General features: G+C 51.8%; 6 protein-coding genes across 12 annotated transcripts; all 6 read left to right on the top strand.

Moving 5' to 3' along the window:
• Positions 1-6,418: 6,418 nt before the first annotated feature.
• CAPN1 (calpain 1) lies at positions 6,419-23,477 on the top strand. 3 transcript variants are annotated; one of them, XM_090258898.1, is made up of 22 exons: positions 6,419-6,472; positions 7,703-7,970; positions 8,105-8,174; positions 8,439-8,557; positions 10,072-10,205; positions 10,295-10,463; positions 11,197-11,280; positions 11,607-11,692; positions 12,010-12,084; positions 12,222-12,382; positions 16,923-17,101; positions 18,020-18,031; positions 18,795-19,006; positions 19,095-19,134; positions 19,716-19,781; positions 19,867-19,924; positions 20,677-20,741; positions 21,150-21,218; positions 21,431-21,509; positions 21,923-22,039; positions 22,326-22,384; positions 22,720-23,477. In XM_090258898.1, exons 2-22 carry the CDS (start codon positions 7,704-7,706, stop codon positions 22,744-22,746), a joined length of 2,148 nt encoding a protein of 715 aa, XP_090115024.1. In that variant the 5' UTR covers positions 6,419-6,472; position 7,703; the 3' UTR covers positions 22,747-23,477. The 3 variants fall into 3 exon arrangements, with proteins under 3 accessions (XP_090115024.1, XP_090115030.1, XP_090115015.1); XM_090258904.1 differs by lacking the exon at positions 6,419-6,472 and adding an exon at positions 6,861-6,883; XM_090258889.1 differs by lacking the exon at positions 6,419-6,472 and adding an exon at positions 6,945-7,053.
• Positions 23,478-24,578: 1,101 nt separating this feature from the next.
• LOC150017517 (solute carrier family 22 member 20) lies at positions 24,579-42,257 on the top strand. The gene is made up of 10 exons (XM_090267451.1): positions 24,579-25,025; positions 25,102-25,205; positions 27,212-27,366; positions 31,533-31,701; positions 32,158-32,281; positions 33,153-33,268; positions 34,301-34,515; positions 35,955-36,063; positions 36,247-36,450; positions 41,633-42,257. Exons 1-10 carry the CDS (start codon positions 24,651-24,653, stop codon positions 41,727-41,729), a joined length of 1,668 nt encoding a protein of 555 aa, XP_090123577.1. The 5' UTR covers positions 24,579-24,650; the 3' UTR covers positions 41,730-42,257.
• Positions 42,258-54,822: 12,565 nt separating this feature from the next.
• POLA2 (DNA polymerase alpha 2, accessory subunit) lies at positions 54,823-79,491 on the top strand. Of its 2 annotated transcripts, none has more exons than XM_090258720.1 (18): positions 54,823-55,260; positions 58,447-58,571; positions 59,052-59,143; positions 59,553-59,610; positions 63,602-63,708; positions 66,140-66,333; positions 66,978-67,066; positions 68,346-68,501; positions 69,031-69,093; positions 69,638-69,680; positions 71,889-72,013; positions 72,594-72,632; positions 73,287-73,360; positions 76,500-76,608; positions 77,014-77,120; positions 77,793-77,852; positions 78,073-78,199; positions 78,984-79,491. In XM_090258720.1, the coding sequence occupies exons 1-18, from the start codon at positions 55,182-55,184 to the stop codon at positions 79,131-79,133; spliced, it is 1,797 nt and encodes a 598-aa protein (XP_090114846.1). In that variant the 5' UTR covers positions 54,823-55,181; the 3' UTR covers positions 79,134-79,491. The 2 variants fall into 2 exon arrangements, with proteins under 2 accessions (XP_090114846.1, XP_090114839.1); XM_090258713.1 differs by having other exon boundaries at positions 76,497-76,608.
• Positions 79,492-90,675: 11,184 nt separating this feature from the next.
• On the top strand, positions 90,676-95,999 carry CDC42EP2 (CDC42 effector protein 2). 2 transcript variants are annotated; one of them, XM_090267450.1, is made up of 3 exons: positions 90,676-90,768; positions 92,938-93,055; positions 94,479-95,999. In XM_090267450.1, the coding sequence occupies exon 3, from the start codon at positions 94,829-94,831 to the stop codon at positions 95,474-95,476; it is 648 nt and encodes a 215-aa protein (XP_090123576.1). In that variant the 5' UTR covers positions 90,676-90,768; positions 92,938-93,055; positions 94,479-94,828; the 3' UTR covers positions 95,477-95,999. The 2 variants fall into 2 exon arrangements, with proteins under 2 accessions (XP_090123576.1, XP_090123575.1); XM_090267449.1 differs by lacking the exon at positions 92,938-93,055.
• A 5,529-nt stretch (positions 96,000-101,528) lies between these two features.
• Positions 101,529-114,049, top strand: DPF2 (double PHD fingers 2). Of its 3 annotated transcripts, XM_090258701.1 has the most exons (13): positions 101,544-101,620; positions 103,289-103,462; positions 106,000-106,160; positions 106,571-106,678; positions 106,977-107,140; positions 107,986-108,078; positions 108,218-108,296; positions 108,802-108,843; positions 109,887-110,024; positions 110,152-110,280; positions 110,444-110,556; positions 111,389-111,470; positions 113,907-114,049. In XM_090258701.1, the coding sequence occupies exons 3-13, from the start codon at positions 106,028-106,030 to the stop codon at positions 113,981-113,983; spliced, it is 1,158 nt and encodes a 385-aa protein (XP_090114827.1). In that variant the 5' UTR covers positions 101,544-101,620; positions 103,289-103,462; positions 106,000-106,027; the 3' UTR covers positions 113,984-114,049. The 3 variants fall into 3 exon arrangements, with proteins under 3 accessions (XP_090114809.1, XP_090114820.1, XP_090114827.1); XM_090258683.1 differs by lacking the exon at positions 103,289-103,462 and having other exon boundaries at positions 101,529-101,620; XM_090258694.1 differs by lacking the exons at positions 103,289-103,462; positions 108,802-108,843 and having other exon boundaries at positions 101,532-101,620.
• A 3,309-nt stretch (positions 114,050-117,358) lies between these two features.
• On the top strand, positions 117,359-120,558 carry TIGD3 (tigger transposable element derived 3). The gene is made up of 2 exons (XM_090267448.1): positions 117,359-117,557; positions 118,488-120,558. The coding sequence occupies exon 2, from the start codon at positions 118,504-118,506 to the stop codon at positions 119,917-119,919; it is 1,416 nt and encodes a 471-aa protein (XP_090123574.1). The 5' UTR covers positions 117,359-117,557; positions 118,488-118,503; the 3' UTR covers positions 119,920-120,558.
• Positions 120,559-123,239: the final 2,681 nt, after the last annotated feature.

The raw sequence follows: 123,239 nt of genomic DNA, 5'->3' as shown, positions 1-123,239 counted from the left end.
CCAAGTCACCATCTATTCCCGACTCTTAGCCACCTGGTTCCTGCCCCTGGAAACAATGAAAGGAATAGTTTATGTTCTTCCAGAAAGGAATCTAAACATGCATTACCAAATGTGGTATAATAATTAAAAAAAAAGAAAAAAAATATATATATATTTGGTCTTTGTTCCTGGTTCCTGGCACAGAGCTACTTAAACCCTTGGAATTTCCTGAGTCATAGGCATCAAGAGGCAGTCCCCTTCGGACCACACCTGAGTTCATGGTAATCAGTGACTTAGGGTGGGGGCTGGTCACTAGAAAGATCAATCTAGAGGGTGGGAACTTTCAGCTCCCCCCAATCCCCGGGGTGTGGAAGGACTGGAGATTCGGAGTTTCTGGACTGGTGGACAGAGGTGCTGGGAGGGTGGGTCACCTGGCAGTCCTGTGCCCCTCCCCCTCCATACCTTGCCCCATACATCTCTCCTATTTGGCTGCTCCTGAGTTGTTTTGTTTTTTTTTTTAACTGAGCTTTTTTTATTTTTTACGATTTTATTTATTTATTTTTTAGAGAGGGGAAGGGAGAGAGAAAGAAAGGGAGAGAAATATCAATGTGTACTTGCTTCTTCTGCACCCCCAACTGGGGACCTGGCCCACAACCGAGGCAAGTGCCCTGACTGGGAATCAAATTGGCGACCCTTTGGTTCACAGGCCAGCGCTCAATTCACTGAGCCACACCAGCCAGGGAGTTGTATCCTTTTTAATAAACTGATAATAGTAAGTAAAGCACTGAAGTCTGTGAATCTAGTACTAGATTATCAAACCTGAGAAGGGTGTCATGGCACCCTCAGATTTGTAGTTGACTAGATAGGATTGGGGGTTGCCTTGGCATCCCATTTGTGGCTGGCATTTTATGGGACTCAGCCCCTAACCTATGGGGTCTGTGCTAACTCTGGGAATTAGTGTCAGAATTGAATTGTAGCTACCCAGTGGGTGTGGGTGTTGGGGAGTTGGAGAATTGGTGTGGAAAAACCACATGTATTTGGTATCCAGGAAAAAAATATATACATTTAGTGTGAGAAGTGGAGTCAGGAAAAAGACCACAGTGAATATGCATATATGTCTGACCCCTTTAAAAAAAACAGCCCTGGCTGGTGTGGCTCATTGGGTTGAGCATCAGCCTGTGAACCAAAGGGTCGCTGGTTTGATACCCAGTCTGGGCACAGGCCTGGGTTGTGGGCCAGGTTTCCCAGTTGGGGGCGTGTGAGAGGCAAACAATCAATGTATCTCTTGCACATTGATGTTTCTGTCCTTCTCTTTCTCTTTCTCTCTCCCTTCCCCTCTCTCTAAAAAAATAAATAAAATCTTTTTTTAAAAAGTCATAAGAATTCTCTGTATGCTCTTGTGTACTTATTAACATTTTGAAGAGGGTCTTTAACCCTACTCCCTTTTGACAGCTGTGTAGGGCTCCTCTTTAGGGATGTGCTGTAACGTAACTTGTTCCTTATTAATCAGCAATTAAGTTGTTTCCAGATTTCTGCTATTCTAAATAGTACTACAGAGAGTCACTAAGACTTTGTAAGGACGTTATTATCCAAATGTAAAAACGTATATGTGGATTGAATTCCTAGAAGAATTGCTCAGCCAGAGGCCAAGTCAAAACTCATTTTGATTAATTTTGTCAAATGTCCTTCTGCGGAGGTTACGCCCATACTGCCCCCCCCCCAACATCCACAGTGCATGGGAAGGCTGTATTCCAGAACACTCACCAATAGGTGAGGTACCTGATTTTTTAAAAAAACATTTATTTATTTATTTATTTATTTAAGAGAGAGGGAAATGGAGGAAGAAAAAGAGGGAGAGAAATATTTATCTGTTGCCTCTCACATATGCCCCAACCAGGGACTGAACCCCCAACCCAGGCATGTGCCCTGACCAGGAATCAAAGCAGTGACCTTTCCCTTAGCAGGAAGATGCCCAACCCACTGAGCCACAGCAGGCGGGGCAGGTACCTGATTTTTAATCTTGGCCAAACTGATAAGTGGAAAATGGTCTCTTGGTGATATTTTAATTTGTATTCCTTTTTCTTTTGAGTGAGCTCAAGCATTGTCTCATATGTTTAAGAACTTTATCTTTTCTGTGAGCTGTCCCTTTCCGTTTCTCTGCTACTTTTGGTTTCTGATTGACATATAGAGGTTTGAAGGAAAAACAAACCTTTAAGACGGAAACTGTTTGCTTCAGTTTTTTCTTCTGACTGTGCTGTAAGGATTTTTAAATGTTGTAAAATCAATTTTTGTGTGGCTTCTGTCTGGGTTTTGTGTCATAGTTAAAAAGACCTTTTCCAGCCCTGACTGGCGTGGCTTAGTTCGTTAGGCCTTGTCCTGCGAAGTGAAAGGTCGCCAGTTGGATTCCTGGTCAGGGCACGTGCCTGGGCTGTGGGTTCGTGCGTACGAGAGGCCGCCAACCGCTGTTTCTCGCTCACATTGGTGTTTTTCTTCCTCCCTCTCCCTCTCTCTAAAAATAAATAAATAAAATAAAAAGAACTTTTCCACACTGAAATGACTAAAAGAGCTTTTCCCTAGCTCCTGGCTATATTTTTGTTTTCATTTTTTACATTTAAATCTTGAGTTCGTCTGTAATTTATTGAATGCAAAATGTCCTTCCATTCTCCTAATGGTTTTTATTGAAAACCTCATCTTTTATTAAGGCATGGTTGACATACAGTAAGCTACATACACTTAAAATGTACGTTTCTGTTTTGACATATATATGTACATATATACCCATTAAAGCATTACCATAATAAAAATTATGAACATGCCCAATAAGTTTCCTCAAGCCCCTTGATAACCCATCCCTCCTGCCCTTTCCCTGCCAGCACCCTCAGGCAACCACTGATCTGCTTTCTGTCACTAAATTGGCATCTCTTTTCTAGAATTTTCACGTAAGTGGAATTACATAGTATGTACTTTTATCTGGCTTTTTGTGCTCAGTGTAAATTATTCTGAGTTCATCCATTATTGTTCCTTTTCATTGCCAAGTAATATTCTATATCATGCATATATCACAATTTGTTTATCCATTCACAATTCGTTGATGAACATTTGGTTGTTTCTAGTTTGGCCCATTACAAATAAAACTACTATGGATATTCATGCACAAGTCATTATGTAAATATATGCTTTTATTCCTCTGGGGTAAATGCCTAGGAGTAGAATGGCTGGGTCATATGTTAAGCTTATGTTCAGCGTCCTTTTCTCTTTTTTAAAGGTAGACTTTATTTTTCAGAGCAGTTTTAGGTTTATAGAAAAATTGCTCAGAAAGTAGACAGAATTCCCATATATACCCTCTCTCTCTGGCACACTTTTTTTGTTTGTTTGTTTTGCAGAGAGTAAAGTCTTTATTCACTCTCCAAGAGAGGAGAGGGGTGTGGTGTGGAGAGCTATACCAGTCTGTTTCTTTCATTATTAACATCTTGTATTACTGTGGTGTATTTGTTACAATTGATGAATGAATACTGATACATTATTATTAACTAAAGTCCATAGTTTACATTAGGAATCACTCCAGTGTTGTACAGTCACATGAGTTTGACAAATGCATAATGTCATGTTTCTACCATCACAGTATCATACAGAGTAATTTCACTGCCCTAAAAATGCCCTGTGCTCTCCCTATTCATTCCTCCCCTCTTCCCCTGGACCCCAGGAAACCTCTGATCTTTTTATTATCTCTAGGTTTGCCCTTACCAGAAGGTCATAGAGTTGAAATCATACAGTATATAGTTTCTCATACTGGTTTCTTTTACTTAGCAATATGCATTTCAGATTCTGCCATCTTTCTATATAGTTTTAATAGCTCGTTTCTATTTATTGCTGAATATATGTTTAACTTTTTAAGAAATTGACACACTGTTTTCCAAAGTGGTCATATCATTCTGTATTCCCACCAGGAGCATATAATTTTAGCTCCTCCACATTTTTGCAGACACTTTGTACAATGATCATCCTTTTTTATTTTAGTCATTCTAGTACATGTGTAATGGTAGTCCTTCCAGTTTTAATTTGCATAACCCCAGTGAAAAATGTGTTGAGCAGTTTTTCATGTCTTATTTGCTTTTCCTATATCTTCTTGAGTGGGATATCTGTTCATCTTTTTGTCCATTTTTATGGAATTATTTTTGAGTTGTAAAAGTTATTTATATATTCTAAATACAAGCCCTTCATCAGATATAATTTTTGCAATTATTTCCTCCTAGTTTGTGGCTTTTCATTTTCATAATATAGTACCTTCTAAAGAACAAGTGTTTTATTTTGATGAGGTTCTTTTTGCTTCTTTTAGAGATTTATTTACTTATTTAGAGAGAGGGGAAAGAAGGGAGAAAGAGAGGGAGAGAAACATGTGCAAGAGATACCTTGATTGGTTGCCTCTTGCGTGCCTTCAGCTGGGGACCTGGCCTGCAACCCAGGCGTGTGATCTGACCTGGAATTGAACAGGAGCCCTTTCCGCTCACAGGCCAGCACTCAATCCATTGAGCAACACTACCCAGGGCGAATTTTTTCCTTTTATTGTTTGTGCTTTATGTGTCATATTTAAGAAATCTTTGCCAAACCCAAGATGGGTAAAATTTTTCCTATACTTTCTTTTAGAAATTTTACATTTTGGGGATTTATATTTAGGTGTATGATCCAGTGTGAGTTAGATTTTGACTGGGTGTAGCCTAAACACTTATCAAGCCCATCTGTTTCTGTCTTGTGCCCATCTCCTCCCTAGTCCGAGACACCATTCTCTCTTCCTGGTATTTTGTCTGGACTCCCTGCTTCCTCTCTCACCCACGCACCCCACTGCCACGCATCCTCCTCCTTCATTTGTGCAAATCTGAGCTCAAGCAGAATAAAATCTAAACTCCCATGGCCTACCTGGCCACACCATAAGGCTTCCCTTCCTTCTCTTTGCTCAAGCAACACCAAGCATATTTCTAGTCCTCCGCCGTCCCCAGGCAGTCGCCCCGATTCCTGTCCTGGCATGCCTATCCTAACTCCCGCACTGGGTAAGGCTTCAGATTATGCACTTCCTAAGCACCTGCTCTTCTTCCAGTTAATTATGGGAAATAAGTGAGTCAATGGCTGCCTCCTTCAGAGGGGTCTGAGGCCATGGATTTTCACCTTCTTATGCCCAGGCTGACCGTGCCTTGGACATACAGGAAGTGATCAGTGCTCACTTGGTGAACAATGGAAGAGTCAGGAAGAGTGACAGGTTTGTGAAAGTGATTCTGGGGACGGTGGGACCGTAGGTTGAACCAGAGTGCTTTGGCTTAGCAGGAGGGATGACCTGTGGTACCAGAGCATCCAGAGCACCTTTCCTCTCGCGGGTCCCTGTTCCCTGGGATCTAATCACAAGGACTACTGCGTTTCCCTCATTGGCACGTGTTCCCCCGGCCTCTGGATCCCTGCACTTGCTGCTGTCTGCTAGGAACACCCTCTCCAGCACCTCACTACCTGGTTAGCTCCTGCTAGTTCCTCAGAACTCAACTTCCTTAATCCCGGAAACGACCAGCAGAGCCCCGGCCCCCAGCGGGGGCTGGTCTGCCTTAGTCACGGGTCTCCGCTGTGCAAACACCGGCCACAAGGGTTTAGTCATGACTGGACACATAAATGCTGAGTGGTGACAAGCAAAGGACCTGGGAGCTGGTTCCGGTCCTGACTCACCAAGTGAGGGAGCTCAGCAGGCACACCCCGTCAGGATGCAGTTTTCCTGGTTTGTAAACTGGGAGTGACACTGGGTCAGATCAGATGAGTGGCTCTTAACCTCTTTGGGGTCCTGGGCCCTAAAATCCGAGGGGAGCTATGCACCGTTTCCCCGGGAGATGCGTGTGTATCTATCCCATTAGAGCTGCATCAGCTGCTGGGCTGGGGTCCCCAAGGCTAGTGAAGGGACGAGAGCAGAGGGAACCCCGCAGTCCCCCTCCCTCCAACTTCATGTTTCTTCAACTTCTCGCGGCTCCGGAGGCAGGATCTCCGGGTCTCGGCGGGGGGGCTGCCGGCCGGATCGCAGCCTCTGCCGCCCCCTCCTGGGTAACACGGCACATAGGCGATCCCAGGAGGGTGGGCTGCGGTCCAGGGGCAAAGGGCAGGGATGCCCACCTCTCGCAGCTTCGCGGTTCAATAAACCCCATAGTCCACGAGAAAGATGCCCCCCTACCATTGCCCAAATCCGGCCGATTCGCTGCGCGAACGCCGAAGCCAAGGCGACAGGAGAAGGGACTCATCCAAGGTCATGCAGCGAGCCGCGGCCTGGGGGGTCCGGTTCCTTGCGCCCCGCCCGACGCAGGGCGCCGCTAAGGCGTGGTGGGGGCGCCCGGAGCCGGGTCCCCAGGGCGAGGGCGGAGAGCCGCGGCGGTGCGGGAACCCCGCTGCGGCGCGGACCCGGCGGGGCGGGGCTGCCGTCTGCTCGCCGCCGGCCCGGCCCCTCCGCGGAGCGGCTGCCGCACAGCCGGAGGTAATCTCGGCCGGGCGACTGCGCACGCAGGCGGGGTGGGCGGTCAGGACAGCTGCGGCCGCGCGGGGGAGGGGCCGGGGGCTGCGGCCCGGCGCCCGGGAATGCGCTCCGGGGCCGCCGCGCCGGGTGGGGCCGCCCGGCTCCGCAACACGAGCTGCTGCCCCCGGTTAAAAATACCCGCTGCCCTGCCCTGCCCTGCCCCCGCCCTCTCCCCCGCGGTGCCCTTCTGTCCAGCCCGGCCCCCCCACCCCGATTGGCGCTGGCCCCTCCCCAGGGACAACCCTGCCTTTTACTAATTTGTCCCCGCGCGGAGCTGGCGGCGGGCCCGTGGAGGGAGGGGCGGGAAGACACCGTCGGGGAGAGAGTCAGAGAAGGTGCCCGAGAGATAAGGGGCAGCCGGGGAGAAGCGGGGTAGGAGCCCGAGGAGGAGAAGAAAGAGGGAGGGCGGAGGGCGGAGGGCGGAGGGGCCTCGGGAGGAGGGCGGGGTGGAGCGCTCTTCCTGGTTGGGCCCTGCCCTGAGCAGCCACCAGGGAAGCCAGCCGCCGGGACCGCAGCGACCCTGCCAAACACTCCTCCTTCAGGTAAGGGGCTGAGTGGCAGGGCCGGGATTCCCGATCGCGGCCACGGCTCCGGCCTGGGGGGCTGCCCCTACCCCGGGCGCCCGCCCCAGCCTGCGTGCACCGCCGTCCCCCGAGGCGGGGCTGGGGGGAGGCCGGAGGGGAAGGGTCTGAGGGCCAGCGCCTGATCACCCAGCCTGTCTCAGGGGCCTGGGGCCGGGCCCCCGGCTGCTGGCGGTCTCCGCCCTCCAGCCAGGGAAGGGGGCAGTGAGCAGGGGCTTGACTGGTCCGGGGAGGGGTTTACAGACAGGCCCACAGGGTCTGAGCGGCCTCTGCTGGGATTTCCCACCTTCCTGGTTCCCTGTTACCTCGGGCTCCGCCCCGCCCCACCTGGCTGTCCCGCAGACCACAGACTGCAGGCCAAGGACAATGGGCGTCTGGGAGAGGAGGGGTGGTAGCGCTGTGTGGGAGTAGGGAGGTGGTGGCCGGGACACCCAGGGGCTGGGCAGCTCCCCTGCTGGGAGCAGAGGGAGGTGGCAGAGACCTGAGTTCTACGAGGAGAACAGTGATGCGGGGAAACCTCTGGCTTGGGAAGGGTGGGCAAGAGCAGGCAGGAGCCCCAGTTCTAGTCCTGGAAAGGCCTGGGTTCTGAGTAGGCCTGTCTGTCCCTCAGGATGGCTGAGGAGATCATCACCCCGGTGTACTGCACGGGGGTGTCCGCACAAGTGCAGAAGCAGCGGGCCAAGGAGCTGGGCCTGGGCCGCCATGAAAACGCCATCAAGTACATGGGCCAGGATTATGAGCAGCTGCGGAGTCACTGCCTGCAGAGGGGAGCCCTCTTCCGTGATGACTCCTTCCCCCCAGTGACCCAGAGCCTGGGCTACAAGGACCTGGGGCCCAACTCCTCCAAAACCTATGGGATCAAATGGAAGCGTCCCACGGTAAGAGGGGCTACCCTGGGTGGGAATCAGTTTACTCCCATTCCAAGTCCCTAGTGGGGAGCAGGGTCTGGGATGGCTGGGTTCTGATTTTTGGGAGGAGCTGGCCGAGAGACAGGACTCTGGGTCTCTTGCAGGAGCTGCTCTCAAACCCGCAGTTCATCGTGGATGGGGCCACCCGCACGGACATCTGCCAGGGAGCACTGGGTAGGCCTGAGGGGCTTCTGGGTGTTTTCTTCGCAGGAGTTCCCCATGCCCGTTTCTTCTGGCTCTGCCCCAACCCCTCCCTTCTGCAAGCTCAGACAGACTGGCTATCAGTGCTGGGGCTGGTTTGCCCAGATTCCTGGGGCCTTTCTCTAAGCTGATGGGTACGCTGCCCAGGGAAGCCCAGGTTCTCCCCAGCATGAGCAAGCATGTGCGCCTCCAGGAGCCAGTTGGTAGAGCAGGTCTGATGTGGGTTTCCCATCCCAGGGGACTGTTGGCTGCTGGCTGCCATTGCTTCTCTCACCCTCAATGACACCCTCCTACACCGGGTGGTTCCACACGGCCAAAGCTTCCAGGATGGCTATGCTGGCATCTTCCATTTCCAGGTGAGGAGCAGGGCATGGGGGAGAGCGGTAGCAGGCCCCGCAGGAAGTGAGGACCAATGACCCACAGCATCTGAAGTCAGGGTGGCTCAGAGCCACAGCCCGCAGGGGCCAGCCCTCCCTCCAGAAAGTATTTGACCTCTCTGTGCCACCTAGAATCTGTCATGTGTGAAACGGCTGGGCAGGCCTTTTGTCTGGCAATCTTCCTGGGTGGTTGTGAGTATTGAGAAGAAGATGCTGGGAAGGAAAGAAAGGTCTCTGTGTTATATCGTGTGAGACAGATCCTCCCCTCCCCAGGTCTCAGTTTCCCCATCAAAGAGAAAGAGAAAAAGAAAAAGAAGAGTGTTCTGCTGGGTAAAAACAGACTGGCACACGTAGCCATCTGCCCCATGGTGTCAGCCACCCCTCACCCCAACTCCTCCCAGGCCTTGGCAACCTCGAGTCTCTGACAGAGCCCTGCAGAAAAGAAAGACTTGGGATTAAGTCTGTTTAAACCAGATTTTCCTGACGTGGTTTGCGTACTGAGCCCGTTTTTCAAGTCATACTAATGAATTCTTAATGAGCTGGTGTGGGGAGTGATACACCTCCAGCAACCCTAGATGAGACCCTCTGGCCCCAGTGACCACAGCCTTGCCCTGGGGACTCCTGGGTGTCCTCCTCCTTCCTCCTAGTCAGGGAGCCCCCTTACCACAGTCCCTCCTCACCCACCTTGGGTCCCAGGAGATAGCCACAGGACTCCCAGGGTCCCCAGGATCCCCATGCGATCCGTGTTGGCCGAGTGCCACACCTGCCCAGGCTGTCTGCAGGGGCTTGGCCTCACCACTCCTTCCCCTGCCCTCTTCCCTCACTCCTCCCCTCCTCTTTTGGCCGGTTCAATATGACCCCCCCTACTCACTACCCCTGCTACTTGGGTGCACCAGCTCCCCTTTCCCCCTTGTTCTGCACCCTTTCTTCCCCATAGCATCTGGTCGCTCCTGGTCCCAGGCAACCTGACTCTCCTCCCTTGTGGGGAACCTGGCCCTCTGGCCTCTCTGAAGCAAACCCTGTGATTGCAAGAACCGAACCCCGCCCACCTTGCGGTTGAAAGGATCTGCCTATTACATGTTCTGTTCACACCCACTTTACATATGTATCCCTCCCCCTAACCGCCCCCCACGCACACACCCTGGCCTAGAATGGGGAGGGGAGAGGTAGGGGGCATGTCCTAAAGGGGGCTAGTCCCCGGAGAGCCAGGGAGTTTTCCAACCTCTCCATACCTGCAGAGACACCTTAGTCAGTTTCAAAAGTATCAGCAGTGCTGCCTTTTTTAGGGCAGCTTTACCTTCACGATCGGGTTAGTTTTCCCTGTGAGGAAGGTACCGCTATTCCCTTTCGTGGGTAGGGAAACTGAGGCTTGGAGGGGGTAACTTGCTCTAGGATACGCAGTCTACTAAGTGGCAGACTGAGGCGTGATTGCAGGCTCAGGGCGGGGGGGTCCCAAAGCGTGTACTCACTCTGCTCCCTGCCCACCCACACAGCTGTGGCAGTTTGGGGAGTGGGTGGACGTGGTTGTGGATGACCTGCTGCCCACGAAGGACGGGAAGCTGGTGTTTGTGCACTCCGCCCAAGGCAACGAATTCTGGAGCGCCCTGCTCGAGAAGGCCTATGCCAAGTGAGTCGGGGCCCAGGGGACAGCTGCAGGCCACCCCCAGGCGCGCTGTCCTGTGTGGGGCCAGAGCACTGACCTGGGGCCGCCCGCAGGGTGAACGGCAGCTACGAAGCCCTGTCGGGGGGCAGCACCTCGGAGGGCTTTGAAGACTTCACAGGCGGCGTCACTGAGTGGTACGAGCTGCGTAAGGCACCCAGCGACCTCTACCAAATCATTCTCAAGGCGCTGGAGCGGGGTTCGCTGCTGGGCTGCTCCATTGATGTGAGTGCACCCAGCCCATCCTTCATCGCATCCCCCAACCTGTGACCTGCGTCTTGTGGTCCAGCGGTTCCCTCTTACAACCCAGCCCAGCCTCATCCTCGCCCAGGCTCCGCCCCGCGCCATCTGGGTCCTCACTCAGCCTCATCCGTCCTGGCAGGCGTCATCCCTGTCCCCCAGAACTCAGACCTTGGCTTGTTTTCCTGACCTTCTGCCCCTCGTTCCTGTCCTCTGACACTGTGCCCACCGCTGTCCCGTTCACCAGCCCAGACCTCAGCTCTGCCCTAGTCCCAGCCCGCGTCAGCCCAGCTGCACGCCCATACTTGGTGTCGTCACTCCCTTCGCTGCTCTTCTGTTCCCCCTGACTCATCCCAGACCTCATCCTTGATAACAGGCTCCACCCCCACCACCAACAGCATCCTGAACTCTAACCCCATGGGTTTGCACAGGGTCTGGCTAGCTCTGGCCAAATGCAGTGTCAGGGTGCCAGGTCCCCCCACCACTGGTGGCATTGGTGGGGTACTCCTGCAGCCCCCCTCCTAGGGGCAGCATCTATATGTAGAGGTGTTGGGTCACATGGGGTCCGAGTCCCTGCCTGCCGCTCCTCATAGCTGTTGTTTTTACGAGAGGGAATGTCTAAGACCCAAGCGCTCGGGCCTCATCTCTTGCTTGGGGCGGGGAAGCCGACTGGGTCCCTGAAGCCTTGCCCCTGAGCACAGCACACGTCCTTCTGCAGATCACCAGCGTTCTGGACATGGAGGCCGTCACCTTCAAGAAGCTGGTGAAGGGCCATGCCTACTCTGTGACTGGGGCCAAGCAGGTACCGTGGGGCCTTCCCGGCAGACTGGTGCCCACATCTTTGCCTGCCCTGGTCTCTCTGGCCTGTGACCAGGGCTGTGGGCGGGGCTGGCTGTATGGCTATACTGTGGTAGCACCTTATCTGTCTTCTGGGGACTCTTGTTCTGAGGTGTTTATCTTGACCTGTTGCCTTGACTTAGTATAGTTTTATATATGGAGCTGCTGCTTCACTGCGTTTCTGGTAGGGTCTGGTGCTGGGTGCTGAGCAGGGCTTGGGGAGGGTGAAGTGGTGGGAAGGGGTGTTCAAGTCATGCTGGAGACAGGCGCTGATGGGACTCTGGGAAACAGGTGAACTACATGGGCCAGATGGTGAACCTGATCCGGATGCGGAACCCCTGGGGCGAGGTGGAGTGGACGGGAGCCTGGAGTGATGGGTGAGGGGCAGTGGGCCCTGGCCGGGGAGGCTTGGGAAGGCTGATCAGTGCCTCTGGCATTTCTGCTCAGGGCCCTGCCAGCCTGAGGTGGGCTCAGGATTGAGCAGAGGGGCTCTAGGGACCAAGGACAGGCCCCATGGGCCCCTGCGCCCAGCCTGTGAGCATCCTCAGGGCATCTGATCGGGCCCTGACAAGGCAACCCCTGGACCTGGGATCTTGTGGCTCAACCTTGACCTGGGCTAGGGGAGGACAGGCCCCAGGGACAGAGGCAGGTCAGGTCAGTACCCACCAGCCCCTGACAGGCCTTCTCCCCACAGCTCCTCAGAGTGGCACAATGTGGACCCTTATGAACGGGAGCAGCTCCGGATCAAGATGGAGGATGGGGAGTTCTGGTGAGCAGCTCCCCCCTCAGTCTGGCCCCTCTGGAGACCTTGCACCCCATTTCTCAAACCCCACGAACCCGGCCTGTGCCCTTCCCTGTGTGTCCTGGCTGGGGACCGTGGCTTACCTCTGCACCTTGACCCCCCAGGATGTCATTCCGAGACTTCATGCGGGAGTTCACCCGCCTAGAGATCTGCAACCTGACACCCGACGCCCTCAAGAGCCGAGTGTTCCGCAAGTGGAACACCACCCTGTACGAGGGCACCTGGCGGCGGGGGAGCACTGCGGGGGGCTGCCGGAACTACCCAGGTGACCTGACCTCGCGGGCACACAGGGCGCACAGGGGTGGGGCCTGCGCCCTGCTGCCTCCTGTTCTCGCTGAGCCTCAGTATCTCCCTTTGAAGACAGGGATGTCTGTGCTGACCTTGCAAATGCACTTTCTGGAGTAAAATATTGAATATCCTTGGGAATTCTAAAGAGCCTCACCATCCCGGGGCCTGAGCCCAGCGCGCTAACGGGGGAAGAGACTTTGTTGCCATCCAGCCACTTCCTGTCACTCCTGGATCCCAGACCTTCCTCCTGGTCCACAGTCTTCCTCCCTGACCCCACTGTCACCTTTCCCTGGGCTTCTAGATCCATGTGGATGACTTGCCCACTGCCTGGCCTCTCAATCCCGTCATCCTCACCTGCACCAACCTCCTGCTTCTCCTTAGTTAGGCGCCACCCTGAGAGCACACTGGAGCCATTCCACACGTCCCTCTCTGAGCCTCGCCCGCCACCCCTTCAGCCCCCTCCCGGCAGCCCCCAGCCTCGTTGACCCGCATGATCTGTTAAACCCACCCCTCGTGCACTGTCCTCCCTCTCCCTCCTGCTGTCTCCTTACCAGGTTAGAGTCACGTTAATCTCCTCCCTGCAGACGCTCGGTGTCCTGGCTCCCAGCTCCCGGCTCCCCCTGCCCCTCCCAATTGGCACAGCCACCCCCCACCCCCGCTCTGGAACCGCTGCGTGTGGCTGGAGAGAAATCAGCCAGCCGGGGCTGTGTTTTCCCTGTACATTTGTAGCCACAAACCTCAAATGAGCACTCTGCATGGCCCCCGGCAATGTCACTGCTAGTCAGCGTCGCCCCACTCTCCCTGAACCTCTCTCCGCTATTACTCATCTGCACACCTGGCCTGGCATGTCATTGAAAACAGGCCTCGTCACGTGGGGCACCCCCTCATGCTCCCACCTCCAAGTCCCTCACCCTTTCTGGACCTGTGCCATCTTTACTGCCTTCCCTCCTGTGACAGTGGCAGAACTGTCCCAGATCTTGGGGACCCACGGATAAGGGAAGACTACTGTTTATCTCTATTTATTTTGGTCTTCTTTAATGTCTTGCAATTAATTTTATCATTTTTATCAGCAAGGGCTCCTATGTCTTTTGAGATTTATTCCTAGAGACCCTTCCATCTTGTTGCTATTGTAAATAGTATCTCTCTTTTTAAAAAATATTTTTTTTATTTCTTTTTAGAGAGAGGGGAAGGGAGGGGGAAGGAGAGGGAGAGAAACATGCACGTGCGAGAGAAGCACCAATTGGTTGCCTCTCGCAAGCTTGCAACTGGGGACCTGGCCTGCAACCCAGGCATGTGCCCTGACCAGGGAATCAAACCAGTGACCTTTTGGTTTGAGGGATGGTGCCCAACCCACTGAGCCACACCAGTCAGGGCAGTAGTGTCTCTTAAAATAACGTCTCCGAAGGAAGAGTTCCTGATATAGTAACATGCAGTTGACCTGTTAAATTTATTTTGTATCGGACAAACATGTTAAACTAATTACTTTTAAGGATTGATACGTAGTTTCTCTTTGGTTTCCTAATTGACAGTGTAGCATCTGCAAATAATGACAAACTTGTTTCTTCTTTTTCAATTCTTATAACTTTTGTTACACTTTCTTGTTTAACATGCTGGCCAGGACTGTAGAGTGTTGAATAGAAAGGACTATGTCCTCCTAAAGAAAGTTTTCACTACTGAATTTTTACTGTAGGTTTCATCACTAAAAACTTCCCTACTCTAGGTTTTTTTGTAGATACCTTTTACCAAATTAATGCATTTTAATCTTACTAAATACTTTTAGTTGTATTTTTTTCTCTTATCTTTCAAAATGGTAAATTACATTTACCACTTTAATAATATTAAATCAGCCTTACATTCTGAGATAAAAACATGTTCATAGCATAACATTTTTTGTACAACAGCTTTACATCTGTTGGTGAGATTTGCCTGTAATTTTGCTTTATTTTTTTATTGACTTTATCGGGGTGACATTGGCTAATAAAATTATGTAGGTTTCAGGTATACGACTCTAATACATCAACTATATATTGTATTGTGTGTTCAGCACCCCAAGTCAGGTCTCCTTCCATCACCATTTATTCCCCCCTTTTCTCTCTTCTGCTCCCCCCACCCTTCTTTCCCTCTGATAATCACCATACTATGGAGTGAAATCATATGATCCTTTTCTTTCTCTGGCTGGCTTATTTCACTTAGCGTAATGCTCTGCAGGTCCATCTGTGCTGTCCCAAAGGGCGAGATTTCCTTCCTTTCACAGCCATGTAATTTTTCTTTCTTATACTGACCTTGTCTAGTGTTGATATCGGTGCTATATTTATAGTTGGCTTCTAAAGTGAATTGGGAAGTGTTTTCTCTTTTTTTTTTCCCTCTGTTTTCTAGAAGAGTTTACATGAGATAAGGATGATTTGTTGCTGGAAAGTTTGGTGGAACAGGTCTGTAAAGCTGTCAAGGCCTATTGTTTTGTGTGTGTGGAGATTAACTTTTGATATTGAGTGTCTTTAATGGTGATAGGATTGTTTAGGTTTTCTCGTTTCTCTTTAGACTGTTTTGATGGGTTGTGTTTTTTAGAAGTGTATCCTTTGCACCTGTTTTCAAAATTATTAGCCTGAAGTTATCCTCAACATATTCTGATAACTCGTCTGTTGATATCCTCTCTTTACTCACAGTGTTTTTTACTTGCATTGCCTCTTTTTTGTTGTTTTTTTAAAGATTTGATTTATTTATTCTTAGAGAGAAGGGAAGGGAGGGAGAAAGGGAGAGAAACTTTGATCAGTTGCCTCTCCTATGCGCCCAGTCTGGAGAAGGAACCACAACCTAGGCATGTGCCCTGACTTAGAATTGAACTGGTGACCTTTTTGCCTCGCGGAACTACGCTCAACCAACTGAGCTACACTGTTCAGGGCCGCACTGCCTCTTTTGTCTTTGTTAATCTTGTGAGAAATATGTCAATATTAGATTTTACAAAGAAATGTCTTCTGACAGTTGACCCTGTGTATAGTATTTTTTTATATCATTAATCTTTGCTTTTCTATTTATCTCATTCCTTTGCTTTATTTGGATTTATTTTTAAACTTTATGACTTATTAAATTAGAGGCTTATTTAATTAATTTTTAAATATATATATAAGCTCCTAAGGCAATAAATTTTCCTCTAAATGTATCTTTGAGTTACACTATTCTGATACATAATTTTTAAGAATTATGATAATTCACATACCATAAAATTCGCCCTTTTTCTTTGTTAAAAAAAGATTTTATTTTTAGAGAGGGGAAGGGAGGGAGAATGAGAGGGAGAGAAACATGATGTGTGAGGGATACATCAATTGGTTGCCTGGGGACCAGGCCCGCAACCCAGGCATGTGCCCTGACCAGGAATCGAACCGGTGACCCTTCAGTTCACAGACTAGTCCTCAATCCATTGAGTCACACCAGGGCCACCCTTTTTCTTTTTAAAAAGATCTTATTTATTTAATTTTAGAGAGAGGGGAAGGGAGGGAGGAAGAGAGAGAGGGAAACATCAATGTGAGAGAAACACCAGTCAATTGCCTCTCATATGCATCCCATTCAGGGACTGAACCTGTAATCCAGGCATGTGCCCTGACTGGGAATCGAACCAATGACCTTTTGGTTTGCAGGCTTTTGCTCAGTCCACTGAGTCATACCAGCCAGGGCTCTCACCTTCTAAATCATTGTCCACACAGTAGCTCCAGCCATCTTTTAAAATCCTAATCCATTTTAGGTATAATAAATTCATCGAAACCTTTGACTGGATTAAAATAAATAAAAATAAAAAATAAAATCCTGCTCTGGCTAGTGTGGCTCAGTTGGTTGGAACGTTGTCGCATAACTGAAAGGTTGTGGGTGTGATTCCCTGTCAGGTGCATATGAGAGGCAACTGATAGGTGTTTCTCTCTCACATCAACGTTTCTCTCTCTGCATTCCTCTCTCCCTCTCTCTTTAAAAGCAATGAAAAAATGTCCTCAAGTGAGGATGAAAAAAAAAATCTTAATCACTAATCCAATCATGCCCCTCCCATGCAAGTCCGTCAGAAGGTCCTTCTGCTCTTTGCTTCAGTGCACACCCCTCCCCACCACCCTGGCTGCTGCAAACCTCTGGCTCCTCCCTGGAGCCCGGAGCCTCGTTTGCCACTGGCTGTCCCCTCGTGTGGGGGGCTCACTTCTCCCTCTGCCTGGCTCCTGCTTCCCAGCGTCTTCTCAGGGCTCCCCCTTCAGTTCTCAGCTCAGTGCTGTCTCAAAGATGCCCTCCCTGACCCACGGCAGCTGCGTGTTCCCTGTCATTGTTCTGTTAATTAACCTGGCTTGCTCATACTTTGCCTCCCCTCTCAGGAATGTGAACTCTTGAGGGAGAACTGTGTGTGTCCCCCTGCACGTCTGTCACATGGCACGTTGTGGGCGCTTAGTAATATTGGTTCAATGAATGAATGAATGAATGAGTGAATGGACAGGACACATGGGGGAGGAGAAGGCTTGAGGCTCTGATCCTAACCTCTTCTCTTGCAGCCACCTTCTGGGTGAACCCCCAGTTCAAGATCCGGCTGGAGGAGACAGATGACCCGGACGACGACTACGGGGGTCGAGAGTCAGGCTGCAGCTTCGTGCTGGCGCTCATGCAGAAGCATCGCCGCCGCGAGCGCCGCTTCGGCCGCGACATGGAGACCATTGGCTTTGCAGTGTACGAGGTGAGCATGGCCCCGGACCGGGCTGCAAAGCGGGGCTCCACCCACAGCGGGCGAGGTCCGACAGGGGGCGCCAGAGGACACCGCTGCCGTCGCTGGCCCATCCTGAGCCACCGGGGTGGATCAGGCCACCGAGGCAGGAGACTGAGCCCAGGGAAGCATCTGCCGAGGCGGGCAGGGGCCTCAGATTCATCCCGTGAGGCAGGTGGAAGGAGAGGAAGATGTTTGGCCAGGAGAGGGGAGGAGTCTGGGATTCGTTCCCATTCTCACAGGCCAGAAGGCTGCTCTTGGGAATAGGGACCTGACTTAGGTGACACCTGGAAGGTAGCTTCTGGGGACCAGATTTTGGCTCAATTTCAGAAAGAAGCAGTCAAGTGGGGTGCCCTGGAGGAGTAGTGAGCTCCAGATAGCTTCTGGGGACCAGATTTTGGCTCAGTTTCTGAAAGAAGCAGTCAAGTGGGGTGCCCTGGAGGAGTAGTGAGCTCCCTGTCTTGGAAGTGTGTAAGCAGAGGCTGGTGTGGAGGTGTATAATACACCTGCACTGTTCAAGACACACAGAAACGCCTGGACTTCCCTGGTGGGAGTAGAGGACAGCCACAGCCTTAGCCTGGGCCCAGAGCCCCTGGAGGCAGATGGACCTCTGATGTCCCTGGGCTGCAGGACATTGCTGTTGGCCACCCTGGGGCTGTCCTGGGGGCTCTTGATTCAGAACTGAGGCCCAGGGCATTTCGGGGACAAAGAAGATTGTGCCTGCCCTCCCCCGCCCAGCCCTCCCAGTATCCTGGTGTCCCTCTGTGGTGTGAAGACAGGTCTGGGTCACCACTAGCCCGTCCTAAGAACTCAGGGCCCCTACCCAATATGTACTGCGCCCTCTGCTCCTGGGCCAAGCATACTTCTCTGACTTTCCTATCTCTCTTGCAGGTCCCTCGGGAGGTAGGTGTGGCACATGACTCACCTGGATTTACACGCCCCTGAACACACATGCCTGATGGTGCCCAGAGGGCAGCGGGACGGTGGCGAGCCCACACATAGAGATCTAAGAAGTCACCTCGTTTTACTGCTCACAAAGTGCCCGCTGTTCAGTGGGCGGAGCAAACTGCTCTACTGGGGGCCAGAGCAGGTAACAATTGAGGGAGCCGGATTCGAACCCTGGCCCCCAGAGCCCTGCCCACCATGCACACCCAAGGCTCTTCCTGTCTTACTGCTTACACTGCGTGAGTGTTGGCTGAGGCCTTCTGGGGCACCGGTCAGGAGGAGGGTGGTGGATGGCCAAGCGTCCTGCACCCTTGAGCACGTTGCTTAAGCTTTAAGCGTCAACGTCGGTGTCTGTGAAGTGGGCTTAAGGGCATCATGTCACAGCGCTGTCATGGGCGTTAAAGGAGGTGCCTCGTGTGAAGTGCCCTGCGGTGTCTGACATGGGGGGAGCTCCGAGTAGTAATAAGGAGAATGATATTACGTGGTTATAGTATCTACATTCACCTCCATCCCTGGGCAGTAGCAGGGTTATCACCCCCATTTTGCAGATAAGGAAACTGAGACAAAATGACTTATCAGGTCATGTGGAGGACTGAGCCATGATCCAGCTCTTCAGCCCCTTGGCCAGGACTTGGAACCTGACCACTGGGTCTGGGGGCAGCTCCTAAGGGAGGGCTGAGCAGGCAACTGCAGCCCCCACTCCCTCCTTCCCACCCTCCAGCTGGTGGGCCAGGCGGCCGTGCACCTGAAGCGTGACTTCTTCCTGGCCAACGCGTCTCGGGCCCGATCAGAGCAGTTCATCAACCTGCGGGAGGTCAGCACCCGCTTCCGCCTGCCGCCTGGGGAGTACGTGGTGGTGCCCTCCACCTTCGAGCCCAACAAGGAGGGCGACTTTGTGCTGCGCTTCTTCTCGGAGAAGTGCGCGGGGACAGAGTGAGTCACGCGCCCCTCCCTACCTCCCGTGCCCTACAGGCCTCCCTACTCCCCCTGAGCGGCCCCTCTTTCTCCCCACCCTCTACAGGGAGCTGGATGACCAGGTCCAGGCCAATCTTCCTGATGAGGTGCGTGCCCTGCCCCCCCAGGCCTTCTCCCCTCCCTCGCCCTGGGTGTGTGAGGGGAACCTGGGGTCCCGTGCCCCGGGCTCCGGCGGGCAGCGCAGAGCCCCTTCTGGCAGGAGCCATGACGATAACACTAAGTCCTCATCTGCCCAGCGCTTTAGTTTGCAAAGGACGTTGTGATACTCGTGGGGTGGGGTCCCTGTGCGCTCTTTCTCCGCTGACTCTGTGCTGAGGTCTTTTCCCAGGTCTCCCTGTTTCCTCTACAACAACACTGTCAGGGTGCTGGCACCGTGGGAAACTCAAGTTCAGAGAGGTTAAGGAATTTGCCCAGAGTAGCACAGCAGGGAGCCAAAACTCACCCATCACTGAGTGAACTGCTCCCTCCTCATTTAGGCCCCAAGAATCCTGGACGGGGGTGGGGGGGTGGAGTGGGGGCTAGATTCCTATTTCACAGATGGGACCAGTGGGGCTCAGAGAGATGAAGTGACACGTAGCTAATGAGGGGTCCCAGCCTTGCCTCTAGCTGCTGCCCATGTAGCGGCCAGGCTGAGGCGTCCCTGACCTGCTCCCCCTTCTCCATCCAGCAAGTGCTCTCGGAAGAGGAGATTGACGAGAACTTCAAGGCCCTCTTCAGACAACTGGCAGGGGCGGTAGGTTGGGGCGCGGTGGAGCGGGGCCTGGGCACCGAGGGGCAGCTCCTCCCCAGGGCGGGTGCCATTCTCCCTTCTCCCCCAGGACTTGGAGATCAGTGTCAAGGAGCTGCAGACCATCCTCAACAGGATCATCAGCAAACGTGAGTGTCCCCAAGGGGCTGCTCTCCACCCTGCGCCCCCCACCTTCTTTTCCTCCAAACTCTACAATCTAGGTTTCTGCCCCCACACTGAGCTGAACCCGACCCCCTGGCCTTCACGGGTGGGGAAACCTTCCATTGCCGTCCTGAGCCCTGTCACCCACATTTTCCTCCCAAACTCCTCACGCTGTCCTGCTGGACCCCATTCTCTGTGCCTGAGCGCGGCGCCCTGGGGTGATTAGAAGCTTAGCTGCTCACAGCACCTTAGGGCCAACGTGCAGGACACCTCCTCCCAGAAGGTGCACTCAGGGCCACTCCCCGATGTGATGTGCACATCGGAAGGCAGCTGCCCCCCGCCCTTCCCTTTGCCCCTGCCTCTGACCTCTGACCTCCCACCTCCACCCATGCTCTTCCCTACCCAGAGCCCTGCTCCTCTTCTCACCCTGGAGCCTGCGGCAGACCCTGGCCCAGCGGAGGTCACCTTTGCTGCGTTTCCATTGCGTCTTTCACGTCCACGTCACATGTGTTTCGTTTTACTCTGGTCTGATTGTGGTGTTGGTCTGGCTGTAAGGACACTGGGCTTTAAACCGTTATTTCTGACTATAAAAAGAAAAAGCCCTACTACACACACTACTAGATTTTATATGCCGGGACAGGAGTGTTGCCTCCCCGGTCCTGTCCCACCTGGGCCCCCGCCTTGGGGCAGGCCCAGGAAGCTCACTGGGCCATGGCGCTGAAACTGTTTTTTCTTGCAGACAAAGACCTGCGGACCAAGGGCTTCAGCCTGGAGTCCTGCCGCAGCATGGTGAACCTCATGGACGTATCCTGCCGTGGGGCCTGGGGATGGGGAGTGTAGGCGCGGGAAAGGCGCTATATGACTTGTGGCAGGAACAGTCCGGAGAAAATGAGCAACTTCTCTGGAGTGGGGATGGACCGGTGCCTTCCTGTGATTGGGAGGGGAAACTGAGTCATAGGCCTTGTGTCAAGGGAGAGGTGGAGAGGGCCTGCATCCCGGGGTGACCCTCAGGCTGGTGCTCTTTCTCCACTGTCCCCAGCCCACCCGGGTTCGGAGAACGGGGCAGGCCTGGCCACGGGCTGCCAGCACGTGGGCCGTGCCGCTTCTCCCCTTGTCCGGCTCTCTGCGGCCAGTCTCCCCTTCTCCCGGGCTGTTTGCTCTCTCCCTACACCTGGTTTAAGCTATGGAGGTTTTTTCTTAATGGCTGCCCAGCGGGACGGCAACGGGAAGCTGGGCCTAGTGGAGTTCAACATCCTGTGGAACCGCATCCGGAATTACCTGGTAGGTGGACCTGCTGGCCACGCCGTCCCCCTCCCCTGTGGCCTTAGTCATGGCAGGGCCGGGCCGGGCCGGGCTGCAGGCTGCGTGGACCAGGCCCTCCACCCTGGGTCTGCTTCTCTGGAGCCCACCTGCCCCACTCTCGATAACCCTCCACTCGGGCGGGCTGGAAGGGCTGGCCCGGCCCGGCCCTCACCCTCTGCTCCCCACCCCAGTCCATCTTCCGGCAGTTTGACCTGGACAAGTCGGGCAGCATGAGTGCCTACGAGATGCGGATGGCTATCGAGTCTGCAGGTGAGGCTTGCGGGCGGCGGGCACACAGGGAGCCCTGGCCAATAGCCCCAGGCTGCTTCTCTGACAACTGGCCCTTGTCCCTGAGTGGGTGATGGCGATGGTGGTAGTGTGGGAACAGCTGTCTTCTCCCTTTTGCCCATGGTTACTGAGCTAAGTGTTTTAGCAGCATTTACTTTTGTCTTCGCTGCAGCTACTGAGGATGGGGGCTTTTATTGTCCCCACTGTGCATGGAGAGAAGTGGGACTCAGAGAGGGAACGTGGCTGGCCTGAGGCTATACGGACGGGGAGGGCTGGGGTGCACCGTAGCCTCCACTGAGAGGGATGCAGGGCTCCCTCTCCCTGCCTGGGGCTCCCCCCCTGTCCCCTTTGGCCGGGCTATGCCTCCCGGGTTCTCACCTGCTCTCCTGGGCCAGGCTTCAAGCTCAACAAGAAGCTGTATGAGCTCATTATCACCCGCTACTCGGAGCCTGACCTGGCTGTGGACTTTGACAATTTCGTGTGCTGTTTGGTGCGGCTGGAGACCATGTTCCGTGAGTGTCCCCATTCCGCTCCCTCCTCCATATGTAGACCGTCCATGGCACGTAGCAGGGACGGGGAGGTCTCGGGGGTTGGGCCCCAGGTGGGCTGAGTGCCAGGAGACCTATGGGGGGAAGCCTACAGAGGGGTGCTCTCAGGCAGCAGGGAGAGCCTCTAATGGCTGTGACAGGCGAGAGAGCTTGGGGTGCTATGGGGAAATAGGGGGTGAAGAAAAGGGGAGACCTGCAAGAATGCCTCCCAGAATTCTTAGCTTCATTTAATCTTTCCTTGAACATACAGGGTTTTTCAAAACTTTGGACACAGATCTGGATGGAGTTGTGACCTTTGACTTGTTTAAGGTGGGAACCTCCCTTGGCCAGGTGTGGGGAGGTACTCGGCGGTGGAGTGTTCTTACCTTCCTGGGGCTGGGGCCTGCGGCCTCAGGGCCAGCCCTGAAGGCCAGGGCAGGATGGGGTGGGGTGTCTGGGTCCTGGGAAGGGAGCAGGAAGGGAGGGCCAGGCTCCTGGAGGCCTCTGCAAGAGCCAGCAGCCTGGTCCCCTAGGGGTAGAGGAGGTAAGAAAGTACCACCTCCATACCCACCGAGAGGGTCCCTGGGGGTCCCATGGGGCTGGGAGACTGGTCTTGGGGTTTGTCCCGGCTGACGCTCTCTCCGCTCTCCTCTCCCCGCCGGCAGTGGTTACAGCTGACCATGTTTGCGTGAGGCCAGGCTGAGGCCCCCTCGCTGCGCGCCTCTCCCTCCGTCATCTGCCCAGCTCAGCCTTCTCACCACACCAGGCCACGCCAGCTGCAAGTGCCTTCCTCGGAGCGGAGGTGGCCTCCTGTCCCTTCACCTCCCAGCTGCCACAGTTCGTCTGCCCTGGGCAGAGCGGTGTGGCCCTCCCTGCTCCGCAGACCATGGGCGCAGATGGACGTGCCCAGCCCCTCCTGTCGCCAAACCAGGAAGGCAGCTTTCGCTTGTTGCTGCCTCAGGACAGGCTCTGGGGGAGCCGGTGGCCCTGGCCAGCATCCTGACGTGTCCTCGCCCCTCACTCCAGAGACCACTGACCTGGCCTCACCTGCAGACGTTAAACTATATAACCACTAGCTCTGTACAGTGTGTGTTGTAGCCTGCAGAGCCCCTCCCAGCCAGGGCCGGCTGTGTCCGCAGAGCTGGGAATGTCTGTTCCTTCCTGTGCAGAAGCCAACGCCCCCTCTGCCCTGAGGCCTGGGCAGGATCCAGTGTCCCCTGGGCCCCATGGCCTGGGCCCAGCCCTGTCTGCTGACCAGGAGCTGCCTGGCCCAGGGGATGATCAGGCCTTCCCTCCTCCCCTCCCTCCCTCCTTTTTTATATTGGTGATTTTAAAGGGGACTTCAGGGACTGGTATACAACTTATGGGGGTGCCAGAGGCACCTGGGTGTGGGGTGGGGGTGGGGGCTCATGTTTCCATGCAGAGAAACCCCAAATAATAAAGGAAAAAGGCCCCACATCTCTCTCTGGAGTGTGTTTCTGCCCAAAACTGCTGCCTTGGCATGCAGGGCCACCTGGGACCCTAGCAGGGTGGCCCCGCTGGTCCTACACACCCTGGCAGCCTGGAGGCCTGCCTCCTGCCTCCGCTGCACGCTCCTGCCCGGGAGGCTCTGGCTGAAACCAAAACCTCTACTTAGCACAGGGCTGACCCCCCAGGCAGTTCCCCAGAACAGAGCCTCCTTCAGGTCCTCTTTGAGGGCCCGCCGCCCTGTGACCCAGACACCTGCAGGTTATGTAAGCGGCCCCAGCCTCCTCCGGGGTCACAGCTCTTCTTACCAGAGATAAGAATGGGCTGAGGCGGGGGTAGAGGAGGAGCTGGGATGGTGGGGGTGAAGAGGAAGCCACAGCAAGGCTAGTACAGCAGGTCAAAGGCCGATGGAGCCCAGGGGTGGGGAGTGGGGGCTGCCCTCGGCTGCTGGGAGCCCCAAGTGGAACCCCAAATGGCAGACTGCCTTGACTGCCTGCCACAGGCTGGCACAAGACCTAGAACAGGCCATGCTGAGCCTGCATCTTGCCTCTGGGAGTCCCTGGCCAGGTCCTGCAGGGCTCGGTGTCCTCATCAGTGAGGGAGGTTGGCCCATCATCTGGGAGCCGGAGCTGATTGCAAAAGGGCCAGGTGGAGGAGTGGGTGGGGGTGGAGGGGTGCAGGGAAGTGCGCTGGTCCCAGCCTTTTAATCTCTGTGCTGGGTTTTGTTTGACGAGAGGATTGGAACACCGAGGGCTGGATGGATGATCTGGGGGCCCTGCCCCCTCCCAAGGCCCCATTCAAAGGAAAGGGGAAGGAAGCATTTACTGCTGGGATCCTCGGGTGAGGGCGGTGGGCCTACAGATTTGGACAGTGTGCTGTGACATGTTCACTTTTCTAACTTGGGAGGTGAGAAACTGAGAAAATCGAGGTGAAAAGGTCTGGAGGGAGGGGGAGCCCTGCAGACGTGGGGACACCCGAGGCCTCCTGTGGGGTGTAACTGGACCCCTCTGAGCTGCCAGACCCAGGGCACCTGTGGTCCTAACCCTGGGCCTGTTCTTCCACCTCCCAGGGCCCGTCCCTGCCCCTTTACATAAGGCCCCTGCAGGCTGGGCCGGGTCAGACCGAAGCCATGGCCTTCACAGACCTGCTGGAAGCGCTGGGCGGAGTGGGCCGCTTCCAGCTCATCCACACGGCCCTGCTGCTGGTGCCCTGCGGCCTGCTGGCCTGCCACAACTTCCTGCAGAACTTCACGGCCGCCGTGCCCCGCCACCACTGCCGAGGCCCTGCCGAACATCCTGCAGCTGCCACCAACGACTCGAGGGCCTGGCTGAGGGCCACCATACCCCTGGACCAGTCTGGGGCCCCCGAGCCATGCCGGCGCTTCACGGCGCCTCAGTGGGCCCTCCTGAGCCCCAATTCCTCGGTCCACGGGGCGGCCACGGAGAGCTGCGAGGACGGCTGGGTCTACGACCACAGTGTCTTCCCATCCACCATCGTGACGGAGGTCTGTGCGGTTCGGGGTGGCGTGGAGGGCTGCTGCCTGGGGCTGAGACTAGAGCATCCCGCTCTGTCCCCTGCAGTGGGATCTGGTGTGTGAGGCCCGCACCCTCCGTGACCTGGCTCAGTCCATCTACATGGCTGGGGTGCTGGTGGGCGCTGCTGTGTTTGGCAGCCTTGCGGACAGGTGAGCCGGCATGGGCTGGAAGGCCCCCAACCTCTTCATTCACTTTTCTTTATTACTGTTTATTCATGTATTTGTAGACTGATAATATGCAGAATACATTCACATTATTCAAAATTCCAGAAGGCACAAGAGATTGTAGGGAAGCATCCCTCTCCCACGGCTACCCCACCCTCCAGGAACTTCTGGAAGGCAGCCGGGTTTCTGTGTACCTTACCAGGGACATTTTATGCAACCCAAGCAAATGTGTACAATCGCTGCATCCCCCTTTCTTTATAAATGCTGGTACCCCCACACGTGGTTCCGTATCGGGCTCTTTCCTCCCTCAGTGCCTCTGCACATTCCTTCAGAAAGGGCTCGCCATCCTCCCGGCTGTCTGTGCTGCGCCCCGCTGCAGGGATAAGTCAGAACTAACTACAGGGCCCCCAGCGATAGACTGTGGCCCCTCTGGAGAGACGCCCAGAAAACACAACACGATCCAGGACTCTGCCAGCGTCCGTTCCCATGCCTCCTTTCCTGGGCTTCTTTCCCCTTCCTTTTCATCTCTTCCTCCCCTGTTCCTTCCCCTTTTCCTCTCCTCTCTCCTCTCCGATGGACCTCTCACACTTGCCCATTCAGGTTCTGGGGGCTCTTCCTGGACTTTAGAACCCACACCCCAGAGGGTGCTGCTGGCAGGCCCCTAGTGGGATCTGTCATAGCCCCATCGCACTGTGACACAACACATCCTGGCTTTTCTGGGAGGTAGCTTGTGTATCTTATCCATAGTGTCTTTTTTTTTTATTGTATTTTATTGATTATGCTATTATAGTTGTTCCAGTTTTTCCCCCTTTGCTCCCCTCCACCAGTACCGTCCACTCCCTCAGGCAATCCCCACACCTTTGTACATGTCCATGGGTCGTGTGTATTTCATAGTATCTTTTTTTTTTTTTTAAGATTTTATTTCTTTACTTTGAGAGAGAGGGGAAGGAAGGGAGAAAGAGAGGGAGAAGAACATTGCATGTTCTTAACTGGGGTCCTGGCCCACAACCCAGGCATGTGCCCTGACTGGGACTCGAACCAGCAACCTTTAGGTTCGCAGGCCGGCACTCAATCCACTGAGCCACACCAGCCAGGGCCATAGTGTCGTATAGGCCATCAGCCCCCAGCTGAGGCCTGTCACTCAGAGGTGATGGGTGAACGTCTATGTAACACAACGAAGGAGTGAACGATGCATCAGTGTGCCATGGGGGGGGCGGAGAAGAGACGCAGCCCGCCCCTTCTCAGCCGGCCGCCCTTCCACACCCTCACTTGCACATGGGGCAGCGCCAGGTCTGCAGTGGGATAGCCCTGCTACTCGGCCTTGGGCCCCTCGGTGGTGGGACAGGTCCCTGCTCCAGCCTGGCCTCCCCAGTGTGACCAGTTTAAATGAAGACTTGACCCTTGGGTCCTGTTCCCCCCAGCTTAGGTCCCACCCAGAGCTTGCCACCTGGGAGTTCTGGTCTGAGGCCCCTCTCTAGCCAGAAAGTCACCACCCACTGCCCGTGCCTCTGGACCTTGGCAGAATCCCTGCTTGTCCCCAACCTTGGAATTGGGTGGCTTGGCAGAGGGCTAGAAATACTACATGAGTGAAGAAAGAAAAGGGGGAATACACTTCTTTTTTGGGGGGGGGATTAAGCAATGGGTTTATTGAGGGAAAAGGTGGGAAAGAGGGGGAAGGGGAGAGGCAGTTCCTGGACCAACCCAAGGGCCCGTAGGAGCAAGGGGAATGGGGAACAGGGAATGGGGACTCCCGGTCCTCCTCGTGGGCCCGTAGGAGTCCCGGGAATACACTTCTTCATCTCCCATTTTCTTCCACACCACGCTCCTCCCTCCTGGACCAACCACCACCGTCAGTGCCTGGTCCTGGCAGATGAGCAGCTCTGTTGTGGAGGGGTGGCTTCAGGTGGCAGTGGGGCAGGGGGAGTTTCCTCTCACCCTCCTTTGGCAATCCCTGTGGGGGACCCTAACGCTGTGCCCCTGGCCTGGCTCAGGCTGGGCCGCAAGGCCCCCCTGGTCTGGTCATACCTGCAGCTGGCAGTTTCAGGGGCCGCGGCGGCGTACTTCAGCTCCTTCAGTGCCTACTGCATCTTCCGGTTCCTGATGGGCATGACCTTCTCGGGCATCATCCTCAACTCCCTCTCTCTGGGTGAGTCCAGCCAAGGGAGTGGGGGGATGGGGTGGGGGGAGGCTCGTGGAGGGCAGCATGGCAGCCCCATCATCAGACACCTTACTTGTCCGTCGTGTGGGATTCTCACCCAGTGACCGCAACTCGGAACCTCCCACCAGGGTCCTGAGAGACCTGGGCTCTCAGCAGCGGCCCTAGCAGCAGTGAGCTGTAGACCCTGGACTATGCTTTGCCATCAGGAAGCTGAGAGGGTTGGATTTATTTCCTGTGTGAATTAATTAACAATAACCACTTACTAAAGACCTACTGTGTGCCAGGCTCTAGAGTGGGGACACAGAAGTGAGGTGAGACAGAGTGGTGCCCCAGGCTGCAGGCAGCCCTGAGATTATGTGAATCCAAAAAGGGCGGGACTCACCCGCCCTGCAACGGTGGTGACCCCTTAGCGCCGTGGCAGAGACCTGGCCTCCAGGGTGCCAGGCAGGAATGTGCCCACCGCTCAAAGTGACAGAGTCAGTCCTCACCACAGCCGTGTTCCAGGCAGCTCCCGGCGGCTCTGGCAGAGGGTGCGGTGGGGCCATAGGAAGCCTGCCCTGAATGCAGGCCTGCCACCTGCCTACACTGCCCCCTACTTTGTTTGCTCCTGGGGACACCACCAGTATCCCAGGAGGATTTGAGGGATGTGGAAACTACTGCCAAAGTGGACTGGGTCTTTCATTTCAGGGGTGGGGGGAAATCTCGGGGCCCGGAGAACCAGGGTGCACCAGGCTGCACCCTCACTTCCCCACACTAGGACACCAAAGGGCGTTGAGCTCACGGCAAGATGTCAGCAAATCCCAACCCATCCATCTCGCTCTTTCGGGCGGGTGTCCAGCCACAGCTCATGGAACCTGAAGGCAGGAACGCTCGTCTAAGGTCCATCTCATGCCAGAATCCCCTGTGCACCGCACACGCGCCTGCACACACACCCGCACCCACTCACGCGCCCACACTACAGCCAGGTGCCGGGGCGATGCCAAGCGCGGAGACACGGCAGTGAGCGGAGCAGACCCTGCTCCTCTGGAGTCTGTGCTCTTGCGCAGGAACGCAGATGATAAACAACACAAAAATGCGAGCTATGTAGTATGTTAGAAGGTGATAAGCGCTGCAGAGGAAACTCAAGGTCGGAAAGGGAATGAGGATGCCCAGGGCGGAGGGGAGTCTGTAGTCTTGATTGGAATGGCCAGGGAAACAGCGACCCTTTGAGCAAAGCTTGAAAGGGGTGAGGGAGCATGCCCTGCAGTCCAGGGAAGGAACATCCCAGGCAAAGGCCCTAAGGGAGAGCGTGCCCAGTGCGTCAAAAGAGCAAGGATGTCCCTGTGGCTGGAGCAGAGCCGGGAGGTGGGTGACCAATGAGGTCAGGAAGACGGGGGCAGATCCTTAGGCCTTGTGGCCATTTAAAGACTCTAGTTTTTCCTCTGAGATGGGAGCCTTGGGAGAGCCCTGAGCTGAGCAGAAGCCTGACCGATCTGAGTTAGCACTTGTCAGAGTCCCTCTGGCTGGCATTCGGCCACAGGACAGAAGCAAGAAGGCTTCTGTGGTCACCCAGGGAGAGGCCAGGCTGGCTTGGGTCAGCGTGTAGCAGCAGAGGGGACAGGAAGGACTCAGATTCTGGCTCGATTTTGCAGGATTTGCTAACGCACGGGACACGTGAGCTGGCTGCTCATGGAAGGAAGTGTCCTCATGAGTGTACTAGGGTCGCCTTGTGAGAGGGTGCCGTGACTTATCTACCAGCCCCCCTTATGGATGCACGTTTAGATGGTTTCCAAGTTTTGCTCTTCACCAAAAAACTAAGTAATTTAGAACCATTATATTTCCTTTTCTACCAAACTCTTCACATCCTTTGCTTGGTTTTTGTTTGTTTGTTGGGCTTGCTGGTTGTTTTCCTATTGATTCGTGAGAACTTTTCCAATGTTAGGGAAATTCCCTCTTTATCTGCTGAGCTGCAATTTTTTCTGTTTTATCCTTTTTTGCTGGCATAATGACTTTGCTTATGGCAAGTTGGTTTTTACTTTTTCTTCCATTTTTGTTGTTTTTTTTTAATGCAGACACTTCTTATTGTAAGAAGTTAAGTTTATTGATCTTTTCTTTATTGCTTCTGGGTTTTGTGACAGTCTTAGAAAAGCCTTTCCTGACTCTAAGATTGAAAGAAAAGTCTATCATGATTTCTTCTAATATGTTATTGTGGTTTTTAAAAATATATATGCTTTATTGATTATGCTGTTACAGTTGTCCCAATTTCTCTTCCCTTTGTTCCCCTCCACCCAGTGACCCCCCTCCCTCCAGCTGTCCCCCCTTAGTCCATGCCCATCGGTTGTGCATATAGTTCTTCTCGACATCTTCCTGTCTATTCCGCTCCCTCCTACCATCTCCCTCCCTTTTTCCCTTCCCCCTCCCCACTGACCTCCCCCAATAATGTTCCCCATACCTATGTTTCTTTTCCCACTCTCGTTGCCTACTTAGTCTGCCTTTGTTTCAATTCCCTAGCTTCTGTTGTTGGTTGTTGTGATACAGTTTTCATTTTAATGTTCATAGTTTTGATCCTCCTTCTCCTAAACAAGTCCCTTTAACATTTCATATAACAGTTTGGATCTGATGAGCTCCTTCAGTTTTACTTTGTCCTGGAAGCACTTTCTCTGCCCTTCTATTCTGAGTGACAGCTTCGCTGGATAGAGTAGTCGTGGCTCTAGGTTTTTGCTTTTCATTACTTTGAATATTTCTAGCCAGTCCCTTCTTGCCTGCAGAGTTTCTTTTGAGAAATCAGCTGATAGTCTTATTGGGACCCCTTTGTATGTAATTCTCTTCTTCTTTCGTGGTGGTTTTAAGGTTCTCTCTTTATCCTTAATTTTTGACATTTTGATTATAATGTGTCTTGGTGTGGTTCTCCCTGGGTCCAGTTTTCCTGGAACTCTCTGTGCTTCCTGGACCTGTAAGTCTATTTCCTTCCCCAAGTTAGGGATGTTCTGCTTCATTATTTTTTCACATAATTTTCAACTTCTAGTTCTTCACCTTCTGGCAACCCTATGAGTCAAATGTTGGTCCACTTATAGCTGTCCGATAAGTTTCTGAGCCTCTCCTCATTTTCCTCACTTTTCGTTTCCTCTTTCTGCACTGGTTGGCTGTTTGTTCCTTCCCTACATTCCAATTTGTTGATTTGATCCCTGGTTTTCCTTCCCTCACCACTTGTTTCGTATGTGTTTTTGTTCATTTCAGCAGGACTAGCCTTCATTCCTTTCCTGTCTTGTTTAAGATCTGCTGTCAGGTCTGTAAGCACTTTTATAAGCAAAGCTCTGAACTGAGCCTCAGAACGATTTCCTATCTGCTGCTTCATTAAATTAGATATTTGTTGTCTGGTCAGCTGCGTCACCGGGATCTCTATCATGATCTGTGCCATCCTGACCATTTTGTGTTTACCTTTGCTTCCTGGGCGGGGCTATCACACTTCCTACACTATAGAGGGTGGAGCCCCGTGCTCTTGTCACTACCGGGTGACCCTTCTCACCACGCTGTGGTGCTTTGTGTGTGGGGTGGAGGTCCAAGATGGATTCCTGCTGTTCACTCTCCACTGAGAGATGGGGAGCTTCTTCTTCTATCCCCACCCCCTCCGGGCAATGGGGGTCTGCCTTCCCCGGCATTTGGAATTGCGAGCTGACGGGTCTGGTCTGCAGCCGGGGGTGCTCCCCAGGCGCTTCTTACCTCCCCTTAAATGCGGGTGTCTGTGCTTACCGCTGTCCTGCTGCTGTCTCTGCTGCTGCTGCGGCCAGCACAGCTTGACCTCTCTCCCCCGGCTTCACCCCTCCTGCCCGTCCGGACGAGCACCACTTGTTTATAACTTCATACGCTGGACTTCCATGTAGCTTTATTCTCTGGAACTTCCGGTTATTTCTGCTTTTGCGGTAGTTGTATTCCTTTTAGTTGTGGAGGGAGACAAAGCGTGTCAATCTAGGCCTCCATCTTGGCCAGAAGCCTCTGTGGTTTTGTTGTTCTCATTGGGGTCTCTGGTCCATGTGGAATTTCACTGAGCGCAGGGAGTGCAGTCAGGATGGCTTTGCCTGTGACTCGGAGTGACCACAGTGGTTAGGGAGGGGGCGGGTCTGTGAAACAACCTCCCGAGGGAAGAGTGCACTGAGCCTGCTGTGCTGTCTCCGCAGTTGTGGAGTGGATGCCCACCCGGGGCCGGACCGTGGCGGGCGTCCTGCTGGGGTTCTCCTTCACCCTGGGGCAGCTCATCCTGGCCGCCGTGGCGTGCCTGATCCGCCCCTGGCGCTGGCTGCAGTTTGCCGTCTCTGTTCCTTTCCTCATCTTCTTCCTCTATTCTTGGTGCGTCCCCAGCAGAGTGGGTGGGGGAGGGTCCCTCTGGGAGGCTTGGGGGGGGGGGGTGCAGTGACTGGGACTGGCTCCACTTTGGGGGGCATGAAGGAGGGTGGTGCTCCTGGGGCCCCGCGTATGTGCGTGGCTGTGGGGAAGCTCTGGAAAAATCCCTTACCTTAGCATGGGATTCCAGAGCAATCTGAGAGCTTTTGCCTTTATCCGCTCCTTCGGGTCTCACAACCACCCTGGCATTTTATAGGAGCAGACGTGAGGCACAGCCAAGGGAGGGTCCGTGACTTATTCAAGGCCACACACCGGGATCAGACCCAGGTTCAAAACTGGGTCTGTCCGGGTCCCAAGTCCCAAGTAGATTCTTAGTACCCTCAATGACTCTCTGTCTGATGTGCTGCCAAAGAGGGAAGCTGGCGTGTCCCGCAGTCTTCCTGCTTCTTCTCTCGGTCCCAGGTGGCTGCCAGAGTCATCGCGATGGCTCCTCCTCCACGGCCGGGTCCAGCTCGCTGTGCAGAACCTGCGGAAGGTGGCGGCCGCGAACGGGAGGAAGGAGGAAGGGGAGAGGCTGACGCAGGAGGTAGGCGGGGTGGTGGCAGGAAGGGCAGGGACGGTTGTCAGTCTTGCTGGTGGCCGGGAGGTGCGCTAGGATCCAGTAGCTTCCTAGGACTCGCCCACCACCCAGGTGAAGAAGAGGCTGGGAACGAAGGGAGCGGGAAGAGTCCCCGCGGGGCAGAGCTGTCTAACCACCGGCCGGCTGTGTGGTCTGGGGTGAACACGTCAGCTGTTTGTTCATCACTGTCCGCCTGCGCGGCGGAGAAAGAGCCCCATGCACTCTGACAGCCGGCCAAACTTTAAATAAGATAACAAAACAAAACTATTAAAATGAAGATCATAAAATAAAATTATTGGAGAATTAATAACAAAGTACCGTTTATTATACATACTACTTACGATAAGGTAGTTACCATTTATGATCAGTACCATTTATCGAGCCGCGTACTAGGCAGTATGCTAAAGGCTTTACGTACACAATCTCATTTAATGTCTGACTTTTGCTGATGAGGAAACCTAAGTTTGTGTGGGTCAGGAAATTTGCCTCAGAACACACAGCAGGAAGTGGCAGAACCACTTAGAACCGCTGGTCTTAACCATTGGCCAGACTGTCTCAGAGTCTCCACCAAGGACGGGGCGTGAGGGTCCCGCTAGAACCACAGGTGGCTGGCTATTCAGCCTGATTGGCAGGCAGCTCAGGAGCCTTGGGACCCCTGAGGAAGCCTCGACTTCATCCCAAATCCCTGGAAACAGCCTGTTGAGGGCCATCAGCCCCAGGATGGAGAGGAGACTAGGACCAGCCTTCTTCCCAGGGACTTTGACTTTAGCCCTCCTCTCCAGCAGGGAGATAGGGTCTCAGGTCCCCCTCTTCCCCTGACCGAGCTTTCTTCGCCCAGGTGGTGGGCTCCTACATCCAGAGTGAGTTTACAAGCATCCGCACCTCCAACTCGGCCTTGGACCTCTTCCGAACCCCGGCCATCCGCAAGGTCACATGCTGTCTCATGCTGGTCTGGTAGGTGAGGGGCTCATGCCCACGATTTTGATCCAAGCCAGAAACACAGGCTAACCCTTAAGTACGCTCAGTGCACTGAGCAGGTGAACCTTGTGCATTCAATCCTGCATCAAATCCTTTCTCCAGGGTCCTCTGGCCCTCTGCTGTGCGCTGAGATGTGGTCATGGACGAGACATCCACGCTGACCTAGGGCCCCCCTCTGGGCAGTGGGTCTCACTTGGGTGGGGGCACCTGTTGGAATCCCCTGGGCTACTTTTCTCAGAAGGCACCACATCTCATCCTGCTGTGCCCCTGGGGCTCCCCAGGGGGTTCTGGGACATGTCCCACTCTAGTAAAGCACTTGTGGGTCCAGAAGGGGACACACAGGAAAACAGTAATTTCCATGAGGAATGACAAGTGTCCTAAAAACAGTTCTCCTGATTGGGGCTGCCGAGGGATTCATGCAGGGGACGGCATTTGGGTGGGCTTTAAAAGATGATTAATAGAGTTTGCCAGGCGAGCAGGAAGCAATTCCTAACTGGTACATAGATAGGTGTGAACATATGAGATAAATAAAAATACAAAGGCAACTCCTACTTGTCAGCATAGACTGAAAGCTAGCAAATCCTGAGGGAAGAGGCTGATTTTAAAATTTTTTCAATTTGCCTCACAGGATGTCCAGGACATTAAATTAGAATAGGGGTTGATATTTATGAAGCATGGAATGCAGGCACGCACGATCTGCATTTGGGAGCAGACCCGGGCACTCTCTTTAGCGGTAGCCAGCTGGGCTCAGGTAGACCAGGCTACCCCATGACCCAGAGCAAGTCAGCCAGCCTCTGTGCCTCAGTTTCCAACTTATAAGTCTGCCCCTAAGGTCCTTGTGAGGACTAAACGTTGATGTGAAAACCCACACCAGGCCCCAGGAAGTGCTCAGGTACAGGGTCTGTTCTCTTACCTGAGTTTGGGTCTGTGCTCCCCGCGCACCGGAAATGTGGGATTGTCCCCCACTCTGGACCTGCCAAAGCAGGACTGCTCTGCTGCCTCTCCCAGGTTCTCCAACTCCATGGCTTACTACGGCCTGGCCATGGACCTGCAGAAGTTCGGGCTCAGCGTCTACCTGGTACAGGTCCTGTTCGGGATCATAGACATCCCGGCCATGCTGGTGGCCACCGCCACCATGATTTACGTGGGCCGCCGAGCCACAGTGGCCTCCTTCCTCATCCTGGCCGGACTCATGGTGCTCACCAACATGTTTGTGCCGGAAGGTGAGCCAGCAGCTTCTGCCATTACCGCCTGGGAGCCCCTGGGGCCGGGAATCTCGTGGGCAACAAATACAACAAGGGAACAAGGCTGAGAAACAGCCTTCTGGATCTGGAAAGAAAGTGACTGTCAATCAGTAGGGTTTTCATTAAGCACTCGGTGCCTAGTATCAGCGTCATGGTTGTAAATATGCTCACAGCCGTTACCAACCTGTCAGGGTTATTAGACTGATGCAGAAATCAACCAGAGGGCTGGCTGGTGTGTGTCTGCCTGGAGCCTGGCCAGGCAGCATCTCAGGGGTCGAGAAGTTCAAGTTTGAACCTCAGCCGCTAGCCCTGGAGCAGTGGTTTGCAAACCTGCCTGTAACTGTCACCACTTGGAGACCTTCGGGCCAGTGCCATTAGTCTCAGGAGTGGGACCTAACACTTAGGAATTAAAAAACTATCCAGTGATTCCAGCAAGAAGCCAGGGTAGGGTATCACAGTGCTAGGGTGCGTGCTGAGCTGAGAGTTCGCTGTGACAACCGTGGCCTTGGGCACATTGTCTGACTTCTCTGTGCTTCAGCTCCTCCCTATAAAACAGATAGATTAACTATTGGCATTCTGATAAACTTCTTTCCATGTTTTTTCCTATTTATTGATTTTGTACTTGACATGATTGAGATGCTATTCTATACATGCATATATACAATAATATAAAAAGGATTATATGTGTTATATCTGTATATCTATTTATATATAATGTATCCTTTTTCACACTGTAGGTTATATATAAATATGCTTTTCCATGTCGTTATGCCATAAGCATGCTTTTCCGTGTTAGTGCAAAGCTTTCACCAAAGGCCGTGCCATAACTTCCCTGACCATTGTCCCGATATTGGATGTGGGCATTGGGGTTGTACTATTTATAGCCAACAGTGTGACAAGTATATTAATAATGGTGGTAGCAGCAAACATTTAATGAGCGCTGAGCACTCTGCACTCATGACACCGTGTCAGCCTTATGACAAGCCTGTGAAGCAGGTGCTGGTACTTCCTTCATTTCATGGATGAGAACAGCGAGGCTCAGAGAGGCTAAGTAACCGTGACTGAGGTCACCCATCTGGGTCAGAGCTGGGATTTGAACCCAAGCCTAACTCCAAAGCTTGTCCTGGCTCCCAGCAGGACTTGGTGACAGATGGAAATAAGGGAGGAAGGAGGCAAAGGTCAGAGAAGGGCTGTGTGGGCACTTCTGGGTCCCAGGTGGGAACGTGAGGCAGTAGAAATCCTGACTCACCCCCTCCAGGTTCTGGGTCCCCTGCCCTCCATGATGGTGCCCACCACAGGCCCCTAAGACTCCCCCTGTCTCTTCCCCCCCCACCCCCACCACTACCCCCCTCTGCCTCCCTGGTCCCCTTCTGGGCTCTGAACCCCTCCCTCCCATAGCTCTTTCCTCTCCCCCCCAGATATGCATGTTCTGCGCACGGCCCAGGCAGCGCTGGGCAAAGGCTGCCTGGCCAGCTCCTTCATCTGCGTGTACTTGTTCACGGGAGAGCTGTACCCCACAGAAATCAGGTGGGTCTGGAGGGGGAGGCCGAGGACTGCCTGCCCCAAACTGGGGGCCCCTGGCTCTCCTGGGTAACACTTGCTGGGCTTGCTGACACAGGTCCCCTCTCTCCTTTCTGCTGTCCCCCGGCACTCCCAGCTCTCTGGTCAGTCTAGGCCACAGCCACTGACCTGTCCATCTTCCTCGGACAGGCAGATGGGGATGGGCTTCACGTCAGTCAATGCCCGCCTCGGTGGCCTGGCGGCGCCCCTAGTCACCGTGGTCGGGGAATACAGCACCATCTTGCCACCTGTGGCCTTTGGGGCCACCTCGATCCTGGCTGGGCTGACCGTCTGCTTCCTGACTGAGACCCGCAACACACCCCTGGTGGAGACCATTGAGATGATGGAGAGGAGGTGAGGGGCCACTGGGCACAGCTGGGTGGGGGCGGCCAAACAGGCTGTGGTTCCCACAAAACAACTGAGTGGCTCTGTCCCATGGCTGGGTGAGCCCACCCCCTCCCTGGACAGGGGCTTAGCTTTCAGAGGAACAGACCCAACGACGAATGGAGAGAGAGAAATAAGAATCAGCTGTAGACCAGGAGGAACAGGAGTGTTCATTCACGTGACATTGACTTGCCGGTAGGGAAGTGGGGTTGATAGTCTTGGGGAGGAGAAGAACCGCAGCTCGGGGCGAAGGCACGCCCAAGTGACTGTCACGGCTTTGAATCTGGCTCCGAGCTACCTGACAACACAGAGAGGGACCCCGTTAATGACTTTACTTATTGTCATGGAGGAAAAGGAGTGTTAGTTCCTTGGAGGAAAGTGGAGCTTTTCTTAGCAAGTAGCACTAAAGAAATTTGTCTCCTGGAAAAAAAAAATTTTTTTCTCATGGGTCTCCTTAGAGAGGGGACTGAGTTAGGTGACAGCAATGTCCTTGACAATGTTTCTAAAATAAGCTCCAGGTCATTTCTCAGCAACAGTGGGCTCAGTGAAGACCTTTAATTTGGGGGATCAGCGGCAAGGACAGTGTCAGAGAAGCCACGGCGCAAGTTTCCTGAGAGGTCTAAATTCTATCCCGCTGGTCACAGCCCTAACCAGCTGTGCTGCTGGGTAAGCCAGGTGCAGACCATGGTGCTTACTTAGCAAGATGGGCTGGCAGCCGGGGAAACAGGCCGCCGTGGGGGGAACACCAGCAGGTGCACACGCAGGCGGAGCTGTCATGAGTGAGTGGGTGAGGTTAGTGAACGCGGCTGGGGAGGTTTGACGGAGCTGGAGGCTGAGGATTTCACCTGGTGTCTGACCCAGGCTTTTTGAAATCCAATTCCCGTGCTCAATGATTGTTTGTTGAGTTCTCATTATGCGCCAGACACCAGACGCAGCGCTAAGTATGGGCTGTAGGGTGAGCAAAACAGATGCGATCTCTTCCTTCTTGGAGCGCAGGAGTCAGAGAGACACACAGGGAACAAATACACCCAAATAAATGTGCAACTGAGAGAGAGAACTGACTGGTGGCGGATGCCGCTAGACTTCACGGAGGAGGAGGAGGAGGAGTTAACCAGGCTGAGAAGGCGACAAGTGTCAGCCTGGAGGAGGGAGCCCACCGCGCGCCCCTGAGATCCCAGGGAACTGGGAGGAGCTGAGCGCCAGCCAGGCGCGGAATTGGAAGCTAAAGCAGGAGTGGTGGGGCAGGGCCACGCGGAGGCCACGCGGAGATTTTAGCATTTGGTTTTCCGTTAATAGAGAAACCACTGTGGGACTTGAAGAAAGAAATTAGCTTTGAAAATTTCTATTTTAAAAAGATCTTTCTGTCCCTTGGCATCATTAAATCCCAGCCTGAATGGGGCCTTGGGTCTGGGCGTTTAGGGCAGTTGCTCTAGAACAGAGTTCCTCAACCCTCTTTTGTTATCCCCCGCCCCCTACCCCCTCCAAGAGGCCTTTTATACAGTTTTCCCTGTCACAGCCCGCCCTCTCAATGACATTTGAATACCACAGATACACTGTGTCTCTTTTAATGTACTGCAGCCCTCTGGAAGGCCAAAACCACTGTAATAGTGCAGATATTTTTGCCACCCCAAACTGGTTTTTGCCCCCTTGGGGCAATATCACCCCCATGAAGAATGCATGTGCCACAAGTAATGCATGATCAACGCCCGGAAAGACTCGTTGCAGTTAAGGTTTATTAGAGCCGCTGAGAGGCTTATAATCAAACGCACATTTGGTACATGCCTGCGCGGTTCTCAGGTGTCCTGGCCCACTGGCTTCTTCTGTAACCGGTCCGGGGTCCTTCTTGACAGTTCCTGTCCAAGCAAACACGAGGCAGAAATGAGTCGGCTTGTCTCAGCTTCGTGGGAAAGGGTGATGCGGAGAAGGGGGTGGAGAGAGAGAGGGCTTCTTTCATGCGTCAGCCAAATAGAGTTTCAGATATTTGGGCCAAAAGAAATTAAGAACTCCTCCGCCCATCTCATTTTTCTCAGTTTATAATCTCATCAAATAATTATGAGTCTGGTTATAGGCCTGGGATGTCAGGGATTCAGATGAGAAAAAAATGACCCCTTTCAAAGGCTCAAGTTACTCATCCTCAAGAGGACAGGAAGCCAAGAGGGTTGAGCTCTGATCTACCTACAACACTGGTTCCCGAGGCTAAGCTACAAGTGAACTTTCCGCAGATGTATTTCATAGTAGACCGACAAAAATCTATTTATAAATAATTTATTTCTATGTAAATTGCCACACCATTTAAAAAAAATGTTATTTTTTTTTCCGTTTGTTTTGTGTTTTTTAAAAAGATTTTATTTATTTATTTTTGGAGAGAGAGGAAGGGAGGAAGAGAGGGAGAGAAACATCAATGTGTGGTTGGTTGCCTCTCATGCACCCCCAGCTGGGGACCCAGCCCTCAACCCGGGCATGTGCCCTGACTGGGGATCAAACTGGTGACCCTTTGGTTCGCAGACTGGCACTCAATCCACTGAGCCACACAAGCCAGGGCCAGACCTTTCATTAATCACAAGACCAGATACTGTTTCTTCAAAGTGTCTGAATGCCTGGTGTGGTCCTGGGGTCAGCCCCAGTGACCCCATGGGCTTATGCTCCAGCCACATATTAAAGGAACAGTTGACTGATCCTGTTCAAAAATTCTTTTATGTAAGAATAGAACATATCACAAAGGAGGAAACACCAGTAGGAAGTACACAGAGAAAAAGTATGTCAGTCATAATTTAAAAAATGCAAATTAAAGTAGTGATGTCATTTTTAAATATCCAATGAGGAGAGATTTAAAAACATAGTAATAGACAATGCAGAAGATGTTTTAGTAGGAAGGAGGAAACTCCTGCATCCTCTCTAGAAATTTCTTTGGAATTACTGATGATGAGTCATAAAAATTTTCATATTCTTCTAAGCAGCAACGACATTTCCAGTAACCTGCCCTAAGAAAATAAGCTTAAATGTGGACAAAGTTTATTTACAAGAAAATTCATCACCGTGTGTAATATACCGGAAAAAAATGTTGACTTTCCAAATATCTGAGTCTATTGTGCAAAATATAAAACTTAGGTTGATGAAAGTTGTTAATGGCCTGGGGAATGTTTACAATACGCTGTTAAACAGTATATTAGAATTACTCATAATATTTTCTTATGTGTCGGAAAATAGACTCAAAAAAGAGGAAGACGTATGTTAAATGGTGGCGTGGTTGCCTTGAAGTATGGATGATGACTTTTTTTTTTCCTAGCTTCTTTAGATTTTCAAAATTAACTCCAAATAATCTATATTGAGCAGGGTTCTTTGTTTGTTTGTTTGTTGTAATTAGAGAAAAGAGGCACGTGTTGCAAAAACCCAGGGCAGCCCCCATTCAGGCCTAGAGGCTGGGGGAGGGACCTGGGGGAGGCAGCGCCCCTGAAAGCCTGCCAAGATGGTCGAATGACCTAGAATAGAGGTGGCCTGGCCTGGAGAAAGTTTCAAGGCTTCTACCAGTGACCTTCCATGGAGCTTCTCCCACTGGTAGGGGCCTGGGGAGCTGAAGGGTCGGAGGACAGGTTTTCAGCCTTTCAACGCCTCAGTTCTTCACCAAGGTGAAAGCCCAGGCCCTTGGCCAGCTGGGAGCACCTGCCGCCCTCCCACCCATGGGGAGCACCAGTGGCAGGCTGACCCAGCTATGTTTTTAATGCTGGTGTTATTATGTTTCAGACATTTAAAAGGAAGTCTATGGATTGCAGGTCACACAGCAGGCTAGCTCTCGTCATCTTTGCTCATTTGATGAGTTTAAAATGGTGTTGAGCCGTGGCTGGCGTGGCTCAGTGGACTGAGTGTCGACCTGTGAACCAAAAGGTTGCTGGTTCAATTCCCGGTCAGGGCACATGCCTGGTTTGCAGGCCAGGTGTCCAGTTGGGGGAGTAAAAGAGGCAACAGATCCATGTAGGTCTTGTACATTGATGTTTCTCTCGCTCTCTTTCTCCCTCCCTTCCCCTCTCTAAAAATAACTAAATAAATAAATAAACAAATTTTAAAGGAACTAAAGAATAAAATAAAATAAAAACTGGTGCTGAGCAAGCCTAACCATTTGCAGCAGTTGAATCTGAAGAATGTCTGTGTCTGGGTTTCTAGGAACCATCTTTGAGAGGGATGGGAACTCCATTAAACAGAACTGGAATGAAACAGGGTCCCACCTCTCAGCTCCCACCCACAGGCACACAGCAGATAAAACCAAGCCCCATGCACCTGAGGACAGAGTCAGGAAGATGAGAGAACTTAGAGGGCAGGGACAGTAGGATGGTTTCTTTGTGATTAGGTTCAGAAAAAAATTACACACGCAAAAGAAATGGCTTAAATCATTGAACTAAAAGACTAGAAATAGAAGAGTTAAAAGGTAAGGATAAAAACACTGATAAAATGTTTTGAACTTTGAAAGAGTTCTAAAAATAGAACCAGAAAAGTTGACAGGAGAAATTGGCAAGATATATAAACGATGAAAACAAGAAGATAAGGAAAACTGAGACTGTTAAGTAGGAGGACAAACAATTCTCTCTGTACGATGCCAGGATAAAATTAACTAGAGGAGAGCGGAACCGAATCATGTCAAAGGCTAGAGGTTAAAAGAAAAAAAGGCCAAGCTGGACCCTACAGGGCAGGCAGCCCTCAGGCTATTTAGAGGGCTATTCCAGGGGACTTCCCGGCCTTCCTCCTCCCCTGCCTCTGGCCTTTGACCTCTGTCCCTCCCTGCCAGGTGGGCTGGCTGCCTCTCCACCTGGGACAGGGTAAGAAGGGCCTGGCAGTGCCCAGTCCCAGGTCTCTGCTGGTGCCCCTGATCCACATTGAATTGGGCCCCGCTGGGTCACCTTGGGTGCATGTCTGGCCTCAGGTGCTCTTTCAAAAACTCTTTGACCTGCAGCTCTTCCAAGTCTGGCTCTTACTAGCCAGACCAGCCTCTGCCACAATGAGACCTCAGGAATGGAGCAAGGATAGGGCAGAAGGGACCGTGGAGACAGGTCTTGTGTGTGGCGCAAACACACCCTTGAATGTCAGGCACACATCCCCTGCCCCTCACCTCCTCCCTTCCACCTTCCCGTGTCATGTTTTCATTTGCCTTTCATTTCCACAGAGCCAGAGAAGGCCTTTCCAAGAAGGATGCAGAAGGGAAGGGTGAAGAAATTTCTCTTCAGCAGCTGGGAGCTTCTCCCCTCATCGAAACCATCTAAGGTGCCAAGCACCTGGCACTTGGGCAGCTCCCCGGCCAGTGTCCAGGCTTCTGCTGCTGCTGCCTGGAGACAAGGTAGGCCAAGGACTGTGACGGCTCTGCCAACCCATGCCAAAGAGCCACCCACAAACCAGGGCTGGGGCTTCTGGAAGACACCGGACCAGCGGCCAGCAGCATCACAAATATACAGAAAGTCGGGGAAAACCACACCCGTGACCAGAGGAGGGACTGTTTTCCTCTCCCGCCACCAGACTCTGCCCCTTAAAACCTCTCTGCTCACTCTTGTTCCACCTGAAAACGCTGTGTCTTTGCAGGGTTAGGAGGACATTTCTGCCCCCAAGTGTCCCACTTGTCCTTGAGGGACTTTCAGAGCTCACTGTTCCTGTGCTCCCCTTATGAGGCATTACTCCCCCCTGCCTTTTAGGATGTGGGCACTCTCCCCTGTGTGTGCGACATACTTCCTCAAGGGCCAAAGTCTCCATCCGGAGCTCTCTGGCGCCTAGCAGTGGGTGTCACAGATAGTACACACTCAATAAATAGTTGATGAATAAATGACGAAGCCAGTCCTGGGCAGTGGAGAGAGACCTCTACTCATTGTTGCATCCCTAGCAATCCCAGTTTCCAGAGGAGTGAACCCCTGGCATGGCGCAGTGTCTCTCTGACTTCATATCCCTTTCCAGCGCAGGTGTTGGATGTGTGCCTTCATCCCTGACCTTGACCTTCATCAGAATTCAGATTAGATTCATGAGGGATTCAAATCCTGGCCCACTGGGTGATCTTGAGCAAGTTTCCTTGTCTAACCCCTTCCTCCTAGAGGTGCTAGAGAATCAAACAGGATAACGGCTCAGCCCCTGCAGTCCAAGGAAAAGCACAATCTAGGAAAGAGGTAGGAGTGTCACAGTTTGGGCAGGAGACGCTGCAACCTGCCGTTTCGCCAAGGTCAGTCTTTCAGCAGCTCAGCCCTTGAAACAGAGCTCAAGTGAAACTGCTCCAGAAGCTGTCCCACGACCCTGGCCCTGACGCACTGAGTTCTCAGTCCTTTCCACAGATGTAACCTGTCTTTCAATGATCCCATACACGAGTTTTCCTCTTTGAATTGTTCTAAACCCACAGCCCTCAGCAGGTAACTAAATTTGAAAGGCAGAGGGCTGCTGTGCCTGGTCATGCTTTAAGATTCACTTTGGGAGTCACCTCTTCCAGGCAGCCCTCTCTGACTTCCTCTGCCTACCTCTGGGCTCCCACAATGCCCTGTACACATCCTCCCCACTGTGTTGTAATGGATCCAATTACATGCTGGTCTCACCTGGTGGCTCCTTGAAGGCAGAGTTAGGTCATCTTTGCCTGGTACTGTGGCCTGCACATAGTAGGTGCTCAGTTCATATTAATGGAGTGAATGAAATAGTCAGGATGTTAAAAAACAAAAGTGGACTGTCACTGTTGAACACTAGGGATGGAGGCAGAAAAACTAAATGGGGGGACCTGGGTAAAATAACAAGATTTTATATGTGTTCTAAAAACAAATGTGTTATAAACACCATTTCATTTTTATTTTTATTTTTAAAGAAAATTTAGAATACTCATTCTCAATTCTGGAATCAGTTGTGAGCTTTTAAAAAATAACAGTGCTGGGGCCCACTCTCAAGAATTCTGATGTCTGTAGTTAGAATTGAGAACCGCTGTCTAGAAACCGTTTTCCTAACCAGCGAGAGAATTTACACAACTTAACCCAGTAGGGAGGGTTAATTATAACAATATTGTGAAGTCCTACGTCAGGTGAGTTACCATGAGGTTAGTAAGCTAATTTCCCAGGACAAAGGTAATACATACTTTTGTGTGAACAAACTTGATTTTTCAATAACACACATTCTGACAATGAAGTTTCCTACAGCAAGCATAAATGACTTTCATGTTACAGGTCATAGTCCATGGCGTAAAACTGCAAAGCCTTTGACTACCCTTGTCCTTAGCAAAAAACACTGGCCGGAAACTGTTAAGCGAAGACAAGCTCCCGATGATGATCCTTAGACTGCACTGTGTAAACAGGACTCCGCTTGGCCCATGCTCCTTATACTCGTCTTTCTGGTAACTGGCAAATAACCTTTACATCCTAAGGCAGGGCCAGCGGGTGCACTCGTTTTCAAGAACCCTTGACGACAATCTTCTAGTTTCTCATTAAGTATCACTGGGCCTTGTGTCTACAGGGAGATGGCTGCCCAGGGGCCCGGGGGCTTCCATATGGCACATATTGCCTGGGCCAGGTCAGATCAGCTAAGGCTGATGGCGTCATGGGCCTCTGCCACAGACCCCTGTGCATGGAACAGAGAACTCCGCTTAATGAGCAGAGGTGCAGGCTGTGGGGCTGCCCTGGAAAGCAGCCCCCAGGTGCACCTGGCCACGCTCACACTGACCCACGGGCAGTGTAGCCTGGTACCTGGTGGGGGCAGAACTGGAAGATGGCACAAAGTCCACAAAGCCCCTTCGTGATCCACGTGCCAGGTCAGTGGAATCAACACGTGGATCAGACCCGTGCCGCCAGGCAGTAGGTGCCGCCAAAAGATGGACTTTTAAGGAGAGGCCAAAAAAGACAGCGGGATGGCCAGAGCTCGGGACCCAGTGCAGCACCCATTGCCGGCTGGGGCTCTAAATTTGACAGTTCTCCCCAAAGGGTACCCCCACTTAAATAGAATTTCAATTATGAGACTTGGGGTAGGGGGGCATGTGAGGAGTCCCAGACTGGCTGTAAGAGACCAAGACGCACAAGTAACTATCTCAATGCTCTTTCATTCCCACGCCTGCCCGGGGGCAGCCAGACAGTGGGGGTGGGGAACTCTGACTTGGTGCTTCTTCTGCAGCCACTGTGATCTCTGCCTTTGGGTAATTATGGCTATTGATGGTAGTTATCATGAACAGAGGTGACAGCTCCTGAGGCAGGCAGGGGGAGGTGTTTTAGGGTGGTGCAGGGTGTATAAGGGAGAAACTGCCGAGTCCCCAGGGACAAGTCCGGGCCCATGGTGTGGGTGAGACATGGGGAAGGCTGCAGAGGGGGTGTGGTGGCTGCAGGCACTGGTCACGGGACCGAAGCTGGAAAGGAAATGGAAGGAAGGGAGCATGTCGGACTCAGGAGGCCAGAGTGGAGACGGGGACTGCTCATCTCCTTGAAAGCCCTGCTTTGTGGGACTTGTGGCTCATTTAACCCTGATGTATGCCGCGACTCTCAACTTGACCTCTGACCAATGAAGAGTCTTTTTTAAAAATATTTTTTATTCAATTTTTTTAGAGAGACAGGGAGGGAGAAAGAGAGGGAGAGAAACATAGATGTGAGAGAGAAACATCAATTGGTTGCCTCTCGCATGCGGCCCAACCTGGACAAACCCACAACCTAGGCGTGTGCCCTGACCAAGAATTGAACTGACAACCTTTTGCTTTGTGGGATGATGCCCAACCAACTGAGCCAACACTAGCTGTGGCCCAATGAAGAGTCTTAATCTGACACCTGCCAACAACTACTCAATCCTCTTTTGTTTTTAATAAAGATTTTTATTTATTTATTTTTAGAGAGAGGGCAAAGGAGGGAGAAAGGAGAGAGAGAGAAACATCCATGCACAAGAAAAACATCAATCAAATTGCCTCTCATGCACCCCCAACTGGAGACCTGGCCAGCAACCCAGGCGTGTGCCCTGGCTGGGAATCGAACCGACCTTTCAGTTTGTAGGCTGGCACTCAGTCCACTGAGTCACACTAGCCACAGCTCCTACTACTTTTAGATGGAAGTTTCTAGAGCAGTTCTGTGCAAGTAAGGATGACTATGCAAAATCCAAAAAAATCCCCATAAAACAAAACCAAAAACCCAACATCAAAACACAGCTTAAATAATGCTATCATTGTTATCTCTTCAGGACAGACTTTCATCAGCTGGCAGGTCCCAGGGCCACTTCTCTGTTCAGCAAGAACTCAAGGGCAACCCAAGGTCAGTTGTCAAAGCCCACACCCAGCCCTCGCTGGGGGGACAATCCAGCCAAGTCCCCTGGTTCCCTAGGCAGGGTGTTTCCTAGCACACCCCTCCCCTCTCCTGCGCCAGCTGTGGGTCTCAGGACTTGGTGAGGTTTAAAAATCCCTCGAACAGAATGGAACGGCTGAGAAGCCAAGTCAAGCAAGAGGCAGCCGGCCCATGTGGTCCTGGCCCGGTGCTGGCTTCAAGCCATTAGCCCAGAATGACGGGGAACAGAGCCACTTTCCTGGGTCTGCAACCTGTGTAGCAGCACCAGACCCCACACTTGGAAGGGTCCCCCGTGTGGTTCCATGCCCTGCTGCCATCCTGAAATTCTTAATCATTTTGCACTGGGAGCCCTGCATTTTCATTTTGTCCTGGGCCTCTCCAATTAGGAAGCTGGGCTTGTCTGCATCATGTCAGACCTTTTTCAAGGAAGACATTAATCTGTGAGCAAGAGACGGTATAGGCAAGGAGAAGGGACGCGGGGACGGAGTGGGGAGAGGCAGGCGTGGGTTGCAGAGCCACCTCGGGGCCGCTGGAGCTCAGACATCTAAGGGATAAATGCCCTCTTGTTGCAGCTACATCCCTGTTTGGAGAAACTGATGAAATATAGCAAAGGTTTCTGTGTGGTCACTTTGTTTTAGCATAATGTTGACAGTTTGTTCTCTTCGCAAACTTTTGCCTAACTTGATGGAAAAAGGTGAAAACTGGGGACGAAAAGGGGCCCACAGATGAAACCTGACAAGCTCAGGGGAGGCCTGAGTGGCGGCCTTACAAACTCGAAGACCTGCAGTAACCACATAGGATGGCCTGAAATTAAAACTTTCTAACTAAAAGCAGTTCGTGGCGGGTAGTCATGTCCTAGGCTGCTATTTTTTCCTAACAAAGGTCCATCTTTACCATCACTAAGCCCGTACCATTCCCAGAATTAGCCAGAAGGACATTGGGATTCATTAAACTTACCCTCCCCTCTGGCCCAAGAAAGCTCTAGGGCTTGAGCCAATAGCGCTCCTCCTGCTGGATCTTAGGGTGAAACACGTCATAAAGGGAACAGCACCCTCCTCTGCCACCACCCCACCAACTCACCAGCCCTGAGGGAGAGGGGGGCCAGAGAAGCACAGTCTGAGGTAGGGGGACACAGTGAAAATGAGTCACCTCGGCCTGCCCTTCAGTGAGTGCCAGAGAGAGAAGCAGAGTTCATCCTGCGTGTTCACATGAGCCGTGGAGACCCACTCGGCTCCCACAGTGTCACCTGTAAGAACAAGACAAACAGCAAAACAGGGGCGGGGGGAGGGGGCCAGCTCCATCCTGCCCTGGTTCTGGAAGGACAATTAATGCCACGTCTTGGTAAGAGTCGTGCACATGGAGAACAGTGAGGGGAAGAACAACTGACGCCATTCCGCCTTTTCTCTTTCGTACACAACAGTCCCCAAATAAACAAGTCCCCTTTTCTCCCTAAATTCCTACAGTAGAGGGTGCTCAATCCTATTAAAACATGCAAGTGGGCAGACCATAATCTGGGGCCACCTAACCCATACAGCACCTTGAGTGAACTTGATAAAGGTACCCCCTCCCGGCAGAAGCAGCTCCCTTCACAGCTGGGTGAGTGAAGGGTGCCTTTGCGCAAGTTAAAAGGACTCCCACCCCCACCGCACTCCCAGGAGATACAACTTCACAGCAGGCTGCACAGGTGGGCCAGCACACCCAGGCTCGAGGTCAGCACCCCATCCCCATGTCTGGCCAAACACCCTTGCTCAGGGGACAGCCTGCACGACAGCCCTCAGAGGTTCTGCTTCATCACTAAACATTAGCTGCTCTACAATAAGAGGAAAGCAGTTCGCCTGGCCTAATTCCTATCATGTGCAATTTACTGAATCTATAAGTCACTGGGAAGGAACAAAGGTTTGGAAAAATCTTTTTTTTTTTTTTTTACCCTGCTTTCCTCTTGCTCGAAGTATGAATGTGATGGCTGAAATTCCAGAAGCCACTTTGGGCTCTAGGTGACCAGAAGGATAATTTGAGGATAGTGGAGCAGAAGGACAGAAGGACACAGTCTCTGATGAACATGATCAGCCCTGGGCTGCCTAGTTCTGGAATTATTTTATCTGGCAGAGAAACAAACTTCCATTCTGTCCTAGCCACTGTGATTCCGAGATCTGGCTGTATGTTACAGATATAAAACCTATTTCATGTACTACTATAAGCAAGATGCTGTTATATTGACACGGAAGAGGCAACAAATAAATCAGTAGAATAGAATTTAAAAATCCATAAGAATATCCAAGTATTTACTAGGATTTCATATATGAAAAGATCACAGTTCAATTCAATTGGAGAATTATTTACTAAGTGTAATTGACACACTGGCTATTTGTCTGGAAGAAAATAAAACTAAATCCTTCCTCATATCATAAATAAAATTAAACCTAGGTAGCCCTGGCTGGTGTAGCTTGGTGGACTGAGCGGCGGCCTGTGAACCAGGTCACAGGTTCGACTCCCAGTCAGGGCACATACCTGGGTTGCGGGCCAGGTCCCCAGTTGGGGGCATACCAGTGGCAACCAATCGATGTATTTCTCACACAACAATGTTTCTCTCCCTCTTTCTCCCTCCCTTCTCCTCTCTCTAAAAGATAAATAAATCTTAAAAAACAAAACTGTTTTCTCTTTTTTTAAAGAAATATTTATCCTAGTTAGATGAGAGATCTAAATTAAAATGTAAAGCAATTAAATTAATAAAAGAAAAATTACAATATTTACATAGCCTTAGGTTGGGGAGACCTTATTAAGAAAGTAGGAAACAAAAAAGCCATAAAGGAAAAGATTGACATAAAAAATAGAAAACTTTTGGTAGAAGAAACCACAAAGTTAAAGGACGGGTTGGGAAAAATATGTGTGCAACACATCTGGTAATGGTACCTTCTACGGCAGGGGTCGGCAAACATTTTCTGTAAAGGGCCAGATAATAAGTCCGTGAGGATCAAGGACCATAAGGTCTCTGCTGCAACTGCTCAAGTCAGCGCAGCACAGACTTGGCCAAAAACCATCCATAAACTAATGAGCATGACTGTGTCCCAATAAAACTTTATAGACACTGAAATTGGGATTGCATATAATTCTTCTTTTAATTTTTTCAGTCATTTAAAAATGTAAAAAACTACTTCTAATTTAGCCCTGGCTGGTATGGCTCAGCGGATTGAGCGTCGGCCTGCGAGCTAAGTGTCGCTGGTTCGATCTTCCAGTCAGGGCACATCAGAGAAGGAAAACTCTGACTCCAAAAAACCTCCGCTGCCTTGCGGCATACCTCTTCAGGGGAAAGGCTAAGGGAGTAAACCCCAACAGAAAATCCGGAGCCGGAGTCCCTAAGGCGGTTTGACGCTGTAGTCAACACCGGCAACTCCTGCGGCGCACCTGAAGCCAAGCTGTATTGACTCCGTCTTTCCCTTGGACCCTTCAGCTCCGAAGAGGGGGGGGGGTCTGCTGCATGGGCAACAGCAGACCCTCCATATCACCCTGCCCAGGCTCTGTAGCTTCAGCTTCACTGGAGAGGACACTCCAGCGTCATCGTAAGATGTCGATTCAACACGGGAGGAGACAGATACCGTGTCACTCCCGAGTCGGACTGCACAGCCATTCTCGGCGGTGCAGATAAGACACTTAAGAAGCTACACCATCGTCTCTCGAGATGGACGGCTGCCGATACGATACGATACTTCTAATTTGCCGGCGGATTGGTCAAATTGATATCTGATCTATAATCTATCAAGAGCTTGTGATGCTTTGTAAGAGGCAAAGATCGAAAGATGTAAATATGCAAGTTGTAGGAGAGGAGATCCAAATGGTCACCAAGCATTCGTAATAGAATGCAGATTGAGATTTCCTCCTGTTTTCTGAGTCCAATACATGACGAATTATCCCACATTCCAGAGAGAGGGTCTCCGACAGCCTTCTACAAGAGACTGGAACCAGTCTCTCAACCCAGAGCACCCATTTCTAGACAATAACAGGCAACAAATAATAAAAGATAATAAAAACAATAAAAGGTTGAAAGAGGGAGGAGAGTGGATGTCACACCTAGACTATTTGATGCTCAGAACAGATGATTCTTTAACGCCCCCCTCTTCTATATGACATTGTTTTCAGTCGTCGTCGTCGGCAGCCGTCCGTCTCGAGAGACGATGGCGTAGCTTCTTGAGAGTCTATCTGCACCGCCGAGAATGGCTGTGCAGTCCGACTCGGGAGTGACAATCCCTGCCGCACTTGTTACAGGTGAAGGCAGATGGCTGTTGTTGCTGCTGTTGACGCTGCTTCCACCTCGATCTTTTCTGGACCGCCTCCTCGTTGCGCACAGCCTCCGCGCGTGACGTACCTTGCCTGACCGCGAGCCTCCAGGCTAGGCGGTCGTCTGCTTGAACTTCCCATGTGTTGAGATTGATGGAGCATTGTGTCATGTCCTTTTTGCAGATGTCTTTGAACCGCAGTTTTGGGCGCCCTGTCATCCTCTTGCCTTCTGCTAGCTCGCCGTAGAGGAGGTCTTTGGGGATACGGCCTGCATCCATTCTTTTGACATGGCCGAGCCACCTGAGGCGTCTCTCGCTAAGAACTGCATGCAAACTGCTCATATTGGCTCGCTTCAGCACCTCGGTGTTGGGGACCTTATCCTGCCAGGCGACATGCAGGACGCGTCGCAGGCACCTCATGTGGAAGCTGTTGAGTTTCCTTTCGTGCCTTGCGTAGGTGGTCCACGTCTCGCTACCATAGAGAAGAGTGCTGAGTACGCAGGCTTGGTAGATGCGCAGTCTGGTTTTCTCAGTGAGGCTGGAATTGTTCCACACTCGCTGGTTCAGTCTGGCCAGAACTGTGGCTGCCCTGGCGATTCTCCGGTTGACCTCCAAGTCGACTGACAGAGAGCTTGAGATGGTGGACCCGAGGTAAGTGAAGTCGTTGACAACCTCCAGGGTGTATCCGTCGATGGTGATGCATGGGGGAGTCCCCGTGCCTTGAGCCATAACATTCGTCTTCGTCAGGCTGATGGCTAGTCCGAACTCCTTGCATGCGTGGGAAAGGCAAGTGACTAGCTGCTGGAGTCCCTCTTCGGAGTGTGATGTCAAAGCTGCGTCGTCGGCGAAGAGCATCTCACGGATGAGCACCTCTTTGACTTTGGTCTTGGCTCGTAGACGGGCCAGGTTGTAGAGCTTGCCATCGGATCTGGTGTGAATGAAGACACCCTCGCTGCAGTCCTTAAAGGCGTATTGGAGGAGCATGGAGAAGAAGATTCCGAACAGCGTAGGCGCGAGGACGCAGCCCTGCTTTACTCCGCTGCTGACTGGGAAGGCCTCAGAGGTTGCGCCGTTGTAGGACACCGTGCTGTGCATGTTGTCGTGAAAGGACATGACCACAGCAAGCAGATGTGGTGGACAGCCAATCTTCCGTAGCAAGCTGAAGAGACCGCTTCGACTGACCAGATCAAACGCCTTCGTGAGGTCAATAAAGGCGAGGTAGAGTGGTTTATGCTGCTCGTGACACTTCTCCTGCAGCTGGCGTAGGGAGAAGATCATGTCCACTGTTGATCGGCCAGCTCTGAAGCCACACTGGGACTCTGGGTAGACGCGGGAAGCAAGGGTCTGCAGGCGGGCAAGAGCGACCCGGGCGAATACTTTGCCGACGACGCTGAGGAGAGAGATGCCCCGGTAGTTGTTGCAGTCGCTGCGGTCTCCTTTGTTCTTGTACATGGTGATAATGTTGGCGTCTCTCATATCCTGGGGGATGTAACCCTCCTTCCAGCAGAGACAGAGTAGATGGTGGAGCGGCTGTAGCAGGACTGGTTTCCCGCTCTTTAGGATTTCTGGAGGGATTCCGTCGCTTCCTGGTGCTTTCCCGCAAGCAAGGCGGTCGATGGCTTTGCCGAGCTCTGCCGCAGTAGGTGGGGTGTCTAGCTCCTCCATGACTGGTAGGTCTGGGATGGCTTTAAGAGCAGTGTCTGTTACGGTGTTCTTTGTTGCGTACAGCTCGAGGTAGTGCTCGGTCCACCGCCGCATTTGCTGTTCCTGGTCAGTGATGACCTCACCTGTCTTGGACTTAAGGGGGGCGATCTTGGAGGGGATTGGGCCTGTTGCCTTCTTGATACCCTCATACATTCCTCGTGCGTTGCCTATATCGGCGGCTTCCTGGATGCTTCTGCACAGGTTTAGCCAATAGGTGTTGGCACAGTGGCGGGTGGTCTTCTGGACTTTGTTCCTGGCAGCCCGTAGAGCTTGAAGTGTACTGGGAGTGGGCGTGACCTTGTAAGCCAGTAGGGCCTTCCTCTTAGCCTCGATCACGGGTTCCATTTCTTCCCAGTGAGCCTCGTATCAGTCAGCGTTCTTCCGCTCTTTCTTCCCGTAAGCAATAATGGCGGAGTTGTATATGGCGTCGCGGAGACGTGGCCAATTGGATTCGATAATGTCATCTGCCGCCACTCCCTCGCCGAGTGCATCTTCCATCTTGTTGATGAATTGCTGGGTCTTAACTGGGTTGCTGGCACAACTGGTGTTGATGCGTGGGCGACCCTTCATCTTGGAGTGGTGCAACCTCTTCGGCATTATGCGCACCTTGCTTACCACGAGGGCATGGTCCGTGTCGCAGTCTGCACTGTGGTAGCTGCGGGTGAGGAGGGTGCTGCCAATATCCGTTCTTCTGGTGATGACGAGGTCAAGCTCGTGTTTTCAGTAATTATCATTATTAAAGGCATTACATATTTCAAAGTAGATCCAGCCATTGTTCCAATACCTCCATCTTTTGGTTTCTATTTTTCTTTGTTGGGCTCTTTTGGGTCAATATCTTTCTGTGTTAAGACAGTGCCCTGTATTATGCTAAGGGAAATAAGCTAGCCGAATACCATACGATCTCACTTTTGTGTGGAATCTGATGAACACAATAATTTAACAAACAAAATAGAAACAGAGGTACAGATACATAGAACAGACTGATCGCAGTCAGAGGGGAGGGAGGTTGGGGAGCTGAGTAAAAAACATAAGGGATTAAGCAAAAAATATATATATATGACTCATAGACATTGACAACAGTATGGTGATAGCCAGAGGGAAAGGGGGTGGGGAGGGCGGGACAGGGCAAAGAGGCAATACATAGGGATGGAAAGAGAATTTACTTGGGGCGATGAGCACACGATACAGTATGCAGATGATGTTTGATTGAGTTGTACACGTGAAACTTGTATGGTTTTATTAACCAATGTCACCCCAATAAATTCAATTTTAAAAAAGTGCTCTCTTCACACTCATCTCAGCACCGCTGCAAAGGGATTTGGTAGATGTAATCGTGGTCCCAAATCATCTGACCTGAAGAAAAGGACATTATCTAGGTGGACCTAACTAAAACATAGGCCCTGTAAAGGCAGAGTTTCTCTGGCTGTGGAAGAAATCCCTAGAAAGAAAAGCAGCTTGGCCAACACTTGGGTTTCAGTCTTGCTGAGCGGAGAACCCAGACATGCTGTGCTCAGAGTTCTTACCTACAGAACTGTAGACTAATAAATGGGTGTCATTTTAAGGCAACACCCATTTTAATTTTGTGGTAGGTTATCACATAGCAATGGAAAGCTAATCACCCTTCATTGTCTGTACCCAGGTGGACCACTCCCACCCTCTGCCCTTGGTCCCCACCAGGCAGAGGTGTTAGGGGTGAGTAAGGGAGTTTCCCTCTCCAAACGCCTCCCCCAACTCCCTACTGTGGTTAACATGCTGACTACAACCAGCTCCACACTGTCCCACTGAGGACAGGACGTGGGGCTCTAGCTCTGCCTGGCCCTTGTCCCTCATCTCACACCCTGAGCTGTCCCCAGGAATCTTTACTCTTTGGCACAATCTAGAGAATCACTTCTTTGGTAAAACCCCATACTATTCTTTTTTTAAAAAAAAATTAGTTGTTTATTTATGTTATTTTTAGAGAGGGGGAAAGGAGAAAGGGAGAGAAACATCACTGTGTGGTTGCCTCTCACTTGCGCCCCCAACTGGGGACCTGGCGTGCAACCTAGTCATGTGCCCTGACTGGGAATCGAACCAGCGACACTTGGTTTGCAGACCGACGCTCAATCCACTGAGCCACACACTGTTCTTAAATGGTCCCTACCTCTGGATATTCAGAGAGTTCCCTTAAAAAAAAATTGTAAACATGGCCACAACAAACATCTTTGTACATAAAACTTTGGACTTTGACTGCTTTTTTAGGATAAGAAATACTGAGTCAAGGAGGAATGAACAATTTTAAGGCTCCTTATGTGTGTTGCCAAACTGTTTTCTACCAAGACTCTACACGTCTACCATCCCATTGGGGAGTGTGATGCCCCGGGGGGGGGGGGGGGAGGCGTTGATCTAAGCTGAGCCAATGGAGATTTTGGCTCAAAGGATTTGGAGGCATTTCTGGGGGAAGGTCCTCTACTCATTTTACCTCTAAACTCTCTCCCCCTCAGTGAGCCATCTTCACTCCCAGGCTTTCGGTCGCCCGCTGGGTACTTCCATCTGGAAACCCCAAAGGCACACAAACCTAACTTCCAAAACGAAGTCACTTGTCACCTTTCAACTCCTTTTCCACCAAAGTGCTCCAGATCCAGAAAACAGACCTATTACTGTGGCTGGGACCAAGGCGGTAACTAGGACGATAACCATGGCAACCAGATTCCCTAACGAATTCGCCCTTTTAAGATGAACGAGATGACAGGAGGACAGAGAAGGGAAGACGGCTTTCCTCCCCGGGGTAGGGCACAGAATGTTTGGGACACTTGAGGGAAGGTATACAACAGCACCCGCGCACCAAGCCACAGGACTCAGTGCCTAGTGTGCGTCACGGACCTTCGCCAAGCCGGCAGCTCCCGGAAAATAGGCATTCGAGGCGGGCACGGAGACGTCAAGGCGGGGGGCGGTGCCCGGATTCCGCGCAGCCGCCGTACGGCACACCCGCCTCTAGGCGCGGGCGCGCGAGTGGGCGTGTAGGAATTTGTGCGCACGCGCCCTCGGGCGCACGTGCGCGCGCAGAGTCCCGGAACCAGGAGAAGGAAGCAGAGGGGAAGGGGTGGGGCTGAACCCCGGCCTCGCGCATGCGTGCGCTGCACAAACCATTTGGCGGGTTTTTTCCCGGCTCCTCTGTTGTGTGCGTAACGCTGAGAAGCTGCGCCGTAGCTTTTAGGAAGTGGGCGCTTCTTCCTAGGAGAGCGACTTCTCAAGATTTCTGCTCCGTTCCTCCGGGCGTTTGGCGGCTTCCCTCACATTAAAAAAATATAAAGTATTTCTCCGTGACTGACAGCTGGGGCCTTCTGGCCGCCTGAGGTTTGAGGCTATTCGGTCACGTTCGGTCTCGCTCCCTCAGAGGGCGAAAAGGATCAGAGGGGCCTCGTCCTGCTCATCGACCTCCACGCCTGGGGGCTTCTTGGACTCAGGTGGGAGCTGGGTGGCCCCGCGCTCCCTCGTGGTCACCATGACCGTGTCCGCCCAGGAGCTGGCAGAGGAGTTGGAGATCTTCGGCCTAAGCTGCGAGGAGTCTCTAACTGAGAAATGTGAGTCCCTAACCCCCTCCCCGGACCCCATCCGAGGTCCACGCTCGGCTCGCGGTCCCCAGTCGCCTAGATCCCAAAGGGGAGCGCTTCCAGGTTTCCCCTCCCCTAGATCAGCTGTCTCGGTGAGTGCAGGATGAACTAAACTGAGTTTTGAGATTTGGGTTACGCGGACTTTGAAACACAGAGTGCTGCTTGGACCCCACCGCAAAAGGAAGAGTATGAAATAGGGTTTCAAATCAACGCAGTTTCGGAAAGGTGGAATTAGGACGTGCCGGGTTCACACAAACGGGGCCCTGGGGGCATATCCAAGTTGGGAGAATTGTTTGAGCTTCTGCAACAAAGCAAGAGGTGTGGGGCTTTTGTGAAATGCAGTTTTTTATTCCTGGCTCCTCCCCAGCCTGCACCTTAACCTTCCGCTGATCCATCCCTTCTCGTCAAAGCTGCTGGTAGCCCGTGCGAATACGGGTTCCTTGAGGTGCGTTCCTAAAGCTGACGTTTAGCTTTGGAAGGGACTGTAGGGGAGCTTGTCAGCTGATTACAGAGGGAGACACAGACCAGGAGCGCTGAGAGCCGGCCTGCGGAGCCCGTCCTCTTTCCCTAAGAGCGCCATCGTGTTGGCCCATCGTATGGGGCAGGCTCTGGGGCAGACAGTGTAAGGACTTGTTTGAAGCCAAGTCTGGGAGAGGCCGAGTTCTCCGTTTTAGAAATGGGATGAATGTGCACCTGCCGTAACCATTTGTCGTCAACACTTGGAGCTTCCTTTTTTAAAAAATATTAATGTGTTAATTTCTCTTGAGAGACCAGAACACTCCCAAGCTCTTATGCCCAGTGCATTGCCTTCCTAGAAGGAGACGTAAGTGAGAGACCTAATGACAGACATTTATTAGATGGCCTTGAAGTCAAAACAAGAGAAATTAGCGTGGGAACCAAATTTGTAAAGGCTCCAGCCCAAGGTGCCACTCTGTTGGCCGTGGCGTTGGAATCGTGGACTCGGAATTCATAATCACTAAGCTCGATGGGACTTGAATGCTGCCTGGCAGCCACGCCATATTTTCCTGGTCTGTTCGCTCTGAGCCTTCTAGGTGACCATTTTCCACCTTCTCCTATAACATCTTTCTTCCCACTCTCAGCTGATGAATTTACTTCCCATTTTGCTGAAAAAATAGAGGCTATTAGACAACTTCTGTAAGCTAGTACCATTGCTCCTTCCTTCCTACCCAGGCCTATGCCGTATACCTTCCCCGCCTTCCTATTATGATGAATAAATTCTCCATATTCCGAGCAAAAGCCACACCCTCCACTTGAGTCCTAAATCCCATTCCTTCTCACCGTCTTAAGGACATCGCTCCAGTAATTCCTCCTACATATTTTGTATTTTTCTCTCTATAAGATTTTTTCCCTAATAGCACAGAGACATAGTTCTTACTTCTGCCTTTAAAAAAGTCTATTGGCTCCACTTCCCACTTCAGTGCTTTCCTTCCCAGCTACAGCACATGTCCTCAAAAGGGTTGCCTGCGCTTGCTGTTTCCATTTTTTCTCCTTAAAAGTCAGCTTTGTCAACTCCACCATCGCCCTGAAGCTGCTTCTCTCAAGGCCGCCATCAGTGACTTGCATCTGGCTCCTCGGTGGTGAATTTTCAGTCCTCATCGAGAATTATCAGCAACATTTGACACTGTTCATCATGTCTTCTTTAGAGCAGGGTTTCTCTTTGTCTCTCAGACACCAGTGGGTGTTCGTCCTCCTTGCTTGTCACCACTTCTTACTCTGCAGATTCATCCCCTCCTGTCACGACACTCTCACCTGGTCTCATGGCTTTACACCCCTCTATTTCTGATGAGTCCCAAATGCATGTTTTAGCCCAGACGTCTTGTCTGAACTGCACTCTGGTCTGGCCAGCTGCCTACTTGGCATCTCCAGGTGGCTGTCTGGGACCTCAAACTCTGCACTTCCAAAACTGAGTTCCTGGTTTCTCTTCCTCAGTTAATAGTGACTGCACCCAAGAAAATACCCAAGAAAATCAATTTTTAAAAAATGTTTAAGCCAAAAAAAGAAGGAAAAAAAAAGAAACAAAATAGTGACTCTACCCTTCCTGGTGCTCAGGCTAAAAACAGCATCATCTCCTTTCTTCAGACCTCACGTCCAGTCAGCAAGTCCCACTGGCTTTATTTACCTTCAGTGTGTATCCTATCCAAACTCCCTCCACTTCCGGCCAGCTCCACTGCCACCACCTTGATTCAAGCCACCGTCATCTCTCACCTGGATTTTGCCATGATTCTCTTAACTGGTTCCCCTGATTCTGCCCTTGTCCCCTTCAGTCAATGGAAGTCAGGTCACGTTACTGTTCTGTTCCAACCCTGTAGAGATTTCCCAGCTTGCTCAGAGCACTACCCAGGGTAATCGCAGTGACCAACAGTGTGCACCCCCTTTGCCCTCCCAGTTCTGTCTCCGCCCTCGCTGCAGCCAGCCATGGTGGCCTTGCTGATCTTGCTTCACCTCTGGATTTTTGCCTGAAATCTCTTCCCTTAAACAGTGGGGGACTCACTCCTTCACTACCTTCAAGTCTTTACTCAAAAGTCTTCTCAATGAAGCCTTTCCTAATCCATCTATTTAAAATTGCTAAGCCCTTCCCCAACTCCCCGATCCCTCTCCTGGCTTTACTTTTCTACATGGCACATCAAACCGTCCAATACACTACCTGTTTAACTTGTTCGTTTTCTGTTGCCCACCAATAGTGAGCTTCACGAAGACAAGGGTTCTTCTCTGTTTTGCTCGCTGCTGTATTCTCATGCCTAGAACAGTGCCTGGCACTAGTAGGTGCTGAGTAAATATGCATTGACTAAATAGAGGATTATTTTCTCTTCTCACGTGAAAGCTGCAAGAAATAAACTAAGCCTTGGCTGGTGTGGCTCAGTGGATTGAGCGTCGGCCTGCGAGCCAAGTGTCGCTGGTTCGATTCCCAGTCAGGGCACAGGCCTCAGTTGCGGGCCAGGTCCCCAGTTGGGGACACGTGAGAGGCAACCACATACCGATGTTTCCCTCTCTTTCTCCCTCCCTTCCTCTCACTCTGAAAATAAATAAATAAAATCTAAAAAAAAATAATAATAAAAGCTAACAATAGGAAATTTAAAAAAAATTTTTTTTAAAGAAATAAACTAAGCGCTTACTTGTCTGATTTTCCCTCCACAGTGGCAGAGCTGTGCATTCTGTATGGCCAGAACAAGGAGGAAATGGTGGGCGAGCTCGTAGCCTTCTACACTACCACACAGAAAAGTTGCCTTAGCTCCGAGACCCTGCACTCTTTTGAGCGAGAGGTAAGAAAGAGCACGACGTAAGGAAACGCCCCGTGTAATTCTCCATTTCCGCGCCATAGGGCAGGCAGGGTGATACTTTGAGAGGTGTGTGGACTTTGGAATCAGAACTGGCCTCCGTTTCCAATGTGAGCTTGTCTCTGGCCTTGGTTCCCGCTTCTGTCAGTGGGTTCTAATAATCCATATTTGTTTAGGGTTATTGTAAGGATTAAGTGAAAATGGATGTAAATCACCTAAGACTATGCCCAGCTGGGGGTAGATCAACAGGTAATTGGGTGTTACTGTTAGAATTGTTATGTGCGGTAGAGGAACAGTCACAGAATAAGTCTTTATATTTAGTTGATCGTGTGTGTCTTCTTAATTCTTACTTTGAGGAATTTTATATCTTATATTTTAAAAGCCTGTTATTATCTGTGACTGTGGAAAATGCTTCCTCTAATACTTAACTTTGGAATAATATATTCATTATCTTTTATTCCTCAGTGTCTGAGCAAAAGATTGCCGAAAGTCCATCACAGTGCTTCCAAGGACAGTGGGCACGCGGGGGCCAGAGACATTGTTTCCATACAAGAGCTGTATCCTTTTCTGTGGAGGTCTTGGCCTCAAGCTACATAGTCTATGTTATAATTTGTTTACAGTTGCATGTGTAATTTAAAAACAAAAGTGAAAGGTACTATTCAGATTTCTATTTAATCAACCATTGCCTTAGATTTTGAGTGGGAGTTTATGATTTCTTTTTTAAAAGTATTTTTTAAATTTATTTTTAGCGAGAGGGGAAGGGAGAAAACGAGAGAGAAACATCAATGTGTGAGAGATACAGCAGTCAGTTGCCTCTCACACACCCCCAACTGGAGACCTGGCCTACAACCCAGGCACGTGCCCTGACCAGGAGTTGAACTGGCAGCCTTTTGGTTCGGAGGCCAGTGCTCAATCCCCTAAGTCACACCAGTCAGGGCTATTATTTTTCTTAACCAATGTTGTTAGAATTGAAGTGGAGGAAGAAGAGGAGACCCTCTTGAACTCTTACGCCACACCGTCTAAAGTGAGTTTACAGTGTTTGGAAATTACATTGTACAAATAGTATTTTTTCTTTATTCTAAAAACATCATGACATTTGAGGCTCTGAGAGAGAAAATTAACCACTCACACAGTGTCTGTGTATTTCTTACCTTATTTCCACTTAGCACTTTCCTTCGCGATCATATGCACATGTGTTTTTACATAATGACAGTCCTTGTGAACATATAGTTATCCTCCTTTTTCCAGTTAGCACATCATAGAATTTTTATAAATATGATTTCTCTGTAACTGCTCTTTTTAAAGGTGGTACAGTTTAGTATCAAGTGGAGGTACTATAATTGAATAGTCCAATTCTAGTTTGGATTCCAGTGTGAGCGAGAGAGAGTAGGGCAGTGGAAAAGCATTACCCTCAAAGCCTGAGTCCAAAGACCTAGGTGACCTTGGTTGAGTTGTTTTATCTCTCTGAGCTGTAGTTTCCTTTCCTATAAAATTAGGATTCATTATTCATTTACTGAGCAGCTACTATGTGCCAGGCACTGTGCAGTGAACGAAACGGGCGTGGAGGGGCTCTGCCCTCCAGAAGCTCATAGCCAAGGGATAATAATCTCCTATGTCAGAAGTCTTAAGGTGAAATTAATATGTAAAGTGCCAAGACCAAAGCAAGTTATTTAGTAATAGTAGTTACTCTTTATACAAAATCAATTTGTGGAAATCCACAAACATGGAGTAAGCCTTAATTTTTCAAAGTAAATTGCATTGTAAGAAAGAAGGTAAATAGTTTAATTGTGCCCTGTGGAATTGCTAACACAAAACCAGGTGCATATAATATTAAAGGAAGTAACGACATTTTTCTTAGAGATTATAAAATCCACACTTGGTTTTCCCCCTGGAGATGGTCCTCTCCTAGAGTTCACATCTCAGCACAAAGTACCTCCATTCTTCCATTTGTTCAGGCCAGGGACTTTGCACACCTCCCTGAGTCTTTCCAACTTCCCCACCAGTCACATCAGCCCTCCTTCCAGGATCTGGGTCCCTCTCCCCACATCCACTGCCACCACCAGGTCCCCAGCATCACCGTCTCCTTCTAAGTGAGTGGGACAGCCTCCTGACTGGTCCCCTGGCCTCTGCTGCTTGCGCATCTCTAAACGACCTTTTACACCGCAGCCAGAGCGCTCCTTTCAGATGACAGTCCGGCCAGGTTTTTCTCGTGCACAGCTCTCCCCCATACACTTTATTAGTAACTCAATAACCTCATAAAGTCAGGGTCTGTGGGTGTGTGAGGTTCATTGATCGGAGCTAGCCCCTGCTCCTTCTGTCCTCCTAGGCCCCTCCTCACTCTGGTCTCCTTGCTGTTCTTCAGACACACCAGATGGCTCCACCCCATATGCACCCTTGTCAGAGGGAACAAACTTGCCTATAATAGCAACCCCCTCTTTCTCCCCTTTATTTTCTTTTCTTGCTTTATTTTTCTCCATAGAACTTATTACCGTGAGGCATGTTATGTATTTACTCTTTGTTTTAGTCTTGTCTCCCGCCGTTAGAATGTTAGCTCCTTGAGGACAGAGACTGCTTTAGTCCCCGCTGTTCTCCCACTGCCTAGCACGTTAATAGTTGTTAAGGACAGACCTGAAAGGGGTGGTCGGTGGTTCTCTAGGTAGCATCAAACAGGATTGCAGGAACTAGTGGGGATACCACTGTGTTGATCTGATTGACAGCTTTGCAGCTCCAGAATTTATCTGATTTGTCTGTATACCCAGAGTTAACTATGTTCCTGGAAACTGACTCATGGCAGCCCAGCTCCCAGTAGACCGATGTGTAAGTCAGATGCAGATTTACTGTTGAAGTATGTACCCTTTCAAAGACTGAAGTGCCACATTGGGGACACCCCATTCCTGCTACAGAAGTACTTGGGAAGCTCAATTTCAAACAAAAATTTGTGACCATGCACTCAGCTAAGTCAGTTGGGTTGAAATGAGCAAACAATTTGAAATATGTGTCTGACGTTCAGAGGAGATGCAGTATGGGTCTGGGCTAGAGATATGTTATTATGCTTAGGACAGTACCCGTCCCGGGGAAGCTGCTCAGTCACTGTGAGACCGTGTGCCAAAGGCAGTGTGATGAGAGTCACAGTGCCAGTTGTTGGCCTTTGCACACAAGCTGTGCCGGCATGAGGTTGCCTGACCCTGGTCAGATGTTGGGGCAGGAGTACTCCTGTTAAAGCGGTGAGTGTCAGTGGTCTTGCGTATCATCCTTAAGTATTTGACTTGTGCAGTTGACAGGTATGCTTTTGCCTTCATGCTCACCACAGATCTTCTGGTTATAATTTGGCTTTCCCTGGGTCCTGCCTGAAGGGCGAGAATGTATTTGCCTGAGGCTTTGTATAATAGTTCCCATACCGTGGGTATTGTATTTCTGGTGAATTAGGACACTGCCGTTCTCGGCTATAATTTGGGTTCCTGTGTGGTGTGAGCGTGTGCTTATATGAGAATAGGGCTCTGTCTGTATTTTTCATTACAAGTGAATAAACTGGCGTGTAGCGTTAGTAGTGGATCTCGCAAGCTCAGTCAGAGTGAATGCATCCCCGAGGAGTGTACCAGCAGGTGGCTTGTTGACACAATCAGGTTTCACAACAAGGGCTGAGGACAAGAGATGAGATTGTGCCCTTTCCCAGAGTTCCATCCTCTTGCCATGTCCTGGGGGGCTGACTCTTCCTCTTGAGATGACCCTGGCACGACACTGGCCCTAGAGTCCTGGAGCACACTGGGTATTAGAAGCATCTTTTGGGAAAATAGTTTGAGAAAATATATCAAAACCATAAAATCTTTTCTATCTTTGATCCAATAACTCTCCCTAGTAAGAATCTCTTTTAAGGAAATAATCCAGATTATGAGAAAATCTGTGTACATGGAGATACGCATCTCAGCACAATTTATAATCGCCCCAAATTACAAGCAGCTCATACATCCAACAATAGAGAAGTCATTATATAAATTATTATATTTCAGTTCCATCAACACAGCTACTAAAAAGGATAGGATTGTGGTATTGTGGGAAAATGCTTGTAATTAATATTTTAGAAATTAGTATAAAAAGTACTTAAAGGTTTATATTTAAACTAAGATAGTAACTATTAGAATTTGTATTTTTAATTGGAAAAATATTAAACTACTAGAAAGGTATATTAAAAGTGTTCATTGTATAGGGTGGTAGCATAAGAGTCTTTAAATCCAGTTTCCATTCCAGCTCCTTAGTGATGGTTTTGAATCTGGGCAGCTTTGGTGGCAGGACTCAGATACGCAGCCAGGAGGAGCCCAAGGGCAGAGGACGCCTCCCCAGACCCGCTGGCCTCTGGCTGCAATCTGGGTGAGGCTTTGCCTAGGCTCTTTCAGGCAGTTATCCTAGACTCTGAGGAGCAGTAGGGCCCTGGGCTGTGGGTTTCATCTTTCATTCTGGGCATGTCTTTGGATTCTTGTTGGTCAGCAAAAATGAGAACGTGACCATCAATGAGGTGTTCGCTAGGTCCTCCCCAAGTGTGAGCTCAGCGTGTTATCCGCCCTGAGTCAGCCCAGTCTCTAGTTTTGAAAATGTACGGCTGACTTTGCCAAACTAAGTAGTAACGTGGTCCCATCCCTTCTCAGGAAAGCACGTCCATGCAGGTCAGTACCCACGTGTTGTAAACTCACGCGTGTGCTACAGCAGAGAGAGGCTGGGAAAGAAAGTGCACACGGGAACGGTTTGACGGGTCAGGTTGACCTCATGGCAGTCCTTTTTGGGAAATGCTGGCACTTCTTCATAATTGCCTTCAACGTGGGGACAGTATTCTGATGGATGCCGGGTTACAGTGGCGGCATATAGTCCCCTGATGGGACTATTCTCAGCGCGTGGGACTTTCAGCCCCAGTTCCGTCATGTGCCCTCCACTTGGGCACCGTTCCCTTCTTCCTGAGGAACTGTCCACTTAATCAGTAACTTGGGTCTAGAGGGACTGGCATTTCATTTTTGTTTTGTTTCCAGGGTTCTCAGAAGCGAGCTGTCACCACCCCAGAGACCCCCCTCACGAAAAGGAGAGTGTCTGCTCGCAGCCCCCATCTGCTCCTCTCGCCATCGAGTTTCTCTCCGAGGTATGACCAGAATTATTCAGCCGCCCAAAAGCCGGCCTGCCCCCCCTTTTGCTGGTTGCCCAGTGCAGGCTGACCCGACGGTGACTACGGAGTGCGGTGGACGGCCACCTCCGCCGTGACCGGGCTGGAACGCCTGGTGCTCTCCGCCCTCCCTCCTTTCCCTTCCTGTGTGGAAAATTACTGTTTCTTACAGTAATTAAGGAAACTCACTTTCCACCCACTTTGCTGGGGCTTGTTTCCTAGATCAGGAACTGATATCTTCTGCTGGAAACAACCTGTCCATTCAGAAGCCTGAGAGCCCTCCCAGCCCTGCCAGCGCAGGCAAACGGCCTTTCACCTGCTTGTTAGTTTGTGTGTTGTTGGGTTTCTTTTGTTTTCCTTTGTTATCCAGTCTAAAGTAGTTTTTTTTTTTAAAGGAAACCACGTATCTTTGTTCATAATGTTACATAACCTGTTTATTGTTCCGCCTCAGGTTACAGCTAGTTTCTGAGGGTTTTCTCGTCGCCGTGAATGTACACTGACTTAACTGGTATTTTGTCCCTGCTGCCGCTTCTGCACGTGACTCCACAGAGATCCTATGTGGTTTCTTTGAAATCCATAGATGGCACGTCTCGCATTAGAGAATTGCATAGGCGAGGGCTGTGTGCTGCCAAGGACAGTTTCAGGTGCTACCACGTCAGGTTGAGGCCGAGGGACAGTACTGCCTGCCATCTAGGGAATTGCTGATGCCAGGGGTCACCGCCTCAGCTTCAGGTCACTTCTAGACAAGGCACAGCTTAAGATTCCTCAGCGCCTTCGCTTTAGAAAGGAGGTGATAGTGGTCATTCGAGGTGAGCCGTCACGGGCTTCTGAAGGACAGTTTGACTTCCATGTGGTACCCACTGCCTTGGGGAGTCCTCAAGCTTTTTAAAAGCGGACTTCCATAGGGTGTCTAGACTTACAAGGGGGTCTCTGAAACTTGGTGTGTAGAGGTGGTTCTCGTAGGTGGGCCAGAGCTACTACAGCAGGCGTATTCCCCAAACAGGCCGTTCTTTGAACCCTGGAGACCTCTGTACAGTTGACCTCACGTGAGCGTCTAGCAGTCTTGAAGGGCCAGCTGTCAGGGCTGTCCCGCCGAGCTTTGCAGGGAGGGACTCAGAGCAGCAGGGACACGCTGCCTAGTCTTCTTTGTTTGTTTTTAATTTTTTTCAAAGTGGGTTTATAGTTGTGAGTACAGAAATGGTTTAATCTCTTAATTTTTGTATTATTTATTTGTATTACAACTGTAAACTTTTTTTTTAGATTTCATTTGTTGATTTTCAGAGAGAGGGGAAGGGAGGGAGAAAGAGAGGGGGAGGAACAATGTGCAAGAGATACATCAATTGGTTGCCTCCCACACTTCCCCAACCAGAGACCTGGCCCACAACCCAGGCCTGTGGCCTGACTGGGAATCAAACTGGTGACCTTTTGGTTCACAGGCTGGCACTCAGTCTACTGAGCCACACCAGCCAGGGCTCCCTAGTCACTTCTAAATGCATGCTAATAAAGCTGACATCAGAAACTGGTTTTGTAATTTATGAAAGTAACTTTTAAATTACTCAGATAGAGGCAGCCCTGGAGGTAGAGCAGATTAATTGGGTCATTTTCTGCAGCCTCTCCGGGGAAAGAAGAAATGATGCTGGCACTGACAGTGGGGCCCACATACAGCTGGTCTGTGCAGAGTTTGGGTGCATTAAATGAAGCCTGTTTGAAGCAGACCTCCCTGTAACTTATGTTCACAACTGAAGGATTAGAAGACCTCATTGTCATCTAAGCAGATAGCAAAGTCTGAGTGTTCTTGGAGGTGTAATATACTAGCCGGAGAGCGGAAACGTGAGAACAGTCAGCGGAGCCTTGGAGAATGGGAATGTTTGTTCCCCAGCGACCAGATTCATTACATCTCCACCTTCATGGGCTCTGGGGACAGTTGATTCATTTCCCTTAACTGCGTTGTGCTGTTGTTTGTACCTCAAACTGTATTGTGTGGTATTCTATACACACACAGCAGCTCTTGGCTTCTCTAAAGTTCTAGGCTCTGACGATGTTCTAATAAATGCTAAATGCTAAAAGAAAATGGTACTTGAAGCTTGCTTTTTAATCAGTTCAGAGTTTGGGTTTTGTTTTACTTTGTTTAGTTTTAAGCCAGGAGGACAACCTTTTAAAATACGGCTCTGTCTCTAAACTTCTCTGAACACACTTGGTATTGCTCAACCCGGTATTCCTCAGCCCCTCATTCCTGAAATTCCTTAAAGGTCCGGGTATGTCCAACCGCATTAAGCTGATTAGATTTATAAAATGTGAGGCCAGCTTGACGTTTATCCAGTTCCCATTTCCCAAAGGTAACCTCATTTTATTCTTCTCTCCCTTTATATGTGAACACAGTAAAATGTTGATTTCTTTTGCTCCCAATTAGTGCTACTCCCTCTCAGAAATACAACTCAGGAAATAACCGAGGAGAAGTGGTTACCTCCTTTGGCTTCGCACAGGGAGTGTCTTGGTCCGGGAGAGGAGGAACCGGTATCATCAGCCTGAAGGTCTTGGGGAGTCCAGAATCACTAACTGGGAGCTACAAATTCATGTTTCAGAAGCTCCCAGACATCCGAGAAGGTGATTGATTTCCCTTTAAATTCTAGAGGATATAAAACCACTTGGAAGGGTTTAGAGTAAGTAGCAAAGCTTCAACTGGGCTGCATAACAAATTCCAGCTTTGTCTTTGAACATATAAGTAGGTAGATGTCCTCTGGGTGCCCCTATGAGTAGAAGGACATGATACTCTGAATCATTCTCCCAAGCGATTTCCCTTTGCTAAAGAAACGTACTAAAGGAAAAGCACATAACCATTTCCAGTAACAATCCCTCGAACTATGTAAAGGAAGCCAGTTAAAGTATTAAAGAAAGCAGAAACATTTATGGCTTCTTCCTTGTGAAGAATGGAAGACTGTCCAGGCTGACCTTGCCTGGCCCTAACCCTCACTGATGACCTGAGGGAAAGGAAGGCTGGGGGGTGGGGATCCGTGCCGACTCTGTGGGGTTGTGCCACATGGTCCCCTGGCCACACGGAAGGCCAGATTCAGCAGCCAAGTGTCAGGAAACTGGCTAGGGCTATAGAAAGTGTGAACTGGCCAGACCTCCTAAGCACCCTTCCTGGTTCCGTAAAATGACTGCCTTTAATGTTTGTCACTGTGCAGTATTTTCTGTTCTTGGCAAGTGAGATGTCTTAAACACAACACTTTTCCCCTCTGGGGTTTCAGTTTTGACGTGTAAGATAGAAGAACTTGGCAGTGAACTCAAGGAACATTACGAGATTGAGGCTTTTACTCCTGTTCTGGTTCCAGCACAGGTAAGAGTTTTTCTAACAGTCCTTCCTAATTAATATTGTATTTTTAAGTCCAAGGTGAAAGGCATCCTTTTGCCTCCTTTTTACTTATCTACATTCTAGTTAGAACACCTGTCCGGGTTGGATTTGGTAAAATGGGTTCTTTTGAAGAAAAACTTATACATGCTGTCTGCGTTTGTGACCAGACACAGTCATTGTCTCTGCACTTGGGTTTGGGTCACGATGTAGCAAAGATGGAAGGCCTTAAGCATTCAGGTGTCAGAACGGGAGGGCAGCAGCGAGACCGGGCGTTCCAGAAATGGAGACTCGCGCGCGCTTCCTTGCTTGGTCTCTGTTCTGAACCAGCTGCTGCTCGTGGCCTCTACATCGTGGTTTAACCTGGCGTACGTACCAGTGCTTTCTCTCGAGAACATTTTTTAATCTAAGGGAAGGTGTGTTCTAGAAGCATCTTTAAGTTACCTCTGTCACATGTTTTCGATCAGAGAAGAATGACCGGTTGGGGAAGATAATGTGTGATATGGGGAAGTTTGGGAGGAACTGGGGGAAGTGGTGGAGGGGGCAAGGATGCACGATCTTGTGGGAAGAGCGGGGACTTCCTCCGTTTGCCCCCAGGGAGTGGGAACAGGACAGAGGAAGCCACAGGAAGAGAAATTTCAGCTCAACAGGAAGAGAAATTTCAGCTCAATTTAACGAAGAACTTCCGGTTAAGAGGCAGTTTGGTGTGTGGTTAAGGATATGGCTCTAGAGCCAGACCTCTAGGCTTCACACCCAGGCTTCACCCACTGTTTGACCTTGGCTAAACTATCCAGTGTCTCTGCTGCTCGTTTTTCTCATCTGTAAAATGAGTACAGTAGATAGTCTCTACCTCACAGTTGTTGCGAGGACTAAGGGAATTAATTTAATACATGGAAGCCTTTAAAACAGTGTCTGGTGCTTAGTAAGATCAATAAACATGAGCTATTAACAGTTACAGCTCAGAGACATGGTGGGCTTCTTTGGTGGTGCAGGGCAAGTTCCCCTTCACTGGAGATGCTCGAGCCTAAGGCAGCCCCTTAGAGGGGCTCCAGCACTGGGTGGGCAGACCGGATGCCCTTTAATAAAGTAAGAGTTCCAGCACCCCTGATGTTAGTGATGATGTTGGTCACCTCTGGATCAAAATGAGACCTGCCAAAATAATGTTTATGATTTGGGGTTTGCTCTGCTATGCAGCCCGTTGACTTCGGATTTTGAGCCTCTGCCCCAAAGACGGTCTTGTTCTTTTCGTGCGACCTTCCTTCGGTAGGAGCCTGTCACCCTGCTGGGCCAGATCGGCTGTGATAGCAACGGGAAGCTGAACAACAAGTCAGTGATTCTGGAGGGAGACCGGGAACATTCCTCTGGCGCTCGAGTCCCAGTGGATTTATCTGAGCTTACAGAATACTCTCTGTTCCCCGGGCAGGTGAGACGGGCCACGGCGGGCCCTTGGTTCTGTCGTGCGTGTGGTGGGCTGCAGCTCTGGGAATCAGCATTTCGTCACTGGCCTGCTGCCCCTTGGTTTTGACCTCCGGTGTCATGAGATGTGGCCGGAGCCCAGGCCCAAGAATAGACACCTGTGTAGGGATTCCAGTCTTCCCTTGTATGCTCTGACCTTGGCTCTGGCATCTGCGCAGGTTCGAATCCTGGCTCCACCCCACAAGCCATGTGATTATGGCCATCGTAGTTAACCTCTAAGCCAGAGTGTCCTCTTCTGTAAAACGGGAATAATAATTCTTACCTCATGGGATTGTCAGAATTAGGTCATCCGTGTGAAGCATAATTATGGTTACTAATACAACCCCCTTAATTTGTTTTCTAGAAAAACATTCCCAGTTTACAATTACAAAACGAGAGTAGCTGGACGATACTTTTAATTGTATCAGAATAATTCCTTCCTGACCTCTCGTGTATCTGCCCTGTTTTGCAGTCCTGTTCTGCTTCTTGTCTTTCAGGTTGTAATTATGGAAGGAATCAACACGACTGGTAGAAAATTTATCGCCACTAAACTCTACGAGGTGCCACAGCGGTCCCCACCCCCCTCCTGGTTTGCTCACACTGCCTGTAGAGTGAGAACCCGCCTGTAGGCCAGGGTTAGCACACTGTTTCTGTAAGGGGCCAGGCAGTGGCTCCGCGGGCCGCGTGCGCTCTGCCCCCACACCGCTTTGCCAGCGTGGCGCAGCCGCAGCCGCAGCCGCAGCCAGCCTGTGACCGTGAGTGTGTCTGAGCGCCCGTGAGTCCTGATTAACAGAAGGAGCTGGTACCCAGATCTGGCCCGCAGGCCGCAGTTCACGTGTCCTTGCTCTCTCCTCCTCGCTCAGGACACTGACATTTGGCTCCCATGTCCTGCTGGATGTTTTGCTGTGACCTGCCATTTTCTGGGTTTCTTTGTGACTCTGACCAAATAGAGAAAAATGGCAGGTCCCGTCAGCTCTGTGAGCTCTTAGCTCCAAGGAGCAGGGCACCTGCACACCTCACGCCCCTATTCAGTGCCCACGCCGTTCCTTACCAATGACAGTGCCTGGGGCAGGACCTCAGATTCCCTTCTCTCCTGTCTTTAAGGGTGTGCCGCTTCCGTTCTATCAGCCCACAGAAGACGACGTAGGTAAGTTTTGGTTCCAACATTGTGCCAACAGCGAGGGTGGTGGGCAAGGGTCCAGAGGAAGCGCAGAAGCCATGAGAGCACCCCAAGGCCCAAGGGTGCAGCGCGCGGCGGGGTCCCGGGCCCCCGTGGCAGGCCAGGGCCTGACAACCTGCGTTCTGAGTACAGGAGCCATGTCATTCGCCTCTGAGGGTAGTGGGTATTCGAAGGTCACTTCAAAAAAGGAGAACTAGGAGCTATTTAAGAACGAATCTCTTTAAATGCAATGTGGTGTCCTGGATTAACTTCTGGAGGAGAAAAGGGCCATTAGTGGAAAAACAGGCGACACCCACATAAAGTCAGGAATAGTTAACAGTGATACATCAGCGTTAACCCCGTCACTGTGACAAATGTAGGAAAGACCGACATCAGGGGACACTGGGTGAAAGGCACTCAACGGCAGCTCTGTGCTGTCTGCAGCTTTTCTATGGTTCTAAAGTTATTCCAAAATAAAACTTTATTGAACAATTACAAAGAAGAACAAAAGTAGGAGGGTCTTGAGAGGTTATCCTGAATTATCCCCGGAGGCCCTTATAAGAAGGAGGGCCAGAGGATCAGCTTCAGATGAGAAATGCTAGGCTGCTGGCTTTGAGGAAGGAGGAGGGGCATGAATTAGGGAATGCAGGCGGCCCCTGGAAACTAGGAAAAGCAAGGAAACGGGTTCTCTCAAACCTCCAGAAGGTTCTCTCAAACCTGCCAACACCTTCACTTTAGGACTTCTGATGTCTAAAGCTGTAAAATAGTAGATGTGTGTTGTTTTAAGTTGCTAAGTTTGTGGTAACTGGTGGAGCCATGGGAAGGGAGTACAACTGCACGTTAAGAAGTCAGGGATCTTTGGCCCTGGCCAGTGTGGGTGTTTCTCTCCCTTCCTCTCTCTCTAAGAGCAATGAAAAAAAATGTCCTTGGGCAAGGATATAAAAAAAATTTTTTTAAGTCAGGAATCTTTGGATTTTGTTGTTTTGCTGTAAAACAGAAACTAGTTCAAGCTACCTTAGAAAAAGAATTTGTTGGAGGAAGTCCAGGTAGCTCAGAGACTGAACAGGTGGCCTGAAGTCAGCCTTAGAATCAGGATAAGGATCTAGCAACTCAGGGCGTCCAGGCAGCAGGAATTCCCCAACTGTCTTACGGGTCACCTCTGCTGGAATAGGTCAACTCCAACCTTTTTTCTATCCTTGGACAATTCACCTCGCTATTCCAGAACATGGAAGGAGAGTAAGAGTGGCTGAAACTGGATCACATGCCTGTCCCTGGGCTAGCGGGGGACAGTGCTCCTCGTTTATAGCCCCCACAACTGCTTTATGGAGAAGACGACTGGGTCTCCTAAAGGAAAGCAGATGCTGCGAGGAAAAGGGCGGCGCATGACTGCGAGCAGCACACAGCGGGCCCCAGCTGGGAGCAGCTGCGTCCCCGGCCTTGTGCCCCAGCCTGTCTTTCTGGGCTCAATACACCACATTCGCAGCCACACGGGGCCATCAGAGACCCCCACACACACTGAGCACACTAATCCCGGCTCTCTGGGAGCCTGCCTTTCCCTTACTCTGGAAAATTCCACATACAAGTTTAAGCAAATTGAAATAAGGCAGTCACAACAAAACAAATACTGTATGATCCCACTCTCACAACATACTTAGAACAGTCAAACTCGTAGGGACAGACAGCGGAACGGTGGGTGGCAGGGGCTTGGGGAGAGGGTAATGGGGAGCTCGTGGTTATTGGGGACAGTTTCAGCTTTATAAGATGAAGAGTTGTGGAGATGGTGGTGATGATTGCATAGCTTTATGAATCTATTTAATACTATTGAAATATTAAAATGGTTAGGGTGGTAAATTTCATGTTATATATGTTTTACCACAATAAAAGAATTAGGGGGGAAATGCTATAAGCCAATGTCACTTGGATCAGTTCTCTCCCGACTGCCACTCCCCTCCCATCACGCCGGGCATTGCCAGGCATGTGCGTGTCTGAGGTGCAGTTATTTGCACACCTGCCTGTGCACCGGCTGCTGGAGGATGCTGTGAGGGTGGGGAGGAGCTCTTACCCATCCTGGATTCCCCGGGTTGCACACAGAAGGGGACTCAGTTCGTTGAACCTGGTGCCATTTCTCCCTAATTGTCCTTTCTCCCACCATCCCAGTATTTTCTAGTCAACACCTTACAGTTTTTTCTGTCTTAGATTTTGAGCAAACCATGGTCCTGGTGGCCTGTGGGCCATACACCACATCTGACAGCATCACATATGACCCCCTGCTCGACCTGATCGCCATCATCAACCGTGACCGGCCGGACGTCTGCATCCTGGTAGGAGGCCCTCCTGGGACAGCTTCGCTCTGGGAGGCACCAGTGGGAAAGCCAGGGGATCGCCTTTAGAAAAAGGTCCAGTGCGAATCTAAATTCTTAGGAAGCATGTCAGATTCTCCTCCTTAAAAATATTTTTTAGTTCTTCATCTACATCTTTGGAGAGATGCACAGGATCTACAGGCCCTCGCTTAATCTAAAAGCCCAACATGTTTCCACCTTTCATTGTCTTTACAGGACTCTTGCCTCTGTCTCATTACTCCGAGCTCTGAACTACTCTCTTTTTAAGCTCCAAGTATCACCGCTAGCGGGCGGTAGCTTCCCTTGCTACGGTTAACCTTAAGGAAAAGCCCCGTGTAGTAGGGAGCTGTGCGACTGGTTATGGGGCCACGGCGGCCTCCCTGCACCCAGGGCTCACAGCCTTCTCTCCGAACGTGGCTGGGTGCCCCGGCCCCATCTGCTAACTGTCCCAGGCTCTTCCTGCAGCCTTGGTGGGACAGAGGGCGTCGTCGTGTGAAGGTGCTCACGGATGCCTATGGTTCTGATCTGGTGCCTTTGTCTCTCCCCTCCACTTTATGTGCAGTTTGGCCCTTTTCTGGATGCCAAGCATGAACAGGTTGAGGTAAGTGACTGGGGTAGGGGAGAGTAGTGGATCCACCCATTCAGTTGGGCCCTCACCGTTATTTTCATCTCTTGGGAGTTACCCTGCATCTCATCCCCATAGAAAGGCATTGTAGCGGGGCATTTTCAATAAAGATAGGGAATTTGAGGGTTTCATTTCACCAGACTCCAAGGCCATTTGGAAGCTGAGGGCAGGACATAAAAATACGCAAGTCCTGATATTCCTTTGTGACGCCTGACACTAAAGCCGGAGAGCGCCAGCACAGATGCAGGTGTCTGGGGGGTCAGGGAGTTGCGCTGGGGAGGTACCTCACCAGCTGCCTCCCTCAGCTCCATGACCCACGTCTTGCTGTCCTTTGATGCATTAACACAAATGGCCCTTCCCCGGACATCTCCTACCCTTGTTCACAGGATAGTGTACCTTCCACAGAAGAGATTTCAAAGCGCTCCTCCTTTTCGGTGTTTCAGCTTACCTTCAAGAGGACCGATTCTTCCCCAGTGTCCTTTCTTGTCCCCAACTGGACTCAGCTCCTTGAGGACAGAGATCTGTCCTTTGCCTCCCCTTCAGCTCTCAGCTCAACAGCGGGTACATCTAATGTTAAACAAGTGAATAAACACCAAGGTGTACCTTCCGAATCTTCTCCTTCTCTTACAGAACTGTCTACTGACGAGTCCGTTTGAAGACATTTTCAGGCAGTGCCTACGAACGATTACTGAAGGGACACAAAGGTCAGAATTGAAAAATGCTGCCTTAAGCTGCCCAGGTTTCTCCTGGGCTTCCCCTCCAAAAACCAAAGCTGTTTCCAAGGAGGGGTGGTTCCTGTCCTTCCATCCTTTTGAACTAGAGATCAGATAGAACTCTTGAACTTCAAGTGCGCAGACACTGAGTCAAGAGGCATCTTTGTAAAACTCTTGAGATAAACATACTTGACTTCTGCTCTTCCCTTGCTCTCTCTGTACTTCCTTCCCGTCCTCACGGCTGTCCGTACACCCAGGTCCCCCAGGAATCTTCCCAGGATGACTCTGAGAGGTATTGGATGACTTACACAACAGAATCCCGAGGCCCCAGACGTCTGCTGTGTGTGTGATTGTCTGGGGTGAGCCAGGTCCTTCCCCGGAGTCACTGCTTCCCCGCGTTTTGTGGGGCGTCATTAATGGCCTAAGAAAGCCGTGGTAGAAACTCAGGGAGGGTGGGGATCTTGAATCCCTGCCATAGACCAAGGGGAAGGATCTGTGAGAGGTCATGGGGTGATGAGAGAGATGCGTAGTTCTGATTGAGGGAAAAGGTGCTATTCTGGGAAGAGTCACTTCCTGTCCCTGTAATTGCAGCGCCAGGCTTTGAAAGGCGTTGGTGTAGGTGATGGATCTTCTCTGGGGGTTTGCTTGCCTGTAGCTGAACTCATAAAAAACAAACATTCCTGAGGCTAAGCTTTTAAAAACAAGTCTGTAACAAAGGTGGTTTTTTAAAATAAGATTCATAATCTTCCACCCTTTGGCCGTGAGAACTGATCCCAGAGTTGATTAGTCGGAATCCTGCCTTCCGGTACCGGCAGCACGGCCAGTACGGTAGGCCTCGGGAACTGGGGAAAACAGCCCCTAAATTACTCCAGAGTCGGGGGGCTTGAATCGAGCAGTGACAGGCTGCGGCTGGAGCTGCCCCTCCCTCCCTCCCTCCCCCAGCAAGGATGACGCAGTGCCTTCCCTCCCGCTTCCCACGTTTGTTGTGACCCTGGGAGGTCCTCAGACCTGGAGGGCTCAGGAGATAACGCCCCCAGAAGGGGTGTCCCTGTGTTGTCAGCAATTAGGTCTCCTTGGGGACGGGCTGGGACTGGGTGCTTTCGGGGTGAGATTGGGTTCTGTTTGGGCTCCTCACCCCATGTGGTATTGACAGCCGTGGTACAAACAAAGAACAGACCGGCCTTTGTTACCCTGGGGCAGCACCCAGCACCACCAGGCACTTTCATCTACAGCCAGTGTGTGCCCAGGGCGGGGGGGGGGGGGGGGGGGCGGCCCCACCTTTCCCCAAACAGGATATAAACGGTCCTCATTTAGGGAATTTTTAAATTTATTCCTGAGAGGTTAGAAGTGCAGAGCATTAAGCTGATTTCTCAGTAAAAACCAGAATCCGCGAGGAAGCTCCTCCTCCCTCAGGCACCAAGCCTGTCTGAGGGCCCTCCCACCGTGATGTATGAAGTTGCGCAAGGCTCAGCATAGTTGGAATTTTCTCTGGCTCCCTCCCCCTTCAGCCAGTCTGTAACCCTGAGCGAGGAAGCTGTTTCCCCCTTAACTACTGCTCTTCCAGTGCCTCCACTGAAACAGAGCAATTCCATCTTCAAAAGTGGCCAACTGGCCCTGGACGGTAACTCAGTCAGAGCACCGCCCACCGGTGCCCAAGTTGTGGTTCGATCCCCGGTCAGGGCACATACAAGAATAAATAAAAATTAAAATAAAGTGGTCGGCTGTACCTTCGTGTTCACCACAAACCGAGCCCTTGGGATCTGGAGCACAGGCTCCCCCCGGCCTGTGTGCCAGACTCCAGCACCCCAGTGGGTAGACTTGATGATTCCAGTGAACTTCATGTCAGAGGGACTGTAACTAAGATGCAAAGTCCCTTTGGTCTCAAGATTCTGATTTTCGGCTGGAGAAACCTCAGCTCATGTGAGCAAGCCTGACCAAGTGACGAGCGTGACGACAAGCACCAACACCTCTCTCTATACGAGAGGCAGCTGCAGACATCAGCTGCATTTGGCAGGGCCACACATTTTAAGCAAGAGAAAGAGCTGGCAGCCGAAGTTAACGGTGGGTTTTACATAAGCCCCCAGAGTCACACTTTATGCCTGTTTGGTTTATAATAGGCCCCTCTGCCAAGCACAGCCGAGGGAACCAAGGAAACGGACTTTCTCCCTTTCTTCTTTTGTGTGGCTGGGGAGGACAAGCAGTTGGCTCCCAGAGTGAAAGGTGTTTACATCACTTACACATTGTGACCCCAGAGAGTCCCCTTCTGCCTCCATCACAGAGAACGTCTGTCAGCTGTGCTTCTGCCGTTGCTGTCACGTCTTTCATTTTTACAAGATTGTCTGCTGAGAAATAAGAACTGAGGGCATCGCTTCCCTGCGTGAGGGGAGGGGCTGGCTCCCCACCGCTCTGAACACGTCTCCTCCATGTCGCGTTTGTGACCCAGCGTCTGGTTAGGGTTAGTAGGAGGTTGCAGTTTGATCTAAATGTGAAAGCAGCCTCCAGGTCTGATTAGCGTGCTGGTCCTCCTGGGGGGAGCCCTGGCCGAAGCCTGGAATGTCTTTAGGCCGCATCTGTTCACACAGCCTGAGGAGAAGGACTTTGGTTTCAGCTTTGGCTCTGAGGCTCTAATTCTTTCTAGATATTCTAGCTCCTAATTTCTTCTTTTCCTTTAAAACATTTTTTTAAATTATTTTTTTAAAATTATTTATTGCTTTTTAGAGATAGAGAAAGGGAGAGAGAAAAACATCACTTTACTGTTCCACTTACTGATGCATCACTGGTTGCTTCTTGTATTGTGCCTTGACTGGGGATCGAACCCGCAACACTGGCATATTGGGACAACGCATTAACCAACTGCGCGACCCAGCCAGGGCGCCTCTCCTTTTCTCCCAAACAGTAGTCCCATCTTCTCATCATGCAGAGCCAAGAGAACGTAAGTCCTGGTCCAGGAGGATGCGTGTTAATGCGCACAGACTGTCTTTCACTCAGTGTCACCTCTCTCACGGGAGAGTTCCTTTCTGAAATCCTCCCCTGCAAGGAGGGTCTTACACAAGCGCTGCCGTTTCACTCACCCAGCGGCTCTCACCTGCACTCGTTTTTTTCCCTTTTGATGATTTTTTTGACAAAGTAGCTCCGGCTCTCACCTCGTCTTCGTCCCATCGTTGAGAGACGTGCACCACGAGCCTGTGTACCCACAGCCGCCTTTCTGCCGCTCTGACCTGCGTCCCGAGGACAAAAAGGTACCGGCGTCTCCTCCTCAACCTCAGAGTCCCATGTGCCGCAGGGGATCCTGCTCTGTCCCGGAAGTGGAGGGTGAAGATACCTTTTTGGGCATGCACAGGGCTTGAGTCTTTTTTTTGTTGTTGTTTTTTATCCTCATCTGAGGACAATTTGTCGTTGGTTTTAAAGAGAGAAGAAGGGGGAGAGGAGCATCGATTTGTTTTCTCCCGGACATGCCTGGACCGGGGATTGCACGTGCCCAGACCAGAGGGGCTGAATCTCAAGCTCCTGTTTTTAATAGGCAGATGTGCTTGTCATTTCCTGTACATTGGTTTGGTCTCCCTTTCAGTGGGCTCCCAGCCCTTGGAGATCCCCAAACTTCCATGGAGAAGACAAGTGTGTGGCTTATCCCCTTCTCATTTCAGCGAGTGCAGTTCGTGTCCGATCCCTGCAGCTTCTCCATAAACGGCGTGGTCTTCGGCTTGACGTCCACGGATCTGCTGTTGCACATGGGGGCCGAGGAGATCAGCAGGTGAGGCGTGGGTCCCAGCCCCGCAGTCAGGGCCCTCTGCCACACCCTTCGGCTCTATGAGGAGAGCGATGAGAGCCTGTTTATTACCACTTGTCTGTACAGTGTTTGAGATCCCAGAGAACCACGTCCGTCCGTCTGCATTTAATTTATAGTCATAGAAGTTCATCTGCTTTTCTGCCCCTCCCACGTTTGTGACCTAAATGAAGCGGGTGTCCTCAGTGGTGGAGGATGGCCCGTGAACCTGGAAGGCTGTTCTCCCCAGCAGAGCAGTGTGTAGCTCTGCAGAGAACCAGACGCAGCCGGCGCTGTGCGGTGTAGTTTCGGCAGTCACGGGAGCAGGGGCGGGCGCTCGTTGGCTGAGGTCTGAGGTGCGAGGGTCACCTTGGCTCCAGGCTCGCCTCGCTCTGGTGCAGGCTTTGTGGGCTCTTGCACGGTGTGATCTTCATTGGACCAGGGGGGATCCTACACTTTCCCTTCTTAACCCAGCATCCTGCTCCCCTCATGTGGGAGCAGGCCGAGTTAACATTGGTGGGTCTTCAGACTTCCCCAGAGGGACCCTCTTGGCCATGTAGCCTCTCTCTACTTTATTAAATCCTCGAGGCCTCCCTGAAGAGCAACAGAAACTGAAAAACAAATTCTTCATGCCATTTCTTGCTTCTCGGCCCTCCCCAGTTCCTCTGGAACTTCAGACAGATTCAGCCGAGTCCTCAGGCACATCCTGACGCAGAGGAGGTGAGCTCGCTTGCTGGAATGACTGACTGACCACGAGGAGAGTGCTCGGGGTCCTGGAGCTCCGATGAACGGGACCGCGAGAGCTTTCCCCAGCTGTGGCGATGAGCCCGCGCTCTGTCCCCCAAACACAGAGCCAGCATGGGAACCAGTGATTAGAGGGGATCCAGTGGGGGCGGGGCCCTGAATCAGCTGCTCTGACTGTTTCTTTCCGTCCCTGTAGCTACTACCCACTGTACCCTCCCCAGGAAGACATGGCCATTGACTACGAGAATTTCTATGCCTACGCACAGCTGCCTGTCACCCCGGATGTCTTCATAATTCCATCAGAGCTGAGATACTTTGTCAAGGTAAGTTTGAATTCTTGTTCCCAGACAGGCCAGAACCAGTCTGACTTTCCCTTCTAGACCCCCAGCGCACACCCTTCAGGCCTGTGGACGGGCGTGGTGGCCTTGTGTCTTGGTGGAGGCAGAAGGACTGGAAAACAGTGTTAGTAAAATGTTTAAGTAAATGACGTCCCCTTGCTCCTTTCTCCCCCCAGAGCCTGGGGCTCGGTCAACCCAGCCTGGGAGCCCTGGAAGCAAGAAGCACAGCCCTCAAGCAGTGGTTCTCAGGCGGGGCCCCGCCAGGGCGACCTGGGAAATGGTTCACACAGGCACCTGCCTGCCCCACCCCCTAATTCTCATCTGGCCTCCAAGCAACCTCAGCCCTGAGAACTTGGAGGGCACCTTAGGGTTCTCATCTCTGCCACTGAGGCTCTGCCCACCTGGGGACTGGGTCCCTCACTGGGACCCCACCCAGCCAATCCCCCTCTTGCCAAAACATAGCCAGTTCAGCCTCAAGAGGTAAACTTTTTTCATGTTGGAAAACAGCAGCCATGTCAGGTGTGTCTCCAAGTTTGGGAGCTGATGGCCACCCTTCTCAGTCACCTTCATTCTGTCTCAGAGAGGCCAAAGGAACACAGAGTTTTCCAATAATAAGTTAACGTGTTTGACTTAAGATGCGTTTGAGTGCCTCCTTTTGCATTTTATAAAACCCTCTTTGGCGTCTTTCTGTTGGACGATCCCAACTTTGTCACATCGGTCTCGCTCGTTTAGGCTTCTCCAAATGCAGTGTTCTCCTTTCCTTTCCCAGAACATCCTCGGCTGTGTCTGTGTGAACCCTGGGCGCCTCACCAAAGGGCAGGTGGGGGGCACCTATGGTCGACTCTACCTCAGGAGGCAGACCCCCGACGGGGAGGGGAGGCGGAGTCCTTGTGTCGCCGCCCAGGTGGTCAGGATCTGAGAACTGAGGCCTCCCGTACTTTATCACCCCCGCCGTGCGTGCCCCCCCTCCGCCATGCATGCCCTCATAGCCGCCAGGAGCAGCGGTCACACAAGATTGCAACCTTGGAAGGTGAAGAGGAGGCAGCCATCCGCGAAGGAGCGGCACGGAGCGGGCCCGGCGGGAGAGGCTTGTGCAGCTGGCCCCGGCTCTGAGTGGGCTTCTCCGGGAGGACACTTTTGTCTCGGACACGCGAAGTCCAGGGCGAACTGGCTGTGGGTGCAGCGGACTCAGAAAAAGCAAGGCGGCCTTGTGATTTTCTACATGACTCAGACACAGAAACAACTTCTAGAGAAATAAAAGTAAATTCTGCGTGTAACTTAGTCTAATCTTTCTTCCACCTTTTCTTTTTCCTGTTAGTGAGCAAAGATTGCTGCCCCCTTGACCTGTGTCCAGAGAAGGCTGGGGTTCTGGCCAGCCCCAGCGCCGACGCTCCGAAGCTGCTCCCAGGGCCCCCACGGCCTCTGTGCTGATGGGGAGGCGCGCTGGGCCCAGGCCTCGGAGCCGGGCTGCAGAGCGAGCCGCTGGCCGCGTGCCTGGCCCTCACGGCGCGGCCCTCACATGAGTGCTGGGGTCCCAGAGTGACCTCCCCATCTGGAGGGGCGGCCTCACGGCGCTGCGCCAGCAGCCCAGGCCTTCCAGGAGCCCCCACGCGTCCTGTGCCCGTGTGTCCTGGCCTCTGAGGAAAGGCCGTCCCTGGCTGCACGTGGAGTGGGTTTCTGCCCTTGACTGGCAGCCTGTTCTCCCTCACACGCCAAAGCCAAGACAGGAACCCCCACCGCTGGGCCGAGGGGCCGCGGTGCTGACGCCCGTGACCCGAGTCAGAGAGAAATGGGTGGGTAACAGAGCCCAGCCGCCGCCGCCGCCTCCGGCGGTGGGATCGATGGCAGGTCTGCTGGGCTCACGTAAGGCTGGTCTCCCTCTGAAAACAAGCAGCTGCTGCCCTGTTTCATCCGTTTTCTAGGCATTGCCTCTGAAGACAAGGATTGGAGACAAGCCCCAGCCTGGGAAGCCCACATTCCCCGCTCCCAGAGCGCCCCACACGCGAAGCACCCAGCTGTGGTCTGAAGGGCAACACCGCTTATCAGCCTCCGGACGTGGCATTTTCGCCGGCGGGGCTCCTCTTCCACAGCCTGATACAGTCGCCCCAGTTCAGAAATGTCATTTGTATTTCCACCAAGCCCAGTGTCAGCTCAAAACCCGCCCCTCCCCTCTTAGGGAACGCTCTCTCGCCTGGGAAGATTAACAAACAGGCCCTCGGCCACGATAAACAAGTCTCCGAGCCCTATCACGTGAGCCCATGTATGGCTCTTGGGGAGCCACGGCTCTTGGCAATCATATTCATGTGGCTTCTGAAGAAGCCTTGGGAACAGCAACATCTCGGTCCCTGCTCGGCAAGGTCCAGAGAGTCCCCGTCCCCTTGACAAACACAGGAGGCCCCAGAGGCCTGGTGGTTTGGGGGTGGATGGCAGAGGGGAAGGAAAGAGCTGCGTCCTGGGGGGAGGGGTGTGCAGCCCCCCTACCCAGGGCAAACGCTGGAGCCCATCTGGAATGAATGGGCTCAAGAGCCATTGCCCAGATACAAATCGTGTCCCTTGGAAATGATCAGGGAAGGTCAGAATAGGTATTTAAAACTCAAAGAACAGACAAGCCCCGCAGAGGCAGGGTTCCCTCCTCGGGAAGTCGGTCCCAGCAGCCGCCAGCTGCCCGTCCCAGGCGCCTCCAACTGAGTCCCGTTTCCCGATGTGCCATCCCTGTCGCTCATGGGGGCTCTTGCTCCCACCTGCGCTGTGGCACAGGACTTCTGACTGATGTCCCGAGGGTGGAGGAAGCGAGGCGCCTGGGCTAGGCTTGGACTCCTGGGACCCGCCTGCCTCAGATTCCGGATGGAATCTCCCTGGTCCTGGCTGGGCCTTGTGCCCTTGAGACACGAGCTCAAAGGTGAAGCTCTTACCAAGTTTCACCTCCCGTGCCGCTAAGCTCCGGCCGGCCAGGCCCAGCCCTGCCCTTTGCCTCTTCCTCACGCCCGTGGGGGAGCCCGGGGCTGCCTTCCCTTAACCCTGCGTGGCTGCCTGTAAAGATTCAGGCTCTGTCTCTAGAAATGTCAGGGAATTGCTGCTGAGGGAGACAAAAGCTGCGTGGAAACCTCAGTGGGTGCCAAGAACAGAGCTGGGCGCTGGGTGGAGGGGCCCCGGGGTAAGGGCAGGGCCAGGGGCGGGGCCGATACTTGGTTCCTCAGGCCCTGGGTTCTCCGCCTTCCTCTTCGGGGCTCGGGGTTGCCTTTCCCTGACCTTGGGACACCCAGCCTGGCTCAGCCCCGCCCTGTCACTTCCGCTGGTGCTGGGAGTAGCTCTCTGGGCTGACTTCACTTCTCTGTTTGCTACACATTTCCTTTCTCCCCAACCCTGGGATCCTGGCTGAGCTACCTGAGAGCCAGGCCTGGGTGGACGCATGGGCCCCCCACCCCCAGACTGTGAGTCCTCTAACTGGACATGAAAGCCCGTGACTGACTGGGGTAGTCAGATTTTTTTTTATCCTTACGTGAGGACACGCTTACTGATTTGAGAGAGGGGAAGGGAGGGAGAGAGAGGGAGAGAAGCATCAATGTGAGAGAGAGACATCTGCCCGGGAACCCAACCTGAGACCTTCCAGTTCACGGGGCAACGCTCCTACCGACTGAGCCCCCGCGCCCGAGCCTGAGCCAGGGCTGGTTTGCTGTTGTTTTATTTTTAACATTTAAAAAATTGCTATTCAGACATAATATAAAAAGAATATAGACTTCACCATTCTAACGTTTACAGTTCAGAGGTTTTGTGCAAACACTGCCACTAATTCCAGATTCTAATCCCTCCTTGCCCCCCCCAAAAAAGACCTTGTACCCATTAGGCATCACTCGCCACTTCCTTCACACTTCCAGCCCCTGGAAACCACAAGTCCACTTTCTGTCTCTAAGGATCCGCCCGTGCTGGGTGTGGCATCATACAATACCCGGTCTTCTGTGTCTGGCTGCTTTCCCTTAGCATCATGTTGTCAAGTTTCATCCCGTCGACGCGTGTGTCGGTGCGCTGTGCCTTCATATGGCTGAGTAACAGCCCATTGTACAGATCCCCCCCCATTTTGTTCATCCGTCATCAGTGGATGGGCACGGGCTGTTCCCACTTTTTGACTATTGTCAGTAATGCTGCTGTGAACGCTGGGCTAAAGTTTTTGTGTGGGCGTGTTTTTACTTCTTGGGTATAGGAGTGGTGAGGGGACGGGCTTTAGGTTTATGAAGGAAGGAAAGGGAAGGGACAGAGATGGGAGGGAGGAGGGGAAGGCAGAATGGGAAGGAGGGAAGGAAAGAGGCAGGGAAGACCAGAGGGAAGCTGACACTTCTGGCCTCACAGTCCAGTGGTCACCAAGGTGGAACTCGGCTGCATTCAGGCATTTGGGCCCCTCTGTCCCCTGGCCTCTGTCATTTGGGTTTTCTAGGCCTGAGTGGCCAGGCCTAGCTCTGCTCCCTCTGGGACTGTCCTGGAAATGCCAGGACCCAGAGGTCTAGGGGCGGGCCTGTACTTGGACCCATCTGGGCCCACGGCCAGCTCCCGATTTGCTCACTGAGACCACGCTCGTCCTCAGGCTCCAGGCTCCTGCCCACCCAGAGCCTGCCTGACAGCTGAGCACTCCGCAGCTGCCCCGGCCCAGGGGCCTCTCAGAGGTCTCAGGGACAGCTGCTGCCCCATGACCCTGCTGACCTCTGATCCCTGCACACTGCTCCCTGAGGGCCCAGGCGTCTGCCCACTGGCCTGCGGGGCCCAGCCAAGTCTGTCTCCTCTGCCTGCTCCCATTGCTACCCCACCCCAGAGCAGTGGGAAAGAGGAGAAGCAGGGTGGCCAAGGTGGGCTCCGGGCCCCGCAGCCACGCAGAGGCAGTGGCAGTTCCACGACAAAGCAGGCCACAGCGGGAGCAGCACTGGGCTGGGGACTAACAGGCAGGACCACGCCTGATCCTCCCGAGGCCCTCTTTCTCTGGAGGGCTCAAGTGCCCTTCAAATGTTCTGTCCTGAGAATATTCGTGGTGACGGTGGTTATCTCTGGGGATGGGTGTCAAAGGGCTAGGGGTCAGGAGCTTGGAGATTCCTTGTCGTGTCCACTCTCATATCCTGTTTGAAGTTTTTTGCAGTTTTTTGCCATGAGCACGGATGACTTTAAAAGAAAGAGAAAGTACATGTGCGCATGAACACTGTCCCCACCCTCCATGCCTCAGCTCCTCCATCAGGTCACGTCTGCAATGCCCTCCCTGGGAGGCCATCTCACAAGAGCTGCTGTTCGTGCCTCACAGTGAGGTAGCCGACTCCAGGCTCTTCTCCTCCTGACCTCTTGTCTCCCTCATCCCCCTTCTTGCTACCCCCAGCATCCTGCCATTCACTCACTCATTCATTCATTCATTCATTCATTCATTTATTGGGTACCTGCTATATGGCAGGCACTCTGGGGAAACGATGGTGGTTATGCTCCAGTGGGGGAGGTGGCCATGTATCAAGTGATGATGGCACAGAGAGGACAGTGGTCCAGAGTGTCTGCAAGGGTGTGACAAGGGGACTGACATTTACTGGGGGTCTGGAAGGCTTCCTCGGGACAGCACCGCTGAGAAGTGCAGGAGGTGCAGGAGGTGGCCAGGTGAGGTGCAGGGAAAAGCATGCACCAGGCGCCTACCCTGGGGGCTGAGCGGGGCTGATGGGCTGGGAGGCCACTGTCTGCAACAGAGGGAGTGGAGAGGCGGCCTGAGGCCGGAGGAGAAGCCAGCAGGGGTCCTGCCCAGGATCTGTGGCACCGAAGCACATACCCAGGGGCACATGGCTACCAGTAGGTCTTCCGCATCAATCACGATGGGGCACATCTTCACCCCCAGAATCCTCCATCTGCCCTTCTCCCCCTGCCCACCCTCACCACCCCAGTCAGCACCCTGGACTGGACCTGACCTCCCTTCTTCTCCCTCCATGGCCCTTGCCTGTCACCAAATTCCAACCTTTCGAACTCATCATTTCCAACTCTGGCTTTTACACCCCAAAGCGTCGCCTCCCTCCCTCCAGGTGGCTGTCTCTGAAGCGACCTTCCTAAGTGCAATTCTGCAGCCAACTCATGGAAAGGAAATTCACATGGCCCTGACGGCCAGACTCACTTAGTGTGAGGGAAGCTAAAACTTCGCTGAGGCCCCTTCGGCTTTGTTTAGTGTTCGCCTTTCAGTCTGACAAAGACCCAGAAGTCTGAGAGCCGGGGGCCATGGTGCTGAGGAGAAATGAGCCCCGTGGTCTAGGCAGAGGGCCTGTTACTTGGCACACCTACTGAGAAGGAGGAGCAGACAGAGCTGACCAAGTGACGATCCCTGTGCCCTTTGACCCCCAAGCCCCTAGAGACGTATTTCGCAGCTGTCTCACACACCTGTGAAACAACGTTTGTACAGGATGACTCACTCTGGTACTTCTTGCCATAGGAAGAGGCTGGGAACAACCTAAGCATCCATCAGCTAAGAACTACTTATGTAAATTAGGGTGTACTGGAATACTATTCAGCCGTCAAAAAGGGAAATGCGGGACACATTCTGCACTCATAGGCAATGGTTATAAATATAATATTAACTGAAAAAAGCAAGGCGCAGAACAAGGTGCATAGCAGAGGCTCAATAAAATGTGGTTTTCGCAGCCCTCAGAGTCACCCCCACTGTCCCCAACAATGGCGCCTGCTCTCCCTCCATCCCTACCAGGGCCTGCAATACTTTGGGGCTCTGATTGTTTAAACATTTCCATTTGTGTAAAATAGCTGGGAGGGGCTTTCCTTGCACAGACAAAGACCATCTCTAGGAGTGTTTATAAGAAACTGATAACACTGGTCGTCAGTGGGAAAGAGAACTGGTGCCTGGGGACAGAGGTAAGCGAAGGACTTTTTGCCTTTTGTGACTTCTGTATCTTCAACCACATGAAAGCATTAGCCTGTCAAACAAGTAACTTAAGTGGAAAAAATGCAATCTTACCATATTGCACCCGTACACAGATCCTTAAATCCCTTCCCATGGCATTCAGCAGCTGTCGTGAGCTATTGCGTGCCTTTAATTATTCTTTAAGGGGCAAGGTTCTCAGTGGCAAGTGACAGAAACCCAATTCCAACTGGATTAGACAAAAACTATAATTTGTTGGTCCATATAATGAATTGTGCTTCAGGCATGGCTGGATCCAGGAGCACAAGTAATGTTACTGCGATTCGTTCTCTTGGCCCTGCTTTTCCCTGTGCAGGCTTCATTCTCAGACATCATCTTTCCTCACAGTGGCAGAGCAGGTCACCAGCAGCCCTGGGTTCGCGTCTTGACATTTGTAACCCTAAGAGTCCCAGTAAGTCCTGAAGCTGAAACTCATAGGTGTCATATGCCCATCCCTGAACCATCCCTATGACTTAGACTGGCCTAGGCCTGAGTCTCAGGACCACTTTTAGAGCTTGAGGGTGGGCTCAGTCACATTGGGGACTCTGAAAAATGGAGGGGCGGTCATCACAATAGAGGGACAGGTGCTGGGCGAGGGAAACAGCACTCACTCACTACCCTCCTGGACGTTCCCCCTCTTCTATGCCATGGTCTGCTGGATATCTCTGGTTTCCTGATGACATCACGCATCTACTTGTACTCCTCTTGACTTTTCTCTCTGCCTCTGCCTGCTCCCCCTGGAATATACTTCATTTTATCTGCCTGGAAATTCCTACTCATCCATTAATACCCAACTCAAACATTACCTCCTCCTTGAAGGCTTCCTAACTCTCCCATCTGCTCTTCACCTCTAGCAGAACAAAGCCTTCTCCCTGCTGTCTTTTTTGGTTTTCATTCACTCTGCAGACACTGACGGAGCCTCATCCATGTTGGCCTGGGGTAGACAGAGGTGAATCAGAGCTGGCCTCTGCCCTCAAGGAACTCTGTTATTGTACAGAATATGCTATTTTAGAACTGGCTATTTTTTCCACTCAGTTGTTCCCTGAGAGCGGGGGCCCAGCCTTGGTCATCTGTGTCTTCTGTAGTCCAGCACAGCCCTAAGCACAAGGTAGATGCAAATACAAGTTTTCAAAATGAATGATGACAATGTGCCTTGAAGGAGCAGGAAGTGCTGACTCTGCTCCCCAGGCCAAGGGACAGCAATGAAGTTTGGGTGCTCCCAAGGGCCTCTGGAAGGAAGTGCCTGGGCCAGTCACTGCTAGAATAGGGCTGTCACCACTCTGGAAACCCCCATGGCCCTGGGCCTGGGGCCAAAACCCAGACACAAAGGAAAGTCCCCCAGCAAGGCCACCCAACTCCCATGGCAGGGTCCAAGGAAGAGGCAAAGGTAGTCCCAAGGGGACAGTCATCTCAAATCCCAGCCTCTGATGCATCAGAGTTCTCTGAAGGGGGGTGAAGAGCAAGGAGAGCAGGGCTGAAGTTGGCAGGAGCCCAGGGAGGAAGGAAACAAGAAACAATCAAGGAAAAATCTAACCCAGGCCTGGGGTTGGTTCAGGTCACAGAGCCTTGCCGGCTGAGATCCAGGCTGGGATGGAGCAGGCTTCCTGGGATTGGGGGGTGGGGGGTGGGGGAGGGTGGAGGCTGAGACCCCTCTAGGGACCTCATCCCTTCTCACTGCCCTCCTAGATGCCCCTAAGACCCTTCCCTTGTGACCCTCTGCTCCCAGACCTGTCCCCAGACTCCTGGTGCCAGTCCTCCCACCTGCCTCCCAGGGCCCTAGGTTCCCAGGTAGGCAGGGCCATAGGGAGCTGGCTCCAGCCTGGGGGTCCTTCCCTGACAGTCCCTTCATCATCCCTAGCCAACCTTGGAGGAGGGGCTTTCAACTCTTTTCCCCTGGGCCCAGGGGGCCTGGGCCTGCTGACAGTTGATGATTTCCAGGAAGAAGATGCTGGGAAGGGAAGGAAGGTCTGAGTCAGTCTCTGGGTGGTGATTACAGGGCCCTGTGTGGGGGGAGCAGCCGTGGGGTTGGGGGGGAAATGGGCTGGGCCCATGTCAGGGCTGGGGAGAGGCTCTGGGCTGAGGAAAAGGAAGTTGAATACCCGATTCAGGGTGACTCTCCACTGCAGTCTTCCCTGCCTGTAACCCCGCCCACAAGTCCTGCTGGGTCCTGCCCTCTCAGCCACCAGGGTGATCAGAACCCTTTCAGCAAGAACAGTCCAGGCCTTGGGTGAGACATCAGACCCCAGGCCTGGGGTGCAGGCTGGGGAGTGGGAGCCACTGGGTGGGGCAATTGGCCCGAGCGTCTTTTGGGCCAGAAAAGCAGGACACAGCAGCCTTCCCCAGGCTCAGGGTCCCAGCCTCCCCTGCCCACACACAGCCTGAGAGGTGATGTCAAAAACCCAATTTTAGTAAATGAAATTCTGGTTTATAAATGCTCCTTAATTGCAGGGCTCCCACGGCGGCTGGGTGTGTACACAAAAGTCCCGTCCATTCAGCAGATCTGGGAGGAGCTGGCTGCAGGCTCCCTGGGCTTCCTCAGGCCCCAGCCAAGTGATATAACTTCATCTGTGAACGGGACAGTGAACACCTGCCTGAGCACTTGCAAAGCACAGAACTCACTGCCACGCACACATCACGCCTTGGACGTGGGCTTTGTGGAGGCCCCTTGCTCTGGCTTGATGGCGGTATTGTACCAAGCAACAAGGGGACCCAGCAGTGAATGGAACTTTGCCACATCCAGGTGGGCTTCAAACAGTCCCGGAGAGCAGAGAGCAGTTCCTCTGGCTTTGGGCTCCAGCTGGGAGCCCTAGTCTGGCAGCGAGGGGACAGATCACTGGTCCCTGAGGGAGGGGAGCAGAGGCTTGGGCCAGGCTGGCAGAGCCAAATAGGCTGCCCTCTACCCATCCCTCACTGCTTCCCAATCACTCGCTCCCCAGTACTCCCCAATCCCACCCCCAGAACCTCTCCAAAGAGCTCTGGAGTTAGTTTCGGCTTTCTGTGTTCTTGGGTGAGGGTCTTTGCTGCTCCCAGCTTCCATCCCTGCGACTTTCTGTTTTGTCATCAGCTCTGAATGGAGCTTCTGACCCTTCCTGACCCTCTTTCCCCACTGGAGGAGTCTCAGCAGATGGGCAGGGGGGTTGGGAGCTACACCTCAGCCACATTCCTACAGGTTCAGGGGGCTTCATCATTAGATTCATTCCAAGTCAGGTGGCAAGGCCAGGCCAGCGTCCCCCAAAGTTCCTGTTTCATTGTGTCCATGAAACTGTCCCCTTTCACGGCTATGTGTTCCCATCAACAAACACATGCAAGTCCCTTATCTTGTCTGGGGCCCACTTAACTCCCATTTTACAGGCAAGGTTCAGAAAGGGACTGTATTTTATCTGTGGCCACAGAACAAGTCAGCAGCAGAGCCAGTTCAGAACCTGGGCCCATGGCTCGGCTGCAGTGCTCAGGGCTTGGTAGAGCTGCACCCCCCCACCCAAGGGCTGTTTTGTGGGAGGGAGGGGCAGGCAGGGGTGACAATGGCTAGGTGAGCATTCTGAGTGGGGAGGCGGGCCCGGAGCCTATATGTATTAACATTTTCAGGCTGAGCAAATTATTGTCAGTGCTCCAAGCTTTGGTTTCCATCTCTGTAAAGGGGAATAGTGATGGTGGCTCTGCCCACCCGGCTGGGCTTTCAGGCACAGGAAGCACTTAGTAAGGGGCACAGGCAGGCAGAGCCCGAATAGCAGTAGGGGAATGAAGTATAACTCTTATGCAACCACAGGACAATTTGGCCCGGGACCACTGCGTCCCTTCCCTAGACTGAGCAGGCCAGTTTTTGTCTGAATCACCAGGCCAATCCTGGCAGCACCTACCTAATTAATGCTTCCTGGGAAGTTGAGGGAGGGCTGGGAAGGCTCAAGGTTAAAACCCCAAACTTCCCTGTATTAGTTTTCTATTGCTGCTGTAATGCGTTACCACAAACTTGGAGGCTTCAAATAACACTGATTTGTTAAGGTGCAGTTCCGTGGGTTAGAAGTTCAACATGGATCCCACTGGGCTAAGATCAGCAGGGTTATGTTCCTCTGGAAGCCCCAGAAGAGAATTTTTCCTTGTTTTTTTTCTATTTTCTAGAGGCTGCCAACATTTCTTTGTTTGCAGCCCCTTCCTTCATCTTCAAAGACAGCAACATAGCATTTCTCTGGCCTATCTTCCATCATCACAGCTCTTTCTTGGACACTCCTTTTCTGTCTCTCTCTTCCCTTTTAAGGACCCTCGACATTACACAGCCCACCTAGATAATTCGGAATAATCTGCCTACTTTAGTCAGTTGGTTAGCAACTGTAATTTCATCAGCAAAGAATAATTATTCTTTGCCATGTAACAGAACATACTCACAGATCTCAGAGACTAGGACATGGACGTCTTTGGGGGGGCGTTATTCTGCCTACCACTTCTCCCCATCCTTTCCTCCCTCCTGACTTGCTGACCCCATCCCCCCCTCCAGCATCCTTCTCTACTTCAGGACTTTTTGTTTTTCTGATTCTGCCTCCCTAAGAGTCTTTCCCACACTTACAATATGGAAGTTTTTACCATCCTGGTCACACCGTATTGTCACCACCGTCACCCTCCAGAAAGCAAGGCCCTCTCACCTCATTATTATCCACTCTTCCTTTGCCCCACTCTTCTTAGCACTTGCCCACCAGGAAGAGTATCACGGTGTACTTGGGGACTTGGATATCCTCCATCTCCCTTCATTAGGCAGGAGGTCCCCATCCAGAGGGGGTTGAATCCCAGCGACAGGAACAGTACACGGCTCCCAGTAGAAGCTCAACAGGTATTTGTTGAATAGCTAAATGGAGCAAAGGCACAATTTCTTTCAATCTATTTCTAGCACCCTTTGTAGGGTCTGTCCTTCAATAAACGTTTCTAGTATTGTATCAATGAATGAATGAGTGGTGAATGAATTAATGAACCAACCATTTGAATGATTCTAAGTATGGGTCCCACCCAGTCCTACCCTCCACCTTGGCCCCACTTCCTAGAAGCCACCTAGCCTGACAGCAAGGCAAAGATGTACCCAGGCCACTGTACCTGCACACCCTCAATGCCCTTTTTTCTACTGGGTGGTAAACTGAAAGCTCTCAGAAATCTGCAATATTTTAACGTAGGCGCCTTCAAGACCTCATTCATTCACTTAGTAGTCACTGAATATACTTGTGCAGGAGCCTCCCGACCCAGCCCTCCAGGGAGGGAACGGGTCCAAGGACGCTCTGTGAATTCTCAGCCCTTCTAGAAACGAGAATTTGGGCTCAGACGGGCACAGCTAGAGTCCGCGGAGTGCGACCCGGGCACTCAATACCTCCTGGCTCGCAGCCACTGGAGACTGGACAGGATCCCCGCGGCCTTAGGTCTTCTGGCCCGCGGTGCAGAGCTACCAAAGTGGGAGCCCAGGCAGGGCCCGGAGTGGGGCGGGGAATGTAAGCGGGGATGTGGGCGTGGTCTCTCTCGGACGCCCCGGTCATTGGCTCTGCGGGACAGGGGCGTGGTTTCGGGGGCCAAGGTCGGCCCAGTAAGTTCACAGCTGGGATCCACTCGGTTCGCTGCGGTGTCCCGCTCCGGAGCTTTAGCCACCCGTGGGTCCGCTGCCTGAGCACTAAAGGTGAGTTCACGCTGGGACTCTGCAACCTGTCAGCGGTTCCGAGGGGTCCCCTGAGAGGCCCATCCCTTTGGCGCCCCTTCACAGCTCGCACCCCGGCACTCATCTCACCTTCGCGCAGGTTCTTTCCCTGGAGCCTTGGGCTCCACGGTGTTTCCCGCCCCCGCCTCGGTCCTGGCGGCCACACCCGCGCCCTCTCCGGCTGCGGGGCGCCGTGCATCCCGAATCGAGCGCCTGATCCCGTCCTCCACCCTGCGCCTGAGCCCCACCCCAACCCCGGGATCCGGGAGCGCCTTCCTGCCGCCCTGCGTCCCCGCCTGGGCTGGGGGTCGTATTTTTAGCGGATGGTGAGGTGTCCTCCTATCTTTAGCTACGGCCGTGAGCGTCCTGAAACGGATCAGGGGCTGGGCTGGGCTGGGCTGCGCTCGGGCAGAGGGCGGAGAGGGGTCGCTGCTGGAACCCGAGCTGGGGCTGAGAAACGGGACCCGCGGGAGGCAGGGGCGGGGGCTCGCCCCCCGGAGCCCTGGCCCTGGGCCGAACGGACACTCCGACCTCGTCCAGGCCAGAAAGCACGGTGGAGGCTCCTACCAGAACCTGGAGACCCTGGTAGGGTCCCCGAGCGCCCCTTTTTCCCGCGATTGTCTGGTTGTGTGATAGAATTCCCCAAGAGAAGAAGACCCCGCAGACAATCTGCATCTGGTTCGCGAACGTGCGGCTCCTTGGGGAGCGCCTGCCTAGAGCCAGAGGCGCCCTGGAGACCCCGGTGCGCGCCCGGATTCCTCCGGGACTCTGGGCAATAGAGATAGCGAGCGCGCCATCTAGCGGTCTCGGGTTCGAGCGCCGCTCTGCCCCGGGACTCCGGGAGACCCCCGAGGCCGGCGAGGGGAATTCTGCGCAGGCTATGCGGGACTGGCGGGCGGGAGGAGGTGGACGCCCGGGGCCAGAGGCTGTTGGGTTTTGGTCTTGCTGGGAACACTGTCCCGGACCACCACAGTGCTTGAGGAAGGCCCTATAGCTATTTACTGAATAAAAGGCTGGGTTGACAGTGACATTGGTGCTCTCAATTGCAGTACAGAGGTGGGGTCTCCAGTAGCCCTCTGGTGATGGCTTTATTGCCAGACCATTTTACGGATGGGGAAGGTGAGGCACAGTGCCTTTTCCAAGATCCAAGTGAGCCCCAGGTGGGGATGGATTCAAGGTCGGTCTCCTGATTTTAAGGTCAGACTGCTTTTAGAACACCCCCGGTTGGGAGTGGCCTAGTATTCCCTGTGAAGGGAGGGGCTCAGCCTCCTGAAAGTCATTTTCTCTGAAGGAGGCCAGAGTGGCTGAGTACCAGTGCACACCCCTTCTCAACTAGCTGGGTGACCTCAGCAAACTTACTTCGTGTCTCTGAGGTTCATCTTTGCCTCTGTGAAAGGCAGTAATGACACCCACCGTTCTGCGTCTGGGAGCATTAAAATGAGATCTGTGCAAGGGCAGCTGGAGCCTGGAGTCTTGTAGTTGCCAAATTTGAATTCTTGGGCCTTGATGATTGCAATTCCGAGTTCTCCCCTGGGTGGTTGATGCTGGCCCAACCCTTCCTCGATAGCCTCCGCTCTCCCCACATCTGGAATTGGGCGGGATATCTGGCTCTGAGTGAGACAGCCGTCGGGGACGCCCATTTTGTTGTGGAAACACTCGGGCTGCCTTGGCACCCCTGTGTGATGGAAGGGGGGGACCAGGCTCTGAGCAACCCCATCAGTCAGCCCCACTCTCTGAGTGAAAAGGAAGGAAAAACCATCCCAGGACTTCTCGCCTGCCCAGAGGACAGATAGGATGTGTGTCAACATGCACCCCCTCCCCCAGCCCTGGCATGTTAGATGAATGAGTGAGGGGACTCCAAGACCTAGAGGCACCCCCTGACTCCCCCGCCCTGCCCCCAGCTCCTTCCAAGCTTAGCTGGAATTCCGCCACTGGAGAGTCGTTCCTTTGTTTCCTGTTAAGCTGCAGGTGCTCTGGGAGGGGCAAGATGTCCGGTCTCTGTGGCTCCGCGTGATTGACCCCGGGTGTCCGGTGCTGGGGTGGGGTTTCCTGAGTGAGAGCCTGGGCTGAGGAGGTGAAGAGAGTTGGGATTCTGCCTTCCTCCTTCCTGCCCCCTCGTGCCAGCTCCTCTTCCTCCTCTCACCGGCCCAGGATGAAGAGTGGGGCAGAGAAGCTGTGGCAGGGGCTGCTCTGCAGCTCATCATCTCCTCCCCGGCTGGTTTCCTGCCTGCTCAGCCCCTGCCCGGCTGGGACGGAGCAGTGAGAGAAGGTGGGCCCTTCTGGGTATCCACTGGGTGATCTTGGACGCGTTCCTTTCTTTGCTTTTGTGCTCTGATTCTACATCTGTACCCACGTGTCAGGGGCAGTCCCCCACCATGGGAACTAGAGGCAGCGTTCACAAGGCTTCCTTTTTCTGTTTAAACCAGTGTGACACCCCTTCAGAGCGTGTTTATTTTTTCCACATTAAAAATAGCTTTCTTTTTTTCTGATTTCATAAATAACATGTGCACATAAATAATACGTGCATATTTTTAAAATTAGCTTATAAAAAGTATGAACAAGAAAAGCAGAGTCACCAGAAATTCTACCACGCTGAGAGAACCACTGTCAACATTTTGGTGACCATCCCTTGATATTTACATATTTTATTTTATAGTAACAGTACCAAATATTAGATACCTTTTATTGAGGACACTTTTCCTCCCACATCACTGACCCCACACCCCATCCCTGTCCCCGACTCCAGACTAAGTAGCCCATATGACAACCTAGTGCTGGCCTTCCATATTCTTCTCTGTTTTTATGTCACATATAACCCTATGCAGACCTGTAAACGTAGGTGCATATACATGCGTATGCCGGGAAGGGGAGAGGACCTGGTCAAGGCTTCTCATAAGTGGAATCTTCACCACATTTTTGTATTTTGCTTCTCTCCCTCTACAATGCCTTGTGGGAATTCCTCCAATGTCTTATACGTAGTCCCAGTTTTTAAATGGGGATGATAGGAGTGTGGTTGAGATAATGAAATGAGATGAATTTGCAAAAAACTTAGCAAAATGCCACACACAGAAGGCCCCCCAGAAAATATTTGTACTTCTCAGTCCATATTTCCCTTAGGTGCTAGGGCAGAGTGGGGGACAGAAGCTATATTAGACCCAGTCCCTGCTCACAAGGAACTGCTAAGAAGGCGGGAAACTCCAAGACGACCTCACTTGCAGGTGGGATGTGGTTGGGCCAAATTGGGTGTGTGTGTGTGCTCCAGGCCTGGGTGCATGAGATAGAGGCTACAAGACCTCTGTCCTCTGTCAAGTAGGGACCTGGGCCCAACTTGTGAGACTCGTCAATTCTTGGGCCACCACTGATGTGCATTAGGGGGTGGGTACACAGGCAAAGGTAATGAGCAGAGCCAGGGACCAGGACAGGAGACCAGAGCAGGATCTTCATATGGGACTTCAGGCCTGTCAGGTTCCTGGGCCTCAGTTTCCCCTCTTGTAAGAGAGGGACCTGGTGCTGGTGATCCAGGCCCTAAGGTGCAGTGAGTCTATGACTGAGGTAGCACATGCTTCTTCCAGCAGGGCCCCTGCAGCAGGTGGCCCCACTGTGGCTCCCAGGGCTGGCCCAGGAGGCCCAGAAGTGAAGCGGGTGCCTCAGACTTGTCCTTCTGTCCCTGACTTGTACCCTTGGTATTTCAGCTCCTCAGCTCCGGACCAGAGAGAGACTCACAAGGACAAGACCAGGGAGCGCCGCTGCCTGCAAGATCTCCACCTTTCGGTGGCCAATTTTCAGAAGTTTTGTGGGAGAAAGTGGTTTTGTTAACTCAACCCTCTGACATCATCAGTCGTTAATCTTTCTTTTTCTCATTCCTTGGGCCAATTTTGGTCACACTGCATACCCTACTCATAGCCTTTGGACAAGGTTTTGGTGTCTGAAAACCACCCTCTGGTATTTCTGGTTGAGTGGTAAGCGGAGGCAGCAGGGGGCTGTGGGCTCGGCAAGGGGACTGTTCCCGCATTGGCGGCAAGGCCCGGGCAGTGAGGTCACTATGTCCACCAAGGCGCCCATCTACCTGAAGCGCGGGAGCCGCAAGGGCAAGAAGGAGAAGCTTCGGGACCTGCTGTCCTCAGACATGATCAGCCCACCGCTGGGGGACTTCCGCCACACCATTCATATTGGCAGTGGTGGTGGCAGTGACATGTTTGGTGACATCTCCTTTCTGCAGGGCAAGTTCCACCTCCTTCCAGGGACGGCAGTCGAGGGACCTGAGGAGGAGGACGGCACCTTTAACCTCCCCTTCCAGTTCACCCGCACCACCACGCTGTGTGGGCGGGAGCTCCCGGAAGGGCCGTCCCCTCTGCTTAAGAATGCCATCTCCCTTCCAGTCATCGGAGGGCCCCAGGCCCTCACCCTGCCCACAACCCAGGCCCCACCCAAGCCCCCTCGGCTGCACCTAGAGACCCCTCAGCCCTCCCCACAGCCTTCCCCACCGGAGGCAGGGAGTGTGGACATCTGGAGAATTCCAGAGGCTGGCTCAGCCCAAAATGGGCTGACGCCTGAGTCGGGGACTGAGGAGCCCTTCCTGTCCCATGCCAGCTCCCTGCTGTCCCTGCACGTGGACCTGGGGCCTTCCATCCTGGACGACGTCCTCCAGATCATGGACCAGGACCTGGGCCGCGTGCAGATCCCCACATAGGCCCCGAGGCAGGCCAGGCTGGAAGCCCAGGCTGGGGTAACTGCTGGGAAGCAGAGGGTGGACGTGGCCTGGCCTTGAAGTCGGGATCCCAATTCCTGCCTGTGTGGTCACTGGCCAGCGATTTCTGACTCTGAGCCTTTGTTTTCCTCCCTCCCACCACCTCCCATGGGCAGAATGCACCTCATTGCTCTCCCTTAAAACCCACGGAAACATGTGCAGAACTCAGTCCAAAGCGCCCTGGGCACGTTGGGCCACCTGGGCCCCCACCGCCAACGCTCCTCCTCCCCGCGGACCCCATGGAGGAAGGCTCTGCTGAAATGGACTTCCCTTTCGCCTCTCTTCTGCCTCAGCAGCCTCGGGGGCCCGGACTCAGGGCTGGGGAAGAGGCAGGGCACAGCCAGCCAGGCCTTGGGTGTCATGTCCTGTACTGGAAGTATGGCATCGATGACCGAATGTCCCTCCACCCTGTCCTCTCCCACATGACCAGGAGTTCTGGTCGCAATAAAACTTGCTGCTGCTCGTAGTTGTGCTCCCCATGCCCTTGTCCCTGAAGACAGGCCAGTCTCTGCAACCTGGGCTGACCCTGAGGGAGCCCCCAGTTCCTGGCTTTGGCCTGGGGCTGGGAGGGGGCTGGCAGTGCTGAGGGTAGAATCATCTCAGTGCTTACTGAGCATCTCTGGTGCCCTTGGCGTGCTCCCGGTGCGGGGGGTATAAGACAGACATGACCCCTGCTCTCCTGAAGCTCATGTTCTAGGAGAGGCATGATATGAAATTGGTGAGCAAGTAAGAAGATTCCCAATCGTGTGGAACACTATTAAAAAAACCACGTGCCCTGGCCGTGTGGTTCAGTTGATGGAAGCAGCATCCTATATATGCACCAAAAAGGCTGTGGATTCAATCCCCGGTCAACCTAGGTCGTGGGCCCAATTTTCGGTTGGCATGTGTGCAGGAGGCAACTGATCAATGTTTCTCTTTCACATTGATGTTTCCCTCTCTCACCCTTCCTCTCTCTCTAAAATCAATGAATATGTTCTCAGTGAGAATTCAAAAAAATAAAAATAAAAAACAGCATGATCAGGAATGCCTTGGGCAAGGGTACAGGTAGTGTCAGGGTACATTAGGGTGATCACGTGATTTTGAACCAAACCTAAGGCACTTATTCCCTGTAGATATTTCTATGCTTCTCTTTGCCTTAAAAAAAAAAACAAAAAACTTTTTATTGATTTGAGAGAGAGAGAACATAGATTTGTTGTTCCACTTGCTTATGCATTCACTGGTTGCTTTTTATATGGGCCCTGACTGGGGATGGAACCCATGATGTTGCTGTATCGGGACAAAGCTCTAACCAACCAAGCTACCTGGCCGCGGCTTGTCTTTATCTTCTTTAAGCACAGCAAGCAGTGTTATTTTATGGTTATTATCAGATAATTCCAATATCTTAAACCTTCGTGAGTCATTTTATGTTTTCTGTTGTTTGTATCAGTTCTTGTGCAGTGTTTCTTGTTTCTTTGTGTGCCTGATTATTTTTTACTATGGACTGGATCGATAGCATATCTGAAGAAAAATTTTTAGAAATAATTTGAAGCTTTGGCTGACAGTACATTTCTTTAGAAAGGATATTGCTTGGTACCAAATATGCTAGCTTTTGCCAGGTGACTAGGGGCATTATAGGATGGGTCCAAGTTTAACCCAAGCTTAAACCAAGTTCAAGGCTTGAGCTTCCCTGGACCACCCAGGTAGTATGATTCTGGGCTACATGTCCATAGAAATATCCCACCTTACGTCCCATCTTAAAGTAAGTGTGTGTGTGTGTGTGTGTGTGTGTGTGTGTGTGTGTGTGTGTTGGTGGTGGTGGGGTATCTGACTTCCTACTTTGGGCAGGCTATGAGTTTTGATTTTTGACTGTCCCAGCCAGACTACCAAACAACAACATAATTTCACAATTACATCTTCCAGATCAGTAAATGTCTCCAGAACAAAAATTGCTTCAAATTCTGGGCGAGCCTCCTAAATGTTGGCCCAGTAATTCTTCACTATATCATTAGCTTTTCAATGCTTTTAAGATTTTTTTCCCCCACTTTCTCTGATTTTTAATTTGTCTCAGTGGGAGCAATGGAATTAAATACCTAACCAGGAGCCTGTCTTCCATTAACTACCTAAATGTAATATTAAGAAGATCTCCTGGGTTTCATTTATATTTCTATCTGTCTCCACTAGGTAACAGCAATCCTGTTACCCCTTAACAATTAGTATCAATCACCCCAGCCGATAGCTGTACCCCACTTTTACTTTCTTGCCCAGTGGATTTAGAATGCAAAATGACCCACTGACAGTCCCAGGTCCTAATTTAGAAAATCATATTGTGCCCCCTGGTGGAAGCATTTCTCCCATTGGTCCTTAAGGCTCTAGAGCCAGAACCCAGAGTTGCAGGCACAGGAAATCTTTTAAGAGTCATTGATCCTCTGGATGGTGTGGCTCAGTGGATTGAGTGCTGGCCTGCAAATCTAAAGGTCGCTAGTTTGATTCCCAGTCAAGGCACATGCCTGGGTTGTGGGCCAGGTCCCCAGTTGGTGGCTTGCAAGAAGCAACCAACTGGTGTGATGTCCCTTCCCCTCTCTCTAAAAATAAATAAATAAAATACTAAAAAATAAGAGTCATTAGTTGAAATGGCAAATGGCTGCACCCCCACTTCTATTCTGTAAGAGGAAACACTACATATGTGTAGAGTATCTACTGTTCAGTGATGTAGCATATCTTTAGAGAATCCTAAAAGAACTGAGAGCCACTGATGCTGGGGCTCATAAACTGCCTTTCCAATTATACAAAACTAGGCTACTTGTTATTACTGATATATTTTTTTACTTTCACCCTGGCTGGTTTGGCTCAGTGGATTGAGCGTCGGCCTGCGAGCTAAGTGTCGCTGGTTCGATCTTCCAGTCAGGGCACATCAGAGAAGGAAAACTCTGATTCCAAAAAACTTCCGCTGCCTTGCGGCATACCTCTTCAGGGGAAAGGCTAAGGGAGTAAACCCCGACAGAAAATCCGGAGCCGGAGTCCCTAAGGCGGTTTGACGTAGTCAACACCGGCAACTCCTGCGCACACCTGAAGCCAAGCTGTATTGACTCCGTCTTTCCCTTGGACCCTTCAGCTGCGAAGAGAGGGGGAGTCTGCTGCATGGGCAACAGCAGACCCTCCATATCACCCTGCCCAGGCTCTGTAGCTTCAGCTTCACTGGAGAGGACACTCCAGCGTCATCACAAGATGTCGATTCAACACGGGAGGAGACAGATACCGTGTCACTCCCGAGTCGGACTGCACGGCCATTCTCGGCGGTGCAGATAGACTCTTAAGAAGCTACACCATCGTCTCTCGAGACGGACGGCTGCCGACGATTTTTTTACTTTAAAATTTTTATTGAGTTATACATATAGAGAAGTGCACAAATTTTGTGTAGTTCAATTAATTTTTACAAAGTGAACAAACCTATGTAACCACCACCCAGGTGAAGAAAAGGAACATTATTAGCACCGCAGTCGCCACCTCATGCCCTCTCCTTGTCTCTATCCTGTAAAGGTAACCACTGCCCTGAGTTCTAGCCCCATAGTGTATCTATTTATGTAACTTTATATAAGTGTAATCATATAAGACGTCCTCTTTTAAAATTGGCTTCTATTCCATATTAAGTTTTGAGATTGACTCATGTTGTTGTGTAGCAAGTTTGTTCTTTTCATTGTTGTTTCAGTCATTCTGCTGCTGTGGGCATTTAGGATGTTTCCAGTGTGGGGCTATTACAATGAGTGCTGCTATGAACATTCTTGACATGCTTTTTTTGATGTATAGATCCATGATTGGAAATGCTGCATCACAGAGCATGTGAATGTTCAGCTCTGGTACTAGCATACTGTGCTAGTCAGCTTGGGCTGCCGTAACAAAATACCATAGACTGGGTGGCTTCAACAACAGACAGTTATTTCTCCCAGGTCTGGAAAAGTCCAAGATCAAGGTGCCAGCAGATTTTATCCCTGGTGAGAGCCCGCTTTCTGCCTTGTAGACGTCTGCCTTCTTGCTGTGCCCTTACATGGCCTCTCCTTGTGGAGAGAGGTCTCTCTGACTACTTCTTAAAAGGGCACTAATCCCCATCATGAGGGTCCGGCCCTAACGACCTTGTCTCAACATAATTACCTCCCAAAACCGCACCCTCAAACATCATCACATTGAGGGTTAGGACTTCAATATGAACTAAGGGAGAACACATTTAGGCCACATCACATACCTTCGACTCCTGCATTGGGGTCAACTCTGATACCCTTGGTCCCCACAATCATTTGGTTCCCAGAGGTAACAGAGTGCACCAAGCCCTGGTTGATGTGGCTCAGTGGATTGAGTGCCAGCCTGTGAACTGAAGGGTGACCAGTTCGATTCCCAGCTGGGATGTATGCCTGGGTTGTGGGCTGGTTCCCCAGCTGGGGGTATGGGAGAGGCAACTGATTGATGTTAAAACACACACACACACACACACACACACACACACACACATGTATTATCTGGTTTTTCTTCCAACCTCCTGATATGTGTTTGCAAGTTTGGTGCTAGATAGATAATGACAAGTATCTCACAATCCTCATCTGCCAAACAAGACTTTAAGGCACAGTGATGGTAAGATGTGTCCTGATTCTGAAATATTATAATGGGGGGAGAGGACAGGGCATATGTGCATCTTGAATTGATGAAATAGGTATATGACAAGGACCAAAGACCAAGCCCGGGGAACTCTGATAGTTATAGGTGGAACAGGACAGCAAAATAAGCTGACGGAGCTGACAATGTGATAGGACAGCCGAGTGCGTATCTCAGAAACCTGGAGCAAAGTTTGACAAAGGAGGGAATGGTCACTGGTGTCCTGGGAGTTGACAGGCTGTTGAGGACAGAGAAGAGATCCCTAAATCTGTTGAAATGGAGGTCGTGGTGACTTTGTTAGGAGCTGTTTCAAGTGAACTGGTAGGAACAAAATCCCTATTAAATTATACAATAAGACTTAGAAGTAAGTCAATAGAGATAGGGAAATAAACAGAAAATTTGCTATGAAAAGGTGAAAGACATGGGGTGATAATAGATGGCAGATGTGGGATTAAGAAAGGGCTTTGTTTGTTTGTTTGTTTTTTAAAGAGGATATTAAGCCCTGGCTGGTGTGGCTTAGTGGATAGGGCACCAGCCTGCAAACCAAAAAGTCCCTGGTTTGATTCCCAGTCAGGGTTGCCCGCCAGACCGTCATTTGGGAGCGAGAGGCAACTGATCGATGTATACCACACTGATGTTGCTCTCCCTTTCTCCCTCCCATCCCCTCTCTTTAAAAGTTAAATAATAAAATTAAATTTTTATTTTAAAAAAGCGGATATTAAGCCGTATATGTACTCAAATTCGCACGATTCTACAGTGGAGAAATGAATGGTACAGGAAGAGTGATAGCTGCAGGTGGGAAGTTCTTCAAAACCTAAGCGGAGGGAACAGCTTCGATAGGAGTAGGAAGCAAAGGAGAACAGGTGGGTCCGAGCGAAGTTGGTGGCAGGAAGGTGAGGTAACTTTTGTCAGACCCCAGTATGTAGGCCAAACTGCGCAGCTCTGGGCGTTAACGTTCCGCTCCTTAAAACGGTCACATCTAGCAGCCCAAGTGCACTCTGCATGGCTCTTCTGCTACCCAGCAAACACACCCCCGCCTGCGGTGAGAGCAAAGGGTTAACCACAAGGTCAGAGGTCGGCGAGGGAGCCGGACGAGCGCGCTCCACCCAGCCCATCTCTGGGTCGGCCAGTTTTCACCAACCTCGCCTTCTCCCTCTCACCATGCCACATCCTTTTTCCCTCCTCCAGCTCCCCTAAATGGAGAAGGTGGGGCTCCCGATGGACGCTCGGGGCGCCCGCCCGTGCCCGTGCCCGTCGCGCCTGCGCGTCGGGCTCCTCGGCTCGCCGGCTTCAGCCCCGTCGCTCGCTCTCGAGGGCGCGCGCGCTCGGGCGGCGCCTGCGCAGACGGACTAGGAAACTGGGTCCCCCGTTAGGTCTCGGCGCCTGCGCGCTGTGGACTCCGGGCCTCCCGGCCTGAGGGAGAGAAGCAGGGAAGATGGCGGCTGTGGTGGAAAATGTAGTGAAGCTGTGAGTGGTCGTTTCTATCTCTCCTAGGCCGGGAGGTCTTGTAAGGGGCCTGGGGGGAGGGGGCGCTGCGGGAAGGGCCGAGGCGAAAAGAGGGATGTCCGCGGGAAGGCCATGTTGCGACTCCTAGTGGGGAGGGCAACAGGAGACTCCAGAGAAGACGTTGCGCTTCTTTGGAAACTTGTGGAGGCCCTGAGGGGGGCACACGGGAGCCCCTTACGGGCAGCCTCCCTGCGCCGTGCGGGGCTGTGCGGGCTGAGCACTCCTTCGGGCTTACGGTTTCCAGAGTGTGGCGCCCTCGTTGCGTACGACAGACACGGTCCCGGGGTCTCTCCTGAGACGCCGCAGTCCGAAGGAGCCGGGCCGAGGGCGGACCCGCGACCGACCCGTGTCCTCGCGAAGCCGGGTCGCCGAGCGCTCCCCCATGGGCTCCGGCAGTCGGCCCTGAAGCGGCAGGCTCGGCAGCTCTGCGCGGTTAAGCGCCGCGGGACCGTTTTGTTCTGAACAGCTCCGTGACGTGGGGGGAGAGGGGTCTCGGGGGTCAGAACCCAGGACCAAAAATATTCTCGGGAGGAATTCGTTGAGGAGCAGAGACAGAAGGGAAGGAACTTCGGGGGAAGGGCCCACCGCCCCGGCCACTCCCAGCCGGCCCGACACGGGACCCGGACGGCAGCTGGCCGGGACGCCCCGAGGCCGGCTGTCGTCGCGCGCGGCAGCATCCTCGTGCTGGGCACCCTTGGCGCGGAGTTAAAGTTCGTGGTGGTTGGGGACGTGGAGAGCGCGGCCTGACAGCTCCGAGGGCCGGGCGCTCGGGGACGTGACTGAGCCCCGCCTCCTCCCCAAGAGGAACCTGAATGAGTTGGTAGATGGGTTCGTGCCCCGTGGCGAGCAGAGCAGGCTCCTTGGAGTGGGGATCGGCGCCGGGGCAGGAAAACTGCGGGGCGTGTAGCTGTCCGGGTGGGGCTTCCGGGTTTTGCTTTTGATTGGACGACAAGGCAGAGGTGTCGCGACTGCTCTGCGGGACCCACGGCTTCTCATCTGTCTGCGGTGGGCTGAAGCCTCGTGACTCCCAAGAGCCGTTGAGAAGGGCGCGTTGCTTCGCCCCCCCTGCCTGGGGCCTTTTCTTTGAGAACGCTTGCCCACTTCCATTAAGCTAAGTGCCTTCTCCTCCTGTGGGTTTTTTTTTTTTTTTTTTTTTTTACTTTCAGCTGGATCCTGCTACCCCTTTCAGCCTGCCTCCTCCCAACATGATTATCTTCCTCTCTGATCTGCCCACTCCAGTTTCCCCGGCTTTCTTCTTCAGGCTGTTTCCCTCAATCTAGAAATGACGCTGTTGCTCTACCACTTACATAGTTATTCTTCGTGACTCAGATGTTCTTTCTTTGTTTTCCTGACTTTCTCTTTGGGGACTCCCCCCCACCCCCTCGTCCCATGGTAAGAGTTTTTACACAGGTTTCACGCTTCCGGAAAAAGAAAGCAAATACCTTGGAAATCTTGACTCTCCTATGGGAATGTCAGATGTGCCTAAATTTTGAGTTATACATCTTTTGTTTTTTTTTAATGTTGAAAGACTTTCTTAAGGGAAGGAAATAGGGTTGCCAGCCCTTTTGTGTGGTGTTAGAAGTGAGGGGTTGCCCATTTAAGTAGAGTGAGACTTATTTCTCTTTAAAGAACTCTAGAGATTGTGAGAGTCGCCAGCCACCGGTCCCTGAGTGCCAGTGATCAGAAACCAGCGGCCTCCTCCTCCGTTCTAGCCGCAGAGGGCTGTGGATCACATTTTCCTTCAGAACCTTCCCTTTAAGAAGGGGCTTCCATTGCTCCAGTACCATCCTCACCCTGGAAGAGGTGCTGTTTCGTTGCTTTTCTTGATCACGGCGTGCTGAGGGTATACATCGAGGTCAGGACCGCTGGCTCCCCCCTTCTGACTCGGATCTTGTTCTGGGAGAGGAACGTTCCTATTTGTAAACTCTCTGTCCCTCCAGATGTGGTCTCCTGTTTGAAACAGCCTTTGAGGTGTCTTACTAGGGTAAGGCAATCGGAGTGAGTAGCTGTGGCTGCTGACTGGTTCTGAAGCCTTCTGAGTTAGGTAACAAGATCTAGAGAATAACGTTAGCTTGAAGTTTCTTGCGATAGGAACCTTACGTTTTTAAGAGCTCGCGCTCATTCTCTCTTGCTCTCTCCTCATCAGACCCTCCCCCCCGCCACCAGCTTCTGTTTCATTCCCAGCTCTCTTACTCACCAGACACTTTGCCCCACGTAACTCACAAGAACTTTGGTAAAACATCTCTCATCCATCCCCCCTAAACTGTTTCCAGCCTCCTTGCCGTGACTTTGCAGCTCTCAGCCCATCTGGCCCTTCCTCGCATTTGACTTCCAGTGTCAGTATCAATTCCCATCAGCAGAAACAAAGGAGCTGCTGCACTCAGCCTTGTTTACTCAATATTCCTCTGCGTTCCGAGGACATGGCTGCCTCCTAAAGGCGAGCAAATGTGAGCCTGTTCCATTCTCTCCGCTCGTCAACACAGGATTTACGCCTACCTCAAATTGCAGTCATTACAGCTTGTTCAGTCAAGCCCAGCTGTCCTGTGGTGTCCTGCCTTGTGTGTGGTGTGTGTCTTTTTCAGTTCTGGGAACATGCTAAGCTGTACCTAAGTGGTCTATTGTGGCTGCTCGTGAAAGCCCCTCTCAGACTCCAGAGCAGGGTTATTTATTGGTTTAGCTCAAGACACAGACATAAGCAACAGAGCCTTACTCTGTCCAGCTTCTCGTGTGAGGGGTCTCCCTCTTGTAGAATATGTTGGCACTTACCTAGTCCAGCCTCCCCCGTGTATAGCAGAGAGGAATGTGAGAGCCTCATGGATTGACTGAATGTCCACGTTTATTTGGTGACTTTTAGCCAAGCCAGGTCTTTTTACTCCCAAGTCAAATCAAGATGCCCCAGACACTTGGATGGGTACTGGAATACCGTGGGAAAGGAGTCACCTCTGGCCTCTGTTTATTTTAAGATTGAGCAAGTATATAAATATAAATTGTTATAGTTTAAGCTCCAGTGCTAAAGTGCTTGTTAAGCCCTAAAAGGATGAGAACAAGATTATTTCTATACACATGCTTCTTACAACCAGATCATTCCTGGCACTGTGCAGTTTTCCAGCTTTTTATTTTTATTTTTAAAGATTTTATTTATTTTTAGAGGGAGGGGAAGGGAGGGAGAGAGGGAGACAAACATCAATGTGTGGCTGCCTCTCACATGCCCCAACTGGGGACCTGGCCTGCAACCCAGGCATGTGCCCTGACTGGGAATTAAACCGGCGACCCTTCGGTTTGCAGACTGGCAGTCAAGTCACTGAGCCACACCAGCCAGGGCTTTTCCAGATTTTTGAAGCGCTTAAGAGTTTACTCTTTATTAAGATTTCAAATTGAGTTGTTGAGTCCAAGAAGTTTCCTTCCTGTATAATTTGATGGTGTGAAACTGGAGAAGGGCCTAGGATGGGCCTTTGAACAAACAGGTTTTGTATCAGTATAATGATACTCAGTAAAGTAGGCTTAAAGGATGTTCAGGTATTTTCAGATGTTTTTCATTGACTGTAAAATTAGTATATAGAATTAATTAGTTGGCTAAGTAAGTGCCTAGTTAAAAATTCAAAAGATACAAAAGAGCATGTAGGAGAAAGTCCCATAGTCACTTGGTTTTTCTCCCTGGAGGCCTACAGCTTCTTTTCTACCTCTTTGTTCCACAAATGGTAGCATCCTAGAACACTTCTCAGCACTGTACCTAGCTCCCCCCCCCCCCAATTATCTTGGAGGTTGTTTAATATCAGTATGTGAAGAGCTTCCTGTTTTCTTTATGGCTAAACAGAATTTAATCGTAAAGATATGTTGTAGTTTGCTAACTATATTTTAGTACATCTCCCAGACCTCGTTGAACTCAGTTCCTCTTTTATAAAAAGGAGTTAACCTCTGCTTTTCATAGTCATGAGAATTAAGAGAAATAACATCTTTTTTTTCCCCTTGATCCTCTTTAGGGAAATAGCATCTTGAATAACATAGCGTTTGGACTCAGGAGAGGCACAAAATGAACATTAGTTTCCTCTCCTCTTTGTGGGTCAGACTTAAGTCCGATTAGACACATGAAGAAATCATGTGTTCCAGACCGTGACTTATTTGTAAAGCACCTTTTCTCATAATGGCTTAGTGAAGGGGCTTGGTGTCCCATGACGCAGAAAAAGAGGCAGATACAACCAGAGCAACAGTCTCCCAGTCCCTTGAGCCTTTTAGAGAAGCAGACGGCAAGGGAGAGGGCTAGTTGGGCTCCGTGTGCCCTGCCTCCCTCCCCCCCTCCCCCCAGCACATACATAAACACCTGATTATTGTCTTTACTGCAGCCTTGGGGAGCAGTACTACAAAGATGCCATGGAGCAATGCCACAATTACAATGCCCGTCTCTGTGCTGAGCGCAGTGTGCGCCTGCCTTTCTTGGACTCACAGACCGGAGTAGCCCAGAGCAACTGTTACATCTGGATGGAGAAGCGACACCGGGGTCCAGGTGAGGATCCAGGCTCAGGACCACAGGGGAAGAAGCTTCCTCATTTTAGGGATGAGCCAGCCGAGAGGGTTTTTCCTACTGCTCTCCACCCGTGGATGAATATGGCCTTCCCGTGATTAGAAGCCCAGGGAGGGAGAAGGAGACGGGTTTACACAAGCACCTTGGTTTTTTGCAGGACTGAGACTATTATTGGGCTTCTGCAGAGCTATGTGGTAGCCAAGGCCCCTGAGTTTACACCTACTTTTCTTTTCCATAAACTGTCCCACTCACCAATGCGCCCTCCCCCAGCACTACCCATATTCCTCCCTTGCACTAGAAGTCAGGTGAGGCCTACTCATCGAGAAAGTATATGATACTATTTTCTAGGACTGGATTAAATCTTGACTTCTCTCTCTTCCTTCCTTCCACAGGATTGGCCTCTGGGCAGCTGTACTCCTACCCTGCCCGGCGCTGGCGGAAAAAGCGGCGGGCCCACCCTCCTGAGGACCCAAGACTTTCTTTCCCATCTATTAAACCAGGTAGCGCACATGCCTTCCTGATAAGAGGCCAGTTAATCTCCTGTTACATACCAGGCCTAGTGCTAGATCATGAAGATACTAAAGGGACTAAGATGTGATTCCTTTAAAGAACTCAATCTAATAGAAGAGACAGATAAACAGATGATTTATGGTACCAAGGGAATTCGGGTGTCTTGGTTCCTTAGTAGCCAGAGACCAGGAGACAGCGGCTGGCCTGTGGCCGGCCCAGCACTCTGGAGGCCCAGAGCAGTGTGCTGTGAGCCCTGTGGGCCTTGCCTCACCCTGACCTTGCCTGCAGACACAGACCAGACCCTGAAGAAGGAGGGGCTGATCTCTCAGGATGGCAGTAGTTTAGAAGCTCTATTGCGCACTGACCCCCTGGAGAAGCGAGGAGCCCCAGATCCCCGAGTTGATGATGACAGCCTGGGCGAGTTTCCTGTGACCAACAGTCGGGCACGAAAGGTACAAGATGAATACTCTGGCTGAGGGAACTTTGGTGGAAACCAGCCTCCTCCTCATCAGAGGCCACCCAGTAGCTAGAATGGAAGCAGACTGTGGGCTAGGAGGCAGGCCCCTGGAGTTCTGTTTCATTCCCTCGTTAGTGCTGGGTACCAACGGGCCTCACTGTTACCATCTAGTCTTTCCTGCTCCTTTCCTTCCAGGTACAGACTCCCTCATTCATTTTTTGTCACAAAAGTTTTTTGGTGCCTGTGGTTACATAGATGAAATAGATGTGGTCCTTACCAACAGGCACATAAAACTATACATAAAAATAATAAGAGCTAAAAATACTCCAGACACAGTACTAAGTGCTCTTCCATCATTTTCTCCAATCTGTACAACCTTATGAAGTAGGTAGTGTGGTACCCATTTCACATACAGGAAGGCTGAAACAGCAGTTAACAAAAATGTCCCATAGGCCACACGATTAAACAGCAAAGTTCTAAATCTAGGAAGTCAGGTGCTGGAAGGGACCCACCACTGAACATGCTCCTGGGACAGCAGATCAGAGGCAGGAGAGGGCATGGCTACCTGGGGTATCAGGAAAAGCTGTGTGGAAACATGACATTTGAGTCAGCTGCTTGGAGATGGTGGGAAAGGCATTCTAGGCTCGGGGAACAACATGAAGAGTGGCATAGAGGAGGAAGAGCCCAAAACATTGAAGGGAGGAGGACAGGATTATAGGGTATTGACTAGAGTGGTAGGGCCAGGTCACAAAGGAGGTTCTGAGTGGCCTTGCCACTGCCCTAGGGGGAGCTTTTGGGTGGACATTATTTCTGCCCACCCTAACCTTCCTGTCCACTCAGCGGATCCTAGAGCCGGATGACTTCCTGGATGACCTTGACGATGAGGACTATGAAGAAGACACTCCCAAGCGTCGGGGCAAGGGGAAGTCCAAGGTGAGGGGCCAAGGTGCTGCCTGCAGCCCGGGGTAGGGGAGCGTGCGGATTTGAGTGCTTTTAGCAGCCACTTCTAGGAGAGTTTAACTCCTTAGGCCTAGACACCTTAATAAGAGCATCTTTTTGCTCTTTTTGGCAGAGCAAAGGTGTGAGCAGTGCCCGTAAGAAGCTGGATGCTTCCATCCTGGAGGACCGGGACAAACCCTATGCCTGTGACAGTGAGTGCCTCCCAAGTGGGTGGGGAGTCCTTGCCTTGGACCCGGCTCCTGCTCAGGATACGAGAGGAGGGCGGGCTGTGTTCTTGCTCAGAGTGGTAAATAAGCCTGGACTCTTGTCCTCCCGACTGGTTCCGTCTGAGACCGCTGGGAGGCCCGGGCCTCTGCTACCTGATGGGTGGGACCTGCATGCTCCGGGAGAGACTTCTGCTGTCCCCTGGGGTTGGGGTGCTGGTGAGGGGGCACCCACAGCAGGCAGAATCAGCCTCTTGATAGATGGCATCCAGGTCTGCGGGCCCCTGTCAAGCCAGGGCCCCGAGTCCAACAAGTTTTCGACGATGTCTGTTCTTTCTCCCCCTTTTCTCTGACTCCTCACTCTGTCCCTCCACCCTGGGAGCACCATCGCCGCTGGGGTTTCTCTCTCGTTTGCTCCGCTTTCCTGCCGCTGCTGCTCCTGTCTCAAGTATATCAAGGCCTTCTTCTCATGACTTTTCTTTCTGTCTTTCAGATAGTTTCAAACAAAAGCATACCTCGAAAGCGCCCCAGAGAGGTAGCTCTCTCAACTTTTCAGACTTTTGGTTTTCCTATCCCTATTTCCCTACCCCCTTGTTCCTCCTGCCTTTCTCATCTCCTGTGGTGCTAGTTTAAAAACCTGGGATGGCTTGGGGATGGGAGCAGCGGGCCTTCTGTTGTGCTCCGCTCCTCACAGCCCTGGAAGCTGCCTCACCGCTGCTCCTCTCCCACCAACTTGTTCCTGGGGCTGCTCGGGCCATCTGCATGGGGTGGCTTCAAAAGCATTCTAAGAAACCCGTTAAAAACAGCTCCCTCTGCTCCCCCTTCCCCAAAACAGCCACTTGGTGGTCAGCTAATGTTCCCCACTATCCAGCTGCTTCCTGAACCCATCCATTTCCTATTCCTTTCCTGCTGGGTCCCGTGCTCTTCTTGGTGTCACTGCTCAAAAGCAAAAGATGCCTCGTGGGGGTCTGCTTTCCTTGCTGGCTGGTGGGGTTGGTCAGGGCACTGATTGGTTGGGGGTGTCTTTGAATTTCTTTGGGGGCAGCTACCCTGCAGACTCAGTTTACAGGTTATCCCCAAGAGACCCAGGCCCTATCCTTTATCCAGTTTGGGCAGAGAGATGTGCTCTGTGGTATATATCACGTAGCATGTGCCTTCCACATTTACTGAGAGCAGGGAGGAAAGAGTTTGAATTATCTTTCTTACCTCCACTGCTTCCTGCCAAATTGCAAGGCCATAGAAATTCTCTTTCCTTCCTGACCTGAACCTCCCCAGACTGTTCCCTGGGCCAGTATTGATGGGGCCAGGGCTCAGCCCCACAGACAGCCAATGTGGAAGAGTGGAGGGGGCCATGGGCTGGAGTCTAGTAGGGACAAGAGCCAAGGGAGCTGGAGAGCCCCAGGGCCTGATGCTCCTGGCCAAGCGGAGGTGGCCGTCACTAAAAGCCTGTCCCAGAACAGAGCTGGTCGGGCTGGGGGTGGCTGCCTCTGCTTCAGGGGGAGCCCCACAGCTTAGAGGGGCAGGGATGTGGCACTCTCAGACCCTAACACCTTCCTCTGCAATCTTCTCCCCACTCAGTTTGTGGAAAACGTTACAAGAACCGACCAGGCCTCAGTTATCACTACGCCCACTCCCACTTGGCTGAGGAAGAGGGTGAAGACAAAGAAGACTCTCAGCCACCCACCCCGGTCTCCCAGAGGTCCGAGGAGCAGAAATGTAAGCTAAGGTGTCAGAATTGGGGCAAGCAGGAGCCAGCCTAGTTATGAAAAACCCTTTGTCAGGGATGTTGAGAGGCCTCAAGGCCCCCATGAGTATCATCAAGGTTCTTTCTTTCTGCCTGTAGCCAAGAAGGGTCCCGATGGATTGGCACTACCCAACAATTACTGCGACTTCTGCCTGGGGGACTCAAAGATCAACAAGAAGACAGGACAACCTGAGGAGCTGGTGTCGTGTTCTGACTGTGGTCGCTCAGGTACTTCCAACCCCGGGGCCAGGGCTGCCACGGCCAGCATCCAGTCCCCAAGAGGTTCTTGGCTTGCCATCATCCAATGGCTGTCACAGTTAACCAGGGCACCTTGCTTCTCCCCCATTTCGGGCTGCCTGTTTCACATGCCCCCCCACCCCCACCCCCACAGGGCATCCATCTTGCCTGCAGTTTACCCCCGTGATGATGGCAGCAGTGAAGACCTACCGCTGGCAGTGCATCGAGTGCAAGTGCTGCAACATCTGTGGCACCTCCGAGAATGACGTGCGTGTCCCTGCCCCTCCTAGCACGCTCCTCAGCTTTTACTGTTTTTCCCATAGTTCCCTCTAAAGTGAGCTTTCTTTTAAAAGGGAGCAAGACCCCCTCATGCATGTCCCTCCCCAGCATTCCAGGTAGAATTTCATTTGGCAGGTGTTTGTTGAATATCTACTCGGTGTAAGACACTGTCCTAGGCACTAAGGACACCAAACAAGATGAACAAGGTCATTGCTTTCATGGAATTTATAATCTTGTGGGAATAAGCAATAAGCAAGGAAATGAGTGACATTTTTATGCTGTGCCATGAAGAAAATGAAACCACTAGTGTGGCAGAAAGTAACTGGCCGATTTGGATAGTCAGAGATGGTTTCTCTAAGGGGGTGATGTTGATGTTGAGGTTTGGGTAATACAAAGGAGCCAGTCCAAGAAGGTGTGGAGGCGGAGCATTCCCAGGAGCAGCAAGTGCAGAGACCTAAGGCGGACAGGCCAGGTGTATTGAGGCCAGTGTGGCTGTGCGAAGCCGCCTTGCATTGGGAGAGCAGGTAGAAGATGAGCTTGGGTGGCAAGACCGCCAGGTCTGAGGGTTTAAGCAGGGCCGTGGCGTGGCATTCTGCTTCTCCGTGGAGAACAGACTGTGGAGACCACGAGGTCAGTTAGGCGACTGGCAGCGTAGAGGTGGGCAGCGGTGGTTTTCTACCCAGAGACGGCCGCGTCTGTTCCTGCCTGCCACCTGTCTCTCACTTGGAAGTAGCAGCAGTGTCTACAGAAGCCCGCCTTCCTACCGATGGGCCTATTAGTAATTCACCTCCTGCTGCCTCTTCTGTCTTGCCTTCTCTAGGACCAGCTGCTATTCTGTGACGACTGCGATCGTGGCTACCACATGTACTGTCTTACCCCATCCATGTCTGAGCCTCCTGAAGGTAGGTTGCCTGGGTACTCACTCAGAACAATTATTATTAATAACTTGGACCATCAGCTGTACGGTAAGTGAGTTCTCTTGTCAGTGGCACATCCTTCCAGATGAGGGAGTAGGCATTTTGCCTTCACTCATTTTAGAGTGCTCTCCTAGGATTTCAACTTCGAGGGTCTATTGTCTGCACATTATCAACAGCCCAAGAAAAAGCAGATACTGAGCAGAGAACAGTTGCCAGAAGGTATGATTTGTTTTTCTTCAGTCAGTCCAGGAAGCTCATTTTATAGCTTGTCTGAAGTGATGCCTTGGTTATTAGCTCTTTGAACTTGACAAATTTGAGTGTTCATTTCTGCCCAGTCTGGAAGGGCATTGAACCTGAAACCTGGATATTTTGCTTAATAATGCTCCATATTTATGGAAGCTCTTTGAGGAAACCAGTGGTGTCACCATAAAGTGGCTTCCTTGCTACAAGTCCCCTTCCAGCCAAATTTCTGTACTACACCCCTCCTCTATAGAAATTTGGGAGCGTAGGAGGATGTGAATGCCCTAGTCGCTGGCAAGAGAAAGGGGCTGATGTAAGGTAACTTGTAATACAGGTCAAACTGCTGTCACCACCCACCCTCCCAACACTGCCCCCTTCCTGCTCCCCCCGCTAGAGAAGCAAGTCACAGTCCATTAGCAGCTGCAGGGAGCACTCAGCTCTTCTTACCTCTTCTGCCTATTTAGAAATCTACTTTGGGGAGAAGTAGTGAGTTCTGTGTTTCATTTTTTTAACCATAAAAATATCAATTTACTAATAAAATTCCACATTAACTATGGAAGGGATTTCCTCTTTTAAGTACTGCCAGATATTGAAGTAGTGGAGGCAGCTGAAGGGGGGCCCCCTAGAAGCCATCAGAAGGTGTAGGCTCTAGGTTAGGGAGTTGGCAAACTATACCCTACAGCCAGTCCAGCTGCAGCTAGTTTACATGACTCTCAGGCTAAGAATGATGTTCACATTTAAGGGTTGGTTTTTTTTTGCTTTGTTCCTCTTTTTCTACTTTTTAAAAAATCACCCTAAGACATGCTTATTGATTTCAGAGAGAAGGGAAGGAAGGGAGAGAGAAACATCTATGTGAGAGAGAAATATTGACCAGTTGCCTCTAGCGCGCCCTCTGACTGGGGATCAAACCCACAACTTAGGCATGTGCCTTGACCAGGAATAGAACCTGCAACCTTTTGGCATATAGGACAAGGCTTCAATCAACTCAGCCACACCAACCAGGGCAATGTTTACATTTTTAAAGGGAGTTAAAAAAAAGAGAAAGTAATCAAGACTATATAAGGCTCACATAGCCTAAAATATTTAACACTCTGTCTGGCTATTTACAGAAAAGCTTGTCAACCCTTTTCTACATGTTGACCTTTGGGACCAAAAGGACCTTCGTGTTTTTGAGAGTCACATGTCTCTGGAGTACTGATAAAAGCTGTGGATTCTTTCTCAGAGTAATGTTTACACACACACACACACACACACACACACATAATTAGGCTTAAAATTTCAAGGCATTAGGGGCTAATTCTGTTTCTAAAAAAAAAAGAAAGCGTAGGAGGATCCAGCCATAGTAAACATTATAAACAATGTATGAGGCAGTTATTTTTCTTATAAGGGACATTATTTTCTGTTTTTCTGTGAAACTAGACCTGGGTTCTATCAAGTTTGGTTTTCATAGTTCAGCCAACTTTTCTCCGATTGGGTCCTCAGTCTTTGCTCAAACACCTAATGGTGATGGGGGCCCATCCCATCTTTCTGTGGTTTTCACAGAAAGTTGTCTTATGTGGAATCAAAATTGGTTTTTCTAGAGCCTCTATTCATGGTTTTCTAGCTTTTGAGAACAAAGTCTGGTTCTTCTGTAATCATAAGGCTAAAGCTGGAGTGCTTTAAAAATTTATACTTGCCCAGGCCCTCCTAGACTTAAAAATATATATATTTTTAAAGATTTTATTTACTTACTTTTAGAGGGAAAGGGAGGGAGAAAGGGAGAGAAACATCAATGTGTGGTTACCTCTTGCGCACCCCCAGCTGGGGTTCTGGTCTGCAACCCAGGTACGTGCCCTGACTGGGAATCAAACTGGTGGCCCTTTGGTTCACAGGCCAGCATTCAATCCACTGAGCCACACCAGCCAGGACTAGACATTCTGATATAATGGGACCAAGAGGGTCTGGGAGTCTGTATTCTGAAATAGTCCTCCAGGTGATTATTTCTTTCATCTCCATTGAAAATTATTTTTCATGGTATTTGAAGTTTCTCCCAGCTCAGGATAACTGTAAAACTGCTACTGCAGAATGCTTCCCATCCTCCCTGTAGCTAATCCTGTTACTAGAGATGATGTGTGGGAATTGGAAGGACAGCAGATTAGGGTTGTGTGGGACCCGTCCTAACCCCATTATGCTTCTCTGCAGGAAGTTGGAGCTGCCACTTGTGTCTGGACCTGCTGAAGGAGAAAGCCTCCATCTACCAGAATCAGAACTCCTCTTGATGTGGCCACTCCCCCTGCCCCCCCCCCCCCAATACATCTAGGGCTGTTTTCTCCTCTCTTGTTTTTCATACCCACCTTCTCCTTCCTCCTCTCTTTCACGAGTCCAGAGAACCTGGGGGTGGCCATGCCAGCCTGCCTTTGGCAAGAGCAAGCTGAAGTGGCAGCTCTGACTGCCTCTGGCCCCAGGCCCTCAGGGAGATCAGAGCAGCATACTGCCACAAGGTGCCCCTGTGGGCCCAGCTTTTCATGGCTCTCCGTGAAGTGCATTCACTCTGCCTGCCTTGGGCCCCGGCCCTGGTTATCACAGGGTTCAAACAGTGTCCACCAAGAAAGAGTGGGGAAACAGCTCACTTCTCTCTGAGCTTTGCCTCCACTCTGGTCCCCAGGGTTTTTCCTTTCCCCAGAGGAAAGCCAGGCCGGGGCCTCTACCAGGAGTACCTGGGAGCAAGCAACTGAGCAAACAGGATGCACTTGCAAGAGCTTTCCATGTTCTTTCTGCTGCTTAGCTTCACCACCTCCTTCCCCCAGGTGGTTCTGTGCAGCCCTCTGTTCCTGCTACCCAGGATCCTTTGCCTGAGCCAGGATGCTCTTGGTCACTCTGAGCTCTGCTGTGTCCCTCCCCAGGGGGAGTAGCAGCTTGACCCTGATTCTTCCTTGTGTTCACGTGGCTCACTCACAGGTGGTCTCTAGTGACTGCAGCATTCCCCACCCTTGGAATTTCCTTTCTGCCTCCCTTCCTTATTTCCTTTGGTTTTGTGGGGAGAGGGAAAGCATCAGGGGGCCAGGCCAGCCGCTTGGGGGTCACAGGGAGATGTTGGACAATGTGCCTGTTTTTTAACTTGATGAAAAAGCCTACCTCCAAAATCCCCTTTTTGTTCTTCCTAGACCTGGGTATTCAGCTCCTGCCCTTAACTGAATTGGGAGCCTCTGCCTCCTGCTCTGTGTATCCTGGCTCCTGGGTCATGGGGAAGCCACACAGACATCCCTTCTTCCCTTGCACGCTCACTAGCAGCTGGTAAGGTCTTCACACCCTGATTCCTCAGTTTTCTGCCTGGTGACACTTTAGTGGGAGGGACACTCCATGCCAGGACACCCTGGAGTGATCTTCCCATTGGCCTTGGGCAGGCCCTAATTCACTGTCACTTTGGAGTTGTGTCTTTTTTTCTTTCTTTAGTTCCTATATTCTAAACATTAGTACAAATAAACGTTTTTACACAGAGCCCTTTGCTGGATGATTTATCTCCTGACTCCCTTTCCTGGTTACAAAGGCCACTTCATTCTAAAACTCTTACACAGCAGTTTTTAAATGTTGTGAAATGCAGCTTTTTCTCCCAAGTTAAAATTCTTACTGATTTCCAATCTATTAAGCAAGTTACAACAGTTCTTTGTTATAAAGAACAATGAAGTCGTTTTAATTAGTACAAAACTTGGGTCAAAATCAAGTTTAGATCCTTTTTATTTCTGTATTTTGGTTGATTTGGAGGAAATTCCGCTAACCTCATATATAACAGTTGACCTTGCAATTTGAGATGCTTAAAATGGCTCCAGAAGCTTATGTAAATGTTAAAGAGAATGGCACAGGAAAACTAATGACATCACAATGGGACACATGAAAGTTTTTTGTATGGCTAATGAGCATGAGCAGCAGAGCCACCTCAACTGTGCTTGCCCGGAATCTGAGTGCAGGAAGCATGTACTCAGCCTGTAGTGCAAGACCAGCCTGCCTGCAGGCGTGCTTATGTGCACAAAAGTGAGTTTTCTTGCCCCTGCAGCCAGCATTTGACAGCTTCCATAGTGGATCTTGCATATCTCAGTTGAGTGTGTATGTTTTGAAGTTATTAAAAAATTTTAAATACTTAAGTCTATCAGGTATGAACCCTCAAAGTATCTTTAGGGTTTTCTGGAACAGTCTTGAAAGCCACTGTTACCTAATGGAAGGCAGTGCTCTGGGCTGGGAATTCTGTTAAGGAAAGAGCTCAGCCTCTGTCCTTGTGCTTTCACACGGAAGTAGGCCAGCAGTAGAGGGAGGAGAGCAATGCTCCTTTGTGGCTGAGTAGTCCGAAGGCCAGAACAATTAAAGAATGAGATTATTATAGTAGGCATGTGGGAGGAAATTTGGAAAGGCTTTGCAAGAGGTGGGATTTAGGATGGAACTCAGAAGGATGATGCGGGCAGGACCGAAGGGAGGGAAGCCTATGAGAGCGGCAGAGAGATGGGGACTCGGTTCTGCGGCCGGCCTCCCAGTCAGCTGTGCGGATGAATGAAACGAGGCTGGAAAGCACATGAAGTCGGGAGCAGGGAGCCGTGGAGCCCAGGCTACGATGTCTGCATGTGATTGCATAGAACAGGTAGGCCAGCCACCTGAGGGGAGGCAACGATATTACATCTTGGGTTTAGAAACGAATCTTGCCAACTGATACCAAAACTAACAGTGACTGAAGTAAACATTAATATACTCGTCAGCTGGTAATTACAGAATAGGCTGTACTAAGCTTAATAGATGATGCATGTATTAAAACTTTATAAGTATTTTATAGCCGTCAGCGGCTGCAGCTCCTGCTTAACCAAGGAATGGCCCTGACCACAGGAAACTGGTCATCAGCGCCTCATAACGGAACCAGCAGAGACGCAGTGACCCTGCGGAAGGGGCGATGAAACTACATGCTGGCGCACGCAGGAAATAACCTTAAACCCACCCGAGTACAGCTGAGACACTGCAGGTCGCCAGAATTCCTTAGTTTTCCTCTTCTCTCGGATTTTCCTATATAAACCAGCCAGGACCCCCAAGATGCTGAGATGGGCTTTGAGGCAAGGGTCCCTCATCTTCCCTCCGCTCTCCTTTACATCAGCACCTGCCTCTCCAGTATTGACTTTCTAAGGGGCAGGCAGCTGGGCCTGCATCCGTGACAAAACCAGCAAAACTTAGCCCTTACTCGCCCTCAATCAGACCCGCCCCCCGTTTCTCCCGAGCCGGGCTGCGAGCGGAGGCCAGCGCTGTCCATGGTAACGGCTTTTGTGTCGCCTGCCTGCTTCCATTTTCTCAAAAACCACTTCGTGAGGGGCATTAACCCTGTTTGGTAGATGAGGAAGCTGAGGTCAGGAAGGCCTCGGGACACCAGCTCTGCTCTCTGACTCCCACGCCGTCCCGAGGCTCGTCAGGCTCCTGCGGGGCCCCAGCGGCCGGGCTCTGGCGGGGTCCTGGCTCCGACTGGGCTCCCACAGGGCGCTGCAAGCCCCGCCCCCGAGGGGGCTCGATAAACCGCCACTTCCGAGACGGCCAATGAGACTTATCTGGGGGCGGGACCAGTTGCTGCTGAGGGCCAATCTGATTGGGCCAGGGCGGGGCTTCAGCGGGTGGGAGCCCAGCGACTACACTACAGTGTTCCCAGCTGGGAGAGAGCCCGTGGGGCGGCGCGCGTGGGGGGTCCTGCTGGGCGCGCACCCGCAGCCCGAGGTCTGCACAGCTCCTCGGCCCGCTCTGCCCTCGGGGTCGTGGCGCCCGTCCCTGCTCCACTCTCCCGGCGCCTCCTGGACCTGCACGCGGGAGACGGGCCAAGGCAGGGCAGGAGCTGCGGTAAGAACGCCTGAGGTGGGTGCGGAGTGGGAGGCCGGAAGGCGGGGAGCCCTTGGGTCCACCCCGAGGACGGACCCCGAGTCTAGGTGGGCAGGGGCCCGCCAGGTTGCCGAGCCCGGTTCCGGGACTGCTTGGGGCCCGAGCGCTCTTGCCTGCTCCCTGATACCCGTCCCAGGCTACCCTTAACCTGCTAGGGGCACGCCGCCCCTCCCGCTACCGATGGCCTGCACCCCTCTTGTCCTCTACCGCTTGTGCACCTGCCCTGTAGGCCTTGTGCTCCCATTTACTCTCCAGACCTGACCCCCGCCTCACTTTACCTCCTGGGGACCCAGCACCAAATTAGATTCTCTCCTTGAGCCCCATCCATCCCTCTTTGTCATCTGTACACCTGTCACCTCAACTCGGTTCATCCACTCCACCGCCCCGTCTTCAAAGATCTTCATCTAAATCCAGCCCAGGCTGTCATCCGCCTCCTCCTCCCCCAGCCCTGATTACGCCTACAACAGCCCCACTCAGCCCCAGCCTCTTGTCCTACCTCATCCAAACTCTTTCGTTGTCTATGCAGCTGTCCCCTCTGCTCTATTCATATTTCTCCCCCAGTTATGCCAACCCCCTGTCCAGACTCCCCTCTCCTTCTGACCAGTGAGCCACTCCGTCCCTCCCTAGCTCTGTCCTGGCATTCCTCTGCATCAGTACCCAGCCCACTGCTCACTCAGCCCAGACATTTCCCTTCCCCTTTCAGCCCAGCCCTCACAACTCCTACCCAGTGTACCCTCTTACCCTTTCTCAGGTGATCCAGTTCCCCCTGGTCTCTCCCACATACCAGCCGATTTCCCTTTCTTCATAGATTCTCTTTTCCTTATGGTGCCCCTCTCCTGTGCCACCTGGCCTCAGCAATCTGAGCTCCTCTCACTGTTTTCTCCTGCACAGGTGCCCTGGAGAAGCCATGGAGCTGAGCAGCAAGAAGAAGCTTCATGCCCTGTCCCTGGCTGAGAAAATCCAGGTGCTGGAACTCCTGGATGAATCCAAGATGTCCCAGTCGGAGGTGGCCCGGCGCTTCCAGGTCTCCCAGCCCCAGATCTCACGCATCTGCAAGAATAAGGAGAAGCTGCTGGCAGACTGGTGCAGCGGCACGGCCAACCGGGAGCGCAAGCGTAAGCGCGAGTCCAAGTACAGCAGCATCGACGAGGCTCTGCTCTGCTGGTACCACATTGCCCGGGCCAAGGCGTGGGACGTGACAGGGCCTGTGCTGCTCCACAAAGCCAAGGAGCTGGCCGACGTCATGGGCCAGGATTTTGTGCCCAGCATTGGCTGGCTGGTCCGCTGGAAACGCAGAAACAATGTGGGCTTTGGGGCCCGCCATGTACTCGCCCCTCTGTTCCCCCATGAGCCACCCCCCCCAGGCCTCATATCCCAGACCCAGCTGCCTCTTACCCTTAAAGACTTCTCCCCAGAGGATGTTTTTGTCTGTGCTGAAGTGCACTTGCTGTATCGGGCAGTGCCTGGCAGAGTAGGTACAGGTGACCAAGTGCACCTGCTGCTGTGTGCCAATAGCAGGGGCACAGAGAAGCGGCGAGTACTGGTCTGTGGGCTCCAGGCTGCACCAAGGTGCTTCTCTGGGGTCAGCACTGAGGCTCTGCCTGCCTCCTACCACCCTCATATGGGCATCCCCTGGCCAGAGTGGTTGGCACAGTTTGACCGGGACATGGGGAGGCAGGGGCGACAGGTAGCCTTGCTGCTGGCTGCCCAGGTGGTAGAGGAATTGGCAGGCCTGCCTGGGCTCTGCCATGTGAGGTTATTACCCCTCTCCACCACCAGCACCACACCTTCTCTGCCCATCTCTGTGGTTCGGGCCTTTAAGGCCCATTACCGGCACCGTCTGTTGGGCAAGCTGGCAGCTGTGCAGAGCAAGAGGGCTGGCATGTCACTAGTTGAGGCTGGGGCAGGCATCACAGTGCTGGACACTCTGCACATGGTGGCAGCGGCCTGGGCCAAGGTGCCTCCCCAGTTCATTGTAAGAAGTTTCCTTCAGGAAGGGCTGGCTCCCTGCAGAATGCCCCTGGCCTCGGCCAAAACCGCTGAGATGCCACCAGTCCCTGGTGGACTGAGCCTTGAGGAGTTTTCCCACTTTGTGGACCTGGAGGGTGAGGAGCCTGTGTCTGGAGTGTGCAAAGAGGAGATGGGGACTGAAGACAAGGAGGGGGCTGGCGAGGATGGCTCCGAGCCTCTGCCCACCAAGGCTGATGTCCTCCGAGCCCTGGGCACCCTGAGGAGGTGGTTTGAGTGCAAGGGCACCTCCCCTGAGCTATTTGAAAAATTCTATGCCTGTGAGGAGGAGGCTGAGCGGCTCTGCTGTCTGTGAAGGGTCCCTGCTCCTCGCCCCCTCCGGTCCTGTTTCCCATGGAAACGCCCTCTCAGAGAAGGCAGGTTGGAGGCTGGTCCCTTTCCCATGGAAATGGGGCTTTTGTGAAAGGTATAGAAGGGTGAAAAGTTGGGAGACCAAGTCTAAGCTCTGAACAGAAGTTACCCAAGCCCAGAGAAGAGACAGCCAAAGGGGGTGTTAGGGGGAATGGAGCTAGGCTAGGTAGTTTCTGAGCCTCTAGGGAGGTTGGGACTAGAGTAGGTGAAATTTGCACTTTACAGACAGGCCAATGCCTTGAGCTCTGTGTTAAAAACAGTTCCTCTTCTGAAAATAGTTTTTAATCAGAAAAGAAGCCAGGGTGTAATTTTCAGAGGAAAAGGGTAGAAACTTTCAACTCAGATTTTTAAATGGATTGCTGAGGGTTGCCACCACACAGCTGTTTGGAGCTGTCTGCAGATGACCACAAGGACCCTCTTCTTCCAGAATTCCAGCAGGAAGGACTCCCAGGGCCTGGGGACTCCTCGTCAGCTACCAGACGGATCCCAGTACTGCCCAGGGCATCCTGCTGTTCTGCTAACTTTGCTCTTAGATTGCTGGATGGGAGGAAGTGTCCGTAAGAGGGGACAGGCTAGGGACTTACTTGGGAAACAGAAAAGAGCCAGAACTTGAAATAGTCATTGGTTCTTTTTATTTTTATTTTTATTGTTTGTTTGTTTTTTCTGTCATTCACTCAATCATTCCACATCTCTTCAGAAAGGCCTGTGTGACGAGGTTGCAAAGATGATGTCCCCGCTGGACAGGATCTTGCAGACAATGACAGTTGGAGTGTGATTGTGCAAAGTGCTATGGCCCTGTAGAGCCTGGCAGACTCCTGCAGGAGGTGAGTTGTGAGCTGCAGCCTGAAGGGTAGACAGGAGTGGGAAGCACAGTCCAGGCCAAGGGGCAGCAGTCAGGCATTCCCACCAGAGCCACGAGGTGGCCCTGGGAGCAGGAGGGGCCGTTAGCCCACCAAGCTTGGTGCTGAGGCACCCCAAAAGGTTTCAGTCAGAGAATAGCAGGTCATTTGTTGGGTTCTAGAGAACTGAGATGTGGGCGGCTGGTCAAAGATTTGAAACCTAGAGGCAGAGGGACTCCAACTGGTTCAGAGATGGCGAAGACTGAGCCAGATCACGCGGGTGGGAAGTGTGGAGGATGGTTTTACCTGGGAAGGATGTGGGCTTTGTACACAGACAGACTGGTGAGAAGCCCGGCTCCAGGCCAAAGTCCTACGTGTTCAGGCCGACCCCAGGCAGCCATAAGCCCATGCGTGCAGTTCTGTGGAGGGTGTAGCAGTCAAGGACTCAGGCCACCCACAGCAGCCCCAATGGTTCCCACATTCATAGCCCAGGCACCTCCTTCCAGGGGCCACAGCGCAAGCACTACCTAGGGGCCCCTGCAGGGACGCTCTGTCCCCTTGGACGCAGTCCTTTTCATTGCTAGCCCTTCTCTCTCTCTCCCTTCCCCCACCCACGGTCCGTAAAGAGACCTTTTATTCAGGGCGTTCCTGACAATAAGACAATCCCCTGTCTTCCTGGCCTGTCATCTGACCCTCGCAGGTGCTGTACCATTGGGGAGGTAGTGACTCTTTCTGCCTCTTGCTTGCATGTCAGTCACAGTCAGCGAGTAAAGGCTGTGTGACTCGCCCTAACTGACCACCTCCACGTCTGTTTCTTGCATCGTTATCACATATCACACTTTGCTTACCTGCAGGCAACTGCCTTGTCGCATTCAGTGGGTGTTTACTGAATGCCTCGCTGTGGGGCAGGCCCTGCTCCAGGACCCTAAGCTAGTGCTGAACAGGATGGAGAGGATCCCTTAACTTCTGGTAGAAAGAGATAAAGATGCAGAGGCAAACGAATATCCACAGTAGTTTTAGACAGTGACACGGGCCGGGTGAAAATAAAGTAACCATGATATAGGGAGCGGCTGTGAGAGGGGAGTCAGGGAAATGACATTTGGCTGAGTCGTGAAAGTTAAGAAGGAAACAGTCATCCTTCCAAAGGAAGGGTGTCCTCTGCAAAGGAATCAGTAGGTACAAATATCTAAGATCAGAAACAGCTTAACGGGCTTAAGAAACAGAAGGGCGGAGGGGGGCGGAGAGGGGGACAGGGGCCTTAGAGCCGACAGCGTTTGAACTTCACTCTAAGGGAGACAGGAAGTGTTATTTTGGGGTTGGTGGGCGATTTAGACAAAGGAGGAACATGGTAGGTTTTATGTTTTAAAAAATCAAGTTTTAGTTGCTGTATGAATAACATGGGGAGGTGGGAGCAAAAGTGGGATCCAGGAAGCCAAGTTAGGAAGCTACTGAGTTGATGGGACTTCCCCATGGATAGGGCATAAGGTATGTATGATGGAGCTAGAGGTATCGAAGAGGACTCTTCCCAGCAGATCGATTCTTTTTTTCTTTCTTTTTTTTTTAATCAAGGTCAGGCAGTCCTATCATTACCACATTCAAAGTAAGAGGTGGCAAAAAAAAAAAAAGTACATTATTTCAGTTTCTTTACAAGCCTGTAAGGAACACCCTCTATGTTCAGAAGGCATACAAGGCCCCAGGGCAGCAGAAGGGAATAAGACTCAGTCCCTGTTTCTAGATGCTTGTGAACCAGAGAGAGAAATAGCAAGCGACTGACAATACAGGCCAATCACGAGGATTAAACAGATTGATGTTCATGGAGTGTTTTCTACTTGCCAGGTGGTATTTTAAACACCACATACATGTTAGATAGCATCATCATCCTCAGTCCGGAGAGGATGACGGACTGGGTGCAGGCAGCCTGAAAGCAGAAAGATGGGTCCCCGTCTTCTTATATCCCTGCACCGCACTCTGAGTAATTGCTACTCATCTACTGTTCACTTCTCTTCAGCTGTGACAGTTTTTTTGGGTTTTCTCAAATATACATAATAATTTTTATGCTGTCTTGTTTCTTCTCTTGTAATTCCTTTCTGTATTTAAATATTTTTGCATGGTTACTTTAAATTCTGTATCTGATAAATCTAATATCTGAAATGCTTGGGACACTAAATCTGTTGCTTTTGTTTCTACTGATGCTTTAATGTATGGTGGCATTTTCCCAGGTAGGTCTGGTAATTTTTGTTGTGGGAATTTCTTTTAAGATTTTATTTATTTATTTATTAGAGAGAGGAGGAAGGGAGGGAGAAAGAGGGAGAGAGACACATTGACCAGCTGCCTCTTGCAGGCCCCCAACTGGGGATCTGGCCCTCAGCCCAGGCATGGGCCCTGACAGGGAATCAAACTGGTGACTCTTCAGTCTGCAGGCCAG

Source organism: Furipterus horrens, unplaced genomic scaffold, assembly GCF_987537825.1.
Source record: "Furipterus horrens unplaced genomic scaffold, mFurHor1.1.pri manual_scaffold_2, whole genome shotgun sequence".
Lineage (NCBI taxonomy): Eukaryota > Metazoa > Chordata > Mammalia > Chiroptera > Furipteridae > Furipterus > Furipterus horrens.
Note: the sequence above shows the minus strand (reverse complement) of the source record. Positions and strands in the feature narration are given on the sequence as shown.

Bases quoted from the DNA above. Each gene is read 5' to 3' on its own strand.
- CAPN1 (XM_090258898.1), top strand. From the start codon at position 7,704: ATGGCTGAGGAGATCATCACCCCGGTGTACTGCACGGGGGTGTCCGCA. The intron at 19,007-19,094 runs GTGAGTCACGCG...CACCCTCTACAG, and splicing joins GAGAAGTGCGCGGGGACAGA to GGAGCTGGATGACCAGGTCC. The intron at 21,510-21,922 runs GTGAGGCTTGCG...CTCCTGGGCCAG, and splicing joins GATGGCTATCGAGTCTGCAG to GCTTCAAGCTCAACAAGAAG.
- LOC150017517 (XM_090267451.1), top strand. From the start codon at position 24,651: ATGGCCTTCACAGACCTGCTGGAAGCGCTGGGCGGAGTGGGCCGCTTC. The intron at 34,516-35,954 runs GTGAGCCAGCAG...TCTCCCCCCCAG, and splicing joins CAACATGTTTGTGCCGGAAG to ATATGCATGTTCTGCGCACG. The intron at 36,451-41,632 runs GTGAGGGGCCAC...TCATTTCCACAG, and splicing joins ATTGAGATGATGGAGAGGAG to AGCCAGAGAAGGCCTTTCCA.
- POLA2 (XM_090258713.1), top strand. From the start codon at position 55,182: ATGACCGTGTCCGCCCAGGAGCTGGCAGAGGAGTTGGAGATCTTCGGC. The intron at 59,144-59,552 runs GTATCCTTTTCT...CAATGTTGTTAG, and splicing joins ATTGTTTCCATACAAGAGCT to AATTGAAGTGGAGGAAGAAG. The intron at 78,200-78,983 runs GTAAGTTTGAAT...TTCCTTTCCCAG, and splicing joins AGCTGAGATACTTTGTCAAG to AACATCCTCGGCTGTGTCTG.
- CDC42EP2 (XM_090267449.1), top strand. From the start codon at position 94,829: ATGTCCACCAAGGCGCCCATCTACCTGAAGCGCGGGAGCCGCAAGGGC.
- DPF2 (XM_090258683.1), top strand. From the start codon at position 101,589: ATGGCGGCTGTGGTGGAAAATGTAGTGAAGCT. The intron at 101,621-105,999 runs GTGAGTGGTCGT...TCTTTACTGCAG, and splicing joins GTGGAAAATGTAGTGAAGCT to CCTTGGGGAGCAGTACTACA. The intron at 108,079-108,217 runs GTGAGGGGCCAA...TCTTTTTGGCAG, and splicing joins GGGGCAAGGGGAAGTCCAAG to AGCAAAGGTGTGAGCAGTGC.
- TIGD3 (XM_090267448.1), top strand. From the start codon at position 118,504: ATGGAGCTGAGCAGCAAGAAGAAGCTTCATGCCCTGTCCCTGGCTGAG.